At 39.1% G+C, this 144,179-nt stretch overlaps 2 protein-coding genes and 1 pseudogene across 3 annotated transcripts; 2 read left to right on the plus strand and 1 right to left on the minus strand.

Annotated features, from left to right (window-relative positions):
- Positions 1-6,019: 6,019 nt before the first annotated feature.
- LOC114456691 (protein phosphatase 1 regulatory subunit 37) lies at positions 6,020-67,707 on the minus strand. Its single transcript, XM_028438630.1, has 11 exons — positions 67,338-67,707; positions 64,753-64,853; positions 45,067-45,112; positions 39,451-39,551; positions 39,144-39,263; positions 37,221-37,368; positions 35,085-35,240; positions 34,560-34,672; positions 32,033-32,174; positions 31,644-31,810; positions 6,020-6,989 (listed from the first exon to the last, which is right to left on the minus strand). The coding sequence occupies exons 1-11, from the start codon at positions 67,495-67,497 to the stop codon at positions 6,855-6,857; spliced, it is 1,389 nt and encodes a 462-aa protein (XP_028294431.1). The 5' UTR covers positions 67,498-67,707; the 3' UTR covers positions 6,020-6,854.
- Positions 67,708-69,947: 2,240 nt separating this feature from the next.
- Positions 69,948-83,869, plus strand: vrk1 (VRK serine/threonine kinase 1). Of its 2 annotated transcripts, XM_028437834.1 has the most exons (14): positions 69,948-70,102; positions 70,193-70,264; positions 71,570-71,729; positions 71,836-71,891; positions 73,229-73,298; positions 73,901-73,988; positions 74,929-75,037; positions 75,754-75,846; positions 76,432-76,564; positions 78,206-78,326; positions 78,967-79,025; positions 80,527-80,696; positions 83,330-83,426; positions 83,546-83,869. In XM_028437834.1, the coding sequence occupies exons 3-14, from the start codon at positions 71,570-71,572 to the stop codon at positions 83,710-83,712; spliced, it is 1,323 nt and encodes a 440-aa protein (XP_028293635.1). In that variant the 5' UTR covers positions 69,948-70,102; positions 70,193-70,264; the 3' UTR covers positions 83,713-83,869. The 2 variants fall into 2 exon arrangements, with proteins under 2 accessions (XP_028293635.1, XP_028293634.1); XM_028437833.1 differs by having other exon boundaries at positions 69,948-70,264.
- Positions 76,644-76,761, plus strand: LOC114456972 (uncharacterized; annotated as a pseudogene).
- Positions 83,870-144,179: the final 60,310 nt, after the last annotated feature.

Genomic DNA, 144,179 nt, shown 5'->3' on the forward strand with positions numbered 1-144,179 from the left:
ACAAAACGAGGACAAAACAACAGAAATCACAAGTCTACTCCAAAAATACACAAAATATAATCAAAAATACACACAAACTGAAAAAATACATAAAATGATTTCAAAAACTCAAAGAATACACAAAAATAACAACAAATAACTGTTCTTTCCTGTATTCATGCTCATGCTAGTCATTATTCCCAATGCTGACATGAATTTTGATAATGTGGCCCTCGGATCAGACAGTTTTAATTACTGTTGGCCAATGTGATAAGTCGCCCATCTCTGCTCCACATCGTCCATATTATCTTTTTATGAGCTAGACTAAATGCAAAAACTATGATTAAAGTGATAAAACTTTTGTTAACTAAGAAATAATGTATTGCCTACAAATACGCTCTGTCCACTAAAATTCATCCCAACTTCTGTATCTGTGGAGTAAAGCAGGAGAAAGGCCTCCAAAGGGCATTTTAAAGCAGAAATCCTCATAATGTGACACATTTTAAGCTATATTTTATGTGAAGATGGTGCAAAATACTTCCTGACCCATTTCAGGTTGTACTAACACAGGAAACTTTAGCTTCTGCTTGAAATTTATTGTAAAAATGAGATAAATTCTAACATTGTTGGACATTCTTCCCTGTTGTAATCTAACCGAGAACTCAGTGCCAAGCTGTGAGTTCGGAAAACTCAGGCGATCAATCAAAGATACTCAATGATGCTCAAAGATGAGTGTGTGTGCGCAGCCCAATGGTTACCATATGAAATGCAGAGAGCACCCAGAGGACGCAGCGAGGGGTGGATTAGCCCCCGCCGGGCCCCGGGCCTGAGGACGAATGGATGGGGGGATTGTGTTGACAAGGAGGAAAGACAAAGAGGATGCAGCTCCACATTCAGCAGGGAGGCCCAGAGCAGCGGCCAGAAACTCATCAAACCAGTGGAAACACCTCCAACCGCCCAGCAACAGCAGGACACGTGCACGCGCCAGAGGCTCCTGAGTGTGTGTGCACGTGAAAGTGTGTGTGCATGCCTGGAAAAGTCAGGGATGTTCCTGGGTGATGAATGGGAGCATTGAGGGAGGCTTCATTCAGCCATTGTTCATTAGCAGAGTATACAACTGTCCTGCCTAATTGCTCAGCCATAATGTCAGATGGTAATGAGTGATTACAAGCAGCAGTGACCTATTCTTTACACCAGTGCGGAAGAAAACTTCACCTTCTCATTCCTCACCGGGACAATGGAGGTGACAACACACTGTGTGCTGTTTGATGGTTTCGTGCACGTTTTAAGACTCTTCTTTTAACCTTTGAGTCTTTGTCTTTTAAATGCATCCCAATACAGACACACATGACGAGACCTGTTTTCTATCTCTTTTTTAGACTTTTTTCACCCTGTATAAATTTGAGCAGGGGTGTAAAACTCGTCTTTGCTCTACCTTCTGCTGTTCACACTTTTCTGCTATTTTTTAATTTTGTTGTGCTTCTAAAGAGTAACAATGACAATAAAAGGATTCTGATTCTGATTCTGACTTTAGTTCAGGGGCCAAATACTTTATCTTCATTGGGCCGTGGAATTAAGGCGGGTTCATACGTGGAAGTTGGCACTTCCACGTATGAACAAATGATAAAATATGTAAAACCGGAAATGAAAACACCTGAATTTAAAAAAAAAAAAACAAAAAAGTTTCTATGCTTTCTTGAGGAGGAATTTCAGACTTTTTGATATTGAAATGTGTCGCAAAAGCACTATGGAAAAACTTTTTCCGCAAATACACGCCACAGAATGTGACGTCCATGGTCACATGACCACTTCTCTCAGAGAAAACATGGTGCGGTACGTGTAAATAGAAGAGGAGAGCAGGACTTTTCTTAGCATTATACTTAAAAATCATAACTTCCACATTAGACAGAAAACAACAAAGGAATGCAGACTGCTATAAGGAGGTTTGGAGTTGCGAGGCTTCAATAGAAACACGTTCAAAGCGCAATTATCCTTTGTCGACATTTAGAAATATCGCTTGTACTTTGCAAAAATCTGTAATGGAAACCCAGCTAGTGACAGATATCAATCAATGCAGGATTTTCACTTTCAAGTTATTTGGTTTTGTGACCCATTTTTATGTAATTTGGGAAAAGTTTGTGCAATAACTTGAAAAAAATTGCGGCGTTTTGTAAAAATCGAATAATTTAAGATTAAATATGACTGCCATCATGTGATATAAGCATGGGGGAAAATGTGAGCCCTGTTAGTATGCGCTTTCAGTGAATTTGTGTATTAATTTGGAGATATCCACAACTGAATTAGTTGGTAATATACTCAACGATTCAAAGGACAAATAAAAATCACACCAGTTGTGCAAAAAAAATTATAACACGTGTTATCACTGATTTAATGTATAATATCTGTATATGTGCATAATTATTTACTAATGCCAAATAAAATGTGACTAAGACAACTATATTACTATTACTAAATATTTATTAACGTAATGTTTAAAAAAAAATTTGCCTCTGTATTATGAAATGAGTGCATACAAAGTAGTAAATTAAAAAAATAATTATTTTTGTGTAGTTGTGTATTGCAATAAATGTATGGTTGTCACAAAAATCCTATGGCCCATTCGGACTTGCCTCACGGCACACCAGTGTGCCACGGCACACCGTTTGGGAACCACTGCTATAAAGGGCCGGATTTGGCCCCCGGGCCTTCAGTTTGAGCTTTAATTTAATAAGAGCTTTAATTGTGTCCCAAAAATAGAACACAGCCCAAACCCGATCTCCATTTAAGCGCGAACCCATTACAGCACGACACTATTCTCATCCTTGCATGCACATGTAGAATGATCCGAGGTGAGTTTCTTTAATAACTCAGCTTTATTTACTAGCCACTCATTCTGCATGCAAGTATAAACATGACAAGCAGCTACATGTGACGCTACACGCTACGTAGCGGTTTTTGTCTGCTGTAGAACACGTGGTAACGCTGCTGTAACACACACAACTCAGAGACCTGCTCTCTATCATGTGCATACAGTATGTGACAGCACACAGCTACAGAACGAGTCAAAAACGAGACGTTTATGCATTTTTTCAACATCATTTATTCATTTTTTAGAAGTCAGCCTTCGATTCACCTCCGCAGCATCCATCAAAACACATCTCATGACGGTTTGTTGTGCTCAAGCCATGTTAAAACAATATAAATTAAGCCTGAACATGACCCAAAGACCCGGGTTGTGTTGGGGAAAACATTTAAAGCTCTATCCTGAGTGTCTTTGGTGGACAGTTTGGACCCAAATGGACATTTGACCATGTACCAGAATAGACCCTGTTGGTGCTTAAAATGTTAAGGGTGGCAATTACTGATGGACCAATAGAATAGATAGAAATATTCAAAAGAAAAACATATAAAAAGGGATTTCCAGGTGTGACACAGCCATTTTTAAGCTACAAACTTAAACTCTCACAGGTTGAAAGGAAAAAGTCAAAATGAGGAACAGAATCTGCTGTTATTCGCTCTTTTCTTCACTGTTCGTTTTCCAAAGAAAGTTGCTGCTTCAAAGGGCTTACCTCACACGTGGCAGAAAAAATACCTAAATGACATCACATTGCCTGTAAAGTACAACATCTTAGCTTTCAGAAACTATTTGATTTAAATAATGACAGAGATACGAATAATTTAAAGTGACTGGTGGAAAAACAGATATTTCCATGTAAAGATTTATGAAAATTCTTTCATGATCCTGTTTATTTTAAAAAGACTGTTTTAATTTTTCCATTGACATAGTCGTTCGGCAAACAGTGCAACGAGGCAACTAAAGGTTTATGTTTCCTATTCTGCTCTGTACTTTTGAAGCCTTTTGTTTTTGTTTTTTTTTTAAGAGAATGAGTGAAATTTGCAAAAATAGCTGTAAAATCTGCTTATGTGATACAAATAAATCTGAAACAAAGTCCAAATGTGTTTTATAAAGACTAACAAACTGCAACTTTTTTGTGAGCACATGAGGGTGTGTGTGTGAATGTGTGCGTGAGAGCCCAAGCTGATTTCCACCCCTTGCCCTCACTCTCCTGTAACTATGATAAAGTAGCCCTGGCCCGGCCATGGACGCTGCCTTGCTCCCACTGCCACAGCATCTGCCTCCTCTGCCTCTGCCATCCACACTGGATGTGGTTCAGGCTGCTTCAAAGAGTCGGCAGAATTCTCAAGAGTGGTCTTGGGCTCCAAACAAGTCCTGCGGTTGCTTTGGCTGGAGGAAAAGAAGGCAGGGTGGGATTTCTGGCCCACAGTAGATATAATGGAGGGCGTCGACAAGGAGAGGAAACCTCAGATCAAGGAGAGGCATTGGTGAGCGCATGCTGCAGACTTACGGGACAGAGGAGTGTCATCTGGAAGGACACACCTGAACACATGCAAGGGTGTAATGTCAGATATGATAAAGGGAGAGAGAACTAATCATCTAATTTGTCACTGGATGTAAAGAAAAGCATTAGCAAAGGTTCCTTAAACTCGTAATTCTAGTGAAATAGTAGAAGTAAGCTATCTACCAGTACTAGTAAAGCCATTTGCAGCAGCACTAGTGAACTAGTGATGGTAAAAGTGTTACTAGTGTAGGGAAAAACAAGCAGTAGTTAACGAGTTACAGAAACAAAAAATAAATAGATGGGAGGAGCATGCATCAAAGCTTCCTGTTGGCTCTTCAGTCCAAAATGAAACATGACAAACAATGAAACTCAGGATTTTGTTCTTATCCGATTCACTTACAATAGTTCACTAATGAACAGGTTTTCTCAGAACACGCAGCATGTTACCTAACTTTTGCATTAGTTGTTATGTGCGTTCACACCGAATGCATCTTCTGCGGCACCGGACACGTCTGCCGCACGAAACGGAGGATCAAAAAATGTCCCCATTCGCTTCATACACACGTCTGAAGCGAAGCACCGCCCACCAGCGACACATCCAACTCAGTGAGTTTCACTGCCTGCTGAAGTGAGGAGAAGTGCTCCTTTTTCTCCTCTCATAAACATAAACTCCCACTGAAAAAAAGCTGGTGTGATTCGCGGCTAATGCTATCCTAGCTCAGTGCTACAGAGAGAACTTTTACCTGCTACTACCACCTATTCACTGATTCTCCTCCACGCCAAATCCTTCCTCGTCCAGTCCCGGTTATAAAGGCTCATAAAGCTCCAGGTGGTCACACGCAGCTTCTACTCCATGGTTGAATGGGTGAACAGACCACTGTTCGTATTGACGGCCTGACGTCATCGTCAATGAAGACTCTTACTTGCTTTCTTCATGCAAAACAGTCGCATGATTTCAATATTTTCAACTCTTGTGAATGTGTGGATATGCGTAAAATTGGGAGAGCGCTCGCACAGCCAACGCACTTGACATGCGGATCGGACCGCACCGCTGCACAGGGAAGATTTTGCATCTGGGACGCATCTACCCATTGACTTTGTATGTAATCTGGACGTGCGGACATTTTGTGACGCATCCAGTGTGAACGCAGCATTAGGGTCCTACTAAGGCCTAAAGCTTTCTCCACTAGGAGGGAAATACAAAAAAATGCCTTGATTATGGGCGGGGCTTCTGAAGCAGTTAAGCCACGCCCAGTCTATACTATAAAATCTCCAATGAACAATCTATGCTATGCTAACTAGCCACTCATTACTCAATATACCTCTCTATTCACTCAATCCAACCTACTCACCACAGATTGTAGAGCCCACAGGTGCTAGTTTTTATAAAAGAGGCGGGGCTAACTATGCTTGTTTGTGATGCAAGATGGTCTCAAAATCTCACATTATCTTGTTCTCAGTCAATAGCAAAAATCAATTGTAATAGCCTGGTTTCAACCCATAGAGGGCAGTCATTCTGACATTTTACAACTAAATATGCCAAATTGAAATACTTGAGAGTTGGACCAGGAACAATCAACAGCACTACTTCATACCCGAATACATTTGTATTCAGCAGAAAAAAGTTTTTGGTTTAGTTACTCTTTAACTTAAAAAAAAAGTCAATATTTTTTGGCCTTAACTCCAATTTTTGGTGTTTTTTAGTTCTTTGTCAATTTCTGTACTTTACTTCAGTCATTTACTTCATCATGTGTTCATCATCCCATCCTTAAAGATTTGGTTAGTGGACTGTTATTAGGTGGTGAATAACTGCTGTAATGTGTAACAAAGGAATTAGTGCAGAAACAAAATAGCAGTATAAAATACATAGCAAGCACAAGTCAAACGTGGTGCATTGACAGGTTGCTTTCTGCTGGTTTCAGTCATTTAAAAACTCTAGTTGTTATCCAGATAACGTTGCATGGCGCTGGGATCCCTCTGACTTCCATTCAGTGCAAAGCAATGCAGACCTTCGTCAGGTCAGCAGTGCACGACATGGTGTCGAGGCCTTTGCTGCTCACATTGTGCTCTTGTATGGTGTGGAGTAGGATGGTGGTGTGAGGGTGGAGCAGTTCAGACGGACGGGGGGTGATGCAGGGTTGGGCGGCGCTGCCTTCATTTCTAGGTGATTCACGTTTGAAGTGTGCTTGCAAAATTGCTTTATGGAAAGTGGTGAGAAGCTCATTGGGAACATTATGCTGGGAGCAGCGGGAAGGCTGGATTTCCATTAGGGAGCTTTACTTCACCTTTATTACCTGGATTTGGAGTTTTATGGTTATCATTATTTGCAATGGAATTATCATTTACGTGTATCCACGAGTCAGCTGTTTAGTTAAGGGACGCGGGGACAAAGCATCTGTGTGTGAATACGTGCAGCTCCTGAGGTGATCAGTGCAAAGGTAGACGTGTGTGTGTGTGCGTGTGTGTGTGTTTGTGTGTTTGTCTCTGGGCCACTCGATACGTACTCATGTCAGTTCACCAGTGGCCCACAGTTATTGAGGTCTCGGAGGCTTGTGTTGCAGAGTTGAAGCAGCTGGCGTTGGTGAGGCAACGCTGAGTGATCTCCATCTGAAGCCTCACCTGGGTTTCCTTCAGAAACTCATCTTGTTTCTGAAACATAAAAAAAACAAAACCGTCGCTGAAATGGTCAGAAATAAACCTAAAGAGACAAAGGTCAGTGCTTCCCAAGAGGTTTTTACTTCGTGGAGAGGCTCCCAACTTAATCACATTTAAATGTGTTACTGTAGGTGAAAACTAAGCAGCCACTATTATCTCCTCTTTAAAAACATAAAGCAGTGATTACATTATGCAGGTTGTGTTTGAATCTAAAGGACTATGGTTTGACTCTCGGGCTGCTACAAGTTACTCTAAATTGCTTAAATAATAATATTAATAATTGCTTTTCTCAAAGTTTCTCAAATGGTGGTACGTGTACCCCTAGGGGTACGCAATGGCACCACTGGGGGTAATTGAGAGAGAGAAGGAGGAAAACAAACAAATAAAGTGTCAGTCTTGGTCCCACACCCAACGTGAGATGACAGGAAATGATCAAAACTATAAAAATAAATCTATTCAGGTTCTAGTCATGTTTTTCAACCTTGGGGTAGGGACCCCATGTGGGGTCGCCTGGAGTTTAAATGGGGTCGACTGAAATTTCAGAAAAATTAAAATAGATTATAGAACTTTTTTAAATTATTATAATATTTTTTTTAATTTGAACAACACACAGTCTTAAACAACTGCATTTCTATACTAAATATAAATGTAGTTCAACTAAAATGCAGCCAAAAAAAAAAAAAAAAATGTCTTTGAGGTCACCAGAATTATTGTTATCAAAAAGTTGGAGTACTTGGATTAGAACTAAGAGAAATAAGGTACTCAAGCCAATAAAGTTTGAGAACCACTGGTATAGAGCAGCGTTTCTCAAATGGGGGTACGTGAAAGTAGAAAATAAACGAATGAAAAAATAAAAAAATATGGGGTTTATCATTTTTATTTTTATGTCAAAATGATAATCATAATAATGATGACAAATTAGTCATAGATATTGATTAGAAAATTTACTAAAATGATAAAAACTCCACTTATTTACAAAATGAGATCCTTCATTGCATCATTATGCTCTATAGTTGTTTTTTTTTTTAATTTTTAAAATAATATTCCGATTAAAATGTTGGAGTTGGACAAAGGGGAAAAAAGGGAAACGGGGTACTTGAGCCAAACAAGTTTGAGAAACACTGGTTTAGAGCAATTTTTTTTTTTTGTGAACATTTTACAAGGTACTATCAGTTTGGTTGTGTATGTGAATGTGGCACAGTTTTAAGTATAAATATACATAATCGGTCAAGACAAAAAAAAATGTAAATATTCAATAAAGTATTTGGTACATTTTCAGTTCTGATCATTATATGATGTACATAGGATGGTTTAAATCCTCACAATAAGTAATAAACAAACAATTACAGCAGTTTATAGAAGTGCCACGTCTCCTCCTTCATTATTCAAGATATAACAAATTTTAAAAATGATGTTGCAAAAAAAAACACACACAAATAAACTCTTAATAATGCTTTAGTGGTCATATTCTGGCTAATCTTTGGCATTTGAAAATATAAGTTGTTTAAAGCTTGTTTTCTGAATAAACTTATTTTCTTTTCTTCATAAAAGCAACTCTGGCATTAAATATCAAACATTAAATATTCAAACTGACATTTAAAGTTTGATTGTTCTCAGTTTTGATGAAGAGATTCATGCAGAGAAAAACAAGACATAACAATAATATGATAGGATGTCACTACTTCCTGATTAGGGTTACAACTTCCTGTGAGATAAACATATATGTCTGAACACATTTACATAAAATACTAATAAAAAAAAAAAAAACGAACACATAAGGTTGGTATTATTGGACAGACAGTCATGTGCAATAACATAACAACTTCGGCTCTATCAAAATAAGAGCCCTTAATATAGAATTCAACAAAAATCTTCAACTCCTGTTTATTATACACTATTAGGAAGTAGTTTAAAACAAAATGTAACGCTATTTCTGCTTCCACAGAGGATGTTGTGCCTATATTCTTATCTACTGTAGCACCTCCAGGAATAAGGTGGAGAGTAACACAATTCCTGCGTCTATAATTTTAGTTTAATTTGTCTGTTGGCCATTTGATGGACTAGCAACCTGTTCAGCATTATTAGCTTTAATCATGATAAGCGTATATTTAAAAAAAAAAAAAAAAAAAAACCTAGGCCTGATCAAAGTATGTTCAAAACACCATTTTTCTCTGCAGTTTTGCTTTTTGTGCTTTCACAAAAATAATTTTTTTAATTCTAATCTGAAAAAGGCAGCAATTTGGACTACAAAAATACAAAAAAAAAGGCAATATTTAAGATGATGCCTAACTCTGTTTCTTCTCCTCCCTCCTTCAGTGGTGGTGGTCTGCAGCAGAGCAGTTAATAAAGAGATTGATTATGGGCCTGTCAGGAAGTGACAGTTGGACAGGGCTGCGCTGCGTGAATGACAGAGGGCATGCTCACCACGCAGCAGCCCTCCTCACACACACACACACACACACACACGCACACACACACACACACACACGCACACACACACACACACATGCACGCCTTTGCCAACACTCAGGGTAGGTGAGCTGGTGGAAGAGGAGGATGTGAGGGGCGCTGGATGGGTGAGAGGCAGGCATGTGGAGAACAGAAACACAGCCTTCTGCTCGTGGTGTAGAGGTGTGTGCGTGTGTAATGTGTGTGTATGTGTGTGTGTGAAGAAAGTGGGGGGGTCAGGAGTTCACAGCTCCTGCCTTCTGGTGGCAGTGAACGGCGGAAACCAACGATGTCGCTGCCTGGAGCCAAAGGGGTCAAAGGAGGCTGGGATCACACTCTCACCCTGGCAGACACACAGCATGCTGGTGAGAATCCACCTCACACACACACACACACACACACACATTTACACACACACACACAGGCACAAAACGCCACACAGCGTACCTGCACAGTCAGGTGACTAATACTGACCATCAAGACTCTGACGTAGACATAGATTACATCTTACACTACATTCACACTGCAGGTCTTAATGCACAATTCGAGTAAAAAAAAAAAAATCATTCATATCACATGTTAAATGCGTCTTCAATCAGTTTGGAGGATGAACGGAATGCGATCCTGAAGTGGCCCGCATGCGCAGAAGACGTCCTAAGGTGACCCAAGACCCCGCAGGCACGTACGGTGTTTTACGGAAGTAAATATGGAGGCGTCCATTGTAGGACTCTGTGTCCCGCTGAGAAATGTTCTTCCCAACACTTTATAACTTATAACTTTATAAAGTCTTGATGTCCCGCCCTAAACAGCTCCACTTCCTCCCCCAGCCTCTGCCAATCTACCAGAAGCCACGCCTCTACTTTTCTGCACACGCATCGTGGGACATCACAAGGTCGCATCGGGTCCCATTGATATAGGTCTATGGGTCAGGTAAGAGTCAAAATCATATTTACCTGTTTGCTGTTGTGACACGCGGCCTTGTGTCCGTGCACAGTTCCACATTCACTTTGATTGACAGTCTCAAAAACAGGAAGTTGAAGCCTATTGGCTGGGCGCACAGTCGGCGATAGTTTTCATTTGTATAGGGGTCTATAGGACGAAGGAGGAACTTATATACATTAATGTATATAAATGACCACCAGCAGTAGACCATAGTAAAAGACTAGTTAGGTATTTTTTCACATTTCAAAAGAATCATACATAAACATAGATTTCTCAGAAACTCCGGAAATGAGCTTTAAGGAGACTGAAAAAGAAGAGCTTTTTTTTTTTTGATTGGCTGATATCGGACCGATATCCGATATCAATATCGAATCGGGACACCCTATTTCTTAAGTGAAAAAAAAAAAAATGAATTCAAAGTTTTAGTTTTAGACAGAGTTAAATGGAATCATTTTACGCAGCATACCTGATGATCTCTACCTCCGCACATTGTAAGATATTGGCTTTGAATCGATGCATCAGAACTGATTTTGCTGCAGATGTGACGCAAACAATAAAGCAGGTCAGCATTATGCTTTGTAAATCCATACATCCCTGCTAAAACCTCACAAACATCTGAGTATTATGTGAAAAGAAGACAGGACTGATACAAATAGTAAAAAGGTCATTTTCAATAAGGCTCATCGATTAATCGCAATATCATAAAACACGATTTTGTAATCGCAAAAGCTGCAATTTTTTTTTTTTTTTTTTTTTTTTTTTTTTTTTTAGGATTTTTTTGGCTCTAGTGGCCTTTATATGACAGTTGCTTGACAGGAAAGGGGTCAGAGAGAGCAGGGAATGACACGCAGGAAAGGGTCCCAGGCCGGGAATCGAACCTGGACCCGCTGCAGGTGAGGAACTATAGCCTCTGTACATGGGGCGGGCGCTCAACCCACTGAGCTAAACACCGCCCCAAAAGCTGCAATTTTTTATCTGTTTTTTTTTTTTTTAGTAATAATTTATTTTTTGTTTGATGGGAGTTTGATTTACTTAAAAAACATCCAATTGGGTTTTTTTTTTTTTTTTTTTTTAAATCTATATATATCTGTTTATGTTATTTATTTATAACAAGAGGAAAGTTAACTTTTGTTAGGTTATTTATTTCAGGCTCAGTAATTGTAATTGAGAACCTAATTGAAATTGACATTCTGAGATTAAAAAAATAATAGTAATTCAATTGTAATCGGAAAAACATGCTGGTAACTGTAATCGTAAATTGAACATGAGTAATTGAAAAGGTAATTGTAGCTGAAAAATGTAATTGACCCCAACCCTGGTCTTGACCCAGCAGTTGCGAATCGCTGGATTAAGTAATCTAAAGTCATGATATCTATTCTTTACTTGTGACTGTAAGTGGCCATAATTTAGTTCTTGGTTTTTCTTCATTGCAAAGTTTTTCAGTATCTAATCTCATATGAATTGATTTTATCTTATTCGTTTAGGAAGCACCACACACTGGATTAATAAACTGACCACAAACATGGATGCCTAATGTGATTCCCATTCAGTGAGGAGGATTTAGAGCTATAGGTAGTGATGAGGATGAAGAGGAGGAGGAGGATGAGGAGGAGGAGGAGGAGGCGGGATGTGAGTGAGACACAGATGGACAAGTGCTCCTACGCCTGAGTCCTCCTCTGGCTCCATGCCACGGACACAGACTCTCTTTGTTTGCTCGGCTACTAAAGCTAATAGAGATAAAGGCAGGTTCCTGCTGGCCCCGAATTAGGAAGTCATTAAGGAGTATAAACACACATGGGACACACACACACATTTATACACACACATGCACATTCGGCGTGCAATCCACACACAGATTTTGCTCAGCAATGCAGGAAAAGCAAAGGCTCTGAAATGTGCAGGAAGCAGGACGATGCAGCGCGTCTGAAACAAAGAAACAATCGTTTTAATAATATGTGTGTGAACTCAAAGCTTCTCTAACCTCTGTGTAGTCAAGTGTAGTATGGATGAATCGCAGATCCATCGTGCAGCTCTGCAAAAAAGGCCTAATGATGAAACACTCTTTATGTTGAGGCAGGGAGATGTTTAAAGCATGCGGGACAGCTGTCCTCTAGATCAAAGCCACAACAATTTCATCTTTTATCCTCCTGAAAATGAGCCTTTATTCAGTTATGTCCTCTGTAGTCTACAGTAGATTTTCCTATACATCTTTTAACTATGAGTTACACTTCATATTCTTCATGGGATTTATAAAGGTGTTTTCAGTTACATGTAATGTGTTACGATGGGCTGTTGAATGTTTTTATTTTATTTTATTTTATGTTTTTACGTAGTTTGCACGTGCTGTCGAAGGTCAACGCTACAAGAAGTGCAATCTTTTAAAAACAGCAGTGCATTGTTGTTGTACATTTTAAATGCTGTGACAAAATGGACAATGCAGTGAAACGTCCATGCCAGGAGGGAAGAAAAAGGTAAATTGAATATTAAGATTTTTATTTTTTATTTTTTCCTAACTCAATACAAGCTTTAATCCATAAACATATTAAGTGTTGTAAACTTTTGACTTCTCAAAAGCAATAGGATCTTGTTTCATGATCTAATAATTCAAAATAAAATCAAAATACTCTAAAAAATTCAAAATTATGAGTTGTTGAGAGGCCGGAATTAGTTTAGAAAAAAAGTAAAATCAAAGGACAATATTTTTCCAGTTTTCAGGAGGAAATTTTTGGTACTAAAAGGCAAAAAAAATGTCATTATTATCAAATTAGTAAAAAAAAATATTACTGATTCAAATTTTTTTTCATTCATCTTATTTATTTATTGATCTATCTTTCACTTTTTCAAATGTAAATCTAGTTTAAAATAAAATGCAGAGGATCATTTCTGAGCTGGCGCATCTTGTCACATGGCTTCTCGTAATAAAATATAACAAAAAAAGTAATAAAAAAAATGTCTCTGGGGTCGCCAGAAATGTGTGATGTGAAAATGGGGTCAGGACCCCAAAAAAAAAAAGATTGGGATCCTTTGCATTATGGAATTCTTGGCAAACATAATTGTTGCTTTGAAAACTCAATTATGTGAAATAAAAAGAGAGAAAAGAAACGTACATGGTGATGTTGTAAATAAATAACTTTAAAAAAATTTTTTTTTTTAATTTAAGCAAAGATTTGAGAGGCAATGGCAGCTAAAACTAGCATCTTTTGGCTAAATCTGGCTCATTTACAGCATGTCTGTTTATTAATGTGCATTGGTACGTATAAATAATGAATAAATTCAAAGATTTAACTTACATTTTAACATTTATTTGACCTTAAACTGTGTTTTATGCTCACTCGTCGGAAAGGAAACAATAAAAATTGAGTATAGTTGAATATCCCGATCCTCTCGCTACGTGTTTCCCTCTCCTCATCCAGTTAAGATGGCAGCCGATTGGCTGACGCTAAACCCAAATATGGAGCATCGAAGAAGTTCTGAGGAGAGGAAGTAAGAGGTCAGAGGGGTCAGAGTGAGTGAGCGTAAACCAAACCTGAGCCTAAAAAGCACAGTGTTCACATCCTCCACCAGAGGAATGGAGCATATGGAAGCCCCGGCAGAGAGTTTTCTATCTGTGAAGAATCATTACGGCCTCTCACGACGAGCAGCATGTGTGAAAACTCCTCGTTTGTTCCCTCGTGGAGCTAAACAAAGGCGCATGTGCTCGATTTTCAGGACGCCACGCCGTGCGTCCCTGTTTCAAAGGCACAACTTAAAAGACGACAGCTATTTACAATATTTATACCTTTAGGATGCTGATAACTGTGCACAACGTGTGGCTGTGTTTTAGCACATGCATTGCATATGTGTGTGTGCGCGTGTGAATCTTGTGTGTGTTGATAAAAAAAAAAGGCTACTTTGAAATTCTCTGATAATTGGCGCCTTAAAAAGGAGCTCATTTTTAACTATGTCACCACGACTGCTCGATGACAATTAATCTGTTTGCGGCTGCTTCCTTGGCATCTGTGACAATTACTTTATATGCTAATGTATGCAAATGACGTCTCACATGCCAGTTTCAAGTATTACGCGAGTGGCGTATTGTGTCTTTTTTTAAAAGTCATATTGTTAAGGCGGATCGACAACGCAAAAGGCTTTAAATTTGGAGGTGAGTTATGAGTTTCACACAATGCACTGAAAAGAAAAACAAGCCTTAAACATAAAGGCGAGCATCACCTTTCTGTTCCCAGTAACTCATCAATACAACACAGGTGTTTTAAGACATTTATCTGCTTTTACTTTAGCTGTGATATGTTTTTAATAGATTAATTAATTCATGTTTACATCAAGTTCATGGAAGACATTAACTTTATCAAGAATAAATCACATTTACCAGAGGTTAAAGATTTATCGACAAGCGTAAAGTATCAAACAATCAAAATGTGCATTTGTAACATTAAAGGCTGCAGATGTTGCTTGAGTTTATTTTATTGTATTTTAAATATATAAATAAACACAAAATAGAATGTATTATCATATAAAATTAAATTATTATTTTAAAAAGTATTTAAATAATTATTTTTTTAAATTTATTATTCATTGGACATAAATTTACAGAGAAAATTATATTGAAATCTTTATTTAATCTAAATTATTTCACAATTAAATACATTGCCAATCCTGCCCTGTATATATGAGTGTGTATAATTAGTATATTTTAAAAACAAACACTAAAAAAAAAAAAAACCATTACAACTTTATTCATTAAACTCCCTAAATTTGCATTAATGCATCACAGAAAACTGTGAGAATACATCCACATTTTTTTAATATTGTTGTCTGAACAAAAATGTAAATGTGAAGATCCAAACATTTGTCAGCACAAGTGTGACGTTATATATTCAAAGGACGAAATGTCAGAATGTGCTGCATTCATGCACGTAAATATCATCCACATGCAATCAGGAGAGATGCAATCTGTGTCTAAGTGTGACATAACAGTCAGACAGAGCTGCACTCCCTCTCTCTCTTTATGATAATTCTTTTTAAAACCCTAATGTCTGATATAAGCGCGGCTGCCAATAATAAATGCATGTGCATCGACGAGGAACCCTGCATGTGTGTGTGTGTGTGTGTGTGTGTGTGTGTATGCTGTCGTCATAGAATTAATACAATAATGGTGATTGGCTGCTGCAGTGTATTGGCTTTTACTGTGTGAGAGTAATTCCACTCCTTATTATCAGAAATTCAAACCAACACTACCACTTCACACTGACTGGATCTGATCTAAAATATTATCACCTGATCACTTTAGAAAAAAAGATGACCACACACACACACACACACACACACACACACACACACACACACACACACACACACACACTAGTGATAGACCGATACATCGGCCGGCCAATATTATTGGCCGATTTTTGCGTTTTTAACGTGTTGTTCTTGTTCTACATCACCTGTTTTTAATATTTGTTAAATATTTTTTTAAATGTTGTGGTTCTACCTAAATTTGTTAATTTCAATAAATGTTCCTTATTTAAAAAAAAAATTGAGACTCGTACCATTTGTTATCATCATTGTGTAATTTTTATGATGTAAATTGAGGGAGAAAAAATAGCATCGCCTCCAAATATCGGCTCAAGAAAATCGGCAGTCCGTATCGGTCGCCGGCTAAGGCTGATGGGAAAAAAAATCAGTATCGGCATCGGCAATAAAAAAAAAAAATCCTTATCGGTCTATCTCTAACACACACACACACACACACACACACACACACACACACACACACACACACACACACACACACACACACACACACACACACACACACACACACATTATTTATTAAGTTAAGGGACAGAAATATTATTATTATTTATTCTTCTTACTGCTTCTGTCCAATCATGAAAATGTTTCATTTGGACTGTGATATTATTTAATGTAATAATCTATGTTGTTTGGCATTTTCATGAAAGGAACAAATAAACAAACAAATAAAACTGTATATTTTTATACAGCAAGACCCTGAATTCAAAAAATGCATTAGAGCACAGAGACTTAATTTCACTGTAAAGGGATGCATTAAAGATAATATTACTACTTCTATTTATGTAAAATATTACACCATATATCATTTAAAAAAATAAAATAAATAAATTAAAGATATCTGTGGAAGATACACAATCATGACAGAGATTTATCAAGTTCAAACTCATGAAAGAAAGGATTTTTGTCCCTGTTTTTACGACACATTTTTTCATTAACATTTATATTTCTGTTTAGTGCGTAAAAGTAACATTTTAGTGAATTAACACACTGCAGACGTGCAGAGATTTGTGCTTTTGAAGTTGGGAGTGGATTTTTAAGTCTTCCTGTGACAGTAACTCACAATAAACCTGTCAAAGTGAGATGACACACTCTCACAGTGCTCGAGCAGCAGAGGATCTACATTTTAAAGATGACAGCTTGGAGTCGATCAGCTTTTCACTCTCCTTCTGTACATTAGTGAGGTTTTTTTTTTTTTTTTTTGTTTTATATTGGAGTGCTACGATGCTGCTAAATGCTAATGAACACGCTTTGAGAATAACTCACACACATTCTTCCGTTTCTTTCTATAAATGCCACTAATTACCAACATTTCCTGCTTCACACAGACTTTTAAGGATGTTCACTATCTTTCTTCGCCTTGTCCACCTGAAGATGTCACTGTTGTATGAAGAATAGCTGCTCTGTGTGTGTGTGTGTGTGTGTGTGTGTGTGTGTGTGTGAGGCAGAGAGAGGGAAGGGTGGGATTTCATGTTCCTCTGTAGGGATACAGCAGGTAAGGATGGAAACAAAGCTGCACTAAGTTGTTGTGTTTGTGATGTTTGACTGTGTGTGTGTGTGTGTGTGTGTGTGTGTCATTCATGTCAGTTAAAAACCACTTTAAAATGTGTATGGATTCAATCAATGAGTGAATTTGCAAACGATTCATTTGAACTTTAAACCCACTGTCTCTCCAACCTTTGTCTTTTATTTTGATCGTTTGAATCTCAGACACTTCAGAATTTTTCCAATACCTATGATCGAAAATGTCGTACAATCAATTCAGTTCTGATACTTTTGACTATTGTACTAATTTTGTGACACTCTTGTACCGCTCTACCGGCTGGAAATACTTTTACATCGCTGAGTGATCATCAGGAGTTACGAGAAAATATTGAATATATTGAAAATTAAGAGAGCAGATTTGTCAGAAATTCAAACATTTAATACAATTTAATATAAAATCAAAATTAACAATCACTTATTTGGATTTTGTTGAAAAAAAACCTTATGGAACAAACTGTAGTTTACTTTTTAATTAATTTTTTTTTTAAAATCTAATAATAATACATGACTGTCTTCTATAATAATACTACAACTAATAACAACAATGTTTTAACTATCTTACTCACTACATGAAAAAACTGTCAATGGATGGATAAAGTATAAACATTGGTTTATTTAAAGATGATTTATTAGATGTATTCTCACTATATATCATGCTAAAGACCATGTTTTAGTCATAATTAAGTTTAGAGTATAGATTCACCTGAGGTATTTCTGAAAACAGTGACTTCATGGCAGTTTAAAAAGGTGTTAAATTAGGGAATGCAAGTTTGCTTGTAATCATCCGTCAATAAATATTGGTATAATGTATTAGAAAAATATATTTCCGGTGTATAAACACTTTTATCTGTCCATTTTATATCGTATTATTAACAATTTCAGAATAAAATACCACGTATTAGAACTTAAACTAAATACTTTCTCTGTTGGGAGGTTTAAAGATGTTCTCCCTGTGCTGATAGGAGTGAATGGGAGTGTGAGAGGTTGTCTATCTGTGTGTGTGTGTGTGTTGCCCTAACATGCAATGGACTGGTGCCGTGTCCTGGGTGTACTCTAGCACCCAAAGGATGCTGAAGATAGGCACCAGCAGACCCCCGTGACCCTGAAAAGGAGCAAGCGGGTTGAAACATGGATGGATGGAGTTTAAAGACAGTAGACTGTGTGAGCAGATGTCGGCTCCTCCTTAGAGACACTCACTTCTGACTGTAAAGCTCCTCCTTCCACAGAAGCACAGGCTGGTTGAATGAAGCACAAAACAATGCTTTAGACCAGTGGTTCTTAACCTTCTTGGAGCTATTGAACCCTGAAATCTTCATCAAACCTGAAACCTTCCTAATTGGAAAAATAAACTATGATTTCTTCAAAACATACTGTATGTGGACACACACGTGAAAGCCTTGGCCGATTTTGTCTCTTTGCTTGAAATTCATTACAAATGAATGCTTAAATTTGACATTGTTTAATAATTTATCTTTTAATAAAGTAGTTTATGATGGAAATGTATTTTGCGTGTGTGTTTCTTGACCCCTTACTGAACCCTGAGAGGGACTCAATGAACCCCTAGGGTCTGATCGAACCCAGGTTAAGAACCACAGGTTAAGAACCACAGGTTAAGAACCACAGGTTTAGATAAACTATGAAAGCATACCCAGCCTATGCAGCAGGTTAGTTATTCACTCAGATATAGTTTAGCTTTGGTTTAACCATCTTCTCAAATGTCAAGAGCTGGGCCAGGATCAATTAACAACAAAATAAATGTGTTTTCATAAAACAAAAGAGGGTTTGAGGTTTAGTTCGTCATACATTTTTTTTTTTTTTGACCAAACACAAAATGGGACAACCCAATCACCTTGGGTTGAACTACAGTATCCTTCTCCCAGATAACTACTTTTGATGAAAATATCTGCCGATGTATGGGTTGTATTGTAGCACAGCCTCGGGGATCATGGAATCACGTCAATGAATTCATGTATTCTTCCTCGCACGCCAACATGATTTCCTCAGTTTATTCACGCTGCAAGAAAATTACCTTTATTTTGTTCTGCTTGGAACGAATCTCTAACTGATGTATTTCAATGGGAAGTTATTCACCCTAACTTGTAATCATACCAAATAACTTACAATTTAAATACATGAGTTTGAAATTTGCTCCCCACAGCACACACAAAAAAAAATGAGGAAATTGTGTTGGCACAAAAAAAAAAAAAAAAAAATTTACAACTTCCTGTCTCCATTGACAGTGTTCCTCGTCCCTCCCATTGGCTTCGAACACACAGGTCAAAGTAAAGGCCCATAGATCAAATTTGTCACTGAGTTAAAAAAAAAAAAAACAAAGAACATTTTTTATTTTAGGTTAAACTTTGTAGCATTCAGTTACAGATGTAACGGAGCAGTCTGAAGACTAGCTTACGTCAAGTAATGTTAGCTGGGACACAACATTGTTAAAAATGCACGAGTTCCAGTGACATCATTCTGGTTTGGCACAGAAATAGATCTACCTCCGTCCTCACAGGTGACACAACACTGGTCCTGATTTTACGATTCATTCATGTAAATATATATATATATATTTATACAGTAGTCCGTTGCTATATCGCGGTTCACCTTTCGCGGCCTCTGTGTTTCGTGGATTTTTTTTACAGTGCAATTTTGTATGCATTTTTTTTTACAGCGTATGACCGCGCATTGTGTTCTGCGTCCTAATTGGCTAATGCTGCGTTCACCCACCAGAGACACATCCAACTGTGTGAGTTTCACTGCCTGCTGAAGCGAGGAGCTGCGCTTCTTTTTCTCCTCTCATAAACATAAACCACCAGTGAAAAAAGCCGATGTGATTAGCGGCTAATGCTAACCTAGCTCAGTGCTACAGAGAGAACTTTTACCTGCTACTACCACCTCCTCGCTGATTCTCCTCCACGCCAAATCCTTCCTAGTCCGGTCTTGGTTATAAAGGCCGTGTCATACAGCTCCAGGTGGTCACACACAGCTTCTACTCCATGGTTGAATGGGTGAACAGACCGGTGTCCGTGTTGACGGCCTGACGTCATCGTCAACAAAGACTCTGAATGCGTTCGACATCAATGTCTGATCGCTAGCAGTGTGACTCTGAAGTGTTGTATGTTTGAGAACAGGTTTATGTTTTAAAATCTACGAAGGTTTGAACTTTGAGAGTGTTTAAAGAAGAGAGAAATGTTCATTCCTGTCTGAAAAAAGTGTATAAAGTGTGTGGTGAGGGGTTTTACAGCCTTAAAACATGTATAATAATTGTAAAAAATAAAGCTGACTACTTCGTGGATTTCGCCTATTGCGGGTTATTTTTAGAACGTAACCCCTGCGATAAACGAGGGACTACTGTATATATATATATATATATATATATATATATATATATATATATATATATATAGATATATATATATATATATATATAAACTAGTTACGACTTCCTAAAACATAGATAAAAGAGTTGTTGCATTGATCAAACAAAATTGAACAAAACCTGTCAGTTTTTCCATATCTATGTTGACTCCAACAACCAATGGATGCACCCACTGCTCCGCCCTCCCTCTCCCCCTCTGCCTGCTCTCTCCATCCTGTATTTATCTGGCTGTGTGACTTTCTAATCCCTCTCTTTAGCGGCGGTGTGTGAAAGCTAACACTTCGCCACGTGATTACATGGAGGGCCCAGGGCTGCTGATTATCTGAAGAGACCACCGCAGAGACCCCCGGCCATGCTTTCCTCAGCCAGCACCGTTTCCACTCTTTAACTGATCTTCACACTTTTACAAGTTCCCCAACATGCTGGAAAACAGATAAAAAGTCAACACAGGTAAACTCGCACTTCCAACTGCAAGTGATTGCACTTTAATTTCAATTATCTGTTCTAGTTTTTAAGTTAGGTTTGTTTACTCCCGTGATGGACCGGAGATCTATGGAGGGTGTACACCTTGAGTTACACCTTGAGCGAGCTGGAATTGGCAGGATAAGTTGATGGATGGGTGCCATAACATCTCTTTGAAAATGCTCAAACTTTGTACACACTGTCTTTTCTTTGACTATCAAGAAATGAAACATCTTGTAAAGTTGGAGTCAATAGAAGTGTGTACATAAGTCAATTTGCAGATGTTATTCATTCATTCATTCATTCATACTCCAACTTTTCTGTTCCTCATCCCAGTTCAATATGAGAGAAGTTTGTATTCTCTCCTCAAGCTTTAAGCGTTATTTAACAGCTGTTTACAGATGCCAAACATATTAGGTTGGCCCTGTAATACTCATAATATACATGTTTCCCCAAGGTTTACAGCTTTGTGGACAACTGTTAAAACAAGACGACATCGGTATGTTAAAACTAAACCTGACAGTGGCCACGGTTACACGACGTTTTTTTTAAAAATTACGAATGAATTAATCAGAGTGAAATTATTTGGAATTCAAGTTTCTGCTTCGTGTATACATGTAAATAGTAATTCCAAATTGAGACTTATTAACCTCAATTATTAAAAAAATAGTCTCAGCTCGAGTCCGGGCAGCCATCTTGGATTATGTCGTCACCAGCGTGTCATCGTGTCAAGTCAAGCATGGACAGAAAAAAAGGAATTTACTTCAAGCGGAGTTAAGTGTTTACAAGATCGATTAATTATTTAATTTGGAATTAAAATCAGAATAAACCAGGCAGCCACCTAGTTCAGATTTAGGGTAGATTCGGAATTACATGTGCATTCGGCATGAAGTGTTTACAAGGTCAGTTTAAATAGGATTGAACTTTTATTCTGAATTAAAGGGGAATTAAAGCTCCCGTGTAAACGTGGCCAATGTGGAACTGAACCCACCTCATGTTCCCAAATACTTAATGAACAAACCAATGCTTTGGTAAGTTGTGCTGATGAATCACACATCAAAATGGTCTTTACCCCACAGTTACTCCTTAAAACAGACTGCGAGCTTTTAAGTACGTCAATTGATTTTCCATTCTTGTGTTGATGGCTTGAAAAACAAATTAGAAAAACTTTTTTTTTTTTTCCAAAAATTCAAATTTTGGTCATGAATTTTTTCAGTCAAATTTATTAACCTCAATTATTAAATAAATAGTCTCAGCTCGAGTCCAGGCAGCCCACCATTGTAAATCGAACCAGTTAAACAATGACTGCAGCAATACCTAAAGTTCACACTTTGCCAAAACCTCCTGTCATTGTGACGGCTGGTAGGACCTAACTACAGAAGTGTGTGTGTGTGTGTGTGCGTGTGTGTGAGGACTGTGTTTATCTGACCTCTCCAGCAACACAGAGGGAGGCTGACATCTGCTATAATAAAGCTGCCCACTCCTCATCTATCCACACCCCAAGCTGTGGAGTGTAAACTTGTGCAAAGAGAAGGTGGTGGAAGTAACAGCTGGCTGCAGCCATGGCATAGCGGGCAAGGCATGACCATGGCTGTATTAGTAATGTCCAGGAAACCAGCTGATCCTCTCCCTGGGTCCCTGTCACACTGATGTCTTCATCGCTAAGCCGAGGAGACAGGCCAGACCTGCCAGCCACTGGAGGTGACAACAAATCCAATTATGTCCCCTCCATGGTGCCCATTGCCAGACTTTGGTGGTGGAGGGAGAGGGAAGCTGGGGTGAGGGTGACAATGGGACGATGGAGCACATGTGAGGCAGAGATGTAGGACATGTCAAAGACTAAAACCAAGCAGATGCAAAGCTACAAAACACCATTTTTGTTTCAAATAAAATAACTCACAATAATCTGTGAGTGCACCATCCACCAAGTCACATTCCTTGTATTGTTTTTATTTATACTTGGCCAATAAAACTTTTCTGATTTATGATTCTGATTAATATCTGTCAGTAGGTGTATTTGCACTGATGCAACTTTCCCCGTAATTCAAAACATTTGTACAGGTGTCTACTTGGATTAAGCATACAACCTCTACCTTATTCAATAAAATTTTGACTGGTGAGCAGAGATTATATTCACAAATATATCCTCTAAATCTGTACGATGGAGGCTTCAACCATCAATGGGATCCACTGGGGACAGATATTGAGGTCCAGGTAATCCTAGCCATATTTAGTGCTAAAGAACACGTTTCTCATAATGCCATCGCGAGGAATGCCGACAATGCAGACCCTGAATGGGACAGGTGGGAAATATAATTTAGGGGAGAAAAATAACAAAAAACAAAATGGTCAGGGATCTGTCAGACAGAGGTGAAGGCTGTATAGAACTCGGACATGTGAAGCAAATGTGGTTTTGCGAAGTTGCTTCACACTTAGTATGTCTCTACTGGAAATGCCAACTTAAACCTTCAATTTTATCTTGTGTGTATGGTGTAAACATTGTTCCATAGCTGGTGTGGCTAAATGGTCCAGTCAAAAAAAAAAGGGTCAGGAAATCTTTTCCAATCTGGTACTTAACTTTTTAAAACAACGCTCACTTTCTCAGGGAGGTTATTACCTTTAGGAAACAAACAAAAAAAAAAAGTTTACATTGCAAAGTTCTCAACATTAGCTCCATTCTAAATGCAATGCCACAACTGTTAGAAAGAAAGGGTTTATAAGGAAAATATGTGCTCTATGTGTCACTTGCTTGTGTGGGTTTTTACTTTGGTTTAATTCAATTCAATTCAGCTTTATTTATATAGTGCAAATTAACACAATATTCATCTCAAAGCACTTATCAAAATATAAAATTTTAAATTTGTTTTCCATCTGAACATAATTTATCGGAATTATTGTGCATCGTCATTGTTGGTCTTAACTTGAATTAGCAACTTTGATAGCATCTTTTAAGTCCTTTTATATGTAACTGTTTTTTTTTTTAAAATCCCGGTGAAATTTACAACAACAAAAGTTTTTTTTTGCAGCACAGGAATCCATCCCAATCCTCTGTGACTTAAACACTCAAACTTTTCAGGCAATAGTACACCAACCTGAACCTGTCAGCAACAACATGGAAAAGTCATACAGCCTCGAGCAGATTGTTATAATGTAATCAGGGCCTCAGGTTTCCTCTGCAAAAGAGACACAATGGGGGGTAATGTGGGTGATGTGTTTTCCCCTGCAGTGCTAGTTCAGTTCGATAAACCTTGGGCTATCACAAATTGATGAGATGGATATCTGAGAAATCCATTCCTGATTAAGTATTGTGAAAGTCAAAGCTGAGACACTGTCGAATTACGCTGTTGTCCTTCCATTAAGTGAGGATTGCAAAGCCAGGACACAGAAAGCAAGCTTGACCGTGGACTTGAACGTGCCCACGTCTAATTCCATCTATTTACGTGTTTTTATTCCCATGTGAAGCAGAAGGACTGGGGCAGGTGGTCAAAGCACATACCCAGTGAGACGATGAGGGCCCGTGGCCTGCTTTTAACCATTAACCCAATTAAATTTCTATAAACAAATTGGTTCCTGCAGATCAGCAGAGACAGGACATGTAAAGTGTGGATCAATTTCATGTCAGTATTGATCACTGGTGCCCTCTGTATAGATTAAGGTCAAGGAGAGCTGGAAAGAGAAGTAAAGCCGCAGGAGGTAAACAGTTAAAGCAGAGCTCCACAGCTGGGATGTTTTTCCTCACTCTGCCTCATTTTTTCCTGGAGAAGTCTGCGCTGTGTTGAGAGAGTTTCACCTTATCACCCACAGGGCTTCAGTGTCTGAAACTCTCCCTCCAGTTGTTGACTTTGGTGCCCAACCGGAAAGGATCATTCTCCATTTCCCTTCCTGACATCCACCCATACAGGGGTGGAATGATCGATTCATGAGTGCAGAAAAAATGAGGAGAAACCGGAAGGGCGATTGTGTGAACTGGAGTGGCTCGTACTCTTGATGCTGGTTGAAGCCTTGCCAGATATTTCATATTCATCGTTAAATATTCAGCTCGCATGGTGGACGGGGCAATTTCTGCAGTCAGCATTCCATTCAAAAGTGAAGGGGATGTGGCTTGTGGATGAAGGGAGAGGGAGAGATAGACATGCACAGGGCTTCATGGTAGTCAGATGAGAGGCTCCCGGCTGCTGATGGGTGACCGTTTGTGCGTGGCGCTTCAGGACATGCCTGTGGAAAGGCGATGCAATCCAATACTCCCACTTATGCAGGGCTGATATACATATGCCCTCTCTTATGCAGAAGAGGCCCATATCACTTGCCGAAACTCCAATGTTTTGGTCATTATGCCAAGTTGTCTGTGTGAGCGTCTTGTATGTCTGAATAGGGAATGTGGATTTGTCAGGCTATGACCACGGAGAAAAGCTTTGTCTACATAAAATGACCTCAAAGCTCTGAGCAAAACTGGTTTTCCACACTAACTGGAGTGTGTCGGCAAAGTGAATAAAGAATGAAAAGTCAATATTATTCTATACACTTTTAAGTATACCTAGAATGTCTGGCCACAGTGCACACTTTGGCTGCTTTCACACAGGATAGTCTGGGACTCAGTCACAAGATGACGTTTTTAACACCTTGATTTGGGTCTTTTAAAGTGCTTTTAAATTCCTCCAAATCCCTTGAAAATCTGATGCAGTTGCATAAGCCGCCAGTATGGAGCACTGCTTCTCAAGAAGAAAGTAGAAAAAAGAAAACAAACAATAGAGAAGAAGAAGCAAGTTTTTCAGACCCAATGTCCACAAAAGCCTGGAAACATCTTCTCCGTCCACACACCTTTTTACGTTATTGTTGTTGATAGTATTGACATTAAGCTGAGAAGCTAAATCCTATTTGTCAGCATAGCATTCTCACCTAATGACCAAATATTAGCTTCCATTCACCTCAACTTACTTGGAGGGTAAAAACCTCCATCTTTTTAAAAGAAAAGTTATTCCTTAAACAGCTTTGTCTCGACCCTAACAAAAATAAAAGATCAGAGCGTCTTGGTTACCTTCCGGCCTCAGTCCAGATCAGTTCAAAAACAGTGACACCCTCCCTCCCTGACTGCACACTGAAGTGATTACACCACACCACAACCCCCAAACAAACATACAAGCATTCACACACACAGAGACGCACACACACGCTCAGAGGGGCTAATTAAAGCTTTAATATGCAAATGAGAGCTGCAGTAAATTACACAGCTGGCAAATATGCCTGTTTTTGCCTGAAAATACATCAGGAGTGCAGCGAGAAGTGTGTTTCTGCAGTTGTTTTTGTGTTTGCAGTGAGACAGGGGATTGCCCCCTCCCGCCCCACGTCCCCCTTCTACAAACGCAGCCCTTATACATTTGCAGGAGAAACTCGTCTAGCTTTGTTTCTGTTACAGATATCAGGAGGTAGCAAAGACCAGCTACAACATTTTGAACAATACAGGTGAGAAAAAAATGTGTATGTAAAGATTTGAGATCAATGCAAAATAGGAACAGTCGATGGGTGAAAAAAGCATGAGATATAAAGGGAACAGGTTTTTTTTCGTTTTGTGTGGTTCTTTATGGTAGTTGGGTACAAATGGAAAATATCTCTGTTAGGAAGCAAAAGCTCCCTCACAACTAAAATGTGGAATATTTGTTAAATGTAAATTTCAAACATGTATTTAATTTGTTTTGCAAGTGAGAAATTGTGTTTAATATATTTTGTAAAATTCTTGTTTTATTACAATTATGAAGGGTTCAGAAATGAGAGGCATTGATTGAGGAGGCGGAGCCTCGGGCCTATAAAAGCAGGAAGTGAAGGTGAGGAAGAGGAGCACAAGCCAAGATGGCTCCTGCAGCACACATGGACAGGGAAATGTCTGAGCAGGTCTGAATTGAACCCTTGATGGAGTATTTGTTTTGATGATTCTCTCCTTGTTTTTCCTGTTGTTTAACGAAGGACTGAAAGCAGAAAATAAATGGACTTGTTTTTTTGAAACCTGAATTGCTCCCAGTGACTTTGTCCTAAGTTTGCCATGACACAACCTTTTGCCTTGTAACAATCTCATCAACAACTTTTGACCCAAGCGTCCCCATCATTTTGTGAGGCACTGAAGATTTGCCCAGCCATGGCAAAAAACCAGGGCCGGCCTTCTCGCCAGGGAAACCAGGCGGCTGCCTGCACGCCACCCCCCAAAAAATTATTATCTATATATTATAGTGTATTAATTTAATTCTTAAAATAGCTTGTATTTTTTTCAATGGTTTGTTGTGTCACAGAATTGCAATGTTTTGTCTTGATATTTACAATAAATAATAATGTGTGCACACTGTGTATAGACTTAAAAAAACAACAACTATTTGTTGTCCACTCTTGCCTAGGGCACCGAATGACCTAAAGCCGGCCTGCAAAAGACTCAACCTTGTTCTGTTGTAGCCTTGGGGAAATTGTTTAAATTGTGACTGATTACCCAAAAGAGACTCAAGTTGAGCAAAAAGTAAATTAGGAGTCATTTTATCTTAGTGTAACATATACTGTATATACACTACCATAATCCCTACTGATAACCCCAAAACTATCAAGGAAAAGGCAGAGTCATGATGAGGTAATAAAAGCAAAGCTCTCTGGTTTGTTTATAGGTGACCACCTGAAGTCAAAATAGCTGCAGCATGGTAGAGGTCCCATCATGCTGTTCGGTTGCTTTAACTTTTAGTTTTTATAAGATTAAAAAATATTGAAGAAATGTGATGATGTGACGATTTTATGGAGGAAAGGTCAGTGCAGAGATAAAAGATGACTTGTAAGACAACCTCTTGTGATCCAGGCAGACAGTGAGTTAATGAATGACCATTACACTCAACTAACTTCCCCTTTCCCCATTGCAATCTGTCAGCTTGTCAGGTGAAAGACGAGTCGAGCTGTTTCCCTTTTCTAAGACTCCTTATGATCCATAATCCAATGTTTTTGGCTGTTGTTTGGTCAACGTTTCCAGCGTATGGACCAATTGGAAGTTACTTACTCCTGGTCATTCACCTGTCAAATAGTTGTTCAAAAAAAAGTGTTTCTTTTTTGCATTTTGAGGCATGTTGTTGCTGTTATTCCTCAAAGAAAGTGGAGCATAAACTCTGGTCCCTCCAGCAGCTCCAAGCCATCCCTCCGCTGCCCTCTGAGCCGTTGCTGGGAGGTTTGTTCTGCCTGGTTGCTGATGTCTGCCTACCTACCCTTATTCCCCAGAGCGGCAGTGTCATCATGATGCGAGCTGAAACCCGAGTGCTGACTACATGCATGGTCAGGCCGTCCTGTCACCTAGCCACACTACTGGGACTGACCGTGACAGGAGGGGTGCCCAAACACATCCCCAGGAACCTCTGTGTCTCATGCTGCTCCTAAAAAAGGAGGCCTTGCTTCAAGGCTGTGCATTTGTAACAGCGATCTCTCCACAGACCCAAACAAACGTGTCTTTGCTCAGGTGTCACATCACAAACTTAACCAGGAAAGGTAAAGGAAAAGTGCCGACGAGACATGGCCAATACTTCACAAATGCAGTTAGAGAAGGGCTTGGTTTAAAAATATTCATTGTCATTTTGTTTGTCCATTCTCTCTACAGCTGGTAGAGCCATAGGGAGAATTAAGATGCTTCTGCCCTACACATTTTACCGCAATTTTCCAATACGTTTCTACAAGCATCCTGTCTGCAACTTTACTCAAACAGCAGTTCTACTCTCAGAACTGTAAATTGAAACAAAAAAAATTCACATTTTCCATTGAGTAGAGTTTGCTTGCCTGATGTGCTCTAGACTTTGTTTGAGTACATAGCCCCAAGTAAAGCTGACTTTTGTAAACAAATCAGTTTGCCAGTGTGAACGTGCCTGCAAAAAAAAACCAAAAAAAACCCCAATATATATATATATATATATACGTATCTATATACGTATATATATATATATATATATTTGTTGTTTATAGTTCTTTTAAAGTTTTTTCCTTTCTTAGAAACCAAAAACAAATATGCGTGAATGTACTTGGCAAATTAAAACTGATTCTGAAAGAAGGGAAATGAAAGATTGTTTAGATATCCTAAAACCCTCTCGGACAAAGAAAAACAAGATTTAGTTGGTTTCATGTCAATATGTTTGGATCAGTGACTTCATTCTTGTAATCAAAGGCTTTTAAAATACTGATCAGTTTCACGTTGAAGGTACGCTGCAGTCGACCATGAAACAGGAGCAGCTTGTTCTCAAAATGAAAATTTTTTTTTTTTTTTTTTACCAATTTCTGAAGTTTAGGTTTAAAATTGAGACAAAGAGCATATGGTGAGTTTAGAAAGGGACTGGATGCTTCAGCATAACCCATAAAGCTAACTTCTTAATACTCTTCTTCGTGCCTTTTGTTATGTGTATTGACAGCACCTTTATGAGACAACATTATCATGAAATTCTTGGCTTTCTTTAACAACTCAACAGATATCACTGACCAAATCCAGTGCCAAATGTTTGAACTTCAAACAGGTAAACAGGGTTGTGAGGCGACTTCGTCCAACTGCGATTACCAGAATGCAGATCGGGGGGAATCTGCTTAATTAGCTGGGTTAACACAGTCCCCTGACGAGGGCGTGGAAACTGTTCCGACTTGCAGTGGCTACACAGAGAACTTGCCCCTCGGAAAAGACGTCTTTCCACTTGGGCCAGGGTGCATGAATATTTTAAATGGGTAAATAATGAATAATTAACAGCAAACAGGCCACTGATCAAATGGAGAAATGTGGCAACAGACATGAAACATCAGACTCGGGTAAACAAAGACGAGAGGACCCAGATTTCATCTCCTCTCTTCACCTTCTTTCCTCTCCTTTTAAATATGCGCATCGTCAACAGCTCCCCCACATCTCAGAGCCACACACAAAGGGAACATATATGAACACACAAACACACAAAGTGGGGCTCTAACGCCCCCCCCACCCTCGCTCACTTTCATACCCACACTTATTTTCCTACAGAAGAATGAAATTTTCACGTATTCCTTGGCGACCCGGGGAATATGACTGAGCGAGAACACTTGATCTGGCCACCCGCTGTTTTCTGATGGAAAGATTTGCTTTTTAATACAATCGTCACTCCTCCCACCTGGATATGCCACGCCAAGACAAATCCCAGCTGTGCGGCTCTAAAACCTGACAGAGCTTAAAAATTCCCTTATTACAATTCCCTTAAAATGCCCGGCCACACTAACTCCCAACAATGGTAGGAATGCTAATCACATCTCTCAGCAGCTTAGAGAAGCATGAAGACAGAGACGGCAATATGCAGGCTTCTGGTGTGGAAGTGAGGAAGACGAAGATGAAGAAATCTCAGTTTTAATGACACACACGGAAGCGTCATGGCTCTTCAAAGCTGCTTCTCAAAATATCTGGCACATTTCGCTGCCTGACTTTAGCCAGAGGAGACATTTCATAAAAATCAGGCTTAATCGTGTAAACAACATGCGGACAGAAAAAAAAATTTGTGCAAACAAAAATAAAACAACTTTGGAGGCTATGCACGGATTGCCTTCAGAGTTCATTTTAAAGTAAGCTTTTGCTTCCTTAGAGATTTTAATTAATGCTTTAATATGCAAATAAGTTAGCAGAGATAAAATCATGACAAACAGATGGCAAGTGTGGGTAATTATTTTGTGAATCCAGCAGGGGCATGTATTAAAGTTATGGCATCATTTTCCTCAGGCCTCTGTAGCATCGGAAGGTGGAGAGAGACAAAAGTATCACTGCTGCTACAGCAATGACAAATGTGTGACCGCAGACCAAAAGCATGTCTGAAAATGTTCATAACAGGCAATCCTTGAGTCAAACACAACATCAAGGCTTCCAATTATATTGACAAGAGCAGTCATGGTGCACCAATCAGCCATAGTAATATGACGACGGAAAGAGGAATGGAATAACATTCAGGCTCCTGTTAGTAGGTGGGATATTTAAGCCAATGGGTTAATACGTCACCCTCAAAGGCAATGTGTCACAAGCCAGAAAATGGATACATTTATTTGATGGCTAAGTTGTTTTTTTTGTGAGAAATTTAAAAAGCTCACACCCAAAAAATTATGAATTGCACATTGTACATTGCACAAATTGGCTTTCAGTAGATGCAAGCAAAACAGAGAGACCATGACAGTAACACTGCTGTAAAATGCTCATCAGACACAAACATTATCATTTGCACTCATTAAACCTTGTACGCCCTTGTTTAGCTAACCTCTGAACTGTTGAACAGACTGGGAAGAATTGCTGAGAGAAAAAGTGTTTCGCTTTCAGCTATAGGTCAATTAAACATCGACCTTAAAGGACCCCAACCGTCCTCCACCTTTTTTTATAGACGTCAAATCATTTAACATCAAATTGTAGATAAAGGCTGGTTGAGTCTTCTCTGAAGTATACATGCACTAAGATGCTGTTAAAAGGGCAAGTCAACAGAGGTACTGTATGTTGTTTCAAGCCAAGAACAGTGTTTAAGTGTCTAATGTGAACGTCTTTTTGCCAGCTATCACTGTTCTATCAAGACCGTTGCTCCTACCTGCTCTTGTGGTGCTATGTGGTCCAACTCTAGACAGGTAAGGGAGCAGTTGATTCTCAGGGCCAGACTCAGAGCCATCAGTCCTCCGATCTTCACCTGGTTCTCGCGTAGGTCTAGTTTCTGGATCTGACGACTTTCTGCCAGGAACTCGGCTAATGCCACTGTGCCTGAATCAGAGATAGGAAGTAACTTACCAACTGAGGTTAAAGTTTGAACAGGACAGTTTACCTCAAAGATTTAATTTTGGTTTAATTTGATGGCCGTTTGGCTTTTTATGGATTGCTGCAGTTTGACCAACCATATCTAGGATATGCAAATATATGTATGTATGTATGCATGTATATAAAGTTGATTATTTGGAAACCAAAAAAAAAAAAAAAAGATTGTACCTTCACAGGTGATGTTAGTTTGGGTGAGGCCAAGCTGCAGCACTGAGCAGTTCACCATCAGAGGCTCCCTAAGGATCTGCATCCCTTCATTCCCCAGGAGGTTCCCACCCAAATCCAGTATCTGCAGTATCTTTAGTACTGGCTGCAACACAAGTGGTAAATTACAACCATCAGGTAAGGTGATTGATCCAATGATTGATTGCCAGTGCAACAAGTGTGTATCTTATTTTTACCAAAATGACTAGAAAGTAGTTAAACTCACTGCTGTCGTATCTTTGCTTTAGTAGCTTTTATTTTATTAAGTCAATCTGTGTGCCCTGGAAGGGTTACTACTTATTTTATATAACATTTTAACTTTCATTCTGAGCTGCTTTGTCTAGTTAGACTTCATCTCAACTTGTTCCATAGATAGTTTTACCCATGTCATCATTCATTAATATCACATAATTGCTGAATATTCTGCTGTGCTAACAACAAGTACTGGTTGGGAAATACTATGTGCATGTCCTATGCAAAAAAAAAAAAAAAAAGTTTCTTCTCAGCATTGTACTGTAACTATACACATCATTGCTTAAATATGAAAGTGGCTGGTCGTTATTAGAATAGAAAAAAATAACTTCCATCCCTTGTGTGTGTGTGTGTGTGTGTGAAGACTAAGTAGTTAAAATTTTCATTGTTAATATGCAAGGATCCTCATTCCCTATCAAATTTCTTCCTCTCATGTTTAACGCTCTGAACTTCTGTTTCCTCTCTCCAGAGCCGCATTAGCATGGACGCTTGATTAGCTGCTGCATGAAGCCGGGGGTGTCTGGGTCACCAGAGGCTTACAATTGTCCAACAGCTTGAAGAGGAACATGCCACCCACTCCTTGGTTGCCCCCTCGCCTCGCCACCCTTGTTAAACTCCTCTGGTCACTGCTGTGAAGAGAGAAGGAGCACGGGGGCGGTAAAGGAAGCCGGTAGAGCGCCTGACAGACGTGGGGAGCATCTTCTTTGCAGTTAATTTGCACTGCGGTGACAACAAACACACTTGAGAGGGCCCACCCCGCTTCGGCAAGTCGCGACACACCGAGGCACGGCTGTGCAGCCAAGAAGCTTCTCTGGTGAAGAGAGGTAGGAAGGATTGTCCCGAATGGATATGCACGAGGGATAATAGCAGGCAATTAGAGAGGCAACTGCGTGGTTGAGAGTGTGTGAGAGTCAAGCATGGTTGAAACCTGTCAAACGTAAACCGCGGGAGGGTTTAGAGTGAGAAGTTTGAGGGGGTGAGGGGTACGAAACCACCAAAAACACAGTATGCTTTCACACATGACATGATGGCTCCAAAAGAAAAAAACATAACAAAGAAAACACATGCAAAACAAGCCCAGCAACTTAAATTCACCTCAATTTGGATCACAGTTAAACAAAATATCCTCTGAATAAGACACGAGGACAGAAAGGAAAGAACAGACACAAGCAGAAAGGTTAATAACAGCTTTCCTCCTCGTCATATTCGACACAACCCGTTACGGCTCTAATTATGGTCATTATGGCCTGCAAGGACATCTATTTATCCCTCTGACTGGCAGGCTGCATGATCGGTCCTCCTTAACACACATCTATTATTTAATCAAACTGTTTCTTCTTTCGTTTGGACTCGGGGAAGAAGTGTGTGGATGTGTGTGAGAGTATGAGGCAGGCTGTTAATTTCTAGCCTTTTGACTTGTACAGTCGCCAATCACATGACAGGAAGGTGCAGTTTATGTTGACAATCAAGCGGAAGGACTGCATGCTATTAGGAGTGTGCTGAGGCACGAGAGGGGGATTTTTAAGGAGGTTTTCAAGGAATGCAATTCATTGTTGTGAGTTCAGTTCACATTAGGTTTAAAGTGCCTTCAAAAGAACTGGAGGCTTTTAGCTCAGAGAACTACCATAGCCAAAGGCAGGATCCTCCCTCCAACAAAATACCCTCTACAGTGTAGAACAAGAGGGTTATAATGAGTTTGGAGTAAGCTGCGGGCTAGTCTTGGACGTCTGGGAGGTTCTCAGAGTAGAGCTACTGCTGCAGCGTACAAAGGAGCAAGTTGCAGTTGGTTTGAACATCGAGTAAAGAGTTTCAGTCAGGTTCCGATACCCAAGATACACTGTTGAGATTATATCAATGAGCGATTGGAACACCCTTGAAAGTGCTGGTGCAAGACTAGCTCCCCCAAGACCGAAACCCAGATGTACAAACAGCAATGACAGAGAACAAAGAGTTATGTCACTTTATTGTGGAAGATAGTAAAATTGGACAACTGAATGCAGCTCATCGAGGATGAGATGCCTCTACCTTAAGGGCTTTAGCTGTTTCTGGGTCAAAAGTAGAGCGATGTTGACAATTTTAAGGATTCCCTTTTGAGTGAGCTGATCTGGGATGAGGATCCGTGATTCCTGTCTCACACCTGAGAAGGAAACTGGTGCCACATTGCATTGATTGTACCAGAGATCCTCTGATTGGTCTGACAAGTCTCACGATAAACTAAATAAATAAAAGCTCAAATTACCAGAGCTTTGGCCAGATGGTCCATCCCCTTTGCTGTGATCTGGTTGTTTCTCAGCAGTAAAACCTTCAGGACTGACGTCTGACACCTCAGACCATCACACAGCTCCTCTAAACCTGAGGATGGAAAAAAATCATTCAATTATCAAACTTCTGTGAGTTACAACACCCCGACAGATGTTCAGTGGGAGTGTTATTGTCTTGCTATGTATACAGCACGTTGATCTTTCTGCATATCCCGATCATTTTAAAGCTGGACGATGCATGTGTAAAGGGCTGTTGCACTTTCATAAACACAATAGCTCTTTTGTTGTTTTTTTCTCATACACAGCTGCCAAACAGTCACTGGGGTCATTGCCTAATTAACAACATCTTCTGTTCTACTACATCCTCTTTCTACTCTCACAATACATCTTTTCAGTACTACCTACCACATGTATCCATTTTCCAAAAAACACGAGTAAACGGGGCCAAAGTAGGCACGTGTATAATTTTAGAAATTATGAAAATATACCAAGAAAGTTTTTACCAGGGTCGGCTAAAGCATTGTTGCTGAGTTCCAAGGTCTGCAAAGTTTGGTTGTATCGCAGCAGGTCTCCCAGCTGCAAGGCATCCTGGTAGCTATTCAACGAGTTGTTGGCCAGCTGAAGCTCTTTTAAGGCCCGGTTCGTCTTCAGTGCACCAACTTCAACAAACAAAAGTTTTCTGTCACCTTTTGTGAACATTTTAAACTTTTGGCAATAGACAACAGCATAAGAGTGTTAAATATGTATTTGTTATAGTTTAGACAAAAACATTGCTTTTGTAGAGTTTAGATGCTGCACATAACAAAGTATGAGAAAAGAATATACCACCACTTTACTAAAGAGAAAAAAAACACATCAAAGATTACCTCATGAATTAAAATCATGGGGTTAAAACCCCATTTAAAGATATTTTTGTGTTTCAGGGTTTAGATTCTTCCTGCAGTTGTTTTTGTAAATGAACAATGACCTACAGTATGGTGTTATGATCAATATGGACACCCACACCTGAAGTAAAAAAATAAATCATGTGCATCTATTTGAGTGTTAACAAAAGCACCCAGAGAGCGCAAACTTCAGCCAAGAGCTAAATATTGTAGTTACTGAATCTGGATTAGTGATCTTGATCATAGTACCACCATTAAAGGCTTGTGAGAAATTTCTATCACCATTGATAACAGTATAGAAGGTCCAAAAGTTTATTTTTTTATTGCGATAAAATGCGCAATCTGGATCCAATACGGATGAAACTCGGTGGGGTAATTGAAGAACCAACCAAACATAATTGAGTCAGAGTTTACAATTTAAAAACATTAAATTTCTATAATGATGAGAGATAGGAATTTTTAGATTTTTGAAACTGATCTAGAATCAGCTATATTGATGTGGATCACCTCCCAAATTTAATGGAATCTTTCATGGCATGAGGTCTATCTTAGATTCAAGTATTGTGCTCACAAATGTCTCCTAAGTCTAAGACTTTCTATTTTTACAAGTTGTTCAATTTTAGAACAAATAGTTATTTAAAAAGTAAGCATGGTTTTAAATTTAAAAAGGGTCTCATCTATGCTAACTATAGGGAAAGTAAATATGTTAAGAGTTGTGTTTAAACACGATAAAGCCACTTTTAATCAAATGCAAATTCTATGAAAACCTATTTATAATATTGGAATTAGAATAGAAATATAACCATTTATTAAATACATATATTCCTTCCCTGGAGGATTTAGAACATATGTTGCTTTATTTTGTTGACATACAATGGTCTTTCAGCATGTGCGATGTGTGTTTTTTGGTGTGGAAAAACTGTACTTTGTGTACACATGTGCCCATGTCGCCTGGGCCCCAGTGGCCGTTCCATCCAGATCGATGCTGCAGATTTGATCAAGCCTGTTGGGCTGCATGTGGAATGCCAACACTGTCATCAGGCACAGTGGGAACCAAATGGCAAAATCGGTGGGATTGATCCGGTCTGCTCCGCCGCAAGCGCCCCATCCCACAATCATGAGCCTCTCTGATCGAAGGCAATGATCCTCAGCGTAGACCCCCTGCTGACAGGGAAGGGGTGGGGGCTGCCGGCGGACTCTGAACAGGCAGGGACGATGGATTGGGGTATAGGGTGAGCAAGGGAGGAGGGGGAGGTATTGTTGTGGAAGTTTGAAAAAGATCTAGGATTCAGCGGAAAACATTGGGAATTAAGTTTGAGCAGCACGTTGCGTTTATGTTGGTGATTCTCTGCTCTAAGATGATAAAGATACAAACCTGGTGTCCATTTTTTTAAATAACAACTAAAAAGGTAAAGCTTTGCATGAAGTTTAGAAATTCTGGATACTTATTTTGGTTAGTATGCTACTGACCAAGCAGTTGACACTAATAACAGTACTACGGTTAAATGAAAATACAATTTATGATGCTACAAAGGTCAAATTTGTATATATGTGTGTGTGTGTTGGCTGCCAGGGTCTATGAAAATGTGTGCAGTGGTGTGTAAAGTGACAGGTAAGAGATTAGTAGTGTAATCCAGATCCAGGCCTGCTGAGTCGGTCACAGGTCAAAATCTGGTCCTGCTGGCCCCAGAAAATACACACACTCACCTACATTTTATGTGTGTGTGTGTGTGTGTGTGTGTGTGTGTGTCATACCCAGTGTGTACAGGGGCCTGCCACTGAGTTGGGCATTGTTGAGGTGGAGAACAGAGAGTCGACTGGTCAGCAGAGCCTTGGACAGAGCTTGAGCTGGATAGTCCAACAAGGCCATGTTACACAGATCCAACCTGGTGAGACCCACACTCTGAAACACACACACATGCATGCACAGTGAACGAGAGGAGACGAAAACAACACAGTGTATCATTTGTGTAAAGTGTCCTCGTGAGACAACACTAAAGTAGACTAGTCGACTATGGTGTTATCTCGCGAGTCTGTCTACGTGACGTTGACTAGTCGCATTATCTGACTTTTGCCCAAGATGGCGGTGCAACACAGCAAACGAGGGTCCTAGTACCCCTGCACGGCAATGCAGCACAACATCAAGCGTTTCTCCTCAAACTGCAGCTGGTAGGCAGATACTACGGCTAATATACATGCAAACGTTAGCTGTAATGGTAATATGTCTGTGTATTAAGCAGCGCAGGACGGAGGCTCCGTGAGCGGGGGAAGGCACTCGGCTGCCACTCGGTTCGGTTTTGGCTCTTGGTGACGTCATCGACTATTCAACGTCGACTCGATTAGTATGCACATAGAGTCGACCTTTAAAATTTTAGTCGTTGTTCAACCCCTAATCCACACTGATATCAGTGGCTTCCACCATGACCCTTTAACGCTGCAGCTTTAATTGTTAAACTAACATCAGAAATAGCTAATTTGATCCTTTTCGACAGTTTCCGTGAAGGAGACCAAAGAGCTTAATCCTTCAAACCAGTTTTGCAGATTCCAGCCATCTGGGGTAGAGTGCAGGTTTAAGTTCCTTTCAGTTCTGAACTGATTCATCATCTATTCGTCACTGCTTGGTGATGCCTCCTCCTTTTGTACTCTCATGTCCTTTGCTGTTCCAGGGATCCATCCTGGGTGTCCTCTTCTTCATAATCTATAAGTTAAACCTCAGGAAACTGATGCTGTTCCTATATTTGATCTATATCCTATTATTCTTTGCTATGCTGCGCTAGACTTAGTATTTCATAGTCAAAACTGTAATTAAAGATATCTAAAACACTGTTTGTCAAGTCCATTTCTGAGATAGGAGATAGAGTTAATAGAAATAACTAGAACTCTAATTCATACTAGGCAAAATAACTTTTTAGATATCTTCAATTTCTATTTTGAACTGCAGATTTAGTTAGTTAATCAATGGTAAAATTGATTTATAATACATCCACCTCTACAAAACATGCAGTGGTTGTAAAGTGGGTGCTGAGGCATCCATTTGCCAAATATTCTGGACTTAAGGTGACCAGGTGTGACAATGGATTTTTTTTAAAGTTTGATTGAAGTTCTGTAAATTTCAAAAAGGATGATTTAAAATCTTTAGATGACATATCGGATTTAGTTCTGGATCACCCCGTGAGCAGTATTTGCATTGCGGATCTTTACTCGACACATATTGCCTGTGACCTCACAAGGTAATATTGACCATAATCCATTTTTCAGATTCATATCCACAGGAAGAAAATCCACAAATGTAGCTCTTATCATCAAATGTACTGTACATTTGCAAACTTGTAAAGAATTTTTCATTTGCGTATAAATATTTACGTGTGTACACACAAAGTTTTCAATAGTGACCTCACACCATCCATGAAGGGGGAAAAGTTGTGCAAGTTCTAAGAAATGTTTGCCACACCAAAACTTCATCTGAAAACTATACGATCTGATAGTCATCGAATCATCATATGAGTAGCTTCTGCAACGTGTGTGTTTGTGGATGTATTCATGTTTGCATTCACTGAGGGAAAACTTGTTTGCTCCATCCTATGTTCCCGATTTATGGAACTCCCTTTCCCAGGATGTACATTACTCCCTCAGTGAAAGCTTACATGAAAGGATTACTATTTCACCACGTCAGCCCACCTGCTTTATCAAATGAGCAAGGGCTCTCCAACCCAATGTTCCCATGCTGCTGTTGTCAGAAATGTCAAGATGTGCCGTAGATTCATAGTACAAAATCATATCCAGCAAGGATGATGCTCCCTGGAACACAAAAATAGGGATGAGGGAGAAATGAAAAAAGCCAGGCCTTAAATTTGACAGAAATGTTATGAAGTTTCTTATGGAGAAAAAAAAAAAAAAACCTTTAATCTGATACAGACCGAGGCCTGAATAATATGAAACGGTGTTGGACGGGGGGGAAAAAAAAAGTTTTGCTCATAAAACTCACATTTTCCTCCAGTTGGGCCGCGTGCAGACTGATGAAATCAAAGTGTAGCGATTTCAGGACAACTTCTAGAGCTTCACAGGAGCGGTGGTCTAATCGCTCACCTTGATGGAGGCAAGCAATCAAAGGGAAGATAATGGGGAAGCTGTTTGCTAACAGGCAAAATTGCTCTTGCTCGAACAGAGCTCCTCTTTTTCGAAAATGAACATTTGGGCATGAAAATCACAACAAAACAACTTCCTTTATAGACACCGTGCTTGTGTTTGTTGTAATACAGTTGTGAGACTCAATCAAGAAAAGAAAAATAACAGCAGCTCCATATTTTCATGATTGGACTTTTTTTTTTTTTTAAAGATGTGACAGCTCGAGTGTCCATTGATTACTGACTGGCTACCGACTGCCGCAATCAATAAACCTACCTGATGGAAGCAGATCAGCACATAAACCAAAAAAATACAGTTTGATTATGAAAATCACAGGGAATGTAAGACGAACAAAAGAAGCATTTGAAGTTTGTTTTTTTAACTACAAACTCAAAAGGTTTGACTGAGAATTACTACTAGTTCTATATACATTAATGCTCACACTAGCGTAAAGTGGATTGCTATACATTTGACACAAATTATAGAATACAATCACACTTCCATAGTACTGGTTTAATACTATTTATTCATAATGATAGAGAATCACACTCAACAGCTTTCTTTGCAGTCACAGACATCAGTGTTTGCGACATAGATCTATATGACAACGTGTAAGATCCAAGCAGCATTACCAAAGATCCTCTTTCAAGTCCTTACTTCTATTATAGATGTGGATTGTGGATAGTTCTACAACACCATCAGACCACTCAAGAAACTCTGCTTGTTCTTGTTGGGTATAAAGTTTATTACATTTCAATGCATCGTCTATTTTGGTTTTTGCCGTGTTTGGTAGCAAAATTACAGAATGGGAGTACCGATATTTATCACACAATTTAAGTCTTATGGCTATCCATCCATCCATCCATCCATCGTCCATCCACAACACAAGGAATGCACGTCTAATTAGAGATTTTGGGTTCATAGCAATACTGGGGGTTTTAAAAATCTGAGCACGGCACACTTAAAGGTATGTAAAGTTGGGATGATATATTGTGCAAGATATCGCGATAATAAAACATCACAAGACGTATCGTCAAGGGTATGAGTGGTATCGCGAAGGTGGGTGTCGGATGAAAAAATCCACACAATCTACTACACATCAGATTATTATGGTTTATTTTGTTGTTATTATTCCCTATTGAGTCAAAAAAGTCATACGCAGACCAAACTCCTAAATTTCAGTGGACATGGTTTTGACAGATAACGTTTTTTTTCCTCACTTTTTCCTGGTAGTCTAGTGCATGCTTATCATGTATCAGGGGCGTGACAATTGATATCTGTTGGGCAACTCATGATATTAACCCCTTTCTATATCAGATACAGCCAAATTCTGAAATACGTCAGCTAAAACAACACACAATCTTAAACAACTGTATTTCTATACATTCACTTTGTGAAATATAAATCTAGTTCAACTAAAAATAAAAAAAAAAACGTGATCAAAAACTAATTCTAGAAAAAAAAGATTGGGAACCACTGCATTAAATACATATATTAGACTCTTTAAAAAGGTTTTTTTTTTTTTTAACCAGCCTAATTTAGACATCTTTGCTCCAATGACCTTAAGGAATAAACAAATGCATTTTCAGAGACAAGTAGCATAAGAATAGCACCACATGATAGTGGCTTATTAAACATATATAGATGTAGTGCGTGCTTGCATCCAGCAGGTGATCTTCAGGTAGTTAAATCTGACTGTTCACACTGTTGAATTCTGACCTGCAGTTTGATTCCTGCTTCTTCTTCTTCTTCTTCTTCTTTTTTTTTTTTTAACCACTGTGTCAAAACACATTTAGGCAATTACTGTTTTGTAATCTGATTACTACTGCTCACATCAGAAGCCACACGCCGTATCAGACTGTGACTGATCAGACAAATTCATGAGACTTTTGGGGCTCGGAGAGTCTCCGCCCCCACCCTCTGCTGCTGCTCTCTCTCTCCTGGGTTAATTCTTATCTCCACCGCCAAGAAGGGGGAACGATAATTACTATCCTAATTATTTCCAACGTGATTTTTTCCCCCCTTCTGTTTTAACAATAATCACTAAACGGAGCGATGGCAGAGGGAGTGCGATGTGGAAGGTAGAGCCATCTGAAATCGCATTTTTTCTAATCCGCCCTGCGTCGGGAAGATAATAAGGCAGTGACACTCACAGTCAGATGTCGTCAGTGCGTGACGATGATGATGCCCATCATGAAATTACACATAACTTTACACAGTCCTCCCTTACCTACTGTTTGGCTTTGGACTTTAAAAGGAGTATGGTTTTCAGGGGTGAACATTCACCAACTTTCATCTTAATAGAAAGTTCATTCGAATGCAGGGTTGCCAGAAAGCTCCGGTATAGCAAATCCCTTTTGGGATTCAGTTGTAATTGTGCATGGTGATTAATAACATTTAAATGAACAATATTCCCTGATAGCATTTCATACAATTATGGCACACGAGGGCGCTCACATTTTATTCAGCGTAATGTGGAACAGAAACAATGTCATGTAGGGATGTCCCAATACAAATTTTTCATTTCCGATATGATGCCAATATTGTAGCCTTGCGTATCGGCCGATACCGATATTGATCCGATACAATATCAGCATGAATCATACATACTTTTACTACTTTTTTTTTTTTCAATTATAATGACTTATTTTGTAGTGTGGAATGTTAGAAAAGGCTTGATCAAGTGATGTTACTCAAACAGAGAACAATAGTCAGGAACAGTAGGTATGAAAATAGATTTTTTAATTATTATCAATCAATTGGTTACATTAATTTTAATGTTCAACATAATATCTACAGTATTCTACAATTGAATAAAATAAATTAAAAAAAAACGAATTACCAAAAAAATAAAAATAAAAATAAAAATAAATATCTGAATTTTGGATCTGATATCCAATATTAGTTTTCAGGCTGATATCGGACCGATAACAATATCGGATCAGGACACCCCTAATGTCATGGAGGAAGTGGTATCGGAACCACCAACTTACTTTATTTTAACTGCCTGACCAGTGAACATGTTGCCCTAAGTCTAGAGCCCCTATCTTACATTTTTTCGATGCTACCCTAATGGTCCACCACAGCTGATTGCAAAGAAAAGCTTATTATCAGGCTTTCTGTTGAGATACATGATGACACGTCATTAGATATTGAAGCTGGGAGACAAAACATGCAGGACACTGGCTCTCCAGGTGCAGGCTTGAGCAGTCCTGTGTTTAAAGTGGGGGAAAAATGGGACAGATACTGTATATCTGGGCAACTTCTATCATAGCGGGGCCCACAAAAATGTGATTCTCTAATCTGAGTGTCACATTATCAACATTCATGTCAGCTATTAGAAGAATGACCAATTGGAGCATTAATACAAGCTTGAAAACACACATTTTGTGTTTTTAAATCCATTCTGTCGTAGATTTTTGTTCTATTTTTTTCTGTTCTTGTTGTCATTTTGTGTATTTTTCAGTCATTTTGTGTGCCTTTGATGTCCTTTTGTATATGTTCTTGACACCTTGTGCACATGTGTTGTTACCCAGATGTATTGTTTTTAAAAAGGTTACAAGTAACAGAAATAATAAGAAAGTAAGGGGGGAAATATGCACTGCAAAAATCATTACGGGGTAATGTTTATATAGGGGTTATTAATATAATAATTGCAATATGGATTGTAATTTCTTATTAGTTGGGTTCTAAGGGATCAGATAAACTACTTTTACAGTATGTGAGTAGACAAGAAAAGGAGACAAAGTAAAAATTGGATCATTTAAAAGCACACTGTAACTTTTGGCCACTAGAGGCGCTAGACCGGTAACTTTCACGCAAGTGCCCCCAGTGGCCACAAGCACCGCAGCACTGTCGCAAAAATCAACAAACAGTCAGTCGGGCCAGCCTTCCTTGTCTTTTGATTGTGTATGCAAACAGTAGTTGACCTGTAACTTTGGGATGTGGATTGGCTCTAAGGGCTGGGTTGTTCGGGATGGGGTGCGAAGCAGGGCTGGGCTCGCGCCGCAGTTGGAGGAGCAGCTGCCGCCACTGCCGGCCTCCTCTCCCCCTACTTCTTCGCCTTGCCGTCATTGTCTGCCTCCTTCGCCAAGGGTCCGTGTGGCGGCCAGGGGACGGGCGACCCCGCGCACGCTCGAAACTACCATGTTGTGCTCTTTTGGCTGTAAACAGAGGCTTACACTTTACAGCTGCCCACAGCAATGGCGCTGGGTTGGGAAATGCCCGTATGTTGTGCCGTCACGTGGGAACTATATACAGTATATCTGAGCCTGTGGTCACGTGACCAGTGTTGGGCCCCAACGTCACTTTTGACAGTAACTAGTATTGTAACGCAATATTTTTCTAAAGAAATAACGCCATTACTGTTACAATATGGTGCATTTGTCCGTTACTTTGCTAGCTGCAGTGTACTTCCTGTTTACAGTGGCACTACATTCTTTAATTCTAAGTAACTCAAAAGTTACTTTTTACAGTAATACATTACTTTTTGGTGTAAGTAATCACAATAGTAACTGAGTTACTTTGTTAATGAAGTAACTAGTAACGGTAACTAGTTACTTTTTTTCAGTTACTAGCACAACACTGCACGTGACTGCCATAAAGTCAAACGTTCTCAGGCATTCTCCAGGTCACATGACCTGGCCAAAGACAGTCTTTCTCTCCAAACTTACATAGTCGATATTTCAAGAGGGAAGCCTCGCTCTGAGCATTGACACTGTCAAGCACTGTATATTGGCCTGAGGAATAATTTAAAATAACTCATATGGGTCAAATCTTTAGGTCAAAAAGTCAGCTGTGTGCATTTAACTCGCTCAGTGCCATTGACGAGATAACTCGTCATTTCAAATCCAAACGCTCCGTGCCATTGACGAGATAACTCGTCATTTGCGTTTTTTCACGGGGATTACTAGAAAACACCCTGGCGGAGGTCCCTCATCAATATCTAAGCTGTGGGGTGTTGTAATGACCAACTGTGCTCTGAGGATGGCAGCAGTACACCTTTAGATGAGAGACTAGCCACTGATGCTACCCAGCAAAGGAGGAAGAAGCAGGGACAAGTCAGATTATGGCGCTACGAAGTGATATTGTGATGTATTCAGCAGCTCACAGCTCCACATACTAATACAGAACATGTGTGGACCTGAGTGGATTATTGATAATGTTGAGATGGTGAGATAAAACCATCAACTAACCGGGCCAAACTGGTCATCCCTGCGTGTCGGGGGGAGGGGGTGGGGGGATCAGCCTGATAACGTTGGGGTAGTCAGTTACCAGTTCGGTCGAGTGAAGTAAAAATGGATGAGTGAAAAATGTAAAAAAAAAAACAACAACAACAACTCTCCCATAATGCGATTCCATATTTTTTCTATAATTATTCTTTGACTAAAAATAATAAATCACTTGAGCGTATCAGGGATGTCACACAAAGCCCTCAATCATATTTAATAATGACAGGGTGAAGCGTTCGTCTTACCTTTGAGATCCAGACTTTCCACGTTGCCACCTACACACACACCCTGCTGGGAGAGAGAGAGAGAGAGAGAAAGAGAGAGAGAGAGAGAGAGAGAGAGCAGAAGCAGGAGGTGAGCAGGAAGGCGTGAACACACACACGCACACACACACACACACACACACACACACACACACACACACACACACACACACACGGCCTCATCTTCATCCGTGCCCCACTGTTCTGGTCTTATTATTGGATACGAGTATGAATTATGAATTTCACACAGTTTACCGCCGCCGTGATGGTGACACTGCGTCCTAATTAACCAGTGTATAATAATTAGAAACAGCTGGTCATCAGTTGATGTGTTCATTTGCTGGAGCCAGCGTTCCACATACAACTAATTTGACTGCATCAATCACTGGATGTGGCACATTGGTAAGGATGGAGGAACACACTGATCATTTTAAAAATAAAAAAAACAACAACAACAACAACAACTGACAGGAAACTTAAGGTGTGTTTTCTCAACTTTTTTGGCTTTTTCTTTCCATACTCAGTAAAGATCGTACTGCAGAACAACTAAGTCTTGGTTCATGTATGATGTCATTTTTTCTAAATTTCAACAACATTAACCACATTATATGACTGTGCTGCATATTTATATAATATGTAATGTAGAAAGGAATGTGATACACCGCTGATGACTGAGGCAAGTAGAGGTAAAGCTACAAGTATTAATATTACTAGGGGTGTGTATTGCCTGGCATCTGGCGATACGATTCATATCCCAATACATATGTGACTATATAACACGATACGATATATCCTGATAATAAAGTAAGGCTATTATTGTAATTTTTATAGATGTATGTATATATATATATATATATATATATATATATATATATATATATATATATATATGACTTAAGAAACAACTAATCTGTAAATGTGCACACCTTCATGAGAACGTTATGTATGAAATATATTTTAATGGCATATTTTACACTAAAAACATTGGCTTTAACATGCATGGCATGTACAACTTAAAATTAAAAAATAATATACAATCTGCTTGTGGCTTTTAAACCAACTTTGACTTTAGTGCTACATGGCTTTAGTGCAACTTAACTGAGGTATATGCCTAGAACAACAAATAAATGTAGAAAGCTTCTTTTTAGTTTTTATTGAAAAAACACAAGCTGGTCAACATGCCCAGGTTTCTTCTTCACTTCTTTGTGCAGTTAAAATGTCTCCTCCATTGGAAAAGACTTTCCTGGTTAAATAACGGTTAAAAAAAACCCGATATGGATGCATTTTGAATCGATCCGAGAATCGCGCGATGTAATATTGCGATATATCGCAGAATCTATTTTTTTCAACACCCCTAAATATTACCATTACTGTTATACTTAATCTGACACTGTAATGATTGAACCATTGTGAAACAATAAGCCTTTTCACCCTCTCGGAAATCTCGCTCTCGTTCAGTTCTCGCGCATGAGGTCAAAGGTCAAGAGGGATTAACTGTAGCTGATGGCGTAAACAGCAAGTCTGACAGAGATTTGCATTATTTTTTCCCCTTTTGGAGCATTGATTCTTTGAAAAAAAAATTGCCGAAACATGGTATCGGTCTCCAAGGCAGAAATGCCGAGTTAGCTGCTAAAGCTAAAAATGCAGGTTTTTCCTGGCTTTTTAAACAGAGACCAATCAGCTGATCAGTGCTGTTTCACTTATGCTGTTTCGTGTCCATCTTGTGCACTTCATTCAAATTTGTAAAATTTAATTAAAATAATAGCTCAATAAAAATAATCATTGACCCAGTTAGTGAATGGTGTACTTCGTAAATGTACCTTTTCAAGAACTCATACTGTCCTTTTCACACTCAGTCAATAATAATAATACATTGTATTTTAAGCGCTTTTCAAAAACTCAAAAACACTTTACAGTTATTAAAGCAACTACAAAAGTGGCATCAGCGGAAAACCCTGGCCCCTCCTCGAGTCCGAATATGTGTAATATTAATAATATAAACACTACTAAAACACTAAACATCTCTGGAATACAACTACAAATGCTGTTCGGTTGGTGAATGAGCTTGTTGATGTTTTTATCCCTCTCGACCTATGACCCCCCCAAGGTCACGCATGCATGTTTCCAGAGTGTGAAAATGCTTATACCTAAAATAAGTTTTTTTTTTTTCTCTTTTCTGTTTTTTTAAAAATTGGGACTAGTATATCAGGGTTGGGGTCAGTTACATTTTTCAATTACAATTACATCTTCAATTATCCATGTTGAATTACAGCTAAATTAAGATTATAGTGACCAGCTTTTTTTTCCCAATTTACAATTAAAATTAAAATGATTATTTTTCCACTGAAAGTCAATTATAATTACGTTCTCAATTACTAAAAATTTTAATTCAATGAATCACAATTACTGAGCCTGAAATAAATAAGCCCATAAAACATAACTTTCCTCTTATGTTAGCTTCCTGTTAGCATCTCTAATGATAACGGGTCAGTTTTTACCCATGTCTTAAATCAGCTGTAAAATACACAAAAAACAATAGTTATTGTCCATATTGTTTTTCATTTCTTGATTACATTGTTAGGCTTCTTTATCCATAAAAATATTGTTAGAATTAATGTCTTTGGTGTGAGCGCCTGAGCCTTTTTTCTGTCAGTATAGGCCCAGTTTTCAATTTTTTTTAAAAGATTAAATGATATTCAAGAGACCTGAAATGTAGTGGGAAAACTTGATATGAAGATACATATGTGGAAGCCATAGAACTGTAACATGGTTCCCCTATTTTGTGTTTAATTAAATCATAATTGACAGTTTTTGTAGAATTTCCACTATTACAATTACAAAGTGAGTGATCTGAACTCAATTACAATTCCAACAGCAACAGATGTTTTCAGTTACAGTTACAAATATAATTATACCATAATTGTAATTAATTGTCAATTACACGATTACAATTATATATATCTATATATATATAGATATATATATATATATATATAAGTATATCTACCATGTTTAGACAACACGATTTAAAATAAATAAATAAATATTATATATAACATTTGTCGGTGTAGCATTAATTAGATCGCAAATTCCTTTATTAATCCTTAAAAAAAAAAAAAAATCACAAATAAAAGAATAAAACATTTAACAAAGACAAAAGAAAGAATAAATGTTAAGTAAGTGTATAATTAAGTAAAAGACTGTTAAAAATTAAGGATCAGATACACACACATTACAGTAGTAAAAATAAAGAGTAATAATAATAATAATAATACACATATACAAATTATTTACAAATATGATACAGATATTTACAAAAATAATACAAATGTACAAATATGTAAAAATATACAAATATGATACATACTAGTCAGACTAGTCAGACTTGAAAATTCAAATGAAAGGAATTTAGAAATCTTCATTTAGGATCACACATCCACCAGGGGGCCCTAAGAGTGAGCAAATGAAACCTGGGGTGTAAAGTGGTTTCTGCTTGTCTTTACGTCTGACTAAAGCAGCCTGTATTTTCACATGATTACTTTTTTTTTTTTTAACTTTTGTCTAATCAACAAAAATAAAATGAATCAAATCCACGCTTAAAATGAACTTTTCCACATAATATCAGTCACACATAGACCGTCCACCCCTGCAGGCCAACTGATGTTGTTGAGCTCCCCTAATCGCTGTAGCGCCTTTGGTTTCTCTCTTTGTAGCTAAATATGATTCATTGTTCAAAGGGACACTGGGAGTATGAAAGGACCTGAGAAGAGCGAGGCGGGCTAGACAATAGCAACACATCCACAATGTGTACATCCATAATGTGCTCCAGTTGAAAGAATTCAACAGATCAGTGGGACATGAATTGGACTGTTTATGGATACAAGAGGCTGGCGTGTAATTGTTCGATGTGGCTGAATTTACCCCAAGAATCATCTTAAGTAACACTGAGCATGCGTTTGTTTACATGTACACATGTGTGTGTGTGTGTGTGTATGTGAAGAAAGGGGGGGGGGGGTCAGGAGTTCACAGCTCCTGCCTTCTGGTGGCAGCGAACGGCGGAAACCAACGATGTCGCTGCCTGGAGCCAAAGGGGTCAAAGGAGGCTGGGATCACACTCTCACCCTGGCAGACACACAGCATGCTGGCGAGAATCCGCCTTACACACACACACACACACACACACTCACATTTACTCACACAGGCACAAAAGGCCACACAGCGTACCTGCACAGTCAGGTGACTAATACTGACCATCAAGACTCTGACGTAGACATAGATTACATCTTACACTACATTCACACTGCAGGTCTTAATGCACAATTCGGGTAAAAAAAAAAATCATTCATATCACATGTTAAATGCGTCTTCAATCAGTTGGAGAATGAATGAAATGCAACCCTGAAGTGACCCACATGCGCAGAAGACGTCCTAAGGTGACCCAAGACCCGCAGGCACGTACGGTGTTTTACGGAAGTAAATATGGAGGCGTCCATTGTAGGACTCTGTGTCCCGCTGAGAAATGTTCTTCCCAACAGAAGTCATCACTTTATAACTTTAAAGCTGATTTCCAGAGTTTCTGAGAAATCTATGTTTGTGTATAATTTTTTTGAAATGCGACAAAACACCTACCTAGTCTTTTACTATGGTCTACTGCTGGTGGTCATTCATAAACATCAATGTACAGTATATAAGTCCCTCCTTATATAAATGGAAACAATCGCTGCATCCAGCCAATAGGCTTCGACTTCCTGTTTTTGAGACTGTCAATCAAAGTGAATGTGGAACTGTGCACGGAAACAAGGCCGAGTGTCACAACAGCAAACAGGTAAATATGATTTTGGCTCTTACCTGACCCATAGACCTATATCAATGGGACCCGATGCGACCTTGTTATGCTACGCGATTTGCATGCAGGAAAGCAGGGGCGTGGCTTCTGGTAGATTGGGAGAGGCAGTGGGAGGAAGTGAGGCTATTTAGGGCGGGACATCGAGACGTTTCTCAGAAACTACGGAAAGCAGCTTTAAGGAGACTGAAAAAGAAGGGTTTTTGTGTGTGTGTGTGTGTGTGTGTGTGTGTTTACTGTGTGGGTGGGTGATCGTCTGGCTCCATGCATGAACACGGGAAGCCTTCAGACACAGTGATCTCGGAAAGTTAGAAAGCTGAGTATTTTAGGGGAACACAAAAATAACAAAAGATTTTTAAATAATAAGGTTCATGTCAAAATTTCTGTTTGTTTTTCAGGAATATTTATTTGCATGATTATCATTGGATGTTAGACATTATTCTCTCTCCATTCTTATCACACTAATGGTGTTTTGCATCATGTATCAATGTCTTGTGTGTGTTTAAACAAATGTGTTGTTAAAAGTTTAAACCTCATTCGGAAACACATGCATTGAAGTCAAATCTTCAAAAGTGTCTCAGACTAATGGTGACATCAATCCATTCTCACATCTAAAGACAAGCAATCATTTTTTATTCTTCAGTATGCTTTATATGAGTTCTGCATTGCAGACTACGTCAATCATCCCTGCAGTTTTCAAACTGTTTAACATCAATCTGTCAACTGAATTTGATTTTTACACTAAGCTACCCTTTACCTATGTCACAATTCTTGAATAACTCAATCGTTTTTTTTCCCCGTGAATGTACCTCAAATTCACATTTGTCAGTTACCTACTTTGTCTTATGTAAAAGTGTAAAAGCATGATCATTCTGTAATGTTTAAAACTAATAGGTCAACTGTCAGTTCTTTAAATTTCCTCCAGAGTTTTTTTTTTTTTATTTAATTACTTTTACTTTAATTACTTTTTAAACTCTAAATGGGTTTTTGTAAATTTCTCCTACTGGGAATATAGAGTTTTTTCTTTAATCATGTGTTCATAATCGTATAGGATCCACTCTAAAAAAAGATGTAGCTGAATGTGACTGCTAAGGACCAAACCTTCTTTTTTTTCCACTGATTTTAGTGCTGTTTTGAGTGTTTCACTAAAACACTTTAGTAATTGTCTGTCTAATTGTTTTTAAATCTTGTGTTGTTGGATTTTACATTATAACGTCTGCTTAAAGTTGATAACCGGAGTTTCTGAGAAATCTATGTTTATGTATAATTCTTTTGAAATTCATAAATTTACCTAACTAGTATTTTACTATGGTCTATTGCCGGTGGTCATTCATATACATTAATGCATATAAGTCCCGCCTTCGTCCTATAGACCCCTATACAAATGGAAACGATCGCTGCATCCAGCCAATAGGCTTTGACTTCCTGTTTTTGAGACTGTCAATCAAAGTGAATGTGGAACTGTGCACGGAAACAAGGTCGCATAGACCTATATCAATGCAACCCGATGTGACCTCGTTATGTTCCGAGATCCGCGTGCAAAAAAGTAGAGGTGTGGCTTCTGGTAGATTGCAGAGGCAGGGGGAGGAACTGGAGCTGTTTAGGGCGGGACATCGAGACGTTTCTCAGAAACTCCGGAAATCAGCTTTAATGTTGTATTTTTAAGCCAGTAGCTATCCGTGCGGTTGCCGTATCAATATACCGACATTCTATCTGTACGCAGCACCCCTATTTGGCCAGTTTAGGTCATGTGATCGGTCAGTCATTGGCCAGTTTAGGTCGCTTGATTAAGACTAGACTTAACCCTAAAAGTTGTTGCGATATTGGGTTATAACCTAACCCTAACCCGAACCCTAAGACGCTACGTACTTGTACTTCGGTAAACGTACCAATAGCACCGGAAGTTGCGTATGGCAACGATACAAATAGACACTTTCTATTTTTAATCATGTAAATCGCATTGATTTGCCTTGCCTATAACCTCAGCAGATCGTATTTAGCTGTATCCACCATAAAGTCATTTTGCTAACCTGTAGCGTAGCTGTAGCATGATATTCAAACCGCTATGTAGTACAATTAGTGTGCAGTTAGTGCTGTCGGCTATAACATTGTACTATTTCACCAGATAAATATACTGTATCTGTGTAACAATCGTTACTGTTTAAATTAACTTGCAGGGTAAATAAACACTCCTTTTGTGCTCGTGGGTAGGTCGTACAATGAGTTCAAGGGTAAGTTTGGTTAAAGATATGTTCAAGAGTGAGAGAGAATTGCAGTCAAAGGGTGGAGTATATGTTATGTTCAAGAAAAAGTGAAAATTGCGATCTTGACGGAAACAAGAAGGCTATCGTCTAATTTCGGTTAGCATCCCATGCGCACAAGCTCACATCTGCAAACACACAGCGCAGACCACAGACCAAAGAACCAAACAGTATGAAGGCTTAAGAACAAATGCCTACATTTTGGTGACTTTTTAACAGAAAAACTACAATAGCGTATGAAAGAAGTAGGCTTAATGTTAGCTGAACAGTTTTTTTTCATTATAGGCAATTGTTGGGTTTTATCTGGTCGGGTGCACATGACATATCTTTATTCTATTTTAATTTTAGTTTAAGATGTTATTGCTACACAATCTAATGCTGAAACTAAATGTAGAGAAAACAGCAAAACGTTTGTGTTCGGAAAAGAAAAACAGGAATTCAAACATAGGTATAAGAACTAGGCAAAAATGGGGATACAGACGATTTGACCATATCCAATACTAAGTATTATTTGGTACAGTAAATGTTTTTTGAGTTAAGGAAGTGACAAATGCTATCCTCTCCATTGCAATTTCAGAATAAAAGTCAAAGTGAAAGAAATCTTAAAATGTAATGTATGTCTCCCAAAGGCAAAAGTGTATTTCCCTCAACCAACTAAACTGGCTTTTTTTTTTCATTACGAATAATGGCTATTATTCGCCATTAAAATGGAATTGTTATGTTCACTACCATGGACCTGTCAGAAAACATATTTTTTATAAAATTTTACGCTGTAAGTTACTGTTTCAGCTTTAAAGAGGCATGACTTCAGATCTTTCACACATATTAAATGTTTGGATTATATTGTTAAATACATTATATGTAAGTCTGTCTTGTTGTGTTTTCCTTGTATTCACAAATCACAATAAAAATCACTATGAGTTGTGTTCTCATAGGCCAGAGGTCTGCAACCTTTACTCTTCAAGAAGCCATTTTGCCTCATCTCACCTGGATTAAAGTCTTCCCGGAGCCAAAAAAAATACCTTCTCAGTGAAGAAAATAGTGTATTAAATTCTATACAGTAAAAATTATATAGAAAAATGTTTGATTTAATTTATATTGATCATGTGAATGACATCTTAAAAACAATTTAAAATAAAATAAAAATAAAATAAATTGACATCAAGAAAATAAAACAATATCTTGCATCTTCAAATTCTTACACATCTCAGTTTACATGAACACAATGTTAGATAAAGAAGTATTTTTGTAATTTGATAACGTATAATCATGTGGTCAACACATGCTAATTGCTAATGTCTTGCCACACATACACAATTAAAATCTCTATTTCCTTCCAGAATAGTGTTTTTGTTGGTTTAGTTATCTTGTCAGGGATTTAAAACTTAAGGTTAGCCACAGGTGCAGGAAAGTTGATGATGTGTAGATGTTGCAAGAGGTGAAGTAGGAATGTGCTGAGTCATTGCACATTATTATTTTAGGTTAACAAATTGTTATATCTTGATTTTATTTGTCATTAATCATTAACGGCTTCTGTAAAAAAAATTACTATTTCAATATTTTTTGAAAGCTATTGGGAGCCACTGCAAAAGAGTCTAAGAGCCACATGAGGCTCCCGAGCCGCAGGTTGCAGACCCCTGTCGTAAGCCATATGAGTTTGAATCTTCAAATGTGAACCTAACGAATGCAACTGTGGGAAGTGTTTTCAATAATCTTATGCGTAAACCTACGTGTAATGTGTTCAGACTGTCTGTACAACAACGGCGGAGAGAAGTGCGTCCTGATGGCGATCCAAGAAGTTAACGTACACACACACGCGTGCAGACACACACATAAACCACAATATGGGGAAGGAAACGGGAGCACTGAATGTGGCGCTTCCTCCACCTCCTCACTGGGAATCCAGTGGCAGCTGGTTTTTCATCTTAATGAATTTATGAACTTGTTCCTCCTCTCGCCGCTTGCCTCGTGGCAAAAGACGGAAACCAAAGACGCAGGCTGCCAAATCAATTGATGTGTCAGGAGAGAAAGAGAGAGAGAGGAAAAAATGGAGTGATAAAAAGGAAAAGCGTTCCCGTTCCTCACACACGCACGTATTCACACTGGCAGCAGGGAAGGAGGGAGAGGGACGAAGGTGCGGAATCCAAAACTTCCAAAGAAGTCGTCTCTGGTGTTTCCACCATTCTTCAATCCACATTGTCTTCAGCTGCTCTGCTTTGTGTTGTAGTGATACTGTTAGAGCACAGCATCAAAACACACTTCTCTGTAAATACACCTGCATTATTTACCACCACATCTAGCCACACCTGCAATGGATTCATCGCCATGGTATCAGTTGGAGATGCAAACTAATATTTTAACACCAAATGTATTCATTTCTAAAGAAAAACCAATTACAAAAGAAATTAATGCAAAAATATTTGACATTTTCAACACATTCAACACATTTCAAACAAAGATAACAGCCAACAAGGGAATAAATAAGAAACAGTCAACCTATCACCATTAAGCCAACATACAGTGACTTATATAATGTAAATTTAATAGCATTGGTCAAATACACATCAAACAACAACATTACTATCAATATTTAATATGACTGTTGTTTTACTAGTTTTCTAATTAATTTTTTTTAATTCTTTAATTTCAGTGGAAAAAGTGAGATACAGACGCACACCTGTAGGCACACTGACACACACACACACACACACACACACACACCATTGGACTTAAGTGTGGTATTTCTTTTTTTTCAATTGACGTTTTTATTTGTGTGCGTGCATTTGTGTGTGTGTTTGCATACCCACGCACGCGGACACCCATAGACGTTTGCCTTTCAGCTTTTTTTCTGCTCTAAAGGATGAATTATTTAAAATAACACGACCTTTTATCTCACACACTTTGAAGGCAGCAAATTAAAAATGTAAATTAGGGAACTGATTAATATGCAAATGTATTCATGTGCTGTTAACAATTAGCAATTAAAGCCGCAGTGTCTAGAAAGCGCGCAGACGCGTTTAGTAACTTCATTTATCATTTAAAAAACAAAGATCTAAAATCAGACATAAAAAAAACCTAATTGACTTTCTCAGTTTTTCGCCCCAGCATCGCTGGCTTTGTTCTTCCACCGTGGGTTTAAACATACATGATAGAGTGCGTTTAGCCACTTAATTAATGCCACTCTGTGTAAAGTACACTGTCCCCTTTAATGGTGGATGTCAGATGTAATATACTCAGTCAAGAAGGAGGGGTGTGTGTGTGTGTGTGTGTGTGTGTGTGTGTGTGTGTGGGAGAAACAATGTCGTAACATCTAAGATTCAGTTTGAAAAGTGTTTTTAAGTCTTTTGTTCATTCTCCGCAGATTCACAACATGTGCTGATGCTATAGTCTTAAGTGTGTTGAATTTTACTGCTTATTTTAAAGTCATTTCTATTTTAACAACAACAACAACAACAACAACAACAAATGCAGTCTTGTTATTAATGCATGCACACAGGCAGCCAAAATTTAATTTCTACATCTGATTTATTTATTGACATGACGAGGATTGTTGTTTTCCCTGTATTTTTAATCTCCGTGACTCAATTTAGGATGTTCAATTAAAAATATTTTTACTTGTTGGGTTTTTTTATAGAATTATGAATGGCTCCTTGTAGTTTGATAAACTGGGGAGGCCTAAACAGCATAAATATGGAAATATGGCATTAACTATATCGTTCAGGAGTACAGCATTGAACACAGAAGTTATAATTTTCATCAAGATGAGAAAGCAACCATCCTTCAAATATTAATAAACCCCATCAGTGTAATCCTCATATTCTCTATATTGTTGTATTTAATATATTCACAATACTGAAGAGAACCTGGATGACTGTCCTTCTTCTGACTGTGATGTTTGGTGTTGCAGATATGTTGGCTAACACATCAACACCAGGGTTTCAGTTGCTGAATAAACCACATTTTGGCTGCACGACTGTGTGATTTATACTTTAATCATCGTTTTTTTTTTTCTTTTTTATGTTAATAATCAGTCATTTAGTACCGCCATTTTTCCAGTAGCTTAAAGTTTGAAGTCAACATGATTAGGGTTGGAGAGAGATGGAAAAACATTACATTTGGACTTTACTAAAGCAGTGGAATTTATAAAACTGTGTCTGTTTGTCCCACGGGAGGCTTTAAGAATGTCATAATAATAATAAGTCTATGAGTCTCATGTTGTTCATCTGTTTCTCTGAAATTGTTTTTTATATCTAAGTGAGCATGTGACATTTTTGATCACATGACGCCGAGTGCTCCCAGCCAATAGGCTTTGACTTCCCGTTTTTGAGACTGTCAATCAAAGTGAATGCGGAACTGTGCACGAAAACAAGGCCACGTGTCACAACAGACCAAACGTGTCACAAACAGGTAATTATGATTTTGGCTCTTACCTGACCCATAGACCTAATAAAAATGTGCTCAAACGACATTAAAATAACATAAATAAACTGAACGTATCTCTTGGCTTAAGAATAAAATCCTGATATTTAGAAAAGACTTCAAAAATAATCATAACCTTGTGTTGTAATGACAGCGTGTATAACGCCTTGCCCACACAGATGGTTGAAACTCATTTTCAGATCCCTTAGGCTACGTTCACACTGCAGGCAAACGCGACCCAAATCTGATCTTTTTGCCCATATGTGACCTTTATGCGATCTGTTAAAGACAGTCTGAACAGCACAATTCCGATTTTTTCAAATCCAACCCAGATAACTTTCAAATGTGTTCCTAAATCCAATTTTTTGCAATGCTACTGCAGTCTGAATGGCCGAGGCGCTTTCTATTTGACTCCTACGTCACCACCATGTGAAAACGTCATAATTCTGAGTCCCAGGAGAAGCCACATGGAAACACTCTTCTTTTTCAGTCTCATTAAAGCTGATATCCGGAGTTTCTGAGAAATCTATGTTTATGTATGATTTTTTTGAAATACAAAAAAACCCGTCAATGTATATAAGTCCTGCCTTCGTCCTATAGACCCCTATACAAATGGAAACGAGCGCCGTGATCACCCAGCCAATAGGCTTCAACTTCAGGTTTTTGAGACTGTCAATCAAAGTGAATGAGGAACCGTGCACGGAAACAAGGCCGCGCGTCACAACAGCAAACAGGTAAACATGATTTTGACTCTTACCTGACCCATAGACCTATATCAATGTGACCCGATGCAACCTTGTTATGGTCCCGATGCGCATGCAGAAAAGTAGAGGTGTGGCTTTTGGTTGATTGGCAGAGGCAGTGAGAGGAAGTGGAGCTGTTTAGGGCGGGACATCGAGACGTTTCTCAGAAACTACGGAAATCAGCTTTAATAAATGTTTTTTAAGATTGCCTTCAAGTGCCTCAAAAATCTTTGGAATAATGTATGAGTCCTTCTAGTAAACGGAGGTAGCTAAGCTATTAGCATGTCATGCTTTTAAAACATAAAATGAGAGAAGATTGAAACAAGTGAGAGGTTAGTCAATGGTTAATGATGCAGGAAAGTTGACAGGAAGCATCTAGTGAAAGTTTTTTTTGCGAGACTAAATAATAAGTTATGTCAACATACGTTGATTAAAATAGGAAAAAAAAGAGAGTAGGATCATCCATGGAAATGCACAAGTAGTAATTGTTTAAAATAGCTGAAATTTGTATTGCTTAACATGTATAGACTGATGGAAAGTTTAAATATAGTTTCCAGAGTTCAGGCTCCAGGTTTGGAATTTGATCCCACTGAGAAAAGCGCTCCGATTACACATGTGTCCATCCAGCCATGCAAATCCAATTCAGCCTAATAGAGCGAGCACAGCCAACAGTCGGCTACAGCCCACGTGCCATTCTCTTTAACTGCGGCTGTAAAAGACTCCTTTATACACAGATGAGGTCTTATCCTCTCCTCACTTTTCATGCTGTTTCATTACATGGAAACAGTGTGAGGATGCAGACGAGTCCTTGTCCTTGTGTTTTGGATAAACGTGTGTGAGTGAGATGCCGTTTGAATGACAGACTGGAGTGTGTCGGCAGCAGGTCCCGTGGTGATCCCCATCCCAAGCTGCACTTCCCCAATTCCTCTCTCCATGCAATGATCGCTTCGGCTGCCACACGACGCCATTTCAAAAGCACCACTAAGTGCCCTGTTATCGCCATCCCGGCCTGTAATGAGAGACGCGACATATGTCCGGTTCCCCTGCTGTTCCCTGATAAGCCAGCGCATTCACACACTCCTTCACCACCACCTTCCTCCTCCTCCCTCTGATTTTATTTTGCATGCAGAAGCTGCTAACAGCTACCAAGGAAAGCGGTGTGGCACTTACTTAGTGACATTTACCTCGCTGCCGTCGATTCCACACACAGGGGGGGAGCTGCAGTAACAATCAGCATGCACTTAATTTAAAAGGGAAAAATCTTTTCCTTCAGAATTACACAGGCAGACCTCTCTGTCTCCCCATATGCGTGTGCACCACGCATGTGTGTTTGCGTGTGTGTGCGTTGTAACAGTTGTGCCGGCAGACTTCCTCCGTGCAACATTAATGCTAATCAAACGAGCTGAGAAAGCAGCGGTGGTCTGTAAAAACAGATTTTCTCTTGTCTTTTCATTTCTGGAGGGACTCTCTCTTTCCTCCCTCCTCCCACCTACATCGTCCAAAGAATTTATTCCCAGAAATCCTATTTAAATACCCATGCTGAGTATTAAATCTGACCCCCAAATTTAGAGAAGGCACTTGTCCACATATATTTGCGTCCTACAGTTGAGGATGAATAATAAAAGTTAAGTTGTGGTAATGGATTTCTCCTCAGTCCACTCAACTAAATCATCTGCACCACTAAGCCATTCATTAAAAGATTTGCCAACATGCAACTAATTCCAAGCTTACTCTCCAAACATCACGACGAGAATACAAAACCATAGTTAACGCTTGCTCAGTAGAGAAGTGCATCGTGTTCACAGCTGCGGGAAATATCACTTTGATCATGGCACCTCCAGGAATGGGAAATGAAAAAAAAATAAATGTCAAAAACATGTTATGGAAATACAGTATATGGTAATTAATGCATGATAAAATAGCATTTACATAACCATGTAAATCAACAGGGTAATCTTTTTTTTTTTTGTAGTCTTTATGTGAAAAAAAAAAAAATATCACATTTTAGTACAACAACAAAAGTGTTTATGTGTTTAAAAAGGGGGTTGGAGAAGTAAAAAAAAAAAAAATAGAATATGTATATCTATATCTATCTTCTCTCACTTTGCAAATGCTTACAGACAAAAACAATGTTATACTGACCAACAATTGTGTTTATTTTTTACAGCTCTGAGTTTGGAGCCGTAAGATACACTGGTCTGACTGGGAGAGACACCAGCAGATCTCCATAAACTGTGGTCCAATCACTGCACCATTTAGTATAAAAAATAAAAATGTATTTTAAAAATACATTATTGTTTTTTGTTTTCAGGGGCATTCCATGGTTTTTTATTTTGAAAAATTGCCAGCCTTTATTTTTCCTAAATTACTCACTGGATTGGAGTTGATAAAATCACAGAAGTGAGGTGACGCCGCCAGTGTGGCGGTGGCGTGGTGGTGTGGCTCACGCCTTCGTTCTGAAACTGGGTTTATTATTATGATGTCACCAAAATGTCAAAGAAAATCCCCTGAAAATACAAACTTTTGACTGTGCGCAGATGTGTTTGTCTGTCCACGTGTGTGTATGTGTGTGTTTGTGCTGCTGACTAATTGGGCTTGGGTTATGTTTGCATTCATTAACTTGTTTGAGACGCACCACAGTGTTAAAGCGGAAGTGGGAATTTTTCCAAAATAAAACAGCCGCTAATAAAAAATGTCAGTACATGTAATAGTTAAAACTTTATTCTTTCTTTGAGACCCCACAACAAAAACCACCACGCACCAACCAGTGGTTGGGTGTCACTGGCCTAGAGGATAATGGGTCTCTCAAAGTAAGTAAACACATGTCAATTAAAATGTTACAACAAATATCATTCCATACAATCTTCAACTTGCTTTACTCCTTTTCAGGGTTGTAGGGTCTGCTGGTGCCTAACAGACATTTTAAACTAAAATAAAAACAATGAAAAATAGTATTTTCGTGATTGTGAAAATATGTAAGGATAAAGTTAGTAAATGCTGTTCTTTAGTCTGGTTGTCCTTGCTTTAAAGGTGCGGTCCGCAACTCTCAGATCCCTCTCTCCCTCTCCCTCCCCGCTGCTCTTTTGCCCTGCCTCCAAACTCTCTAAAGTCCGTCCCTCAGAGGAGCTAACAAGCTAACGTTAGTCCAACAGCAACATCACAGTAATATAACATGCACTGTTAAAAGCATATTACTGCAGTGCTTCTCTCTCTCAATGTGCACACAGTACACCAACCTAGCAGCAGCAACAACACAGTATCACTTACAGCAGCCCACACGGAGGCTGCTGCGCACACATGAACAACACATGCACCACAGAGTTCTAGTGTAACAATTACAAATCAAACATTATGTATATCAAGCAGCAGTAATTACCTTTCAAGCAGAAAAGTCACCAATTCCATCTTCTACTCCTCCAGACCATACACTGTAAAAAAGACGGCGCTCTAGCTCCGGGAAAGGGCCTATGAGAAACAGCTGTCAGATAGTCCATCAAACACAATCCTGGCTCAGACTGGTTCTTTTTGCTCGGTCGCGGTGCATTCTGGCAATCTGCCAAAGGCTGCAGGAGCAGCAGGGGGGACTCAATGAGCCTGTTTTTTTACACAAAGTACTAGTCTGATGTAAAGTTGTCCTTATAGTGTCAGCTTTAGCAAATATGACAAAAAGTCACTTTTATTAGAGTTGCAGACTGCAGCTTTAATGCTCCTGTAGCATCTATCAGGACTAGAGGCTAAATTGACCTCAGCGGTGACTGTGATTGTCTGTGCATTAGTACTGGGTTGAACCGGCCTCCTGCCTAGGGTGCACCCTGACAGGAGCTCTGCATCAGCTATAATAAATACACCTTGAATATGATTTGCAAACTCTTATACATTTGCTTGCATGAGCACTTGGGATTTTTATTTTTTTTCCAGGTGTATTTCGAGTTAAATATGCAAGAAAATGCTGACTAATAAAAAGCCTGCAAGAAAACAATTCTGCTTTAACTCCTGAGAGTTTCCAGTTTCCACTCACTGCAGTTAAGCTCATTCCTGCGTCACGACAATGAAGTAGGGGAGGTGGGGGTGGGGGTGGGGGGCTCAATAGTCTCGATTACGTTTTAAATCACAAATTGGGCAAAGAGTTTACACAAAGAAATCAGTGAGTTAATGCACGGTAGCCCAGCTCCCTCTGGCTCTAACCTATTATTGTTTACCACTCCTATGAAGATGTCACCGACAGCAGAACTGTTTTATCCACTTACACATTTCAAAGGAGTGCAAGAGGGCCCCAAGGGTCCAATAAAAAAAAGCTTTAAATAGTCTTCGTTGCTGAACCTTGAGGGGATTGCCCCGCACCTTAAAAGACCTAATTTAATAAATTTGCTCTTTAGGCGTCGGCCTTTTCCATTTGCATCGACTTATTATGAATTAATTCACACACACAGCGCTTTTGGTCTAAATATTGCCCCTCGTAGCTAATGCTTAACCATATAATTCAACCATGCAGGAGGACCACTTACATTCACTTCCAATGCAAGTGGGTTCATTAGCACCTCAGAGATAATATGGTGGCTGTATGCCTAATGTGAGCACAGCTAAGTCTCTAATTTGCCACAAATAATTCCCCTTGATCTCCAGTAAAATTAATGCAGGCACCGTAGGGTGGGGGGATGCTCATACATGACTAGTCCGAGTAAAGTAACTATGTACATTAAATTAATTATAAATTAGAGTGTGTGTGTTTCAAGTTTGGCAGAGAGAATGTTAGAATTAGTTTTAATAGATAGAGTGTGTGTTTATGTGTTATTAACAAAGGAAGTGTTTCTAAAATTGGAAATTAAAACTTGACCTTAAGGGAAAAACCTTCTGCTGCCGTTTGGTCACATTATCATTGATGAACCCAGGGCCATGGGGTGTTTTGGGTCTTTGATCGTTACACAGCCTCGCCCAGGAGACCCAATCCAGAGGTGTGGACTAGAGTCACAAATCTGATGACTTTAGACTCCACTTGACAAAATCACAAAGGATTTGAAACTTGACTTAGACCTGAGGACAAATGACTCGTGACATAACTCGCACTTGAGCTTGTTGACTCGAGAAGAATTTACTAAAGTATAAGGCAATTATTGCGATTTTTTTTATTATATGACTTAAGAAATAGCCAATCTGTAAGTGTGTACACCTTCATGAGAACATTATGTATGAAATATATTTTATTGGCATATTTTACACTCAAAACATTGGCTATAACATGCCATGTGCCAACAACTTCAAATAAAAAAACAACATACAATCTGCCTGTGGCTTTTAAACCAACTTTGACTTTAGTGCAACATGACTTTAGTGCAACTTAACTGAGGTATATGTATAGAACAACAAATAAATGCAGAAAGTTAGTATTTTTTTTTCAGATTTTATTGAAAAAACACAAGCTGGTCAACATGCCCAGGTTTCAGCGCACTTGTTTGTGCAGTTACAATGTCTCCTGTAGTGGAAAAGAGTCTCCTGATTAATTAAGGTAAAAATATAAATAAATAAATAAATAAATAAATACATAAATAAATAAATAAACAAACAAACAAACAAATAATAAAAAAATAATAATAATAAATAAATAAATAAATAAATAGATAGATAAATAAAAAAAAATAAAATAAATAAAAAAAAAAATAAATAAATAAATAAATAAATAAATAAATAAATAAATAAATAAATAAACAAATATGGATGGATTTAGAATCGCGGGATGCAACTTCCCTTCAATGACAAAATATTTTACCAGATACTATTTTTATTAATGAGCAATAAGTCAGCCCAAAACCCTACAGGACAGCACTCGACTTTGCTGGACAGGTCCACTTTTAAACGAACTGACAGCCAATCAGGAAGAAAATGATTCCAATAGTGATAGTTTTTGGATTTAAAGATTATACCGTAATTAATAATTGATTTGGAAAAACTATACCTTGTTCTACTTTCCAGTATAAGCCACCTTGAGACTTTTTCTGCATCTTTTGAACATTTGGTTGTTTAATTCAAGAAATTTGAGAGTTGACTAACCAGAAAACCCAGCACCTAACTTAAATTGACTCACCTCAGGCTTTCCAGAAAAACTCAGCCCAGTACGAAATGTTCCACGGACAATAATGAGACTATGACTAATTTAGAAAATACATGTGAACGTAAAATATCTCAAAAAAAATATTGATATTTTTGTCTACTTATAAAAAACTAGACTACATTGTTCACTTCGGACGAAATCCAATCAGAAAGAACTTTCTTTTATTGGAAGGAATCCAATCAAAACGACTTTTGTTTTGTGGAAGGCGGGACATGATGATAAGTCATCCAACAGGAAGCAGGCGGATTCTGTTGACGTACGATACATTGATCACATCAAGTCTGTCTGTGTGTAGTTACAAACATTAATAACATCCCATATCAGGTTAATCAATGATAAATTCATCTCCAAAAAATGTATAACGTCTTTTGCAATATATTTTATATCTGTAACTGATTTAGTCTACTAAATACTTGTAATGTAATTTAGTTGACTAAAACTAGACTATGAATGAAATAGATCTGAACTAAAACTAAGCCGCATTTTAGTCAAAAGACTATGATTAAAACAAAAATCTAAATTTACTGTCAAAATTAAGACTGGTGTGGTCATTTGGAAACATCGAATTACGACAAATCTGTGAGTAATTTGTAAGCAATAGACAATACAATACAAATACAGATTTAGATTTGTGTGAGAAACTTTTATTTTGTATATTTGCGCTACATTTTGGTAATGTGATCCTGAAGGGAGTGAGAAGGGCTTTAGGAGGTGACCGTGGCTCAATGGTATAGATTGCTCAATGGGAGAGTGGGTCATCCAATAACAGAAAGGATGGTGTTCGAATCCTGCTCTATCCAAGTCATTGTTGTTGTGTCCTTGGGCAAGGCATTTTACTCACATTGCCTTGTATGAATGGGTATTAATTGTGCATAAATGTTGGTGGTGGTCAGAGGGGCCGTATAGTGGCAGCCACTTTTCTGTACCACCATTGGCATGACTGGTGTGAATAAATAATGCTTTCTCTAACTTCTGTAATGTGCTTTGAGATTCCTTGAAAAAAAAAGCGCTATATAAATCCAAGCCATTATTATCATTATTAGTAACAGATAAACAGCTTCCTTGCAGTGACACACAGGGATTGTGCTTTTCAACGCACTTTATTTCAAGTAAGTGAAACACATTATTCCAATTCTCGGGAGAAACCGAAAAACTTTTGCAGAGTGACTTGTGAAAAACAGTTGTGTGCAGCGATAACAGCCTCACACCTCAGCGCAGACCGACCAAACAAAGATGTGCCTCGTGCAGTTTGACTGACACGTTCAAAAAGTGTTGCAGGGATGTTAAGCTTCGTACCTGCAGCTGCTGCAGGATGTACGTCCGTGGTTGAACCTGGTGTCTGCTGCAGCTCTCCTGGTAGGCCACAATTACCTCTGTCAAGGTGAGGCAGCTGTCAGCTGAAATAGAAAAATACACTCATTCACTGTTTTAATGTCTCGGCATCCCAGCGAGCCAACAGCAACAACTCAGAGGAGCTTCAGGAACCCAGGAATACTATTCAGTAAACTCTGCGTCCCTGCAGTGTGTGCAGAAGTGTGTGTTTGCACAAATGTGTGTGTGTGTGTGTGTGTGCTCAGCAATAAAAGTGCAGTCAGTGAGAATGACAGGAATGTGTTCTTAGATGATCAGTCAACCAATCAGGTGTTTCTGTTTCTCATACTAAGCTTTACAGGATAAAAATTCCAGATGTGAGATTACATTTTACTTAGCAACACACACGTTTTGAACCACATTAAGACAAAACTGGAGCCTGTTTTAGTCATTCTATTATTGAAAGTTTTTGACTCTATGGCAAGATTGCGTCTTGATCGTCCATTTATACACTGTAAACAATCAACCTGTAGAATCTACTCAACAATTTGCTGCTACCGAATATCCCAAAGCAGTCACAACTACTCACACTTTTAGTTATATCTCACCAAAGAAAAGTTGATCTAATTTACCAGACGTTTTTAAGCAAAAATTCAATGTTTTGAATTTCAATATAATAGACTTCTCTCATGGTTGATGAATGCATGGTAAAACTTTTTTTTTTTACATTTATGTTAAGGTTTCATTTATTCAGACAATTTTTTTTCAGGAAGTTTACTTTGATCTCCTGACATGTTTCGACCATCAACTGTCAGTCTTCTTCAGAGGCGTCTGCTGATCGCGTTGAGGCGTTGCATTGCATTGGACACATGTTATGTCCATGACTTTTGCGTAATAATTCCAACAAAATTAACTTTTTGACATTTGTATTACTAAGATATGCAACTGTGGCTACAATAGTAGCTTGTATGATGTTAAAGATCAATGCACATGTCTATGAAAAGCGCTATATAAAATCCAATGCATTATTATTATTATTATTATATACGTATTCATTGTATCTGACTTACTATCTGTGTGGTGCAAAAAGATGTAAAGATGTATTAGTTATTATCATGTTGTACGTCATTGTAAAAGTACATGAAGATGGAAGGATGTCACTCCTTCATGTTGACACATTAAACTGCAGGATATACAAGTATGAAATTTGAACACAAAATGAATGTAATTTTTGGATAAATAATAATATCTGGAAGCAGCAATCCCCCATTAAAAGAAAAAAGAAAATTATAACCCAATATCGCAACAATTTTTAGGGTTAGGGTTAGGTTTATTGGTTATGGGTCTCGATGAAAGCCCCCGAACAGTCCTCAAACCATTCAGTTTGGAATAGGGAATCAAAGGCAAGGCACGGGTCAACACATATCACTCGGGTTTCACCATGTTGTACACATTCATCAGGGAGGTTTGTGGAAATGCATCAGTACGGAGTGTGTGCAATGTGTGGTTTATCTGGGGCCCAGTGGTGGTTAGACTCAGAACAGTCGGCCGGGTTAGGGCTGGGTTTAGGTTTGGGGTTAAGTTATACAGTAACCCAATATCGCAACAATTTTTAGGGTTAGGGTTAGGGTCAGGTTTAGTCTTAGTCTCATGACCTAAACTGGCCAAATAGGGGCGCTGCGTACGGATAGAATGTCGGTATATTGATACGGCAACTGTACAGATAGCTACTGCCTTTTTTAAAAACATCCAGTAAATGTGTACATTTGAACAATGTGACAAAAAGATTGAAATCCATATTGACAGAAGCATACTCTACTCGTCGTATTTTAGTCATTTATCATTTACTTTTGCAGCCCAGCAAAATTTTAGGTTTGTTTTTTTTCTGTTTTTAATTTGAATTTTGAATATTTATTTTGGCAGTCTTCACAAACAAAAAAGTAAGTAGAGAACAAACACTCAATTGTCCAATTCATCCAACTGAAGGGTGTAGATTGAAGCAAAGCTTATACATACAGTAGCTACCCCATCACAACAAAACAAAACAACGTTCTCTACATAATGTCACACACAAAAAATATTTCACTTATCTTACTGTTTTCACAATATATATTCTGCACAAGTTTGATATATACAGTTTATACATTCACGTCAAACATATGTACACACATATACATACATACACATGAATGTATATGACATGTACATAATATTAAGATTATACTATTTCATATTTACCACAAAAATGTCATCAATTAAATTTAGAGTGGCAATATATAAATGAATAAAAACCTGTTATTATGTTTAAGTATTAATGTATTTTCTACCTTGATATACATATTATATATTATTGCTGTCCTAGGTAAAATTGTTGCTCTTCTTTCTTATACTTATCAAGATTACACATTACACAATGGTTTTCAACTGGTTTGGCTTCAAGGACCCAACATCCCTTCATCCTCTTACTAGAAATTATTTTAAACAAAAGTTTCTAAAATATGATTTGCTTTTTGACGATACAATAAAAGTTTTCCACATTCTGCATGACTTTCCGTGGACAACAATCTTACCCTTCCTCTCAGTGTTTCTGTGCTCAGCGAATCCGGACACGATCTGTTCATCTGGAGGGAAGGACACATGCTTCTTTTCCTTGCTTTTCCTCCTCTGGTGCTCACTTGGTGTCTCCAAGTTGTTTTCACTCTGCTCGTCATTGTCACTTGTCTGGGTCATCTCTCTGTGTCTCTTTGGAGCTCCAACATGCAACTACCTCCTGGAATTTGACATCTAACGTCAGGCCGGCTTCAGTAATCACCCCTTTATTATTGTTCCAACAATGGCTGCATGGTGTGTGTCCCCTAGAGCCATGGCAACATTTCCTGAGGCACTCCTGTTAATTTTAAGAGCGTGCAGAAGTGTGGGCCGCAGTCCATGCACAACCAGGTACCAGCAGTCCTCTCACACATGAAGTGCGGCTTTCTCCACTCTGAGGCACTCGGAAAGGCACAACACTAAAGAACCAATATCTTATTCATGAGATGTGGACGTGCATGCAAGTGATACCTGCCAAAGTGTATCGAATTACACCCTGAAAAACGTTTGGGCTGTTTTTTATTTACATACCTGGGTGATTCTTCAGCTACAGGCCTGTTTAGGTCTGGAAACTTTCGTAAATCAAATACACACTTGAAAAATGTGATGATGAATGACGGGTGAAATACATTCTGGGTGTCATTGTTGTCATTGCAGCATATCATCATCAAGCAACAACAACAACAACAACAACAACGTGTTGTTTTGTACAGACATATAATCATCCACGTTTTAAATATAATTAGAAGCATGGATACTAAGATATGACAATAATAGAGAACTATAAATATTCATGATTATAATGGTATTGTTTTGTTTCCCCAGTGTTTATTTATCCAGCGTTCATATTTTCCTCAGTCAATGAATACCGAGATACGACATTATTACATGTATTTTATTTATTTTTGTATTTATTTATGTAATTTTAGTTAAAGTTTGCAGTGTGCAACATCAAAAATCGGTCATTACAGTTGACATTCTGCACTGCAACAGCTGAAACAAAGTTTAACGGTAATTTTACAAGCATCAGTGGCGATAATAATGAGAGAAACAATGAAAATAAGAAAATGTGCGGCAGACCTCACATTAGTGATATTCTGTGTAAAATGATAATATTTACTTATCATTGAGACAGTTTATTTGTTGAGTAACTATGCATCGGAATCCATTAAGAATGTACATTTATTTGTAGTTAATTTAAAGGACTTAAAATAGTAATAATTCGCCTCAATCAGGTACAACTTGAATAATTAAGCTGAGTTTAGAGATTTATATTTATATTTTTAACAACATACTTCCCTAACAAAATATAGAGATTAACAATAGTAGATAGTTACATATGTGTATTTATTATCTCAATTTTAATTCAATCATGACTTGACATTGAAAACTCTTCTTAAAAAAATTAGATGTACAACAAGCTCAAGGACTGAGAATATGTAGTGGAGCGTTTAAAAGTTTAACCACCATTAAGACTTACTGGCCTTATTGGCCTATTGGATAAACATCAGGGGACATGGAATATATAATCCAATCAAGAATATATTAAAATATTGTTGGGAGCATGAACACACATATATATATATATAAATAGTTTGGGGTGTATTGGTAATGTGATCGTGGAACAGGCAGGTTTGGCACAGATTATTTTTAGTAACACAGTCCCACTGTCAAGTATCCCTTCCTGGTTATGTGCAATGCCAGTGGTAGATTTTGAGATTAAAAATCAATTTAAGAGAATAAAGAAACAGGATGAAGCGTGGTATGTAGCTCAAAAAATATTTAAATAACAAATACAATAACAATACATACAGATTGTGTATATTCCTGGTAGGGAAGTAAGTATTAAGAAAAGACGTACAGACCACCTATCAGTGTATGCAGTGAAGTTAATAGCGATAATAATGACGTTGCAATATAAAACAATATATGAAGTGAGAAAGGCAGTGATAGCATCAGATAACTGGACAGCCCTCATAAGAATATTATCAATGACATCTTGCGAGCAGTTCATTTTTTCTTCTTCTTCTTTTTTTTTTTTTAAATACACAGTTCAATGTATAAAATCCAGAAAACAGGAGGGAATATAAGGTGTTAGGAGAGCAGTAAGGAAAAGGCCATCACGTTTGTTTTGACAATCAGACGCACTTCCACTATGTGACGTAATAATCTGACGGCCGCAAAGGTTAGTGACGTCTGAAAACTGAAAACTGAAAAAGCCTTTATGACACAGTCAGAAATATTTAGAAGTACTTCAAATAAAATTGAAGTTAATTTCGTTAGGACCTGTGGGGGAAAAAATAAGTAGTTAATATGTGTTGATCCACACACAATAAAATAAATGTATATTGGTTATTAGTCATTTATTTGAGGTGGCTGTATTTTAGTTTGAGATGTAGAGTGGGTAACTAACTGGTATTTGGTAAGTGTTATTTTTTCATAGTTTAGTTTTTATACATCCTAAGTATATTGCACTCTCACCCTCATCGGGAACGCGCAAATGAGGGGCGAAGTGCGAGTATTGGGACGGTTCCTCTCTCTGCGGCTCTGGGTGTGCGTGTCCCTTTAAATGTTGTCTCCGCAAAGAATTGTGGGTCAGCATTATCTCGTCTCATTTGGTAAACGATGTATCGGTGTTTCCAAGGCTAAAGGAGGTATAAAAAAAGGAAGCATTGAGCCTCTTTTCCTCAGCCTAAAGAGAACTTGGACGCTCTTTATCACGGCCGCCACTGAAACACTTCCCAAGGTGAAGGAACAGTAGATAGTAAAGGAGATAGGAGGGACTATTCGGACGCAGTCATATATCTCTGGCTCTGTGTCATTTCCGGTCTTGTAGTTTGCGGGAAGTTTGAGAAAGGTCTAGCTTGGGAAGTTTAGCCGAAAGTCAAGCCGAAGCTTCAAGTCTACGGTGTGTATATTCTGCTTTTCATTATTCCACAGCTTCCCGGTTGTTTATTGGTGATTCAACATACTCATAGGAGCATTGACAGCAACATTTACGGCTAAATGTAGCTTCCGGCGTACAGGAAGTCTTGCAGTTAGCATGTAAGCTAACAAGGTCCCACAAATCATAACACTGATGCTTATGTTATCGCTGAAAAACAAAAACTAAACGTCAATGTGTGCGTTTGTCAACTATTTATGTCGCTTCGTATTGTGTAAAACAACAAACTCCATTTTATTTTTGATACTATGTTTTAATAAAACTAAACTGGATTCGCGCTGTCATTCCGCTCACAGATGAAAACTAAGTTACACTAAAGCATCTACAGGTCAACACGCACTGATATATAGTAACAATATGAACTCATGCCTAATATTGCACACAAGACTATCAAGGAAATAACAATTCCTCACCTCTGAAGGTGTGCAGTGGTATCTGGTATTTAAGACGGTCTGTAAATTACACGACAAGACCTTTATTAGTGATGGTCATATAAAGTATTTATGCACATTGGCACAAAGATATGAGGGTCGTATTTTAATACCATTGGTAAAGACGATCAGGATCAGAATCCCTTTATTAATCCCAGGGGGAAATTTCTTAAATATATAAACTTAACTTATATTTATATCAATAGATTGTACTAATGAGATAAAGTTTAGTTAGGAGGGGATATCCATGCCTTTACAGTTTTAGAGGAAAGCAGGTCTCCATTATTCTTAACCGAGTGCAACATGTTTCAGTAACTTGTGATTAGGTCACTATTGTTTTTTAAACTGGCACTGATATGTAATGTATAATGGATTATTAGTTATTGTTAGTTATATATTTTTTGACCATTTAAAAAAACAAAACAACATTTTACAGTTTGCAATGCTCTGCACTAAGATAGTGGCATTTCTCTTTCAAAACCAGCATGAATTAAATTGAACTTGGAGAACTGTTAGTTCTCATGTGCATCAGTGATCATTGGCTGTCCATGATCGTGTCACTACTTGAATCACAGGGATTGATATTTGCAGACAGAAAATACTTTATAAGAACTCCAGTTTTGGAGGCCCAGTCAATCAGGCCATCACATTTTGTCTATTGTTTGGCTCTAGAAATGACAAGATAGTGTAATAAATCTGTGTTGTTACTGAATGAATTCAGGTTTTCCCACAGTCCAGAATAGTTATTTCCTACACCACAACTTCATAATCATAATTGTCTGATAGTGCTATCACTGTTGAACTAGTTAGAATTGAAAGGCATTGTTTTCTCCTTCAGATGCCGCCTAAAGCCAAGGCGGCTGCCAAAGGCAGAGCTCCAGCTAAGAGGAAGCTAGCAGAGGAGTTCCCACCAGGAGAAGTTCTGATAGACACTGGAAAGAAAAGCTGGAAGATTGGAGCTCCCATTGGCCAGGGAGGGTTTGGTCTTATATATCTGGGTAAGCAGTAAATACAGAATCCAAGTAACACATGTATCACTCTGATTAGATAAATATGTTAAAATGCTGAATTAAAAATAATCCAGTGACTTTCTGTCTTCATCAGCTGAGGAGAATTCATCTAAGCAAGTTGGAGTTGATGCTCGCTATGTCATCAAAGTGGTAGGAGGCCATCCATACTAAAACATGTAAAGTGTTGACTAGAACATGAAGATGATTTTTTTTCAAAAGATATTTACTATAAACATTTTTTTTTTAATATACGAGGAATCGTTTTAGATTAAGTTGATGATTAAGCCTGATAATATACTATTGTGTCAGGACCTACGACGGGATACATAGGTTGGCCAATAGCACCTCTGCGTTAAGGGAATGTATCGCTATGCGATTGGTCGCCATGCCGCTAGGAGATTGTGGCTGTGTGTGGTTTCAGAGGAGCATTAAAAAGCCCTTGTTTATCTTCCGGAGTCATGTACTGAGTTCACATCGTACTGAGATGGTATATGTGCATGCGCGCACATGCGCACTACTGAAAAATGAATTTTTGTTTTCAAATTGAATGGACATGTTTTATTTGTTTATTGGATTATGTTAGGGTTATAATCTCAGTGCGGAGATAAACTCGTACACAGTAAATAATGTTTAGTGTTTTTAAGCATCTTAAAATGCACTTTAATTCAGGATTATTACTTACCTACCTAACAATGTGTGTATTGTTGGACACAAAGATGAAAACAACAGTTTCAAAATGTGTGTTTTATTCTTCAATATAAACATATGCAACATGAAAACACAGTAGACTGTAGAATTTAAACATAACGTCATGCCTGCTCCTCTGGCAGCCTCCGCAGCATGTGGTCATTGTTTGCTGGTAACTAAACACTCACAAACACACAGTAGGTACAGATATGTCCGTGTTTAGATTCCATTTGGCGGTGCTTCTCGTGTGGTGCAGCCATGAAAGGAAATAATAAAACACTGGCACTTTTTTTCTGTCTCGGTTCTCTCTTTGACTCAATCATTGGAGAAACAACATTCACATTGCACCACAAAAAGTTGAAACTTGGTGGTGTTGACTGGAAAAAGCAATGACCAGGGTTGAGGTTTATGGTGAACCAATCACAGCCCTTATGGACCGCTTCAGACAGGATTTTTTAGAGGTGTACGTAACGTTAGAGCTACATGTATACATATATCAGGCTTTAGAAGGTTTAAATCTGTTGACTACAGACTGTTTTGGCCTGATTAATGTTTGGCCGAGAAATAAGAGCTTCAATATGAACCTAAACAATAATAATGAGAGGATTAATGTTTGGAGCAGGGATGGAACTGTTCAAATCCAAAGTGTAGCACCACATTAGTTCTGCAGGAATGGACAGTTGCAGTAAAGGCCTGGCCGACCATCACAGGGATTAAAACCCAGTGTTTTTGTTAGATCAGGAGAAGCTGGTATAGAATTATTATTATTCACACCTTAATGTGCTGATTTCTGTCCACAGGAGCCCAGCGAGAACGGACCCCTGTTCTCTGAGCTCAAGTTTTACATGCGAGCTGCCAAACCGGATCAGAGTAAGCTAAGCATTATCATTCCTTATTAAAACATACACACACACACACACACACACACACACACACACACACACACACACACACGGCACCCAGCCAAAGTTAGCCCTGTGATCACAACATAAATATTGTTTTACCACCAGGGCAAACAAATAAAGAAGAGCCAACTTTCTTAATTAAAAAGACAGTGTTGTAGCGAAGGCACGGAGGGGCCCTGCAGATGAAGGGAGGCTTTTGGTGGCAGCAGTGTCGGCCCCCGGGCCACAGCTTTGCATTTTATATAATAACAATCCAAATGTCAATCTCCCCTGACAATTAACTGTAATATTACTAAGGAACCAAATGCTCATATTTTATTCATGCTGGAATCTCACGTTGTTGGTAAATATTTGTCCCTGCAGCAGATTAGCCTGCTGGCCAGCCCCTCCCCCACTCACTGGAGGTCTGCTTTTATTACTTTGAGCATTACTAATAGTACTGATTTAGGCTCGCACCAGTTAATTCTGTTTTAATAAATAAAAGTTCCAATAACTTAAGAGTCATTTCATTCATTTGGCGTGTCCTTGGTGGGGTTCATGGTTAAACTGGTTCTCTTTGTTTTTCAGTTCAGCAATGGATGAAGTCACACAAGTTGAAACATCTGGGTGTTCCCAGGTACTGGGGCTCAGGTCTGCATGATAAAGGAGGGAAAAGGTACATAATGGTTTCTTCACTGGGTTTTGTTTGTGTGGACCTAAGTATCATAATCTGTACATCAAATGTCATAAGGCAGTAAAGTAACTTAACGAACACTTAAACTTGTTGATGAGGTAAAGTGATCTTTAATGTGGTTCAAGCAGGAAACTTGATCAAAGTAATTTAATGTTCTATGATATATTTAGTAACCAACTCTGTATTTTAGTGTTTAGCGTTAAGATCACTTTGGATGTTTCTCAAATGGGGGTACGTGGACCCCTAGGGCAGTGGTTCCTAACCTTTTTTGGATCGTAATATTATGAAGTTTTTTTTTTTCCTTCGAGAATTAGTTTTTGATCATGTTCGTTACACCATATTATAAACACAGAGCAGCCAAGATTAGTGATTTAATTAAATATATTGAAATCTTTTTTCTTTGAAATTATATATATATAATTTTATTGATTCATTTTTTACATTATTATATTTTAGATTTATATACTATATTTTTATCAGTAACTTTTTAAAAAAAGAAATAAAAAATCAATTACTATACATTTTAGGTGACCCCATTTAATTTCCCCTACATGGTGTCATGACCCCATGGTTGAAAAACACTGCCCTAGGGGTATGGGATGGCAAGCTTTTAGAATTGTGTATTTTTGGTTTAAAATGATAATCATGAACTGAAAATACAAAGGTCAGTCTTAATCCCACACAAGGTTAGACATGACATTAAATGATTAAAAAAAATCTATTCAGGAGGCACTAAATACTTCTTTCTTTCCACTTCTTTACAAAGTCATTCTTTAACATGTGTGTTAACTTTTATTCATTCCATCATTATACTCTACAGTTGTTTTTTGATAGTATTCTGAGCGAAATATTGTAGTTGGACAGAGGCGTTAGTTTGAGAACCACTGCTGTTTCTCAGCTAAACTCTTCTTTTTCCTCTCAGGTATCGCTTCATGGTTATTGACAGACTTGGCATCGACCTGCAAAAAAAGTTCGATGAATGCAATCGACGTTTTCCAAGAAAACTGGTCCTGCAGCTCGGCCTTCGACTGGTTGGTTAACGTCAAGAATAGTTTTAATATTTTGTTCGTCTTCCATTTTTGATTTGTCCCAGCTTCTGAAATGTCGTTCAAAACTTCTTGATCTACTTGAAAATGACTGTCAGTGAATGTTCAGTAGAATGACTGAGCTGTACACCAGGGATGGGCAACAGCCGGGGCCACAAAAATGTAACTGTATCTGATCCAATGGCCCCATTATCAACATTTATGTCATAATTAGAATAATTATTGATCTTAGCATTAATACAGAGGGATAAGGGTTTTGCCTTTGTCTATGGTTTTGTTGTTTTGAGTTTTTAGTCATTGTGTGTTCTTGTACATTTGTGGGGGGTTTTTCTGTCATTTTCTGCATTTATGTTCTCGATTTGTGTGGTTTTTGGTTTCACTTTCTCTATTTTACTGTCATTTTGTGTAATTTTGCTGACGGGTTTGTGTTTTTTTTGGAGCTATTCTGTAATTTGTTGTTTTTTGTGTTTTCGTAGTCATTTTGTTTAAGTGGTTGTTGTCATTTTGTGTATTTTAGGAATGTTTTGTTTATTATCTTGGGCTTTTTTTCCCTACCAACTTCTTAAAATACAAGATTTGTTTTGGAGGCCACATAAAATTAGACCACCAGTTGCCTATGTCTGCTCTACCCTGTCACTTTTTTGCATTGTGATACTAATTGTTTGTTCCTCCCTTAAAATGTTCCTTCTTTTGATGTTTAGCTCGATATTCTGGAGTATATCCATGACCATGAGTATGTCCACGCTGACATTAAGGCATCCAACCTCATGCTGAGCCACAGCGATCTCAATCAGGTCAGTGGCAGCATCAGTTTGAGTGAAAATCAGCGTAAGAAAATGGATGTGAAACGTTGCGTTTGTTGGTGTTAGTGTTATGAAGGTGCTGCAACGACCCCGCCTCTGCTCTCTGAAAGCAACTGATGATTGTGGGTCGTAACGCACTTGTGTCGCTTCATTAGATTCAATTAAGGCCTGGAGGGAGGCGGGGAGGGGCTGTGCGCGTGGATGTGTTTGTATTTTCAAACAAGGGGGAGATTGGATGGCAGCATCAAGGAGCTTTTCCAGCTAACAAGGTAGAGGCAGGGGCAAATATTTATTAAGGAGATTAATAGTGTATCATTGGTGGAGTTATTAAATTGCTGTTTTAAAATAACAATTTATAATGATGTGAGCTTCTCATCGGCCTTTTCACCCTGCCTGCCTGTTTGTGATTGTGAATAGCAACGTTAATCTGAAGATAATGCAACCTGGGTGCTGTACACATACATATATAGGATTATGCCGATGAAAATACAGATAATTTTTTTATTTATCACATAAGTTGATGTGTACAGTCACTGTGGATTGTGAATTTAAAATTGCTGTGTCTATCGACTGCAGGTTTTCCTGGTAGATTATGGGCTAGCCTACAGATACGCCCCCGACGGTGTCCTCAAAGTCTACAAGGAGGATCCTAAGAGATGCCATGATGGCACCATTGAGTTCACCAGCATCGACGCTCACAAAGGAGCATGTAGGTACAAGCTGCAGAAACAACAAGAGGAAGAGTACCAATGCTAGGATGGATGTTATTGGGTGGGAGTATTCATTGACAGGCTGGCCATACCAGCCTGTCATTGCCCGATCCCGTTAGATCTCGGAAGCTATGCAGGTCTGGCCCTGGTTAGTAGTTGGATGGGAGACCACTGAGAATTCCAGGTGCCACAGTGGGGTGGCAGTCACCCCAGTGGTATCTGTCATTGTGCCCTTGGGCAAGGCACTTCACCTACATTGCCTAGTATGAATGTAGTGTGTGAGTGAGTGTCGGTGGTGGTCGGAGGGGCCGATGGCGCACTATGGCAGCCTCGCTTCCGTCAGTCTGCCCCAGGGCAGCTGTGGCTACAATAGTAGTTTACCACCACTAAGTGTGGAGTGAAAGAATAATGCCTTAATTCTGTAAAGCGACTTTGAGTGTCTATGATAAAGCGCTATATAAAACTGATGCATTATTATTATTATTATTATTAGTGTATGTGTTCTTAAAGAAAAGTGTCAGAATGAAGAAATCATAAGCAAGCTGGATTTATGTCAAACAGTTGTAGTGTTCTGTTGGTGAGTGGCTTCTCGACTCTACAGAATGTCCTGTGTTAACCCTAGAACACTATCGCTAAGATCAGTAGTACCATCATTATCGGTGGGTGATTTTAACCCAATATAATATACCCAATAAAAAGTTGTTATCAAAATATGACAACACATGGCAAGTTAGTTGTGTTCTTTTATTTTCAACTATGCCGTGCCTAACAAAAATTTAAAAACGACCATGGGTGGATTCTAAATATTTAAACCAAAATTACTGAAAATTTAGGAATGTAAGAACAAAAAATCCTTCAAAAAAAAAAATGATTCCGGAAACTTAGTCTTTGGTCATCTTGACACACGAACCGCTGCAGGAGAGAGGAACAAAAAAAGTCTTTCTTTGATTGGGTAAAAATGATCACCTGACTACAACATTTCTATCACCATATGAGTGTATAATAATTTATCCTATTGTGTCAGTTTAAAGACTGATCTGAATAGATTATATGAAAATAAAATGTCTGTGCATACAGAAATATTGCAGGCATCAAGTAACCTTTGCAACACATTAAAACCATTGTAATCACTGAAATATTGCACAGATACGCAAAAATATTGATATTTTTCTCACACCCCTCGTGGTTGACCAACAAAACATATGAGCCGAGGGAACGTTTCATTCTGCAATCTTACTGCCATGCCGTTACTTGAGGTGTTACAGTAAACAATGTTTTACGTCTTTAGCATCTTAAAATGCAATTTCTTCTGGGAATAATGCTTATATTTACCTAACCATGAAACAACCAGGAAAGCAAACATTAAAACGATTTCAAAACGTACGCTTTATTCTTCATTATGAACATATGCTACATGCAAAGAAATGTAACACTTTTGTGGGTCAAGCTGTAGACTTAAAAGACAATGTCCTGTATGTGCTCCTCTGACAGCCTCCGTAACATGATGGCCATCGTCTGTTTTTAATGAAACACACACACTTGGAGGCGCACTTCAAGCTGCGACGTTGATGAAACACAGAAGCATGATTTAGGCTTTAGTGACAAAAGCGTTTATTGGAGTCAATGTGTTTGTGTTTCAGCTCCCTGCAGGAGGAGTGACCTGGAGATTCTAAGCTACTGTATGGTTCAGTGGCTGTGTGGTCGGCTGCCCTGGGAGGACAACCTGCGGGACCCGTTATACGTCAGGGACTCCAAAATCCAGTGAGGGGAGGGGGGCGGGGTGTGGCATGGGTGCAGTATGGGTGCAGTGACCACAGGGACATGTCAGCTTTCAATGCTCTTACGTAGTATAGTATTTCTGAGTTAATACGAATCATTACATCAATGCAAACAAAACATTTATGAAGCCTCAGATTCTGGTTTTAAATTTCCCCCAATTCTGTGTCATGTCATTACTGGCTATTAAACTTCCCAATATCATGCCAAACGTGCTCAATAGAGTTAATTAAGTTACTATTGTTTATACTATAATATTTTTATCCTTCAGATGTGCAAAAGTAATGTGATGCTGAAATCACACATTTTACATAGTAGAATATTGTAGGGCAACAGTTTAGTTTTTTTTCTAAACAAAAAAAAAGCATTTTTAAAAAAAAATATCATAGAAATTAACAGATATTCTTCCAAAGCATGACCACCTTTTTTGGTGTGAAATTTGACATTTGTGTCTCTTTGTTACGCATTCAACCAACTGTCTGTTGGTATATTTAGGAGAGAGAAACTTTCTCTTGTTTTGACTACTATGCTGAGTCATGTTGTATTGAAGTCCTTTCTGAAGTGTTGGTGTCTGACTATAAATCAGTGGTTGCTTTTTTCTCCATTTGTTTGTGTTGTTCTATAGGAGTCGAGAAAACGTCTCTGAATTTATGACCAAGTGCTTCTCCTCTCAGGACAAGCCAGGTAAGATCAGTATCAGTCGGAGATATCATGTTCTCATATCTTCAAAATAAAAGCGTCACCGTCCTCTTAATTGTCACATTGAATTCAAAAATTCTTTGTCTGGTCTCGCTGTTGTTTGATATCTCATTGTACTGCAATGATGTTGGCACTCAAACCGCGTCCGTCCTGATCAAGGAGGCGTCACGCTGTGCTTCCTTTTGCTCTGGCTGAGCGCAACCAAATGTTCAAAAAGTTGCGCTGAAATGAATTAAACACAGCACTGCAGCTGGAGTCGATCACAATGACGACAACATTGTTAAAAGGCTGATGTTTAGTCAGGGGGATTTGTCACCCATCTCAAGACTTTTCTCAAAGAGGAGCCCCCGGCTCTTCACTCAGTGTGAAGATGGGTGGACTTTTCCATCAAATGCCATGTCTTGCAGTATTTGCAACACTCTTGCTGGTTTATAAACATGTTGTTTTAGATCCTAGTTTCCCAAAGTAGGGTACGGGTACCCCCAGGGGTATGCAAATTGTCATGGGGGTACGGTACATGACTAAAAAATAAATTTTTTTAACTATAATATAAATGTAGCCTGATACATTGCCACAAATGGCACATTAGCCGATGTAAGACCGTGATAGAGAAACAATAATAATCATGATAATACATTTTATTTATGGGTGCCGATCAAAAAACCCAAGGACACCTTACAAGCAGAGTTAAAAAGATAACAATATAAACCAGAATTACAAAACAGGGTTAAAAACAAACAATATAAAACATAAAAATTAGAGTCTTAAAAGGAGGTAATTAACAGTTTTACATAAAAATGTTTACCATTCTCATAAAAAAAGCCCTAATATGAGGAGAGCTACTTTGCTTTAACGATTTACATTGCTTACAGATTATGATTCTTTTTTTAAATGATTATACATTATTCCTCAACAGGATTGGTAATATTCAGAGACAAATTTTACTCTAGGGCTACATTGTTAATGACATTACATCAGTGGTTCCCAACCTTTTTTTGGGTCGTGACCCCATTTTAATATCACAAATTTTTGGCGTCTCCAGAGACTTTTTTTCTTTTTTAGTATTAGCTTTTGATAATGTTTGTTGTTGCCAGGATTAGTGCACAAAGTAACGAGATGCGCCAGCTCAGATACTTTTATACTGCATTTTATTTGAACTCGATTTATATTTTAGAAAGTGTGAGTATAGAATATAGTTATTTAAGATTGTTTTGTGTTTGGAATATAGGAACAGTAATGAAAAACATTTTTAAATTACATTTTTAAATGGTTAATTTTTTTATTATAATAAATTACTAGACATTTCAGGGGACCTCATTTGAATTCCAGAAGGTTGAAAAACACTGCATTACATTGTTGTGTTTTTCAAGTGTGCAGCTATAGGGGGTACATGGCTTCAGGTTAACTGTCTGAAGGGGTACGTGACTGTGAAATGTTTGGAAACCACTGCTTTAGATGATTTCCATGCTTTATTTTGGCTTTTCAGTTGAGATCCAGAAGTTCATGGAGGAGGTGAAGCGTCTGGATTACCAGGACAAGCCCCCTTACGACCACCTTCGCTCCATCCTGCGTTCAGGGCTGAAAGCCATCAAGGCTGAAGACAACGACAAGCTGGACTTTGCATCAGTTAAAGGAACTGCTTCACCACCATCTCAGGTTAACACACTCACTGAAAGATGTGGGCCGACTTTAGCGTACGTGTAAAATTATGTTCCACAACTGGATCACAAAAGCTGCACACTGTGATTACTGCCGAAGCTGTAGAAATTGGAACTATTCTTTGTACTTTCGTCCTTTCTGTACATGTGAATACATCCATCGGGGACACAGTGTTTGCCAGCTGAAGGGTTACCAAGTGTCAGTGCTGGTTATTGTACTTAATTATCCTGCCAATCTGTTCCCATCAGTGAGGGTCGCACGGTGATCATGAGGTAACGATGGAGGCAGAAACAGTGGAAGGAGGAGATGAGTGATGCTTGTTTGAGGAGGGCTCACGGACTAGTTTTCATCCTTTCATCACTGCAGGAAGAGGACACAAGACATTAAATCACAGTCAAGACAGATTTTATTGAGATTTTTACAGTGATTTTTGGCAAAAAAAGTACTCAGTGATCTTATAGTTCAGATCTGGTCAGAGTTGGAGTGTCTTTTTTTTTTTCTCTTTTTGTCTGCACATGCTGTCAAAGGTCAACACTACAAGACGTGCAATCTTTTTAAGACAGCAATGCATGTTTTGTTATTGCATTTAAAAAATGAATTTATTTTATTGCATAATTGTGACCATCACCAGCCCTTCCCAAGGAAGGGTAAGAAATACTTTATTAAAGGGAAGATAAAAAGAGAGGGCAGTGTTACACCTGGGTGAGGGGATGGAGGGGGAAGGGAACAGGGAGGAGAAACTCAAGGTAGGAAATGGAAAGGGTGGGGAAGACTTGATTATTTTAAAGTGAGATGTGATGTTGTAATTGTGCTTATTATGTTGTGTAATCAAGCCAGTCTGGTGACAAGTGTGAAGCTTAGGTATAATGGTGGTGGCTGTGGACAGAGGGAAGGAGTGAGTGGTAATATCTAAAGCACGTATTTGGGATTAACGTGTCTAAGGTTAAGCCCAGTACGACGACCACATCCCCAGCCGCCTAGGGCACCAAGGGGATGCTGCAAGCCACCCCGCCGGCCCCAGGCATACCGACCGAGCCCCCCAGAGCACCTTTTATTGATGCCGCCTGCACGTTGAGCTTAAGTTGTTGCTAAAGTCAGGCCCCCCCCTCAAGGGCTCAGCTAGACCACCATACCGGCATGCGGCGTGCGCAGCCTCGAGGCGGCAGAGCCGCAGGGCACCGCCCAAGCCGGGGCCGCCCTGCGCCGCACCCACAGGCATGCAAGGGTGCGACCCACGCTACAGTACCTGCCACGGAAGACCCCCGCCAGGCCTGGCCCAGCCTGCCGGACCCGGACAGCACCCCCCCCGGGACCGGGAACCCCCAAGGGTGTCCCCTCACCCCAGCAAACCGGCCACTGTCCAGCAGGCCCGCTGCCCACCACACAGCGCAAGCCACAAGGCAATGCCCCCCACCGATGCGCGAGCGACCGGCGGCCGCCACCGCGGGAAGGATGCACCCCAACGGCACTCACTCAGTGCAGAACACCAGCCCCCAGCCAAGGGCGCCCCGGACCCACCCACCGGTTCGCAGATAACAGGACAGACCCACCAGGCGGCCAACAGTAACCCCAACCACCGGAACAGCTAGCGCCGCCACCCCCAGCATCTCGAAGCACCAAGCAACCCCACCCCAACCCCGGTACAGGCGCCAGCACGCCCACCCCCCCACTCCGACGTGGCAGGCCGCCCTGGGCTTGCACCATTCCCCAATGGAGAGGCACTTCCTTATCCCCTGTGTGAATGTGTGTGTTTAGTGAATGTATAAGTTGAGTTGGAGTGTCTTAGTATCAGGGTTGGGTCAATTATATTTTTAATTACATAATTGATAATTAATTACTATTATGAAGTAATTATAATTGTTATCGTAATTGGAAAAATGTGTTGCACTTGTAATCATAGTTGAATTGTAAGTGAGTTCAGATAATTGACTTTATAATTATAATTGGCATGGAAATTCTATACAAACTTCCATTTATAATTTAATTAAACGCAAAACTGTGGAACCATGTTACAGTTCTATGGCTCATACATACATAGTTAATAATTATTCAAATATGTTTCAAATTAAGTTCACCTGTCACTTTTGAGGATCATTTTACAATGCAAAAAAATGTAATCTAGGAGGAAACTGACAGAAAATAGACCTATGTTTTCATTGATTAGTAAGCCTAACAAGGTAACCAATGGATAGGAAAGAAATGAGGAGATAATATTTAGTGTATTTTACAGCTGGTTTAGGACCACTTATTATAAGAGATGCTAACACAAGAGAGAGGTGACATTTTGTGGGCTTATTTATTAAAGGTTCAGTAATTGTGATTACTAGAATTTTAACTTTAGGAGTTAAGAGCGTAATGGTAATTGACTTTCAGGGGAAAAATAATTGTAGTTTTAATTCTTATTGGAATAAATGCTAGTCAACGTAATTGAACATGAATGATTAAAGACGTAATTGTAATTTTAAAATGTAATTGACCCCAACCCTTCTTAATATCAGTTTTAATCACATAAATAGTTAAAGACAACATCACATGCTGTTGTAATTTGTTTCTGCCAATTCCAGCACTTTTCTTTGGTTTTTCCCCAACCAATGAAAATGCAATAATAAGGACTTTTTCTCTCTCTGCAGAAGAAGACGACCAAGAGAAAGAAAGCAGCAGATGAAACCGAGGAATGTGACACAGATGTCATTGACGTGAAAAAGAAGAAAGTCACACCTAAAAAAGGTTGGTTTTCTCATCTCATGGTCAACATGTTTAAAACATTGCTATAACCACCAGAAGTTCAATCTCAGCTACAGAACACATGGTCTCAGATGTTATGTGATGTTCTCTTCCTCCTTCAGGAGTCAGCGGAATGAAGAAAAGCCCCAAAAAACTTGGTAGACCCCGGATGGTGAAGACTTCTGGGAAACGGGCTGACACTAAGTCCAAACTGGTGGAGATGGGAACCCAAACTACACCTGGGCTCGCCCAGAGGTCCACAAGCAGAGCTAAAAAAAAGTCCACCTGAAAAGCACCCGTTTTTGCACTCCCGTGTTCATGTGGCCTCTTTATAAAACTTTGCAGAAGTTTTTAATGTTATTATTGAACATTTACTGATATATTTTAATTTTTGTTTAGGGTATTTTGTTTGGGTTTGTGTTAATAAAGAAAACATAGTATATTTATGCTGTGATTTGTCTCGGTGACTTTAACAATCTGCACTGATGGGCTGTAAATGTTATAAGTTGCTGTTGCAACCTTTTTTCTCTCCTGACATGTTCCAAACAGCCTTTTATTGCAGATTACGGAGCGGTGCGTCTGTATGTTTCTCAGACATTGGTACATACACACAGCTGTCTTTCAAAATAAAAGCTTAAACTTCCAGACTTTCCTGTGACATCTTTTTGCATTACAATCAGTTTATAAATTGAAATATGAATCAAAATGTCTGCTTTTGGTAAAATGCAGGATATTTTTCAAAAAGTTGTGAAACTTCCTATAAAATCCTTTCAGTGACATTTATCAGAGGAGAGGATGTCCATTATTACCACGTCCGTCCCTGTCTTCTGCTGCTGGACCTTCCACGTTCCTCAGTACGTTGCCATCCCTCCTCTCCCTTTTCCCACCAAGAAAGAAGATTTCCCAGTTCCAGACGTGGAAGTAACGGATTACAAATACTCACGTTATTATAATTGAGTTACTTTTATGGGTACTTGTACTTATTTGAGTATATTTCAAAATAAACTTTACTTCGTTCAAAATTCTAATGTATTAAATTTTTACAACCAACCGTGAATGAGTAAATTATTATTATTTGGTTTAAAATGATCAACAGACATTGTGAAATACAAAAAATAAAATGACCAGACAATCAAATGCATCACATCATGGCCGATCAACCAGATTAAACGTAATACACAGTGCCAAAACAGCACTGAATCCTGGTTATTTATTTTTCATCAGTTTTAGAGTTCATACATGTAGCTATACTTGGAGTCTGATAATTGTTATTTTGAATTTAATTGTTTTTTTTTATTTAAGAACAATTTTACATTTTGTCCAACCTTTTTATTTTGTACAGATGTCTTTGTGGAAAATAAATTAAGTTCCAATTGTGCAAGATTTCATCTCTCCTCCTTTTTAAGTGTATACATGAGATGTTTACTGTATGCAAGGGAACTGTGGAAAGATTTATTACCAAAAATAAACACAAGTAGTCATTTTTACTTTGAGTACTATTTAATTGAGCCACTCTTTACTTGTGCTTGAGTATTTTATGTATGACTTACTCGTACTTGAGTACAATTTCAATCAAGTAACTGTACTTCTACTTGAGTATGATATGTCAATACTCTTTACACCTCTGCCCAATACATATTGATTGGGATTGTTTCATCCTCTTCAGGGTTTCTCTCAACCACACTAACTCAGCTAATTGGCCCCCCCTTTCTAGACAATGACCTCCTGGGTGCCCGAGCCATGGGCTCACAGAAGGGGGCAGTAGTACATAATGATAGCAAATGGATGCAGGTGTGTTGGGGAGATGGAGGGCCAACACTTTAACAGGACAACCATCTTTTCTGCTGTGGCCTGCCGGGCGTTAGTTGCTGGTGTGTTTGCAGCGCTCGGCCTCCAATCGTTGAGCCGCTGGAGCGTGAAAGCCTCCCAGCAGTGGCCTAACCACCACCACTCATGATATGGATGCTCACCCTCCCCAGAACCTGGCGCCAATAACTTGATAACAGTTCCTCAGGCTGGTGGCTTTCCTCCCACTGGTGTTTGTGACAATTGCTGGTGTTTTGGGGGGTGGGGTGGGGTGGGGTGGGGTTGGGGGCAGTCAGACTGGAAGAAGAAGCTGGAGATCAGTCCAATAGTTTTAGTTTTTGGCAACAATGCTACAGCACACGTGTGTCAAACTCAAATCCAGCCCTCGAGAACTGTGGTTCTCAAACTTTTATCTTTTTGGCTCAAGTACCCCCTTTTTCTAACTTTTGAATCCAAGTATCCCTTTAGTCAGAATTCTGTGAAAAAATGACTTTAGAGCATAATAACTGAACGATAACACACATTTTAAAGAGTCAAATTCTCTAAATAAGTAGAATGAAACAGTATTTAGTGCTTCCTGAATAGATTTATTTCTATCGTTTCTATAATTTACAGTCATCACCACCCTTGTGTATTTTCAGTTCATGTTCTAATCAAGATCATTTTGTGTGTGTGTTTTTTTTTTGTCATTTTGTGTATTTTGTTGTTGTTTGCCTGTTGTTATTATTATTCAGTATATATTTTTTTCTCTCATTTTTTTTGTGTTTTTGGTTGTTTTGGTTGGTATTATTTAAATTATTCTTTGTCAGTGTGTGTATTTTTGGTGTTGTTTGGTTGTTCATTATGTCGTTTTGTATGTTTCTCTGTTATTTTTGTGTATTTTGTAGTGATTTTGTGTATTTTTTTTCTCATGTAGTGTGTCTTTGTTGTCATTTTGTTTGTTGCTGGCAATAGTAAGTGTTTTTTTCTGTGTCATTTTGTGTATTTTGTTGTTGTTTATCTGTTCTTTTTATTATGTTTTATAATTGTGTTTTGTTGTCATTTTGTGAGTTGCTGGCAATATTTAGTATTATTATCATAATCAATTAAAATCAAAAGTAAAATCAATTCAAATCATCAGTAAAATCAATTCAAATCATCAACAAACACATGACATCAACAACGTGACCAAAAATCTCTCTCAATCATACGCAGTAGAGAAAAAAAGTGCCTTTAACTTTGATTTAAAAATGTTCACATTGGATGCTGACTTCAGCTCTGCTGGCAGTTTGTTCCACTTCTTTGCAGCATAACAACTAAAAGCAGCATCACCATGTTTACTGTGAACTCTGGGCTCCACTATCTGACCTGTGTCCATAGATCTGAGAGACCTGCTGGGTTCATACCTGACTAACATGTCACTGATGTATTCTGGACCAAACCCATTCACAGATTTATACACCAGCAGCAGAACTTTAAAGTCTATTCTGAGGCTGACTGGGAGCCAGTGTAAAGACTTTAAAACTGGACTAATGTGTTCTGACCTCTTTGTTCTGGTTAAGTGTTCTGAACCAACTGTAGCTGTTTGGGGGGTCTCCTGTCAGAAGACCATTACAATAGTCCAGTCTGATGGAGATAAAAGCATGGACCAGTTTCTCCTGATCTTGAATGAAGTAACTTTTTACATAAATGTTAAAATTCCTCACAAACAATTCCTCTAAATTACACAAAAATTGGTGACTAAAAGAAGTCTTGAATTGAAATTTCAATAGGGACTGATATTCTAAACTAGGCCACAATGACGTTAAAATTGATCTTTTTCCCCCCACCCAAAATCTGGGGCCCACTTGAGATCAAACTGGTCCAAATTTGGGCCCAGAACCAAATAGAGTTTTACACCATGTTTTAAATCCTTTATATGGCTTTTATTTTTCATTGTTTAATGATGGTTGTTTAATGGTGTGTATTTAGAAATGAGTTTTCAGGGCGGTGTGTAGCTCAGTGGGTTGAGCGCCCGCCCCATGTACGGAGGCCGTAGTTCCTCACCTGCAGCGGATCCAGGTTCGATTCCCGGCCTGGGACCCTCTCCTGCGTGTCATTCCCTGCTCTCTCTCACCCCCTTCCTGTCAAGCAACTGTCATATAAAGGCCACTAAAGCCAAAAAAATCCTTAAAAAAAAAAAAAAGAAATGAGTTTTCAGCCAATCATATTTTAGCTTTCATCCATTGCGGGCTTTACAAATATTGCCCTAAATATTCCAGAAGAAGCATTTTAAGCTTTTTACAGTGTAAAAGCCTGTCGCTTTAACCAATCAGATTTGGAGAATCACCACCAATGCAGCAGTGCATGAAAATCTACCTGGTGGTTCTCACAGCTTCTGATTGGCTCTGGAGTGCCACCTGAGCAGTTTACACCAGGAAATGGACCAAGGAGGGAAAGATAGTGATTTGAATGCAGATTTACCTAAAAGCTGTTTTTAAGAAAGACTTTCCACAATAGACATGGACTGTCACAGAAAAGGAAATGGAACTTTTAATTAAGTCTGCAACTGTCCTGGTTATTGGATCTACAAGTTGTACTGATGCTGGGAACGTTTGGACATGGATTCTGGAGCCACTAAAAGTGTGCCAAAGCATGGAGGGACTCTGGAAACTTAAGGAACACGTGTCGTGTGCATGAAAATACGTTTTCTCAACGGGAGAATCGTGAGCAGTGCTTCATGGGTGTGAAGTGGACAAGTCGACAAAGGTGAGTAATGCTTTATTGCGGTTGATTGGGATGTTTGCAACTCCTGGAATGCTATTGTGTTCACTGTTGAACACCATTATAGGCCCAGGTATCTAATGCATGGTCCACCACTGCTATTTCTGCATTGTTTGGTTTGGTCCTTGGATATGTAAGAACCTGCAACTTAAATTATATTGTTGTGACATGTATTTTTAAGCTCAAGAGTCCCAATAATTGGTTAAATAAAACTGTTAGAGAGTGATTTCCCCAACACTGAATGCTGTGTCAGGATTTCACTTTGATGAATTTGCTGCTGGTGATATGGTGTTGCAGTTTTATTATAATAAAGTGGCATAACTGTACGTCATGGGAAGGCGTATAAGTGGGTGATCCTGAATAATTTTTTGAAGTTATGCCACTGTAGGTTTAGGCTTCTTGGAAACCTTTTCTGATGCACTCAGAAGCTTTTCTTTCTCTTCTCCATGTTTTGAAATGTGAAATGATGACATTTTCTAGCTTTGTGGAAGCCCTATGAAAGATGACGTTTGGTGGGGCCCCATGTTTGCCCAACTACATCAAGAGAGTTCTAATCCAATAAATGCTCCACAAACTGCTACAATCTATTACATTTTACCAGTTAAATGGCTATACAGTCATGACAACTTCTTAAGTTGAGCTATTTAAGCAAGATGTGATTAAAAAAGCAGAATACAATGAAAGCAACGGTCCTCTACAGTATATGTCACTGAAACAAAACCACATAGTGTTGAATTCACAGCTTCTTATTGTGCTTTATTTTGTTCTTGTATCCAACATTTATAATCCCACACATTAGCGATAAAGATAGGTAAATTAAATTATTAGGGATGTCCCGATACAACTTTCCGATATGATACCGATATTGCAGCCTTGCGTATCGGCCGATACCGATATTGATCTGATATCAGCATGAATCATACATACTTTTATTTTCTCTCTTTTCTTTAATAAAAACATAATTACTTATTGTGTAGTGTGGAATGTTAGAAAAGGCTTGATCAAGTGATGTCACTCAAACAGAGAACAATAGTCAAAAAACTGACCCATTTATTATTAACCAATGGGTTACATCATTTTTAACCTTCAACATAATAGCTATAGTATTCTACAATTGAATAAAATAAATAAAAAAATAATTGAAAAAAAATAATTGGAAAATCTGTAAATTTATATCTGATATTTGATATTTGTTATTAGGCTAATATCGGATCGGGACACCCCTATAAATATCCTTAAATTACGCCTCAGACTCCGATTTGGGTCCCCCAGTGGTTATAGGGCCCTATGAAACTGCATATAGCCAGAAACGCTCTGCCCCCTCTCTCTGTTGTAGTGTGTATATTCTCTGTCATTCTGTGTCGAGGCTTTTGAAGTTGAAAGTTTGGAACCGCTGGTTCTGGTCTGACATACTTGTGACGTCTGATTTAATGTGATGGATAGAACCTCAGTGTAGCTACTTTTTTGAATGTTTAGCATGGGAAAGTTCCTGCTTTGTGCTGATGGCGGGGATGAATTGATCTTGTGTGAATTTATTTGTTGGATTGTGCCATTATAAAAATGCTCTGAAGAACACAAACACTGTAACGGCATTGAGGCGCCGCTTTGAAGAAGAATCGGGTATACAGAAGTTTAAAAATAAGTCCAATTCTTGTCATTGACTTTTAATGTAAACCATGTGGTTTCTTTGTTATGCGGTGAGGAGTAATTCACTGTGTCAGTGGCCTCCTGTGTCTTCTCTCTGCCTTCCCTGGCTCTACAATTTTCACAGCTCAAACAGTAAATCTGCATTTCACTCTCCACCCTCCCTCCCTCGTCCAACTCCCACTCCACCCCCACCCCAAAAAAAAAAAAAAAAAAAAGTGCAATAAAAACTTTTCAACGCTTGCAATCATTCACACCTCCCTCCCGCTCACACTCCTGGATGAAAAGATGGAATGAAATTTCACTTCGCCCGTGCTGCAATTCCGTCCTGCCTCTTCCCATTTTGTCAAAACGTCACACCATTTCTCCCAAAAGAAAGAAACACAAAAATCTGCACGCGTGTTCCAGGTGTGGGGCGGGTGCAGAGTGTGGGTGGCGTTACGCTACATTTGCCATTCTAGTTGTGTGTAAATATTAGAAAGCGGTGGGTCCCTGGCGTGAGGAGAAGTCAGCCAACACAGCGACACTAAGACAGGCGTCCTTATCGGTATTGTGTTCAGACTCCGTCGTACTCCTGCTGTTTGTAATCTGCAGCTGCCGCTGTGAGCAAAACTGGACAGGCATTTATTGTCCCAGCAGGAGGACGCTTGACAAGAGAATGTTAAACACTTCTACCTGCAATTTTCAAAAGGCGATAACACACATGATAAAGAGCGCACACGCATTTAATTTTTCACAGGGACGTCCAAGCATTAACGCAAAATCTACTTCTCATGGGGCCTCCTTGTCGTTGTCGGCGTGTTTGTGTGTTCATCGATATCTTGATAAAGGAAGCACTTTTTTCTATAGATCTGTGTGTGACTGTACAACTAAAAATGGGAAATTCAACCGAGTTTCACGCTGGTGTGTGTGTTCACTTGTCTCTGTGCTCACAGGGAGAGTTTTGTGGCTTTTAAGACGCCCTAAAGCAGAGGTGTCCAAACTTTTTCCACAGAGGGCCAAATATGGATAAAACATAAGTCTCTAATAGGGCTGGGCGATATGTCTGGAAAATGTATCACAATATAAGTTTTTCATATCAGTCTATCGATAATTCTTGTTTTTTCTTTTTTCCTGTTCAAAATAAGCACCAGAAGAAAAAATGCCAAATTTAACTACTTTTATTCTAAACATAATATTTTACATTTAAAAGGAGATCAACACAACTATGGAAGAACAACCTGAATTAAATAAACAAACTGGTCAATGTGCAAATATAAACGTTAAATAAATGCTTAATCAAACAAAACGTGCAGCCGTTCCTCTGCCTACATCTCCCAGAATGCCTTACAGTTCTGTGTTGGGGATCTATTCCGTGTTTTTTTTTCAAATGGAGTTCAGTGAATTTATCGAACATCGCACATATTTTCTATTGATCAGACCCTCCAGGAATTTGCGATGTTGCGATCGCAACTATTAATGCAAATTCTGCCAATCCCAGCGAATTCTGCGAGGCCCTACAATTCTGTCCAATCACCGCAACATTTCCGCAATTTTAACCAATCTGACTAAAGATTCCAGTCGATTCGGCAGCACAACGTGGCTGAAGTCCATCCACCTTGCCACATCATCATCCCAAGCTGGCAACCACCATCAGCCGTTTGGAGTCCCTGGTGCGAGCGGAATCACCATTTAGTCTGGTTACAGATTGTGTCGCAACATCTAAACTGACTTTTTAAAGCGAAATAGCGTAAACGTGTTTCACAAACACAACTGTTTAGTGATCTCCTGCTGCTCTAGAAGTACTTTCAAAGAAAATAGCCTAATGAAACCCCTACTTATAAGAGTATATATGATCTTTGATAAAGCTTCATTACAGGTACTGTCGAAAATGGTTGCTTGCGTCCCCTGGTGGTATTTCCACGCACAAATTTACACATTTCTGAACACATGAGATTCTTCTGCAGCAAAGGTGCTTGTTGCAAAAGTCATGAGTGGATTGATTAGATTCTCACATGAAAAGAACCATTTACTTATTTTAGGATTTTTTTTGTTTCAAGTTCTAGTTCAAGGCACTAGAAACCTTTAAAATGTGATGGAACTAATCCATATCTTGTTAAAATGTTGTGAATTTTAGCTCTTTTCTGTATCGTTATGAAATAATTCAAAGGCAATCAGGTTTTATGACAAATTCACCAGTTTAGGTAAAGTTATAGCAAAGAATAAAGCCTCAAAATGCCACATCTTTTGCGGCATTTTTTTTTTTTTTAAAAAGCCGCCGCAAAAACAGGCCTTTTAGGCCGCAACAATCACAGAAATTGGCGACAAAATCCTGGAGGGACTGATTGATATTGATCACATCTCTATCGCGATATATATCACTATTGTTTTATCGCCCAGACCTAGTCTCTGAGGTCTTAGCCTGAATGTTTGTGTTTTAGTTCAGTCTTCCTCTGTTGTTTTTAGGCTATTGGTCTTGTCCCAGTTTTGATTTGTGCCCCTTAAGTTCACACCTTTGCAGTTTGCATTCACTGGACATGCAGCACAAACAGTGAAGTGCCTTTAAATTATGTGTTTGTGTTGGGGTGCACCAGCAAAGAGACGCACACAGACTGGGACGAGAAGGGGGGATTCTTGCAGAGCAGAATGTGCACGTGTGCTGTTGAGGATTGTGATGTTCATTGAAAGATAGATCCAATCTATCTTATCTCACAATCAGAAAAAGTCATTGTATTTCTACATGTGGGGTAAAAAATATAGAACAACCTAGACAACGAACTCAAATCATATTTCATCAAACATTTTGAAAAAAATACACAAAAGCTCTATTCTCCAAAAATACAAAGACTTGGAAAGCACAGCCTGATTTGGTATCCAAAAAAGTCGAAGTGATGTAAAAAAAAAAAAAAGCCTGCATCAATGTGTGGTTACAATGTTAGAGATGTATCATTGTATGCTATGTATACATTGTTGTAATATTGTAGTTTTTGTTTTGAAGATATTGAGAGGAAGGAGCGCGCCTTTACTTTACAATGTTATCTTTAATTTTATTTTTTATCTTCTGTATCGCTCATTTTCTGTAAATAGCTCATGTATTATTGCACAGTTTTTGACCAAAACATCCAATTTCATCGCGTACCACTGTATAATGACTAAGTCTATTCGATAGACTTATTAACTATTCTATAATCTGTAGTTTCATGTCTTCCAATGTGTAAAGCTGCTGCCAAGGCTCTGACCTCCTTCTCAAGACTAACGCTAACCAGTTTACCGCTGTTATATAAAGGTTCAAAATTTGGGTGAACCTAAATGTAAAATTTGGTTAAGATGTCCCTGATCCAATCAGGACATCCCTTCTTAAACTCTCTTTTTTCATCACTTTTGTTTGTTGGATGACCTACCTTGGTTTGACACTTCCGCCTAGTGTTAGAGCCAGAAAGTGCACTACGAACACTCATTATGGTTGTGGCCATAATTTTTGTATTTTTTTGTGTCTCATCTCATGGTTCTCCGGGACCAGACTCAGAAGAGAGGTGCATCTGTATATAACTTCAAATTAAGTTATATACAGATGCATAAATCAATATAACTTGCCGTTGTTTGTGAGAGTAGGAATCTTCGTAGGACACAGTGACTGTAGCTGACCCCATGGATGCAACCTCCTTCTTTAACTCACTCAGTTATCACCATTGACAAGATAACTTGTCATTTCAAATCCAAACGCTCAGTGTCATTGACGAGATAACTCATCATTTGCGTTTTGTCACGGGGATTACTAGAAAACACCCTGACGGATACCCCTCATCAATATCTAAGCTGTGGGGTGTTGTAGTGACCAACTGTGTCCTGAAGATGGCAGCAGTACACCTTTAGATGAGAGATTAGCCACTGATGCTACCCAGCAAAGGAGGAAGAAGCAGGAACGTGTGAGATTATGGCGCTACGGAGTGATATTGTGACGTATCCAGCAGCTCACAGCTCCACATACTAACACAGAGCATGTGTGGTCATGAGTAGATTATTGATTATGTTGCGATGGTTTCAGTGCTAAAGGGGTAAGGAATCATTTATGAACATGATTAAGAGTAGAAGATGGCCAGAAAAAGAGTAGTAGGCAATTCCACCCGCCACCTACACTTCTGGACATCTCTGCTTATAGATTACCTGTCCCCATTTTATGCCATCACTAACTGACACAAGTCAAACTGACTTTCTTTTATCTAATCGTATTTTGAGAAGAAATATTTCACTTGATGGTTACAATAACTTCACGTACAAACTGGTATTAAAATGAAGATAGTTTGTGTTTTAGGGCCGGGACAACATGTCGACGTAATCAATGACGTTGACGCAAAATATGCGTGCCGATGTGTCGTCCGACCAAAACAAAGATGGCGGCGCCGGAGAATAACTAATGCGAGTGGCTCCTCCGAGTTATAAAAATGCAAGGCAGTGAAAGCATCACTCGTTCATCGAAGGTAGCTGTTCCCCGTAACCCTCGTCCTTTATCCCGGGTGAGACCGTACGGCAGCGCGTTGACGGGACAAGGAGGAAACGCCTGCCGTGACAACAGCGGCAGCAGCAGCAGACGCACATGCCCACATAAACACACACACACACCTTAAGGTAAAAGGAAAGTTTATATTTACGTTCCAAACGCTAATACTTTCTGAATTAGCGTTTGGAATTTTGAGTTTAAGAAAAATGCGAGTGACAGAGTATATTACTTTAAGTTGTTATTTTCAAGTGAATGAAGACGTAAGCTATGGGCTTATGTGTTTTCAACATAAATCTTCTTTTTATTTTTTATTGAACGCTACCTCTGACTCTGAATGTATTATTTTGTACTTTTGTATTCTTACTTGAACTTTATTTTGGAGATTTGAGTTGATATTACTATTGCAAAAATAGTCAGTTACCCCAGCCCTACGGTGTTTACAATAGTCATAATGTTATGGCAGATGAGTGAATCTGGTTCCTGCACTGACCTCTAAATCCTACTAAACTTTGTGGAGCCAACTCAAGCTGTAGCGTAAAGTCCTCCTGGCAGCCGACTTCTTCATTTGACTGTGTGAGAAATGTCTCTATTGTCCGGGTCACAGTTACTAATAGACTCCGTGCTGCGAGCGCCATTAACAGGGAATAAACCTATATGGACTTATTTATTGGGCAATTTACACCTCAGGCCATGTAACATCTATTAGAGGATGATCAGTGAAGCTGTCTGCGTGCACAGCTCCAGGTTTACGGCAGTGCAGCCAAAGTGGGGACAAGTAATCACCATTAATGTAGCATAAGATAACTGCTTAGCTGATGATAAATCCAATCAACCCAGGCTTCTATAGGAAATTGTCATTGTAAAGTGACAACCCTGAGGTGAATAATCAGGATAACCTGGGTGACCAGATGGTACATTTAGTTTGATGGCATTAGTTAACTTTTGGTGATAAAATCACACCAAATTTTAATGTTTAGATTTAACTGACTTAATGTTACTCTTCCAATGATGTTATGTAAATGAATGTTGAAACGGTAACCTGCATCATCGATCAACTGCACACTAACTAATGGTACATTATTGTTACTTGTACATTTAGCTGCCCCTCCACGAATAACCATTACATTTAATATTTCTGCCTTGCCCTGTTTAAATTAGGGATGGACCGATATGGATTTTTTTTAGGGATGATACAGAAATCTTTTTACTTGTTCTTGTTCTACATCATCTGTTTTTAATATTCGTTAAATATTTTTTACTTGTTGTCGTTCTACCTCACCTTTGTTAATTTCAATAAATGTTTTTCTTTTTTTACAAAAATTACACTGATGATAACAAATGGTACAAGTCTCAATTTTTAAAAAAAGAAAAATATTTAACGAATATTAAAAACAGGTGATGTAGAACAAGAACAAGTAAAAAGATTTCTGTTCTCTGTAAATAATACGGATTGTCGAACGCAGCAGCCCTCGTTGGCCGATGCGATGCACTGTAAAAAATGCAAAAATCGACCGATAATATCGGCCGGCCGATGTATCGGTCTATCAGTAGTTTAAATGTTTGTTCTGGTGGCCACAACATTAAAGTTTTTATTTTCACATTTAACAGACCACATATTTAGTTTAATTGTATATTCTGTTGCGTCCAGGAGGCATCAGGACATTCAAACTTCTCCACCACGATAGTGTGATGGTACGGGGGGTGGGGGGTGATATTCTATTTAATATTATTATTTATTTGTTTGTTTATTTTGTTTTTGGAGGGGTGAGGTATTTAATAATTATACATAGGAGTATGCGTTTATGCTAAAAAGTTTACATGGAAATTGATGGCAATTTTCAGCTTAAAATTGTGTTATTTATTGTTATCTATTTGTTCATACATTTTCTAGATTCATTGTGGTTTAGCCGGAATCATATATACTGTATTTCTGTGGTTGGTTCACTCTGGGTCTTTTCTCTTCATTCTCCCCTTCACAAACCTTAGATGTACCGACTTCTGACAGAAAATCAATTTCTCTCAGCACTTTAGACTCGCAGACGTTGTGTGTGGTGGGGGTTGTGGTCACTACTGGGGGGGCATCTCCCATTCCCATGGTTGTCTGGAAGAGGCAACAGAGTCCGGTGGGCTGACAGGCCTCGGGCGGGCTATTTCTGACCTGGGCTGGTCCGTTGAAGTGGAGTGGGGGGAGTTCTTTGGATGAGGGAACGAGTTTGTCACTCATCCATGGGGAAGTTGTGTTCATTGAATGAACACTGTGGGCCGGTGGGGAGCCCTGGGCGATGTTCCACACTGGGGCCACAAAACAGTGTTGTGGTGTGACTCTGGGTTTAGCTACATCAACGTTGTGGTCAGCTAAAGAAGAGAGGCCTGGTGGTGTTTATATTCTCTGATTGTGCCATCTATAAAAAACATTGTCTAATCCTTTATTAAATAACGCATCAACAATTGTCAGGAATGAAGTTCTTTGGTAGGATTGGAGCTCGGTATACGACTGAAATGTTGACTAGGGATGTCCCGATACAACTTTTTCCTTTCCAATATGAGCAGCACAGTAGGGCTACAATATTGGTAGTTCTTGGGTCTTTGCAACGCATTAGCCGTGCTGTGCCTTACCAAATAAAAACACTCTGTTAAAGGAATGACAATAGATCATACATGTCAAGTTTTGGATTTGAAAATAAGGGACATTTTCTGGCGCCCACTACAAGTCGTTCCACTCGCTCAAAGAAGCTCCAGTATCCCTTATATTGTAAAATAGGTGTACAAGAAATCTGAAATAGCCACTTGTCAACCACTTACTAAATACAATTATGTGATTGGAATCTGGTGGGTCAACCTTTATTAACAGCTGCACAATATGTGCACTCCATCTAACTGAGCTTTACATGCTGTTCTGAGAAGTAAAAGCAGCGACTCCTAAAACTAGTATTTTGATACATAACATGCTATTATTTATATATATATGTATGAAATATTATAGTTTTCTATAGCACCAAAACAGAAAACTCGATACATCTTGAATCTCGATATATCGCCTAGCCCTAATGTTTATTTAATGTACTTACAGTTAATAAACAAGTCAACACGTTGCATATTTACTGTTAATTTCACATTGCTTGTCTTTAAGTTAGACATTAACATTTTATTTTCATTATATGTTTTCTTTTCATTTCTCATGCTCACTCATGTGGTTCTCTGGTATTCACTAATGACTTATTAAACACATTTATTACAGACTTTACATTCTTTAACACTTTTTGAAAGGAGTTTATATTTGTGAGACTTGTGATTGTCTGATTTTTCATGCTGACTTACGTGGTTCCTTCCCCCGTGGGAGACGTTTAAATCTCAGTTATTAATCTAACAGAAAGTGTAACTGTGTGAAAACTCTGTCACATTTCACAACGTATTTACACCAGTTCTTTGTTTTTTTCCGCCGGAACATCTTCATTCATTCATCTCTCTTCTGAGTTGTTTCCGTGTTTGTTGCCGCTGTCGGCACTAATCTCGCGAGAACTGCCACTCAGGCCATTTCAGGTGGCAGTTCTCGCGAGGCTAGTGACGGCGTTCAGTTTAGTAAGGCATCTTTTAATTATTACTACAGTTAAATACAGGATATTTACGGGAAATTAGTAATACGGGAAGATGGCGGGAAAGAGGGGTAAAATACGGGAGTTTCCCGGCCAAAACGGGATACTTGACATGTATCCAATAGATGCAAACCTCGATGAAGTCCATAAGCACAGGAAGACACAGAACTGTATTAGCATAGACATATTTGATGTGTATGTCTGTTTTTCTTAAGGAGACACTTGGATATCAAACCAACTAAAACTGTGTTTTTTTAGGCAAATTCAAATGTGTTCTGATAAGAACACATCAGAGTGAATCTTTTCCACTTCCTAAATCAGTTGCATTCACATTTTGCTCGTCGGCAGATGAGACAAACTGGAAAGTGAAGTTTGAAGTCTCTGCATGAAAGTACTCGTGAAAAGCCGCCCGTGCCAGCTCTGCGACTTCGATGCCCGCTTCGTTCCACTTTCCATTTAAACTGGTAGCTACACACTCTGATGCTGCTGATAGGCAGTAATTAAATGAGCGAGCCTGGTTCTTTCCCCTGTAAACCAGCTCTCCGAGGCACGATACTACATGGAAATTCAGCCCTAAGGATCCACTTTCAGATGTCTGCCTGGAGAACACGCCTTTTTTCTCAGCCTTCGATGTCTGCAAGCTTGTGTGTGTGTGTGTGTCTATACATGGGTGCAATGCTTTGAGGGAATGCACTTAATGAATCTTTTAACCTCAATATTTTTCTCTTGCGGATGTATGCGTATCAGGATCTGTGTTTGGGACGCAGGGTGGATGCTCATCATTTATTAATCAAAAAATGGATTTAATTAATTAAATATTTAGGTATTTATGAGTTTGTACGACATTCAAACTGTGGCTTTAGAAGCGTTTTAGACCTACTGCAGGTCTTCAATAATGATTTTCCCAAGGATGATTAAATACTATTAAGTATATCAAATATTCAGGTGTTCACATCACTTATCAAAGTCATGCGCTGCATTTTTATGGCTTCAGGTTATCAAATGGAAGTATTCTCAATCAGTGGGTGGGAAAACAAAAGCGGGTCGAGGACTTGTTTTCAGAGGGCAAATGGACCGAATCAATTTAGTGAGTGACTCGCATTAACCAGAAACCAGTAGTTGAATGAATAGAATTTATCAGTACTAATTACTACATTAAACCAGTTGGTTAGTTTGCAAGATTTTCTGCAAAGATAATAACATTTTATCTCTATCATTTTTTAAAGTTTCTCAACATTTTGTTTTCTTTCCTGTTGTGTCGTTCCATTTATCTCAAATTCTCAGTGTCCTTAACATTAAAAATCAAACTAAATGAACGTGATTGATTGGACAAGGCCACCTTCCTCTTGAGCTGTACACGTCCATGTGTCTGTGGCAAGACTTTGGACAAGTTGCCCCCGTTGGTAGAGTAGTGCCTTGGCTGTGTCCCATTGGTGTGTGAATGTGAACAGGTGATTATGCCAGATATTGTAAAAGATTTGGCACAATCTTGTTGGTCATGAAAGCTATATATAAATCAATTTCATTTATCATTGACCATAATCAACAAAGTTTGAGGCTTTAATAACAATGTGAATTGAATAAAAGATTGTTGCGTATACAGGTACATCTAAAAAAAAAAAATTAGAATATCATGAAAAAGTTTAATGTTTTTGGTCACTGATTTCAGAAAGTTAAACCCATAGGCTCTTGACACAGAGTGAAATATTTCAAGCCTTTATTCTTGAAATGTTGATGATTATGGCTTACAGATAATGAAAACCCAAAATTCAGTGCATCGGAAAATTAGAATTTTACAAAAGATCAATAAAAAAAGGATATTTTAAACAAAAATGTAAGGCTTTTGAAAAGTATGTTCATTTCTATGCACTCAATACTTAGTTGGACCTCCTTATGCATGAATGACTGTATCAATGCGGCATGGCATGGAGGCGATCAACCTGCTCAGGTGTAATGGAAGCCCAGGTTGCTTTGATAGCAGCCTTCAGGTCATCTACATTGTTGGGTCTGGTGTCTCTCACCTTCCTCTTGATAATACCTCATAGATTCTCTACGGTGTTGAAGTCAGGCCAGTTTGCTGGCCACTCGAGCACAATAACACCGTGGTCATTGAACCAGCTTTTGGTACATTTGGCAGTGTGTGCAGGTGCCAAGTCCTGCTGGAAAATGAAATCCGCATCTCCATAAGGCTTGTCAGCAGAAGGAAGCAAGAAGTGCTCATAAATGTCCTGGTAGATGCTGCGTTGACTGTGGACTTCAGAAAACACAGTGGGCCGACATCATGGAGCACATTGCAGGGGGTACATGGCAGCCCAAATCATCACAGACTGCGGAAACTTCACTGGACTTCAAGCAACGTGCATTCTGAAAGTCAATTTTGCACGTTGCTGGAAGTCCAGTGAAGTTTCCGCAGTCTGTGATGATTTGGGCTGCCATGTACCCCCTGCAATGTGCTCCACGTACCCCTGTTTGGGAACCACTGCTGTAGGGCTACAGTTTGCAAAATCGCATTTATTTAAATCCAGAAATGTCCTCTCAAGAAAACCAAAAGACTAAATAGATGCAATTCAATTTAAAACCCTTTAACATCCTCAACCTTCTTTTCAAACATAATCTGTTGAGGATCACAGGACACTGGTGCTAAATCTGACAATTTTAGGGTACAGGGTGGATAAATATGATCATATTCTTTATTAGACTCAGCGAGCACACTTCCACTGTTCAGGAATATTCTAAGCGATGTTCAAGGCAGTAGTGGATCACCACCAGGTCTTCCAGACTCCTCTACTGAACTTCTATCCATCGTCATCAAACGTGATAGACAGATGAAGGTGGGAGGAGGAGGAGAGCTGTCCCAACAGGCTCAGGTTTCCCTCCTCCCACCTATGTCTTTTTCAGATCCACAACCCTCCAACCTTGCCTCACCCTTGCGCCCTCTCTCACCCTCCATGGGGCCCTTCCTTAGCCTCTCTCACCATTATGTCCTCACTCTGGCTTTGTACAGGAATGGCAACACGGAGAGTCAGAGAGAGAGAGAAGCAGAAAGATGATGGCCCCTTCCATCTGTCGTGACTCCAGGATCAAATAATAGGATTCTGTCTGAGAATAGGAGATAATTGCGCTCTGTATTCTGCTTCCTAAGTGTATGATATTAACCCCACGCTCCCCGCTAGCCCTGCAGTGGGAAGCAGATGGTTTAGTGTTTTGATATCCGAGCCAGGGAGGAAAGGGGTCAGCGGTCAAGTTGAAGTTAAAATCCAAAGGAGTGCTGTTTCTCTCCCTCTTCTAACCCCTCCCCATGTGCCCTACTCTTTCCTTCATCTCCCACGCTGGAGAGAATATTGATGTCATTCAAAAACAGGACGTTGCCTCTGACCCCTGCTTTAGCTGACCTCTCGCTGCCTGATGAAAGTCGGAAACAGGTAGCCTGAGCTCACGCTAACCCACTTACAGAGGCAATGAGTGGCGTGAGAGGGTCTTTGATGCAAAGGTTGGACGGTGAAGTCCAGGATGAAGGAAATATTTAATATTCAGGCTTCAGTAGAGGGCAGAGGTCAGAAGTAGCTGAAAAAGGTATATACCAAAGAATATCTATGTTTACACTATGTTTTCCCAGCAGAGGAAATGTGAAAGTCACAACCAAGGTCTGGATTATGTGGTCATCTGAGGCCCAGGATGTAATTAATATCACAGAAAAACGTAGAAGGTGGAACACATGAATTGATACTTGAACTTTAGGACATCTTTTACCTTTCCGTGATTACAGAAAAGGAGCAAAAATCACAGAATTAACTTCCTGAAATGGAAAAAGTTATATGTGTCCCTGTCGATTTCCCCCAAATCATTGATTTGAGGCAATATTTACATGTAGCATCATTATAGGCCAACAAAGGTATATGAATGATTAAAAATAGCAAACATTTATTTTGAAAAACAATGATAGTAACTAGAATAAAGACATTATTCTGTTTGAGTTTCCATGCGTTGTACGCATTGTTCTTAATTTCCTGTAAAAGTGCGATGAGTTGACCTCTAACACAGGATTTGGCGGACAAAAGAAAAAGCTAAAAATGCTAATTAGCCATGCTATTATTGGTTAAGAAAGCTTGTTGACCTTTTGTTTTTGCACTGAGCTAGTTTCTATTCTTCATGCCTCCAAACTGCCTGAGCAAGGGAAGATGTGTATTATAATCACTTATATGTGTGTCCCTGTGGATTATAGCTCTTATCATTCCTTTTAACAAGTAGCCCTACTTATGTCCTCGCTGCTCTGTCTGTCTGAGGCTCTCAGAGGAAAGGAAGCAGCTTCTCTCCTGCTAACCTGTGCTCTTTTGCTACTTCCCACCACTGATAAGGAGGAAGATAAAGTGGAGTAATAGCTCTGATACAAATTTTGCCGCCTTGTGAGCCAAACTCACAGCATGAGGCCTGAGCAGAAAAGAGCCGGCCATCTTCACTAATTAGACTCAAAGTCCAATTTCAAAGCTTGCCGTGGTCAGCAGCCATGTTCAAGCTTGGGGCATGGGTGTGATGACGGTAATGCACATCTTTCACTGTCCATTCATTCAATCTCTTTCTACTGGGAGACAGTAGCTGGGTTTCCATTACAGATTTTCGCAAAATAAAAGCAATATTTCTAAATGTTGACAAAGTATAATTGCGGCAGGAGCCCCGTAACTCCCGTGAAATCTCATCCCGCGATACTTCGCTGCAGGAAGTTGGACACGCCAAACGTCTTTATAACACTCTGTATTCGACCGTGGCTCTCTTTATACTTGTCTATGCGTCAAAGTGTCCTTGGGCAAGACACTGAACCCTAAGTTGCTCCCAGTGGTTGACCAGCGCCTTGCATGGCAGCTCAGTCCCATTGGTGTGTGAATGAGTTGATACTGTAAAGCGCTTTGGGACTACTTCAGTGTAGGCATAAAAGCTCTATATAAATCAAGTCCATTTACCACTCCTTTGTTGTTTGTGTGGTCGTATTGATTTTAAGGTATAATGCTAAAAATGTCCTGGTCTCTTTCTGTTTACACGTAATGCGCCATGTTTTCTCGGAGAGAAGTGGTCATGTGACCAAGTACGTCATGTCATGTGACGAAGTACGTCATGTATTTCCGGAAAAAGTGTTTCCATAGCGCTTTTGCGACACATTTCAATATCGAAACGTCTGAAATACCTCCTCATGAAGGCGTAAAAGCTTTTTAGCGATATTTGAGTGTTTTTTCAAAATTCAGGTGTTTCCATTACCAGTTTTTATTGTGCTATTTAGAATTAGTGCATTTCCAAGGGTAATGGAAACACAGCCACAGAGTACATCATAACCAGTTATTGTCTTTAATTGTAGAACCTGCAACAAAAAAAAAAACTGATACAGTGAGAACATGCAAACTTTAATTACACAACGTTGGAGTCGAAATCTTAAAAACAAAAAAAAAATGTAAACTTTCCTACTAAACTGTTATGAACGCAAGGACTTTGAGTTTGAATTCACATCGAAGCCTGATTTCAGATTGGAGTTTGCATGTTCAAATGTGTTTTAACTTTTTTTTTTTTTGTTTGTTAGAAAAGTCAGTGTGCCTCCTGCCTATCATAAGATGATGATAATCATAATAATACATTTAATTTACAACTGCCTTACATTAAAACTCAACAACAATGTAAAATGATAATGGAACAATGAATAGGAAGGCCATATTGGTTTTGAGTTTAGATTTGATAGAGTTGGTGATGTGAATATTGAAAAGCATTGAATTCAGGAGTTTGTGGGCAGAGCAGAGAAATTAACTGTCTTTTTATGTCCTAATTATTTTAATAATTAACCCCATTTTTACCTTTTTCCTTTGGCCATTTTGCAACTTCCTTTGTCACATTTTCAAAATGTTCTGACATTCTTTTCAGACTTCAGCTACCTTTTGTCAATAAATACAACCTTTTTCCTTTTTTTTGTCCATTTTTGTCCTTTCTTGAATTTTTTTGGTCACTTTTCATCCAAATAAGCTAACTTTTGCCCAATAAATACCACTTGTCTCCTTTTTCCCTACATTTAGCCGCTTTTTGTTGCACTCTTTTGCAATTTTTTACTATCGTTTGCCACATTTTGCTCATTAAAACTACAATTTGCCATTACATACCACCTGGTTCATCTTTATTTGCCAATATTTTGGCTACTCTTGACTGCTTTTGGCCCATTTTAGTCACTTTACATTCTTTTCTTGCCACATTTTTGCCACATTTGGACCATTTTTGTCCACCGGTTACCATGTCTGCCTCCACTCTCACATAAAAAATGCCCAGTATGCCAGATGGCCAGTCCACCCCGGGTGAGGATGCAGTTGGCTTTAGATGTAGGCTGTGAAAGTTAATCCCATATTCCAGTGTTCACGGACAAGATAAATGTGTGTTTCAAATAAAATGTTCGGCCCTGCCTTTAGAGGCCTGCATGGCCCTAATGTTGGCTTGGATGTCAGAGTTTACAGATACAGGATAATCTGATTTTTGCAGCAATTGGATGAGTAGTAAAATTATATGAATGTGAATAAATTAGTAATTTGAGTGATTTTAATCCTCACTCACTTTCTCGATCATTAATTTGATGCTGGGAGTAAATGTCACCCAGCTTATGCACAAACTGCATGCAACTGGAATCACGTTCTGATAAGAAACTGAAGATTACTTCCTCCGTGAACAAATGGTTCCACCTGAGACTACATCGCGGATTACCTCTGACTGCTAGCCTGCTCCATCCTGTGTGCGTTTTAACCCAAATATTGATGCGTTTGTGTTCTTTACATTCTAATATGCATCGCTGTATGATATTATGAGCCACTATCTCTGAATACCTTGCACCTCAGTACACCTCAGTTCCCCTGAATGGCGAATGAAAAGGCGCAGTGTTCATCACTCTAACGTGATTTAATGTTGTCTACTACAGGAAAATAAGAAAGGAAGGTGCAGGTAAATCTCCCGCTCTCGCGCACAAAACGGCAAAACATGCATACATACACACCAAGCCTCGCAACCCTCCAGTCATATCAGCAATCTAAAATTTCACCTACATTCCAATTGAATACAAGCTATCATCACAGGCCAGCTTTATCTGCTGTGATATATACCCACAGGCTGAGGGAGGGAGGGTGCTGAACCTATTTGTGTTTATGGCTTTGCAGGGAGGTAGATAAATGACCCCCAGTTTTTATTTGGTTTTAATGAAGTAGGGACTCTGGGACCTCCCAGCACACTCCTCCCTATCCCCCCCCCCAACCTGTCTTCAGCTTCGCTCCCAATCCAGCCGTTCCACCCTTGTTTGTGACCTACATGCAGGACAGTTGACAAAAGGACGCAGGTTGGAAGAGAAACTCATCTCTCGCAAGAGGTGAGGTGTGAAGTGGAGCGAATGAGGTGCCAGGCGGAGTGTTGTTAACCCTTCGCTATCGCAAGCTAAGAGGCGCCACCACCAAGGACTGAGCTGGTGTGCAGAGGGTGTGTGTGTGTATGGGTGGTTGGGTGGTGTATGTGTGTCAGTTGGGATGAAAACATTACATTTGGCCAACGCGTGTTCGCCGCACCAAACGGCCGCTCTGACTCGCTGCTAATTGGACGCTCGGGCCCCCAATTAAGGCCACGGCTCAAAAGGCAACCGGGAAGAAAAACAAGAGCAACGCACGCACGCACGCACGCACGCACACACACACACACACACACACACACACACACACACACACACACACACACACACACACACACACACACACACACACACACACACACACACAACAAACAGCGCAAACAGCCATCCAAGCTTTCCATGGGACTTCATTAGACATGTGGTGAAAGGTCTCCTGAGGGAAAAGGGACATAGACTCTCACACAGGCTGTAGTCACAAACACGCGTGCACACACATGTTTACATGTACACACACTTTGGAGGCATCGGTTTATCTCTGAGAGATTTGACACTCGTACACTCGCTACATACACTGTGTGATCTACTGAACCAACCAATCGCTGCTCCTCAACTGATCTTTGTCGCTGATTCAGTGACTTTTGACCTCCTGCAGTACATACTGTTGGCTCTGTTTGGAACAGTGGTGGTTTAGGGTCCTATATTAGCATGTTTTTATTTACTGGTTAAACACCACTGTAGTCCATCTCAGGTGAGTCGTCTGGTCTATAGACTCATCCTGGTGTTATGAATGGATGGCTGTCAGTAGAGGTGTCCTGATCTGATATTCGTTTTCTGGCTGATATCGGACCAATATCCAATATCAATATCGGATTTTATTGGACTGCATCTGAAATCACCGATATAAGCTCTCCGATAAAAAATTTCCGCTCCAGCTCTTCTGTCCAGAGGTGACTGTGGTTCACACTCCAACAAAGTAGGTGGCGGTAATGCACCTTGTAACCAATTGGTTAATAATAAATGGGTCAGTTTTTCTCACACCTACTGTTGCTGACTATTGTTCTCTGTTTGAGTAACATCACTTGATCAAGCCTTTTCTAACAATCCACACTACAAAATGAGTCTTAAAAGTATGTATGACTCATGCTGATATTGTGTTGCATCAATATCGGTATCAGCCGTTATGCAAGGCTGCAATATCAGTATTGTATCGAAAGTCAAAAACATATATATTTTTTTAACTTTCTCCTGTGGACCAAATTGGAGGCTTTAGCGTTAAATTACATCCCTGACAGTCCAATGTCTGACTGTAGTTTGCCACCGATTGAAGAAACAAATCTTAAAACCTGCATTTCATCTGTCTATTGGTGTCTGTGAAAGTCCTGTTATTACCTTACATTACTCAGACTCTATAATCGCCCTACCCTGTGGCAGAGGGTGGCGATGTCAGCAGAAAATGGAAAAACAATACTTATTACAGGCTAAATAAAACTCCAATTTGCAATTTGTGAATACACTTCTGCTTTAAACAGGTTACAGGTGAGCGTGATGTGAAATTACATCTAAGGCTGTGGTTTGCACCTCGCGCGGCGCTCTCAGGTGTTACATGCGAGCGCCGTGCCTGTTAGCACCTCACCCATTTTTTATTTATTTATTTCCCCCAATGTGGCGAGAGCTGGGCAAGCGTAATGAAAAAGAGAGGGAATGTTAATATTTTAAAAGGTCGGGCGTCTCTGGGAGCGCTCGGTGTCTGAGGGATGATCCTCGGGGACAAGACGAGCCAGCGCTCAGCTGAGTGTTTTGACTGTGTGGAAATGAAGTGAAGACGGATGGTGAACAACACCATCTCAGTCTCCTGCTCATGCTTGTTTCATGTTTCACGTGTAAGTGCGTTTTCTGCCTCGTTAACTTTTAAAGGTGGATAATGCTCTTTGCTTCTTTGTACGTGTGTGTTGACACGGAACTGGTTGGACAATTACAAAAGTTACGACTTATCACAATTGCTGGAAGTTAGGGATGGGAACCTCTGGGTACGATATGATACGCGATACAAAGCTTACGATAACAATTATCCCACGATTTGACAATAATGCGATTATCAATATATTGGTCAATCTACGATAATCTGACATAACACGAAAAAAAAAAAGTTTTCATTTTATATCTCTGAATGACAATAAATTGAAAGTGTCCTATGAACAGTGACACTATTTTAGTGCAACATTTATGTAAATAAGTGCCAACATACCAATGTAAATGAATAAGTATTTGACACCATTATAGTTCAGTATTCTAGTAAACAATATATCGGTTCCTTCAACAAACACTGACAATATTTCTGTGAAGACCTACCTGCACATTTTAGTGAAAAAGCAGAAAAGGTTTTGAAAATAATAAAATAAATCTTAAATAAATAAAAAAAAAAAAAAAAAGAAAAAATAATAATTAAATCGATTACATGTACAAGGACTCAAAAAAGTAATAATTGCACACAAGTTATAAATAAAGAATTTTATTCCAAATGGGAAAAGGTATCACTTAGTGAAGGTGTTGGATATATTATAGTGGGCTGTCACAGTCAAACCAATAAATATCAGTCTGCAAAAATGCAATTTAAAAACAATGTAATATAATTTATTACTACAACATAGCAGATAGTTTACTAGGAGATTACACATTCCTAAAACTGAAATGTACCATTTCTACCAATTGTGTTCTCACAATTCCTTTGCAAATGACTGGATGCTAAAATTGGGGCCAGTGATCTTTTGTGATCACGAAGAACACATGGAAATCACAGACTTTACTTCCTGATATAAAAATGAATAAAATGGAATTTACATGCATGTTTTGGGAGATTATCACACATTTCCACCATTTTTTCCTATTAACCGGAAGGTTAAATGTGTAGCAAGAGTATGGAAGAAATAAACAAACTGACTTTACATCGTGCAAAATATTTCGCTACGATTCATCGTGAGACTGCGCAGTGCCGCTTAATCTTGCGAAATTTAGTGCGATTTGAATTAGAACATTTTTTTTTTTATTTTTATTTTTTACAAGTGGTATTAATCCCTGTTAAGGCTTTTCAGCATTATTTTAAGACGTTTAGTTTGCTATTTTTTAGTTTTATTGCTAGATATGGTTTACACAATACAATTAACTCACTCAGTGCCATTGACGAGATATCTCGCCATTTCAATTCCCTACGCTCAGTGCCATTGACGAGATATTTTGTCATTTGCATTTTTTCACGGGGATCACTAGAAAACACCCTGGCTGAGGTCTCTCATCAATATCTAAGCTGTGGGGTGTTGTAGTGACCAACCGTGTCCTGAAGATGACAGCAGTACACCTTTAGATGAGAGATTAGCCACTGATGCTACCCAGCAAAGGAGGAAGAAGCAGGAAAAGAAGTGAGATTATGGCTCTATGAAGTGATATTGTGACTTATCCAGCAGCTCACAGCTCCACATACTAACACAGAACATGTGTGGACCTGAGTGGATTATTGATAATGTTGTGATCGTGAGATAAAACCATCAACTAACCGGGCCGAACGGGTCATCTCTGCGTGTCGGGGGGAGGGGGGAGGAGGGGGGTGTGTGGAGGTGGGTACAAAATACCCCCAGCCTGTGAGCCAGATAGCAAAATAATAGGTGACATGTAGGAAGTAGCAGCGCACCTTTGGATGTGAGATCATCCATGCTCATCGGAGCTCAGAGGGAGAAAGAAAGGCGTTTACGAGACAGAAAATGGCGCTACGTGCAGAGCTGACGTGCACAGCAGCGCACACTCCGACCAGAGCACGTGTGGAATTCATGGATAATGTGGTGATTGTGAGATAAAACCATAAAAAACGGGGTAAGCAGTGACACTCTGTATGTCTGGGAGGAGGAGGAAGTTGCGTGTGTACAGACTGACGGGAGAGAAAGTTGGAGGAACTCCAAAATACAGTAAGAAATCCATTCAACTCTGGCCCAGATAGATAAATAATAATAATTTTGCCATCAAAAGCCTGGTCTGTATGGTTTTTTTTTTAAGTTTTATCTAAGGAAACGATGTTCAGATGTTAGAGTTGTCACTAAAGCAAAAAAAAAAAGCTTTAAAGTCACTGACAGAGTTATTTTAGAAAAAGGCTTTTTTCTCAGCTTTTTGCTCTGAAACTGAAGATTTGTGTAAAACTTGCTCTATTCAACGGCTGATTACAAAAGAACAAAACAAGCCAGAAACACTTTTTTTTTTTTTTTTTTGATGAAAGTAGAGGCTTCAATCTTTCAGAATCTGGTGTCAGATTTCAGATGGTCATAGTAGAAAATATTCTGTGGGTCTTTAAAAAGCAGTCAAAATGCTCAAAAACGGCTGGCACTGAGGGGGGTAGAAAATCTCAGAATGGCTGGCACTGAATGAGTTAATATGTTTTGGTGGGTTGGTGCAAACAATAAATGTAGACAAACAAAAACAAAACAAAACAAACACACACAAGAAGACAAGGATCACAGTGCTACAGTAGCAAAAATAAAAATGAAAAATATAACAGTGTAAATGAATCAAATTAGGGAAAGCTGATCAAAATGGTTTTGGTTAAAATTCAAACATCAACATGTGAAATTTGCACAACATGCCTGAAATCCTTCTGATTCTGCGTCCTGAATGTGTGCGACAACACCTGGCCTCCCACCGTGCTGCTCTGTCCACGTTAAAAGCTCATGATGATCCCTGAGTGCTGCAGAGCTGCTGCTTCCTTCAGGCGAGGCTTCAGGACCCTCCTTATGGGGACTTGTTTGCCAACGGGATACAAGGGACATCCAGGGTTACTGCTGTCTGTCATGTTAGAGACAAAACAAAAGGCTTTCAACACAACAAAAAACAAACAAATAAATGTTGCATATGGAATTAATAATAATCCAGTGACAGGAATTAGATTAAAGCCCCTCACTTCTACTAAGAACAAATCCACACCGACAACATTTATATGTAAATATTCCTTTTTTTAGATAAGGTTGGACGTATGGTAGTTATTAAGCTTCTTATCCGCGTGTGTCTTGTATGAGTTCTTTAATATCAAGGGATTATTATAAAACAGTGCAACATAAGCTTCAGTGAGATTGTAAAGCTTTTATTAGATTTGTTTGTGGGCACAGAAAACTGATGCTGTTTGGGTGTAAAGGGCGGAGCCAATGGATGAAGATCAGAACAGGATCTTTTCTTATTCCCAGTGAGGAACGTGTATTTATACCTCCAAAAACAAATATACATCATGCAACCCTGATGGGGTTCGATCAGAACAGGCTGGGATGTAAACCACATGTAATTACATTATATTATTTGTTTTGCAACATTGTAGAGTACTAGTTTGATTCCTACATACTTGGTGTGCCAAAATATCGATACGACAATATATTGCGGTATTTCGTCTCGTCGTACGTTATCGATACACTGGCGCCAAATATCATTTTTAAAACATTTATTTCATATTGCAACATACAAGACATGACGAAAGCAATATGTATATATACAGTACATGATACACTGTACAATGAGACAATAGGTGAGGAGTGGATATTTACAAATGTACTGTGTGTGTGTGCGTGTGCAGTATACACTTTGTTTTACTTGGCTGTCATTCATGTGAAATTGATTGACAATGTTTTGTAATTCCTGTGAAATGGATTCAGTGCAGGAGATAAATTCTGAATTTCTTCAGTGACAGATATTGTAATGTATCGTGGATGAAATTTCTTGCAATACATCGATTATCGCTGTATCGTGATATCATTGTTGTTGTTTACAAAATATCGTGATAGTATCGTATCGCGAGGTACCTGGTGATACCCAGCACTACTAAATACCCACTGCTCCTTCAGAACAAAAGTGGCCACCCCGGTTTTTGTTTTATCAAAAATGTCATGGAAAAAACTGCTGATATTAAAGCAAATTTATAATAAATTGCAAATAATAAAAATGAAAGAAAAAACAATGAAGGGGCTGGAGATCGTGGCAAACTGAACAAAAGTCGAGATAACTCAACCCATCCTCACCTCCATCACCGTTCCTGAGCTTTTTATCCCAATCCCCCTCCCTCTCTCTCTGATTGCTGATTTGACTCAGGTGTTCACCCGAGAGAGGCCGGAGGAAAGTCCTGCTGAAAGAAAAAGAAGCACCTAGGGTAACGTGTGCTAGCATTGGTTCTTTGGAACCAACATGCTGATCTGTAACACTGTTCTTCAACTTGTCGACTAATGATAATAAATCACACTTACCTTAAAGGTAGGGTAGGCGATTTTCAAAAGCTAGCATGATTTTGAATGTAGCCTCACATGCACGCGCACAGCAGCTGTACACTTGTATTGTGTAGAAACTTTGTTGTCTCATTCAGCAGTAAGTAAACAATAAACTTTATCACTACATATGTTAAAAAACATGACCAAAAACTCTGTTTTAACTCTGTCAGAGGTGGCGCGCTTTCAGTGTGAGCTTGTGCACGCGAGGGGTCGACAGATTTTCTTTGTTCCTTTTTCAGAGAACCTGAGATCTTCATTTCTGTCAGGACACAAAAACAATTTCAACCAAAAACCTAAAAAGTGTATCTGGCGGAAATCACCTACCTTAGCTTTAACTTTTAATTGACCAAAAATGTAAAAGTGCTTCAAACATCTTTATCTAAAAGATAATGAGCACCAAGTGTTGTCACCTATAAATCCTTTTTAAAAATAAAAGCAAAGAATCTTTTTTAATAGCCACAGTTTCTAATTTTTTAATGAATTATTCTCAAAGTATTCTGCTTCGTGTTTACATGGAAATAGTAATTCCGAATTGAGGTTTACATTACATTTGACTTTATTACATTCCGCTTTAGGTCTGGGGGTTGGGAAGGGTTCTGATTGGACACGAGCGAACATGACGTATTCGCGTCTCCCGGAAAAAACACACAAAACAAGGGTTATTTGGATTATTTAATTAGGTATTAAAAACGGAATAAACCAGCCGTTTACTTTAGATTTCAGTTTAATTTGGAATGGCCATTTTCATGCAGAATTTAGTTTTTACCAGGTGATTTTTAATCATGAGGATTTAAATTTTATTCTGAATTAAAGGAGAATTAAAGCTCTTGTGTAAATGTAGCCATTGTTGGGGCAAATGCCTCTGACCCTCTGAAAATGTGTCTACGATCTACTTTTTGTGTCCCAAACCAGGAGCAGAAAAACTGTGAAATAAAGACACACTTATTAATACTTAATATCATTACAGCGCTGCACAGTCTAGAGCTGCTAAAGCACATGTTCAGTGTTTGAGTATTCCTATTTATCTATTGGGACGTTGGTCTATTATGCCCCTGAGAAACAATCATGAAGTCCTTTATTTAATAAACTCTTGCCACGATACTCAAGTGTCAGCCTCATCAGCACCGTTGCTCTACATTTCAGCTGACTTGGTGGGGTTGCCTCATGTTCATAAATGCTTGCAGTGCATATTCATGTTGATGCATGTAAGATAAGCCCCTCCCCCTGCCCCTCTATCATCACTTCTGTTGTGATGCAACCCCGCTTTCTCCTTTTAACACCTCTTCTGCTGATGCAATCGTGTCGGCCACATAGCACACCGCTGCCATTACTGCTCCGCCTAATTACATCCTGTGTGTGTGTCCATGTGCAGGGGGCACAACGTGCATGTTTGAAAGTGCAGCGGAAGGTTTGCGTGTGCATGTGCAAAGACTCAGGCCATTTATTTTAAACGTATGTGTTTTGCGTTTCTTGTGCGTGTGCTGCACATTTGTGTAGCTGAGGTGTCCTTGGAGATCAACTCTCTGCTTCTTGTCTTTAATGAAGGCCACAAAGAGAGAGTGTGTGTGTGTGTATATATGAAGGAGGGGGATGGGTACCACTGTCCTGGCCCCTGAGGTCAAGGCGAGTGTTTTAATTGGCTTTGAGTAGCTGGTTAATGCTGCTGGCTGGGAACGTACTGGCTGAGCTTTGCCACCTTCTGTGGCCACTTTACAATCACTAAACTGACAAGGGTGCTCTGGGCCACAGCCAGGCAGCAGAGAGACCAGTCTACACACACACACACACGCACACACCTGCCCTGATGACTTAACGGCCATTAGTTAGCATGGCAACAAGCTTCCCATCAGGGGGACTGACGCACATGCTTGCTCTTGGGGGAAATATTCCCTCGTTTTTACAAAAACAGGAAGTTTCGTGCTTTGTGTAACTTCATTCCTGACCACATCAGTGGTGGCTGGCCAATAGAGGACACAAGGGCGCCGCCCCACCCCTCACCACGTTAGTATAAAAAAATGAATACAAAAAATTAAGAATTAATTAAAAATACTGGGAAACAAATGTATATCTGTATTTAGATAATCAATAAATATTATATTGATAATGAGTAAAGTTGTTTAGTTAATCTGTGTCTGATTAGTGACGTGTTTCTGCTTTCGGGCGCATTCATCTTTACCCAAAGACTCTCATTAAAAGTAGTACATGCGCAGTAACTCCTTTTATATACAAGCCAATGGAGTGTCTTGGGGCACACATTTTTGCGCCAAAGTTGAATGCAGCCGGTTTATTTACACAACCTCCCGCCATGGGAGGTGCTGACATCACAGTCGTCTGTCATAAAGTGGCTGATTGACAGGTGAAGCCGCGGGTGTTGGAGACGATAGAAAGACAAGCAAACTAAATTTGATGATTTCAAGTCTTGAATATGTCCATATTGTTGTCTTGTCAGGTCTTCAATGACGATATGTATGTTCATAAATTTCAAAAAGCATAATAACCCTGACACACACTCACTTCATTGTTTATATCTCATTTGTTCTTGTTTGTTTATGGGTTCTGTGGCAATACATTTGGTTAGTTTGAAAGCAAATATGTGGCTGCAATTATCCTACTTATTTTTTCATTCTGCACAGCCCTTGCTTTTTATGTATGTCTATTTTGGAGTTGTTGCCCCCCCGGAGAAAAATGCACCAGCCGCCACTGGACTACATTGCTATTTGTATACATGTAGGCAGGATTGGGGTCAACTATAATTGTAATTGTGTAATTAGTAATTAATTACCATTATGATGCAATTAGGGCCCGAACACAATGGTGCGTAGGAGCCTATTGTAATGCACCTCGTTTGTATTATTAGTCTTATTCTTACAAAAAAGATCGCATTTTTGAGGGCCTAAACACGTTCAAAAACTCATGAAAATGTAAACGGATATTAGGACTGGTGAAAAATGTTATATTTTTGGGGAATTGGACATGTGGATGGCAAATTGACTCAATAGCACCCCCTTGAAAATGTGTGACATCATCACAGACAGAGATTCCTTGCTTTGATAGAGAGATACGTCTTGCATCCAACACTGCACTGTCAAAGTACTTCACACATTCATATATTTTTTTTTAATTTTAAACATATATATTTATTTGGTTGTGTTGTGAAACAATCTTGACATTAAGGTTCATCGCTGCTTGCAGCTTGAATTATGATTGTAATTGTAATTGAAAAAATATGATGCTGTTGTATTAATTTGTTACATTTCATTTCACAAGCAACAGAAACGACAACAAACCAAACGATCAAAAAGCAACAGCAGCAACAAAAGAACTAAACAAGCAGGACAATACAGACGGTTTGTATCTTAAAGTGCATGCTGCAAATAGTGAGACATGTTGCTGAAAAATGAAAAATGAGACCAAAATGCTTGACGAAAGAACGAAGGAAATACAGGAGTGAAAGTCAACCTGTACAAAAAGGACGTTACATGGGCAAAACCATATATATATATATATATATATATGTATATATATATATATATATACACACACACACAAGTTAAAGAGAAGAGCAGTGATGATTTCTATACATTTCAGTTCATATACAGTATTCACCAATAACATGTTTAGGAATCAAGAGAAATCATTCTCGGAGGTAATGTATAAAGGGGGACCAGGTTTTCTTAAATGATTGGGTGTTGTTCTTTATGGAGGCTTTATGGTGAAAAAATGTGATGCTGTTGTAATCATGATTGAATTGTAATTGAGTTTAGATAATTGACTTTGTAATTGTAATGTCATGTAAATTCTACAAAAATTACAATTTAATTAAACTCAAACCTGTGGAAACATGTTGCAGTTCTATTGCTTTAGCGCACGCATACGTAAGTTAACAATCATTTAAATATGTTTCATATCAAGTTTTCCTGTCAGTTCTCGTAAGTCATTTTACCTTTTAAAAAGAATTTGAAATGGAGGGGTATAGTGACAGGAAAAAGGCTCAGATGCCCACACAAATCAAAATAATACTTACATTTGCATGTATACGGAAGGCTAACAAGGTAACCAAGAGATCAAAAACAAATTGGATGATGGAATATATCTTTTAGTGTATTTTACAGTTGATTTAAGAACCAACCTGTTATCATAAGAGATGCTAACACAAGACAAAGGTTATGTTTTATGGGCTTATTTATTAAAGGCTCAGTAAGTGAGAACGTAATTATTTGTATTTGGGAAAAATGCCAGTCAACGTATTCGTAGTGAATTGTAATTGAACATGGATAATTGAAGACGTACCGTAATTGTAATTTAAAAACTGTAATTGACCCCAACTCTACATGTAGTAATATACAGTGTTCAAACACAGATCATTATGTGCATTATTATAAACATTGTGCTCACATTTTATGAGTTATCCAAGGGCATGAACAAGCATCTGGCCTAAATCTCGGGTTCATTAAATAGAATCATAACCCCTTTTCTATCCTGACACTTGGGTAGGATGAGGCCTTTCCTCATAAAATCTCAATATGTGCTCTGACGGTGCTTGTTTAATGCCTTTATTTCACTCTGGCCTTCTTTTCTCTCTCCAGACATATCAGTGAAAGTAGAACAAGCCAGAAAGGGGGTGGGCTGGGGGCATCAAAGCAGCCTGTCAGTGTGTAGGTACGGGCCTCATCAGGAGACAGTCCTCCTTTCTTTCTTCCATCCTTTCTTTTGTTTTTCAAACACAAATCTTGAGCCGATGGCAGGGTGTTGTCTAATTAGTGACTGAATGCGTATGTGTGCGTGTTGATCTAAAAAAAAAAAAAAAAAAGTTACCGTCACTCATTGAGTGTCGCTCTCATCACGTTTTGTTATTAAGGTTGTCAGACTTTCCCCTTTTCATATGCTCACTATCGTGATTCCTAACAGTGATAATGATATGGTGTGGTTGACCTTGCAGCGCCGCAATGAAATATTGGTTAACTGGCCCATAAGCAGTGATACAGTATCTGTCATTCTTTATGACAGCTGTCAAATCATTTTTAGTCTTGCGCTATAGACATTACTACCATTAAAACATTTTTTAAAATCAGGTTTAAGATCATTAATGTTGAGAATATCAATAACTAACAGCTGCAGCCATGTTTATCCACAGTTGTCGATATGCAAGATGGAGACTCTTGTCCATCATAGGTTTTGCCAAAGTCTGTGACCCGAAAAAATCTGTGACCGCTGCCGCTTCTCGGCGGTAGAGAAGAAGAGTGCTAAACCTTTTCGTAGCTATTAAGGAGCTATTTACTTCCCCTTAAACATGACGCTTCAGTGGGTAATGTAAATGCAGACTGGAGAAGAATTACAAACGTGTTTAAGGGGGAGGAAATGTCCACCGAGAAGCCGCAGGGGTTGGAACTGTCACCACCTGCGGTCACAGATTTTGGCACAACACCGGCAGTCGGCTGCCGCTCGGCTCGGCTTCGGCTGTTGGTGACGACCTCGACTCGACTAGTATGCACATAAAGTCCACCTCTGAAATTATGTAGTCTTTAACTAATGCTTCGGATTTTCTGTTAAAGTTTTGAAAATTCATTTTCAGTGGAACCCAATTTAACCATTATTTCTGTTTTAACGGCCTAACTACTTGATGTAGTTACTGACATACGAAATATCCCAAAAATCATTATAGATATGTTTAATAGGGATTAATTAAGTTACATGTTTTAAATGCCTGTTTTTTGATGCCTCAGAAGTCGAAACAGTTCTTTAAAATTGTTTTGTGAGTAGGGACGGGCGATATATACAAAAAATTCATCCCAATAATTTCTAGTATTTATCAAGATAACGATAAAAATCACGATAAATAAAAACTATAAATTAAAAAAAATAAATAAAAAGATGCACAACTTAGTGTAAACAGGTTCCTTACAAACACAAATAAATCTGAATACATCAACACCAGACACGTTTAAAAAGGCTACAATAACTGCTGAATCAAACAGCTCACGAGCTGATATTTTATGCAATATATTTGTGCATGTGGATCACTATTAGTGTTATTGTATGTAATTCATTTATTTCCTCACTTGAAATAAAATGATTAAAAAAAAAAAAAAAATCACATTAAAAGCACTTCAATAGTGTTTTTACTGCTGATGAAATTTAATTAAAAAAATATTGCGTTTCACAAGTTGGGATGAATGAATAGTGACATTGGTTATTATGATAATATTTATTTCACACAACGTGTGACATGTTTAGCTTTTATTCTTCCATACAAGTGTTAAATCTGACCATAAACAAGTCAATGGCTCTCTGTGGTTTTATGACAGTAAGACGTGTTCTTTTTATTTGGTCTGTTCTTTATTTGGAGTGGTTAGCGTTAGCTCTTAGCCCAGTCTGTGTGTCGCTGGGTTTGCTTACCATAGTTAGCTTTAGTTGAGTTTCCAGTTCATAATCATTGCTACAGGTTAATCACTGCCCCCGTGTTTGTGGAACTTTGGGTGGATCTGACGGAGGAACTTGAATCGGTTCCCTTTGTTGGATGGTTGTCTGGTTTTAACCAAGTAGTGGTCCATGATGTATCACAGCATAGTAGCTTCTGGTAGTCGTGACGAACACCTCACACACGGCGGTGTGTGCGGGAGGCGGTGCACATCGTGCAGAGATTCTGTAAACAATGTTCCAATCCAGAGAATAATTAGTTGTTGACAAGAAACAGGGCAGTTTTGGCCCGTGGAATGTGTTTTTTTTTGGGGCATTCTTGGCTAAATTGAGGGACAAATGGCTCGTGGCCCTCGCCAATTTCCGACATGGGATAAAATATCGTACATTCCTACTTGTGAGATTTTGTAGTACACAATTTGTTATAATATATGTAGAGTTTGTTTTGGTTTTGTAACACTTACTACACATTTGCCCACGTTTAATTGGAAAAATATAGGGAAAATGCGTGATATTCCCTCAAAACATGTCGGTGAGGGAATATCCCATTTAAGGAAGTTAATTCTGTGAAAACCCTTATTTTGCACCAACGGAAGGGAACGTAACTTTCATCATGGACATGAATGTGAGCTTGGCTGTGATGATCTTTCACTTTGTGATATGGATCAAATAAATAATCTATTATGATGTTTTTTTTTTCTTCTTAAATGTAAAAATCATCTACTATGTGATATCCATACCATTATTTTAGTCAGCTAGGAAGAGATTGCGACTTCACATGACAAATCTAAATCCACATAAATATGCTTTCCAGAGTGTCTGAGAGCAGGAGAGGAGGACTGTGCTGACTCCAAAATCACACTGAGACGATGCAATATAACAAACTGCTCTCAACATGAAATATTGACAACATTTTCTGCATCGGCGACCACCGTTCTGCTCCTAAACCTATAAATGAGTTAAAAACTGCAGGTCCATGCTCCGTGATCTAATAACAGTTATTTATTTGCTGTTTTGGGACAAGGACACTTCATGGTTTACATTGTGTTGATCTTATTGAGTCAGAAGCAGCAGCTCACAATGCTGGGTTTGTATTTGAACGCTGCAACAATCACAACAATTGATTTTAGGGTCAGGGTAAGGAAAACAGCAAACGCCAGTGTTTCTCACACTTATAGCGTTGTCTCTGTTATGAGATTCGGTAAGGTAGTTAGAGGATGATACTTGCGACTAAAAATTGGAAAACTTTATGTTGCTTTAAAAGGAGGCGAAAGACGGAACGTTGAGACATCGACTTCTCAACTTCCTGCCAGAGGGAAAAAAACAACAACTTGGACAACAAAAAATAGAAACATGAAGGAACATCTGACAACTATACATGTATGTGACAGCTTGTATCATGGACTGTGTAATTGATTATTTCATTGTGAGGGGTCACCATTTGGTAGGGTTTCTTGAAGTAAGTGTATTTATTTTTATTTACAACCTTTAGCTCCAACAATACTGGCTAGCTTCTCAAGTAGAAATGTATACGCACTATAAATGCATGCATTTATAGTGCGTAACTAGACCATAATTCTTTCCAATAACGTTCTCTGTTTTTTCTGTCAGGGTAACAGGAATCTGAACCCTTAATGGTAGCCACAACAAATGGTAAATTTCTATTCTCCACGAGAAGAGTCAGCATGATGAGCTTACTGCTGGGTGGAGTTCCTGGTATATTATCGACAGAATGTACTTCTGTCATGGATTCTAAAACCACAGACGCGCTGCTTTGTTTGAAGCCAATGATGACGTCAATAGCGTCATTGCCACTGCAATTTTTCTTTCACCTTGGATGATGACCCAGACATTTTGTGCAAATGGAAGTTGCAGTTTTCAAAGTAAGAGCACGTTTGAGGACAGTATGGATCAGTAGTTTTTCTTTTTTAAGTGTGTGTCTTAGGGACAATGAAAAGATTGCAGAAAATCTCTTCCAACTCAACTTGTGGTGTACGTGTAGAGATTACTGTAAACAACAAGCCTTCTTTTGCAATGTCAAAAAAAAACACGTTAAGACTAAGATTCCAAATGCAATTTAGCCTGGGCTAGGAAAACCACACGTAGAAGTCATATTTTGGCAAATTTGCCAGAAACACAGGACCTTCCTCTTACGCGTGGCGCACTTACTTTAAAACTGAAACTTCTGGTCGCATCATAAAAAGAAACCAGGCCTTAATCTTAAAATTTTAAAATGACAGTCAGAAAACCACAGTTTTTTTTTTTTTTGTTGTTTTTTAATATGCTTTTCTGAACAGAAAAACCAATCATCAAAACATAAGCAGACTGGCCAAAAACCACTGAAATTAAACCATATAACACTTTTATTTGCAGATGAAGACACACAGATACCCTCTGATTGCTCCCTGAGTGACGTCCTGCCCCCTGTTGAGGGCAACGTTATGCCAAAAGACCTCAGGCTCCTTTTCTGAATTAGAGGAGAGCAAACTGTGAGAGATCAGGGAGTGAGAGAGGTTGCAATGACAAAAGTGGCATTTCCATAGCGGATGAACACACTGCCTCAGCCTCTGTGCATTACCCGCCTCTCTCTCATCCGTAGCCCCAGGCCTCATAAAATTGGACTTATGGCTGGGTTGCCAGCATAAATAAGTCCCTTTGATAGTTAGCGGAGGAAGTTATGACCCTCCTGGGTATGGTGAGGGACAGTGGCAGGGCGGTGTCTGGTGGCGGCTCGCCCGGCGCCCTGTGGCTCTGATCCTTGTGCCGATTCAGGGCACGCTCTCTTCATTACCGGCAGCCACCGGGGACTGGTTTTTTCTGCAAGATTAATGAGTGCCGCAGAAATTCTCCAGCGCATCTCGATAATTAAGTCTTTGTTTATCAAAAAACAAGTTATATTAGGAGCAGGAAATTCACAGTAATTATTCATAATCCTAACAATTCAAGTGTAGCTACCTCATTTGCCTGTGTAATTCTGCTTTTTAATTTCTTGCATACATTTGCATATTAATTTTGCCCATCGGCTGCTGCTGGAGCTGTGGCAGATTTCTTTTTTTTTCTTTCTTTCTTTCCTTTTTCTTCATTCTTCCCTTCTTCTCTCTTGGTGTGATGTTTTTCGCGGGGATGAGGCTCAGTTGGGTGGCATTTCGGGCTGGGTGTAATGATAAATTATGAATTTTTCTAATTCGATGCATAATGAAGTAACCCCTTCTCATCTGCCTCCTCTCTCTCCTCACTCATCCATCCTCTCTCACAGACACGCATGCACACTCTCTCTCCATCACTCCCACCATCACCTTCAGCCATGTGGTCATTAGGGACAGAGAAGCCACGTTTCATTGGTGTCAAAGGCTGACTGGTGGGTGAGGAGAGGGGATCGGCAGCCATCGGCCAACATGGCATCCAGTCAAACGCTCTGACTCTTGCGCCCAGGCACATCCGCTCATCTCTCCTCTCCTCCATAGAATTCTAACTACTCTTACCCTTCTAGCTCTACTTCTTCTTTTCTGTCTCTTCCTTTCCATCATGCTGGCCTTGTTGCCCATTCATTGGCTTCTCAAAATTTACACCCAGTGTTAGTATGATCATGGATTGTGTGTGTGTGTGTGTGTGTGTGTGTGTCTGCCCTTTCCCATCATCAGCTTAAGTTTGTGGCATGTTTGTGTGTCTGAGGACAAGCATGAATTCCTCTTGTCCTTGATGAAAACGTCTTTGCGGTACGCTGACATATGTTTAAGTGGTGGGAGTGCGGCGTTTGTTAAGTGCTAAGCGTTACACAACGTTGACTGCTGCTGTCATACGGAAATGAATATTGATGATCCGAGGGGCCCCATGATGCATGCTGGGTGACATGTTTAAAAATACAGCCCTGCAGCTCTTTAGGCTACATGCACACAAACACACAATCTTATACTCAAACCAGCAATATTAAATATGGAGCAACCTTTAACCTGTTCACTGATAAATATACTGTCATTTAATGTCATTAACGCAGCCACTTAAATAAATAATTCAGCGGAAACCTCAAATGAAATGTGCTGAAAGGATCAGAAATGGGGAGGTTATTAGGAAGTAACATGGCATGAGTAGATGAAGCGCAACATTAACATATGTGATCCACACATTCTATGTCAACAACAATCAAGCACTCGTCCGAAAAACGTCAAAAAATTGTGTTTGCTTCAAATAGTTCCCTGAATGTAAAAATCTAAATACACCGTCTCTGTGTGGACGAACAAAACCTTATGTTGGGGTACACCAGGATTGTCTAAGACTTGGTCTGAGTGGGCGAGGACAAACTGATTCTTTCAACACTTTGATTTGTGCCACAGTGAGTTATGAAAGTATATGAAACCCCTAATGTAAAAGGTACAAAAAGACGGAATATATGTTGCGGAACATATATTGCAGTTGCATGAGCTGCTTGTTTGGGGCGCTGTTACTCGAGTAGAGCATTTCTCAGGGAGGTAAATAATAACAGAGTAGATACTATCAATCTTCCTTATTTCCAGGGTATAAGTTGCTACTTTTTTTTTTAAACTGAGGAAGCGACTAATACACAGAGCGATCTATCGATGGATTTTTCAGTAGGTCATCAACACCATCTATTGAGTAAAAATGTGAAATGTGAATCACTTTGTGTGAAATTGAAAGCATATTGACTTCTCACTTAGCTGGGAGACTGGTGAAAGCCTGTTTACATTAAATATCTGAGATTGAGAATAATATTGTAACCAGAATAAGGTATCCAAAATATGAAGTTTGTTCATGTCTGATTGTACTCTTGGGTGGAGCAAATAACTGGTCTCTGGTACCTGTAAAATATTGCTGAGAGATAATTAGTGTTGTATACTAGCAGCAGCCTGGTTACATTAAAAAAAGTCAACAAAAAGCAGTAAATCAACAAAAAAAGATGCCAATCAGCATTGCAACGAGGCCTTTCAGAGCAGCCTCGCGTTTGGGCATGCAACCCTTTGGCCAGAACAACTTGCCATAAAATATTACATTTATTGGAGATTGACCAATATATTGGTGTGACTTATAGTCCTAAAAATACACTATCTAAGCCTGGACCTCTATGTTGCTCTGCATCAGTCCATGCACTATTCTCTAACTCTCAATACCATGCACCCTACATCCCATTTGTTTTACAGTACTTCAATTGTTTAACACGTTTGTGTTTTGGCTGCAAATGACTCTCTTTAAAGTTTGTTTGCAACAGCGCCCCTGTTTGTAATCCAGACTAAAGTCCACTTCTCTGACCCATACCAGAGTCTGGTTGTGTTCATTCCTTGTCAAAGGAGCAAGACTTTACAGAAAAGATCCCTGGGGTGGTTAAGGCAAGCTAAAAAGGGCTGGTGTGAACCCGCCCTGTAAATGTATTCATGTTTAGGCTTTTTGACCAGTCTTCCCTTATGTGGCAGCTGATTTCTCCAGCCAAAATCACTTGGTATTTAATTGAGGGATTGACCACACTGATCTTGTAAGAAACCACCAAGTCTGGAAACGCCCTCCATCACTGACTGAATTGTACTCGTGATTTTCTCTGAGTACTCACTTCCTCTCATTACACTTGTCAAGCCCAATTGCTAAAGTTTATACAGCAGTCTACATTTTTTAATTTCAGTAAAGTTATTGGATTTTTTTTTTTTTTTACAATAAGGATATTCTATTTACTAATTTCTATGTTAAAAACAGTTCTGGAACTGTTGCGTTTGCATTGTACTACAAGGCCTCTTGAATGTTTAACACATTTGATTGACAGTTACTGGAAGCATTAGTGAAGAGCTGTAATTGGGCCCTGAAAGTTAGACTTGACATGACCCAAGCCTGACAGAATGCAGCATGAACCCGCCCTAACCCCAATGAAACCTTTTTTTTTTTTTTTTAACCCGAACCTGTTCGACACGTTAAAATCCATGCACGCTCACAGCTTTTCTTAGTTTTGTCTAGAACGAGTAGTTTTTATTTTTTAAACATGACATATTCATTTTCAACCCTAACCCTTTGTTGCGCTTATCCACATACATTACTTGATCATGCATGTGTGTGTGATTTCATTTTGCAATGAGTTCATGCAATAGAAACAAGACAAGTATCATTTTCAAATCTTCTCAAACCACAGGGCAGTAATAAAAATCATATAGGCATGTTATTTTCTTTTGTGTCAAATTCAAATTATTCATGATTCCAAGCCCAGTTTGGAAGCTTCATCTCTGCCTTTTAGAGCTGCAACCAGGGCAAAGGTTACACTCATCAGTTTCTTTTAGTTAAAGCTCTTTTCCAATGAATGCTTAGTTACGCTATCTCCATTCTATTATTTGTTCCTCCTAAAGATAGCAGCTTCCATTCATAGCCGACAGTGAGCGGCGGATGTCCTTCTATCTTTGCCACCATGCTCTGTGATCTCAGAGCCCATGTAAATGTCACAGCTTAAACTGAAACATATTGTCGGATCAGATGCACTGGAGTATAACCACTGAATCTGTGCTGTCTACACACAGACACACTGTCACCCCTATTAGGGAGAAAAGCTACGGATGCAGGAGGCGGCTTTAACCCTCGACCTCTGTGCATACTGGTCTTATGCTTGGATTAGATGTCAGGGCTTGTGCATGCTCTCTGTCTATTTGTACACAGTCAAAGTTCAGGCATCGCAAACAATTTATGCATGCTGCTGTCCATCTCAGCCAGCTCCGCTCATGTGCAAACCTCTGAATAATCATGTCGGGGTGAGCAGAGCCACAGTGTGAGAGAGAGTCATTAAGGGAAAGTCACTGGGCAACGCTGGCGACTGTTAATGTGTGATTGGATGGCAGTGATATGACCCTTGTAATCGTAAGGTGTCAAAGCGTCCTGCTGCCACCGCCGAGGTCTGGCTCGGGATCTGGGTGTCACCGCGGGGGCAGGGTGGTGTCGGCTTGGGTCAAACCAGATGACACCTACTAATCAAAGGAAGTGACATCTAAATCAAACACCACACCAGGAGGGAGGAGATTACAGTGCAACAATTAACATCTTCATTAATTTACAGAAATCTGCGATACAGGGTCACACAGTAAGCGGTGGTTGGAAAAACTAGAAGGTTGAGGGTTGAGCCCTTGTTGGGACATTCTGTAAGCTCGATATGCTGCTCAAAAATCCTTTTGTAAGGGTTTAATGAGTTTTTAAATCGCCAGTATGAGTGTGTTCTGATCAATTGTCTTTGCACAAAATCATTTACCAAACAAATTGTGGCAAAAGTCATGAACATCCTTAGAATGTGGCAATAACCTACAATCTTCTATCATTGAAATAACCACAGCACCTACGTACTGAAATTTCAGATTGATTGATGTACTCTTCAGTGGGTCAATCCCACAACATTTTGTGCTTCTGAACAACTTCCCTCATCAGGCATTCCCTGGTTACTTGCTACTGTATATTTTATTTTATGTCAGGACTTTAGTTTACACAATGGTCAAGCTCACACAACTTTATTTTATTATTATTTCATTTTATTTAGATTTTTGTACATTGTTTCTCTTGTGGTAAGTAGGGAACTATTTAGTTTGAACTGTGTTTTTGTTGCATTTATTCATTTTAGTCCAGGCTTGGTGCTTCGTTTTATCAGTAATTATTGTTTGTCATACTTGTTCTCTTTTGTCATGTTGAATTCACTCTGTATTTAATATCTTTTACATTCTAGCTTGCCGTTTAAAATCTGGCCTCTTTTGGCTAAATCTGGCTCATTTACAGCATGTCTGTTTATTAATGTCCATTGTCCCTTTTTAAATAATCAATAAATTCAAATTCAGCAGTGGTAAGTTATCAGATACATTGCTTACATTGACTCCAGCTCAATTTGAAGTTGAAGCTGCGATGCTTGAATGTTTTTGTTGGCTCATGTTTGACCTGATTGAATAAAGTCATGTAAATATCTGATTTGTGTCACACAGAAGCTTCATCTTCACTGTGTGTATGTTCAATCTCACCAGGTCCTGAAAACTCAAACTTCCATAGTCGGGCCACCTCATACGTCACTCTTGAAACTCTGTTTATATTGTAAACATTACAACATGCAGTAACATTTTGGCATTTTAACATTGAAAAATGAAAACGTTTGTATTAAGTTGATTAAACCTAAAGAAATCATAGTGGCACTACGTGTTTGCTGTCTTGCAGTTTAACTCAAATAGCAATATTTCTAAATTGATTGAAAAAGGACAAAAATCCTTTCGTATTCCTTACGTTTAAGTGTCATCAGGGCCTTAGGACAAAGTGCACCTACACCACAGCCGGCCTGTCTGCCTGCCACTGCTCAGCTGAAAGGCTGTCGAGTAGTGACGGAAAGCGAGAGGGAGAGAGACGTTCACACAGAGGGAGAGGTGGACGAGGGGGGCTGTTGAAGTTGAAGCCTGTTCTTTTGTGGCGCCCTGCCTTGTGATCATTTACATCAAGTTGACATTCGAAGAGTTTACTCTGGGGTCTGTAATTGTATTCTTTCGCCAGTTCTGCATTGCCAACCGTGAAAATGGAATCTTATCAACCCTGACCAATTTTTAATGTACAAAATGAATTGGCATGGGTTCAAAAAGGGGGGGGAGTTACAATTCAAATCAGGTGAATGATACACAGCTTCATTTTTTTATTTTTTTTTCCGGCGGAATGAATGAGCTGCCCACCGCCTCCCCGCAACCTCCAGCCTTATCACCTTCTGCATTCAACTATCATATTACACTGGATTTACTTTTCTTTCAGAGGACAGGAGCGCCTAGGTGGGGGCTACTCACTCTGCAAATGCACAAGTGTGTATGGAGGTCTGCATGTGCATCCATGCATGCATGCTTGTATGTATGTGTGTATACATAGCGGTGCTGATACTGTTTGTGTGCATGTTTTCCTGTGCGTATAAGGTTGTAGGTGAGGAGGTGCTTGCCGGAATAATTCAGCAAACAGCACAGACGGGTAACTTAGCACATATTCAAGGTCACCTCTGAGGCGACTAAGCTAATGGGTCTGATGACCTCAATCTAAAAGTGCAACCAACTAGGAGAAGTTTCACTGTTGCTCAAACTGTGTTACACACAACACAAGTTTCCCTACCTACAGAAAGGCTTTTAAGCTTCTTCATGGTAAGCAATTCCCATAAAGAGTACAACTTTAAAGGTTATAAAGAGTCTATCTTGACAATCAGAAGCCTGAAAGGGACCACGGCACATAATCTACCAATTTCCTTTTTTTTTTAATCAATTTTAAGATTATTTGAAAAGCTACTGACCAAGTTTCCTTTTTCCTTTCCAAACATTCCTACCAGTGTTGCCAAATAGCCTGTTGATGATTATTATCTACTGGAACTTTAGAAATTCTGCAAAACAGGTCAGAACTCCCCTCATTCAGGTATTATCGTTACTATTTGTTCATTGACTTTATGAAATTTGTACCCACTAAATGAAATGCAAAAATGCACAAAATCTGGCAAACCAGTGCCATCTCTAAACCCAGGTCCATGGCACAAACTTCATCAGACCTCCAAAGATGCTACACATTAGATCGCCTTCTATTTGGGTGCTACAGCCAACAATTTCATGGGATCTTTATAATTGCACATTTTTTAAAAACTCTTTTTTCTTGTAGTGTTTGCAAGGACTTTAATGTTACATGCATGTGGAGAAAAACAAACGTAACTCATTGTAAACATCAAGTTTAATTGAATATTTATTTTTACATTTTTTTTAATATTTCTTAGATTCAAGCCCAATAATTAACATCAAACTTTGAGTGAGAAAAAATAATTACAATCAAATAAGTCGGAGATGAACAAGAAGTTTTCAGCAGTCACGTGATGAGCAGATCAGGATGTATATGCATTGTTGTTGTGACCCTTGGAAGTGCATTTAGCAAGTTACTCTGTTTGAATGGGAATTGATATATTTTAGTGGTTGGAATAGATAATTTCCATTATTAGTTGCCCAACAACAATTGCAGCTAAATACAACGCACAGTACATTAATATACAATGGTAAGAGCACAAGCAGGAGTTTAAACATGTAGAAAGTACAAAAAAGACACTAGTTGCATCTTTTTGTCTGTGGCTACAGCTATAGCTTATCTCCAGGATAGTTCCTTGTTGGCCACCTGGAAACAGCATCTGTCCTCTGAATTCTGCCTTTTCAAAGAGAATTGCATTTCACCATTAGGTTTGTGGTGGAAAGTAATTAATGTTCAAGCTTATCACTAAGGTTGTAGTTGAGTGACGCTGGTGCATTTGGGTGAGATTTATTACTGTTTAAGGTTATTTCTGCCTTGAAGCAAACAACTGCTTCGTGTGACATCAGAATTTTCTAATTTGACAACATAACTCTCTGGCTTTATTCCTACCTGCTGGTTTGGCATACTCGAAGAAACATTAAATCTAAATGTTCACAAATCTACAAATCGGTCATCTTTCAATGGCACTTTGGGTCCTATGTTGCGTTACAGCTCTGTAAGCACATACTGATGATGCAGCAAAACTTCCGAACTCAAGCAAACGGTAATTATACCCTTTAACGATGAGGGTTATGGACTCCTGGGACATCTGACTGCTCACATTATCCACCGTGTCGTTGGAAAACTGAACAGTGGATGGGTTATTTGTCATCTTTAAGATACTCTCTACACTGCCCCCCAACTGTTCCCCAGAGTTGCCTCGAGCTCTCCTTTTAATTCCTCCTCACACTCTGAAATCAGGTGAATCTAATTCAACATTACAAGGCAACACCACATCCTGAACTTTTTACAGAGGGGCGACACGTTAATGGACAGCTTGGTCAAAGTTATAATCACAGAGGTAATAAACACAAAGTAGAAGTTAATGACATCCTCACTCATGCTGGTGGAGGTAATCTCTCCGTTTTGTATCAAAATTAGATTTGGAAAGGGGGAACAAACCCTGGGTGAGGCTTTGGCATAATATTTTAATCAAATTGTCATGAATGAGTGGATACAATTAGAGAGGCTGTCAGTCACCGAGGCAGGGATCCTGTTGTTGTTCAGCTGTTGCGACAGGAGAGAGGGGGTCAGGGTGGGGTGCAGGATGAGCCCTGAAAGAGAATGTGTGGCTGAGTAAAGGGGGTGTCCAGGTGGGTTCAAGAAATCTAATGTCAAACAGGTAAGCATCTGGCTGATCCACAAAGCATAGGACAGTGAGCCGCTTAGTAAAGTCCATTAAGTTTGGCAATTAATCTTTTTTGGCATCAACAAATTGTTAAAAAATGTAAAACTAAGTATTTCTCAAGAGTTTTCTTTTCATTCAGTAGCAGTGACAGAACGATGATAAACAACAGAAATTAGTGAAAGATGGACCTCGTTTCAAATCTTGGAACCAACCTGTTTAGAAGTGGGCCCCAACCGCCTCGCCTTGGACTGGTATTGGTCAGGGAACCATTTGGTACTGGGCCGCCAAGAAAGAGTAGATATTTTACTTTGAAAAACAGTCACTTTCATTTTGTGAGTGGCAAAAGACCCAATTTCCACTGGATGCGGCTCCGCTGCGGAACGTCACCGCCGCGTCACCGGAGCTGATAGGTTTCCATTTGAGTCTTTGTTAATTTCCACCGGGTCCGCTGCGGTGCGTGTCAGCTCCTTCCCAGATGCGGTAGTCCGGTGCCCTGCGCCAGATATACGCAGGACTTCTATTTCTGGCGGACACCGGAGCACGACGCATCAATCAGCACAGAGCATATGAAGCTAAACAGGAAATTAAGCACGTACTCCGCAATAAAATATCGGGTTACTTTTCAAAATAAAATACTTCAGATTATATTTCAAGTAAATACATCACCAAAACGTCATAATGTGTAAAAACAAATTCACATCCACTATATTGATTCCCTTCATACTGTAACTACACTGTAAACTGCAGCAACTTTGATTTAGTTCATGTTTTACTGGTGCAGTTTTATCTCGTCTCTGTTGGCTGTTGCTAAAAAATGTGTCTGTGACAAATCCAGAGTCCAACCTTCTTGTTCTCCTTCGTTAGGAACACTGACCTGTTTAACTGTTTATTGTTGTGTTTAGAACACATACATTTAACTGCGTTCTCGCGCAATTATATAAATATTGTGAGTACTGATCTGTCTCGTGACGTCACAGTCGTTCAACCGGAGCGGACCGCGGCGCACTCCAAACACAACCTGTGTCAATTACCGGACGGCGGACAGCGGTGAAATACCGGATCGGTGCCGTGGCACAGCAGAGACGTATCCAGTGGAAACCCCGGGTAAGACTAAAACACGAGCATGACAGTTGATCCTTTAACCTTTACAGTACCTATCCAAGGTGTGCCACCCTCACACTCCCACTGTGCTGATAGACTGTAGAGCCCTGGACAAACTAGACAAACACATATTGAAGGTTAATGCGAAAGCAAATTAAAATGGTGCACCAGTTGAGGTCAACAAGACACTTCTGTCTTTAACAAATAAATACAGTGGGGGCTTAGAGCTAAGTAAAGAAATATTATGTGCAGATACCAAAGAAATATTGCAGAAAGGCTTCACAGGCATGACCCAGACACTAGAGCAAAGAGAACCAATCTTTGGTTTTGGATAACCCCTCTTCTGCTCCTAAAATTCCCCTCCCTTAAATCTACTCTTTTTGCATGAGTATTCTTATTTCTTAAGCCTAAACAAGTGTGAAAACAGCGGATTATTGTCCCAGTTTGGGCCTGACTTCCCAAATGTGCACAAGCACCATTTCCTGTTTACTGATTGGGAAGAACTTCACTGTTTTCTGATTTTGGGATCATCAATTTAGGTCATACCTGAAGTCAGGCGCAGTTGGTTTATCCTAATTAGGCCAATACTTGACTGATAGAAATTGACAAACACGAAAATGACAAAGAAGCTCAATCTCTTTTCTCTTGAGTTATGTTTCTGGGTTTTTTTCATGCCCCTATTGAGAATTTTATTGGAATGGTTTTCCACATTAAAGTAACGTCCATAACAGAAGAGAACTAGCAAATAAAACCCACACCCATCGTCCCATTGAAACATAATTCTTAAGTATCCCATGAATGTATCTGCAGTTCAACAATCTTTGAGACATGCTAAAGTGACAGAGTGAAAAAGGGAAACTCCTCGAAGAACCCGTACGACTAATTAAACCCACTGGTTGTCAGATGGAGTGACTGATGTCAAGGCGTGATGGCACATGCAGCAGAAGAAATGAAGTCAAGCAAAACCAAAAGGGAAACGCCACGGAACAATGAGAGGCATGCATCAGCCAGACATCCCGCTCCGTCTATTCCATTTCATTTAGCTGCCACTGAAATTGTGAAATATGATGTGATTGTGGAGATGTGCTGTTGTGTTGAAGCTTCGACAGCATTTTAAAGGCATTGGTACAACGGGAACAAAGGAGATACAAAGTACATTTGTCATTATGAAGCACCAACCCTTGAATAGTTATTGGTATATGATCACTAAAATCATAGAGTTCAGTTGAGAAATATTGGTATCATTTCTATATATGGTCTTAGCATTAGGTGAATTATTTAGCACTTCTGTTTCACACCAATAACTTCCTGGGTTTGATTCCCATGGAAAATCTCCTGACCTCTTTTCATTAAAATGAATGAAATCCTTGTTCGACAGACAAGTAGGTATTTGCAAATTGTTCAAACCAGAGATTATTCAGAGAGACAAACACAGTACAAATTATTCAGCCATATATTTAAATCAAAAATAGCATTGCCTGACTTATACATGCAAAGGACCAATCAATGTTGCTGTGAAAATCTCATCTTCTCTTTGCATTTGCATCCCTTTACTTGTATTACTGAGTGAAACAAACTGGCCTGTTACAATGGCAACATTAGCTGCATTTCCATTACCTTTGGAAATGCGCAAAATCTAAATAGCACAATAAAAACTGGTAATGGAAACACCGGAATTTCGAATAAACATTTGAACATCGGAAAGACATTTTTACCGTTTCATGAGGAGGAATTTCAGACATTTTGATATTGAAATTTGTCACAAAAGCACGGTGGAAATACTTTTTTTTTTTTTTTTTTTTTTTAAAGCTACCAGAATCCCAGAACATTAGGAGACAATTTTTTCAACTGTAGGTAAAGAAGTGTGTGAGCAGTGTTTTGTTTATCTTGTTATAATCTTAACATTAGCTTCTCAATTTTCTTACATGTAGTTTTTAAGTTTATATTGATAAAGCCTAAGGGTAGTTTGATCAATAACAAAACTTGACCAAAGCTGATTTCCATTTTAAAGCTGGTAAACTGACAACATTTTTGTTACAATTATTTCCTCATATTCCCAGTTGTGAGGAACCATCACAGAGTTAATGTCATGCCCATGCTGGCATTTTACAATATGCACGGTGCCATCAATAATCATCAGCAGTCCAAAGCTTTCTTCATTAATGTGCTGTGCTTAAGGCCTGAGCCGGGGGCAGCCTGACAGAGATTCCTGTTCATGCCAATGTGGGTTCCAGTCATTTGTCTACATCACGGACTCTGAGATTGTGCTCCAGCCAAGCCCTACCACTTAATCAGCAGGTTAATGCCAGCCTCTGAGGAAGGGGGGATAAGGGGGAGGGGGGGTGTCCATACTGGGATTTCAGCACATTTACAAAGACTGCATAGAAAATGACTTTGTACACCTGAGTCGTGGGATGGGAGGAAAAAGGCACGACAGTGATAGAGGGAGGGAGGGAGGGAGGGAGGAATGCTATTATGTCCAGAAGAATTATGCCTTTCTGTCCTCGTCTTCCTCCATTCACCTCCCTCTACCCTCTTTGACATTCTCTCTCTCCCTCACACTCACATTTCTTCCTGTCCTCTTTTACCTGTCCCTCCTTCAGTCCTTGTCATCCTGTCTCCCTCTCCACTGTCCCACTGTCCGCTTCTTTATACTTTCCCTCTCTGTCTGCCACCTCAATTCTGGGGAAACATGGCGTCCCAGAGCTCCTGTGAAATATAATGGTGTGTGTGTGTGTGTGTGTGTGTGTGTGTGTGTACTACTGTGCACACATGCCTGCTTGCCTGCTCGTGCTCTGGCAATATGCTCTCACTCAATCAGATTTGCATAAGTAACCTCTCAGCAGGCCTGCTCCACTGGCCAGGTGCGTTGCTCTATTTGCATATAGAACTGTGAGGCTCCCCAGAGTCACTTTAGACTCCAGTGACTGCTGAGTGAGCCCACATGAAATCTGAATTAAAAACCCTCCGCCTGCCCGTCTGACACCCTCCTCCATCCCTGCCCATCTACATACTTGCCTCCATCTCCGCCTTCCTCCTTACATATCAGTTTATCTATCTGGAAGGCTACCTCCATCTCCACTTCTGCCCTCAAGAGCTCTTCTTCTTTTCCATCGCACTAAACACTCCTCAGTACTTTTTCTCCAGATACCATCCTGCATACCTTGACCCATGTCTCCTCCCCCCAAAAAACGAAACCGTTCATTTGCGTTAAGACCACATTTCAGCAAGCCTCCTTAAGTTTGAACAACGATTAATTCATGGACTTGCAAGGAGATAAACCAGCAAATTACTACCACGTATTTATATTGCTGGGTTCTTGTGCATCACTGATGAGTTCACCTGTGCAGTGATATCACAGCTTCTGCTCTGGTGGTGAAGTAATTGGAGAAGACTTGTCCCTAACCCAGCATAGCAAGAACACCACCTTAATTCCAACCTATGTTTAATAGATTTGGCTAAAATAGCAGATGACATAATCACAAATTACAAAATAATATGGCACAGAATCATGAGGCCTTGAACGCTATTCTGTAATCTTTCAAAAGCTGTTTTATGTTATTCCACAGGGGTCTGTTCTCAGACTTAATTTTGTTTGAATATACTTCCACCTGCTAACATATTTACAAAGCAATGAACTCTTACTCTTATGCTGACATATACAGTGTCTTAACTGTCTTGAAATCAGACAAAATGAAGCGGACGCAGCCCTTTCAAAACTGAGATTGTCTTGTATTTTCTGGACAGCCAAGCCTAGATAACACACAACTATTTCCTCCTTGGTTCAAATGTAAGAGAAGTCATTCTAATCGTGACCCACGTTTTGCCTTCCCCCCTTTTCACTGTCTTATTTGCAGTTTTCTTGTTCTGTTTGACTTGATTGTACACATTTCCTAGAAAAGATTTGGACCCTCAAGAAGTAGAAATTTTGTAAAATGACCTCACTCTTATCCACTGACAGTACATATACCCAAGAGGATGATTTTCCTGGCCTCAACCTCGTCCGAGGATGAATTGGCCCACTACCGACAGACCAATCAGTGTGCTTCGGCAATCAGTTTAACATTTGGGCCACATTTGGCCTCAGCTGTACCGGCCGGAAGGTTGGTACCTCAAAGTACCCAACAGAACCTATGAACCAATGAAAATAGGAACAAGAAGCTCAGTGTGGTGTGTTGTAGGTACTGCCAATGGAAAAGTGTCATAAGGTCAAAAACATCTACTCTAGATTAGAGTACAGTCACGGGTTATCATTTTTACAAGATGCATTAGCCCTAATGCACCTTATTACTACATTAAGTAGTTGGATTCATTAATGGGGTCTAAAGGTAACCCCAAATCCCCCCCCCCCAAAAAAAAAAAAACGTTACCGGTGCAAAGCCTAAGATTATCTCTGGTTAAAGATTTATTTTCTATTCAATAAAAAAACCTTTATAGACATCCTCACAACAGTTATAATTGGGTACATGTATTTTGTCCTTTCTGCACAGTAAATGCTGATTGGAGGATATTGAAATGTATGCCTCGCTCTTGTCACGCAACATGACATCGCCCCTGAAATTGGCTCACTGGATCTCAGTGGTGTCCCAATTCTAGGGGATAAAACTTGTAAGACAATTTGTTTTATTACATGGGGAACTCTCAGCTTGCTTCAAACCAGGCATGAATGCATAATTTTTGAGCTTCACCTCGACTTAAGGGTGTCCTTAACTAAAGGCTATTCAGTGGAAAACCACTGGCTGTCCTCTGTCATTTGTACATTCTTATATGTTAATGCAAGCAGGATTTTATTCTCCGGCCTTCAGTAAAAAGAAACAGCCACAAGGGAATACCAACGACTGCGCAATATCCTTTTTTCTATGAGGGACAATTGTTCAGTGACCCTTTGAGGTCTAGAGCATTTGAATATGTGTGTTTTTGCCGTCTCCAGCCTAATCAGAACAGATTGAGTCATGGCTCAACACAACAAGCATGGTACAATAAGTGGAGACACGCCTTTTCTGATCATCTTAATGGAAATACACTTTTGTAGTTCTTTGTCCACCAACTTACTTTGCATTTCAGAAATTCCATAAAAGAAGCGGTGTTGAAGCACGAGTATTGTGTAATTGAAGCATACATCTAAAGTATGAAGAAAGAGGTGTAGAAATGCATCGTTTGCAGCCCTTTATCTTGTCTTATGAGACCTTCATTTTGTACTAGTGTTCACCCTTGACTTGTATTTCTACTTCACTGTATCTCAAAAGCCATTCTTTGAAGTTTAGCTGTTTACTAGTGACAGCAGGTCAGCAGGACTGCAGCACACCCATGAAAGGACTCTTGTAATATACAGTGAGGGCAGAGTAAGGGGCAGGTAAAAATATAATACCATATAAAAAGGTAAAGGTGAGCTGAAGCACAAGGTCTTCATCTCTCATGTATAGAAATTGGAAACGTCTGACCAGTGCGAGTTTGCTTATCTATTTGGGCAGATAGCATCACGAAACAGGCCTGTAATGGCCACATGCTCCACTTGATAATCCCCTCTTTCCCCTCCCTGCCACTGTCCGTTCAGAGATAGAGGCCCACGCTTGCAGGGCTTAAAGGTTTGGTGAGCAAGGGAGCATTACAGATTCAAAAGAAATGCATTTCAGGCTCTTTCAGTGCAGTGGTGGACCGGGTTAATGTAATACTTTCCCCTCCCTGGCCCTTGCCTTGTTTTTGATTGATACTTTTCAATTACAGTCCACTCTCGTCCGAGCAAGCCCCTCGCCTCCTCCCCAAACATTGGAAATGCTATTTTTCCAACTGTGCGATAACTTCAAACATTTAGGGAGTACAAGAGCAGCGGTAACCCTGTTTAGCCGGCACAGTAAATTGGTTCCATGTTCAACATAATAGCACTGACAGGCTTTTGCTAGGGAAATCAGTCCGGCAAAGGGACATGCCAACGATAAGACATCCAGCTTTGAAATTCTATTTCTCCCTATCAGAATTAAATCTGGACTTTATATTTCTTTTTGCCCAGGCGCTGGCTCTCTCTGGTCGCTTCCCGGCCTGTACTATTTGATCATAGGGTGACAACTAATACTTACCCCTGAGATCCTTGCTCTCTCCATTTTCTGGGACTTTGGACGTTTTTTTTTTTTTTTTCCTCATCCGCCTTGTTATTTTGTCCTCTTTTTTTTCACACATTGGTTGTCAAAATCTCAGATGATGTCTGTCCCCAGGATGTAATGCCTCAGAACATAGTGTGTGCTTCCTTCGCATTTTAAAGATACTAGCATACACCTGAGGGTTTTTTCCTTACAAAACATTTACATGGCCAGTATCATGTACCGCTAAACTGGGGGGAAAAAAAAATGCTAAATGCGCTTCAAGGGAATCAGCATCATCACAATAAGGATTCCCGCTTCATGAAATACATAATAGGTACCCCACAATGCAGGAGTTTGGTAGGTTGCATTTTCTAGCTGATTTTAACTGTATCAGCCACATGCACATGAGCCCCATCCCTCACTGTGGATCTCAGGGTAAACATATCTGTAAGCAGCAGGGCTGTAATCATTAGTGGGAGGAATGCTTTCCAGCGGTATCTGGGATGATCTGATATCCATGTGGCTCCCAATGACAGCACCAAGCCCTGCAGATAATTAATCTATTTAGCCGAGGGGGTGGGAAGCCACCCGTCGCTAGGTCAGATAAGTTTGTGGATTTACACATTTTAAAGTCATCCAGTCCCTCAATGGCACCAAACTGTGCAATATTCTAATGCCATTAATTACTATTTCCGATTGGGTGGTTTCGTCTGTATCTGGACAAGCTGTTTCATCAAGCATGTGTGTGTGTGTGTGTGTGCGCGCGCGCATGTGGACGTATGCAAGCTAGTGGGAGTGTGTGTGTGTGTGGTATCAGAGAAAAGTGTGTGTTAGTAAAACAGCAACTCCCACTGCATCCCACATGCAGCTTTGTGTTATGGGATGACATTTTAAAGAATCCTCGGCTGTAATTCAGCCCCTCATCACAGGGGGGTGCATGTTCCTGCTTGTGTAACAGTATTGTATGATGAGGCAACTAATGCTTCTGTTCTCTTTGAAAACATCAATTAACAGTCGCATCACTGTGAGGTGGCCTAGCAACATCCTTTCATTTCGTTTAAATCAGGGGTTCACAGGGCCTGTGTTAAGCAGCTGTTGATTGGCTGTTGTAAAAGTTTCCAGGCTTCATGGTTCACTTTTTATTGTTCAGTCAGGATCACTATAGTCAAATAGCTTTATTTAGCATGCATTTAGATTTGGCGGTAAGGCTCTGTTCTGGGACCTCTCTGCCCTTTCCATCAGCTGCGTGGAAAGCCTGAAGCGAAAGGAGCTCCCATTCGCTTTTCCATGAGCTACATGGAGAGGCATGAGCAGAGAGAGCGGTCAGCAGGACCCCCTGAAACAGAAGCACAGATGTTTAAATGGCAACAAAAGTTAGTTTTTATTTCGACAGAAGAGGAGGAGCTGGGGTGGGGGTGGGTTGCGAGGAATTTGTTTGTTCGCTTGTTGCCATGGTTTAAATGCAGCGCTGAGACCAACTCTAACCAATGGGAAGCATAGAACATGATCAGCTGGATGATTAACTGTGTAGGAGATTGATGCTGTCAGTTAACAGCGACTGACCGATGAATGGACTCGACTCGCTTGACTTCCGTGCTTTTTGACAAAAAGACAACAGTCTAAAGTTTACTTAATAATCTTTTTGGAAATTGTTCAGGTGGGATGGATCAGACCAGAGTTGGACAAAAAAGTGATGTTTGATCCAAAGGCCACATTAATCTAATTATAAGCACAGTAAATAACAAAGCGTTATTTTTTTTGTATTTTTCCATTCTGTGTTTTCCATTTCATTTCATTTGATGTATTATTTGAGGCATTTTGTGTTTGTTTTTTCAAGGTATTTTGTGGGTTTTAGTTACCATTCTGTGTATTTTTATCCTTCTTTTTGTACTTTTCTGACATTGGGTGGTTTTTGGGGTCATTTTGTTTGTTTTCGTCATTTTGTGGGTTTTCAAAGTCATTTACTGTGCTTTTGATGTTTTGTGTATTTTTACTGTTTGCACGTTTTTGTTGTCTTTTTAATGTGATTTTTGGAGTGTGTTTTTAAAGTCATATTGTGAGGTTTTTTTTCTTTCTGTCTTTTGTGTATTTTATTGTTTTTAGAATCGTATTTATTTATTTAATTTTCTTTTCTTTTCTTATTTTTTTTGAGGGCTGCTCAATCAAAGACCAAAGGCTGTATGTGGGTTGCAGGCCACCAATTACCCATGTCTGAACCCGTGTAAAGGTTTACCTTTCTGTGTGTTGAAGTGTCCTTGGGCACGACACTGAACCCTAAGTTGCTCCCAATGGTTGACCAACACCTTGCATGGAAAGCTCAGTCCCAATGGTGTGTGAATGGGTGAATGAGCTGATTTTGTAAAGTGCTTTGAGACTACATCGATGGGGAGGAAGCGCTATATAAATCAAGTCCATTTACCATTCAGACGACTTATAAAATAAAGTTAAATGCGGATTTAAAATACATTCAATTAAAAAAAAACTGACATGACGTAGATTAAAATATTAAAAGTACATTTAATATGTGAGATGGGCTGTTTATAGTGTTTGTTTATCATATGGACACAGTGTGTGTTTGTTTCGAATGGTATCAGTTTCTCCTGTAGGTGTCAGAGGGACATCTCCACTATCATCATCCTCAGATTTGCACATTCCAAGCATGCGTTGGGGGGGGGAGGGAGAGTGACAGAGGGAGATAGCAGAGGAGAGAGAGAGAGGATGGAGGGAAAGGAGGGGTGGGGGGTGCTCCTGGGTCTCTTGCTCTGACATTGAGTGTCAGACTCCGATCACTTTAATCAGAGCGAGGATATGCATGATAAAACGGATAAGGGACTTTAATCAAAAAAATTCGCTGGTCTGGAAACGTGACACACTCCGACAAGCACGCCTCAACCTCACCCCCACCACACAACACACACACACACACACACACACATGAACACACGCACACACATCTCCTTCTCTCTACATCCCCAGTCGCTCTCAGAGTCACCACCCTGGTCTAAGTTGACCATGAATATGCATGGCCCAACCAAGAGACAGGTCCCACACTAAAATGGACTATTGTGTGCTCAGTTAGAAAAACTGACACACATGCACACATTCCCTTATGACAATAGTTTTGCTTAATATTTTTTTTTTTTGGAAAAAAAAACAGAAAACGAGCCTGAAATCTGGATTAATGTAACTGCCACATGTTAATGGAAATCATGTTCGCAGTCACATGTTTGTGCGGGTCGACTGCCCTCCCGTATGCGCCACTGCTGGTTATTGATAAATTACACATGTTGGAATTGACATGCAAACGCTTGCCCTGATATGAAATATAAATACCATCATTTCTGTAAATCCATCTAATCAAGTTAAATCACTGCTGACATCGTTCCGATAACGACACGCAACTGTAGCTTACTGTATGTTACATAAAAACACAGATTTAAGCTAAAAAAAAAAAAAAAAAATGACAAAATTGATGAATAGCTGAAATATCTTTACATTAAAACCAGAATATGTTTCGAGGACTTGTATAAAAATGTTGTAATCGTGGTTCACTGACATTTCTGAATATCTTGTGACATTCCCCACAGTGTTTATTCCACTTCAGGCTTCTCATTAGAGGGACGCTAATATTGTTATTAGTTGACGCACCAACCTCAAAACTACCATCAAACCAATCCTTTAGCAAAACACTATGTTGTGCATAGACGCAAATACTTATTCATAATTATTTAAATGGTATGTATTGTCCTATACACACCACGAGTGTCAAATGCATTAGAACATCATCACAAACACCCAATCTGCTTTAAACTGGTTTTGTCCAGTTTAAAGCAGATTGGGTGTGTTCTGCTAATACACACATGGTTTAGTTTACACAGTACAAGGAACTTGTTTTGGTGGGTTGGTGCAAACAATAAATATTGAAAAAAGACAAGAAGACAAGGACAGCAGAGGTGTAAAGTGAACTGATATATCATACTCAAGTAGAAGTATTGTTACTTTATTGAAATTGTACTCAAGTACAAGTAAGTCATACATAAAATACTAAAGTACAAGTAAAAAGTAGCTCAATTAAACAATACTCAAAGTACAAGTTATTAGTTACTTTCACCCCCCATGTTTATTTTTTGATAATAAATCTTGCCACGGTTTCCTTGCATACAGTAAATATCTCACGTAGAAACTTAAAAAAGAAGAGATCAATCTTGCAAAACTGGGAACTTAATTTATTTTTTACACAAATGCATCTGTGTGAAAAAAAAGGTTTGTCAAACTTTACAATTCATCTTTAAATAAAATAACATCAATGAATTCAATTAAAAAATAAAAATAATTCTCAGGCTCTAAGTATAGCTAATGTGCCATGTGGGTAACAACAACATAATGGGTAGAAACCACATCCTGAACTGAAGACAGTGGTTATAATAATTGGCGCGGTGCATTACGTTTAATCTGGTCGGTCGGCTATGATGTAATGCATTTGATTGTTGTCTGATCATTTCATTTTTTGTAGTTTCACAATGTCCGTTGATCATTTTTAAAACACAAAATAATAATTTACTCAGTAACGGTTGGGTGTAGATATGTAATGAATTACTTTACTTCTTTTAAAATGTACTTAAGTACAAGTAAAATTATTGATTTAGGAATAAACTCAAAAAAGTACAAGTACCCAAAAAAGCAACTGAATTATAGAAACGTGAACTTGTAGTCCGTTACTTTCACCTCTGAAGGACAAGGATAACAGTGCAAGCAGTAGCAAAATAATAATAATAATAATAATAATAATAATAATAAAATATGTATAATTGTCAAAGAAAAAACAGCAGATTCTAAGAATGAAAGTTATGTTAGACAGCTTTATTCACTTTTCAACAGCATAATGAGTTAAACAGGACACCATGTGGTTTACTTCAGTGCCCTGCTGTTGATTCATTTTCTTTGCAGAAAACTCAGACCTTGTTATTTTTCTTGTTGCTGTTTGGACATAAAAAAAACCATGTGGTTCATAATGACCGTGCATGTTTACAGCCATGAACGTCTTCTCCGGATGAAGCAGGCCCAAGATGTGAGCTCGATGTGGATGACGTGCATGAGACAGTGTGGAGTGAGTGCGTCTGTGCCACTTGGCACACTTGTAAGGCTATATTTTGCATGTGGGTATTTGCATCAAGCCTGTTATGAGATTTGACACCAGATGGCCTTTGAATGTAACCCTTTTGGCCCGTCCAGCTTGAGCCCGAGCAAAAGCCGATGACGAATGCCAAGTGACAGCAGCTCGGACCGCGGCGCAGCCATCCACTCATCAGAGCTAATGAAGTGTGTTCATGTGCTAAGGAAGGACTTGTAATAGAGAGAGAGAGTGAGTGCAGGGCGACTGTTGGGAGGGACTGCAGCACAGTATAATTGCTTCCTGAGCTATGCTAATTAATTAGCACATACATGCGTTTCTGAGCGGGTCATACATGCAGGGCCAGATGGTCCTCTAAAATAAAACATGTATGTGCGTAAAGTGCTATCAGGGAATGAATAAATAGTACATAGCAGGCGTGGTGGCTGACATTAGCATAATATATTGGTTGGAGCACTGCAGACAATAAAGACAATTAACTGTGTGGTAGCAAAGACCTTTCCTGAGAGCTTCCACTACAGAGGGGAATGGAAACTCTGGCACCACTTTCAACACTGATAGCTCGGTTGTAGTTTGTGTTCTCCATTAAGTGCTTTCTCTGGCGGTGAGCCTCTTGTAGGTTAATCTATGGACTAATTATAATGTAAATAAACGTAACATGGAAATGTTTTTATTTTCATTGTCACACTAAAACTTGACATTGCTGACAACGTGGCAAACAAAATAAGATGAAAACCTCCACCTTACTAAGCACTTTTTCTCTGCAATTATTTGTAATTTAACCAATGGGAAGCAGTCTTTTTGTAGCCGGATGTGATGTGATACAGTGGATACAGGGGCCAGGGTTGGTGTCAATTACAATCATCCATGTTCAATTACAACTCATTTTGGACCTGAATTATTTCCAATTATAATTCCTATTATGTTTTTCTCTGAAAGTTAATTACAATGATGTTCTTCCTCTTGTGTTAGCTTCCTGTTAGCATCTCTTATGATAACGGGTCAGTTTTGACCCATGACTTAAAGGCACACTGTGTAACTTTAAGCCACTAGGGGCGCTAGACCTGTAATCTTCACGTCAAGCGCTCCGAGTGGCCACAAGTGCAGCAGCACTGTCGCAAAAATCAACAGTCAGTCAGTCGAGCCAGCCTCCCTTGTCTGATTGTGTACGCAGACAGTAGTTGACCTGTAACTTTGGGATAAGGATTGGCTCTAAGGGCTGGGTCGGTCGGGCTGGGGTGTGAAGCGGGGATGGGTTCACGCCGCGGCTGGACGAGCAGCCGCCGCCCCCCTCTTCACACGTTCGGCCGGCCTCGCCGCATCGGTGGCGCTCCCCCCCACTCCCGCCGCCGTCGTCAACCCCCCGGATGGGGGATGGGTGGTGTCCGGGCGGAAGGCGGGTCGGCGGAAGGGGTTGGGTCTTGGTGGCGTCTTTTTAGATTCCTCAGAAGCAGTTTTAAACTTTTTGCTTGCCTCGGCCATGACCAGGAGTTGAACAGGTGGGAAATTACTAACAAAAGCCTTACCCCAATGAGTATACCCAAGCCTGTGGTCACGTGACTGCCGTAAAGTGATACGTTCTCCAGGCATTCTCCAGGTCACATGACCTGGCCAAAGAAGGCCCTTCTCTCCAAACTTAAATAGTCGATATTTCAAGAGGGAAGCCTCACTCTGAGCATTGATACCTTCAAGCTCTTTATATTGCCCTGATGAATCATTTAAATTAACTCATGAGTCAACTCTTTAGGTCAAAAAGTCTGCGGGTGTGCCATTAAATTTGCTGTAAAATACACAAAAAAATATTATCTATCATCTATTTTGTTTTTTATCTCTTGGTTACCTTGTTAGGCTTCCTTATCCATGAAAATATTGGCATTAATATTATTGGTGTGGGCGTCTGAGTCTTTTTTTTCTGTCCCTTTTTTAAATTCTTTTTAAATGCTAAAATGATCCTCAAGAGAACAGACGGGTAAACTTGATATGAAACATATTTTTATGATTGATGTCTAAGCCATAGAACTGTAACATGGTTCCACAGGTTTTTGTTGAATAACATTGTAAATGGCAGTTTTTATAGAATGTTCATGCCAATTCCAATTATAAAGTCAATTATCTGAACTCAATTACAATTCCCTTATGATTAAAACAGCAACATGTTTTTTCAATTAAGATTACACTTCTAATTCAGTCATAATTGTAATTAATTACCAATTATAATTATAATTGACCCCAACCCTGACGGGGGCAGTATCTTGCATTAGCTCCATCCTTCTATCTGACATTTTAGTCTTTATTTAGGAATTATTTGAGTGCTTTTCTCTATATTTTCTATATTATTGTTTTCATTGCTTCTGACTGATTTAGACGACATGCAGGAGGAGACGTAGAGGATTTTATATTGATTCCGAGGAGGAAATGATTTCAGTCGGAGTTGAGCGCGACTGCAGATCCGATACACTTGAGAAACATTGCTTCAGTAAACCTTTAGTATTATAGTTGATCTTTTAGAGGAGCTTGCATTTAAATTCAAAGCTCTACATCTTATTTACTATTTAGCATTAATGTTGGATTAGCACATGGTTTACTTTGGAAAGTCTGATCCCAAAGCTGTTTTTATTCTTTGGTTAAACCATTTGGAAAATGTTTATAAAAACTGTATTCATGTTTTAAAAGCTATTTGTTAAGTCATTCTGAGATATTCTCCTTAAATGCATTAAGACCTAAAATAACATCTGTTTCTTTTCCCTTTTATGTAGCATTGCCATTCTCTGCCATTGAGTTTAGGATGTCGGTGTTTATGTGGACTGTGTTATCCAAGAGTACGATTCATTTCATTGGTCACGGGTCTTTCAAACAGCTGATAAATGGGTTCCAAGGCTGTCAGGAATATTTGCCTCAGTGTTTCTCATGGCTCTAAAGGCTAAATATGTCTAATTTAGCTTAAA

Source organism: Gouania willdenowi, chromosome 22, assembly GCF_900634775.1.
Source record: "Gouania willdenowi chromosome 22, fGouWil2.1, whole genome shotgun sequence".
NCBI lineage: Eukaryota > Metazoa > Chordata > Actinopteri > Blenniiformes > Gobiesocidae > Gouania > Gouania willdenowi.

Coding starts and splice junctions, on each gene's coding strand:
- vrk1 (XM_028437833.1), top strand. CDS start 71,570: ATGCCGCCTAAAGCCAAGGCGGCTGCCAAAGGCAGAGCTCCAGCTAAG. Junction 71,892..73,228: donor CTCGCTATGTCATCAAAGTG/GTAGGAGGCCAT, acceptor TTCTGTCCACAG/GAGCCCAGCGAGAACGGACC. Junction 83,427..83,545: donor GAAAGTCACACCTAAAAAAG/GTTGGTTTTCTC, acceptor TTCCTCCTTCAG/GAGTCAGCGGAATGAAGAAA.
- LOC114456691 (XM_028438630.1), bottom strand. CDS start 67,497: ATGACCCAGACAAGTGACAATGACGAGCAGAGTGAAAACAACTTGGAG. Junction 45,113..64,752: donor ACATCCTGCAGCAGCTGCAG/GTACGAAGCTTA, acceptor TCTCTCTCCCAG/CAGGGTGTGTGTGTAGGTGG. Junction 34,673..35,084: donor CAATGCTTTAGCCGACCCTG/GTAAAAACTTTC, acceptor TTCCATCCTCAG/GTTTAGAGGAGCTGTGTGAT.